At 37.3% G+C, this 144,179-nt stretch overlaps 1 protein-coding gene across 9 annotated transcripts; it reads left to right on the top strand.

The window, feature by feature from the left end:
- Nucleotides 1-46,512: 46,512 nt before the first annotated feature.
- Nucleotides 46,513-114,458, top strand: runx1t1 (RUNX1 partner transcriptional co-repressor 1). 9 transcript variants are annotated; one of them, XM_015358146.2, is made up of 11 exons: nucleotides 46,513-47,224; nucleotides 86,225-86,362; nucleotides 87,514-87,755; nucleotides 89,250-89,339; nucleotides 92,232-92,413; nucleotides 95,841-96,091; nucleotides 97,813-97,907; nucleotides 101,705-101,903; nucleotides 102,801-102,869; nucleotides 107,147-107,337; nucleotides 110,078-114,458. In XM_015358146.2, exons 1-11 carry the CDS (start codon nucleotides 47,197-47,199, stop codon nucleotides 110,354-110,356), a joined length of 1,764 nt encoding a protein of 587 aa, XP_015213632.1. In that variant the 5' UTR covers nucleotides 46,513-47,196; the 3' UTR covers nucleotides 110,357-114,458. The 9 variants fall into 9 exon arrangements, with proteins under 9 accessions (XP_015213632.1, XP_069050903.1, XP_015213633.1 ...); XM_069194802.1 differs by lacking the exon at nucleotides 46,513-47,224 and adding an exon at nucleotides 65,765-65,787; XM_015358147.2 differs by lacking the exon at nucleotides 46,513-47,224 and adding an exon at nucleotides 72,282-72,597.
- Nucleotides 114,459-144,179: the final 29,721 nt, after the last annotated feature.

Here is a 144,179-nt window from a genome sequence, read left to right as displayed (position 1 = left end):
GTTCTCTCCACCCTCTCAGGAGCCAGGAGTTGACAACTACTGCTGATCTTTGTTTGTTAAGGTGGTTCTGTGTTTTATGCCCAATTATATTTTCAGTCTAAACTAATTTGTAATTAAACTGTTCCTCCTGTCCTAAGGTATGCATTTATTTGCACATTTGTAGTTTAGTGGTGTTGCCCACCCTAGACTCCTCTGTCCCACTGCTCCAAAATGATTCTCTACTCTCTTCCAAGTTCATACACCCATCTGGATTCCCGCCATGGAACGCGCCCTTCAGGATTTTCCTTTCCCTCTGTGAACTATTTTCTAGACCGGCCTGTCTTCAATTCCATCTTATTCTGGTCCTAATCGCCCTTCCTCTACTGCTAAACCTCAGATGATTGCCGTCTTGATTCAAGCTGAGCTCTGAAAGGTTTTCACATTGGCCCCTTCCTAGAGCCTCCTTTTCATCACACCGAGCAATCCTTTTGGTATTGCTACTCATAAGCTTTCTGTCAGAAAAGTCTTATCACTTTAGATAGAGTTAAATATGGAGCTCACATTTCCCCTGACAAGCTGTCTCTATTTGCTTCCTCCTCTCTCATTTTCAGATTTTGAAATTGATCACTAAACGCAACTTGCTATCCTAGTTGGATCATTCCAATTATGCTATCTGCATTATACCTCAAGGAAAATCTTTCTCTCAACACCTCACGTTCTACAACTGCCAGTCTCTCTCAATGCCCACATTACTATTTCAGCTGACGCTCAGAAGAATATCTGAATCTTTTACTCCGCCACTAGAACTGCCTCACTGTTTTACAAGAATTGGTGTTCTACTCTGAACTCTACCCTATTGATGCTGCCATCCATGTCAGGTGACCCAGAGGATGGGGAAAATCAATCTTATTTTTATTCTGATCAACAAATCCACCATTCTCAATACCGATAAAGGAGGATCCTCTTCCCCCAATTCCAAGCCTCCTTCCCCATTTCGCCTGGACTTCCATTACCCAGACTTCGGCTCTGACGAGGAACGAGGAACACCTCTCTGGCCTTTCCAATGCTGCAGTCGACACTCTTTCCTGTTCGCAGTAACTCAAATTCCGTATCCTGATGCCCATCACAACTCCAGAGTTCCATCTTTCAACTAGAATCAAATCTCCAGCCAGCTTCAATCGGCACGTTACTACACGATTTAGCTTCATCTACCCATGCGAGTTACTCTTCTGCCTGGACTGCATGAACTACCTCCTGCACATTCCACCTTCCACCTTCATCTCCGTTTTAACCTCGCTGTTCTCACTGTTTTTTTCCAAGTGCTACAGGATCTTAACTTTGGGATTCAGTTCCACCTCAGGCTTCAGTCTCAGTCAGTGTCCTCACTGCTTTTTATTCCAGCACCCAGCAAATTAAAGTAATTTGTTTTACCAGCAGTTGAAAGTAAAGGCATATTAATTATACAGTATCTGTTTTAGAGTTCACTACTGGTCAAGCAGTCAAGCTTATAAATGGCTCCTTGTAAAGAGGATTAAACAAAATACTTTATATCAAAAGTCTCCTGCATTAAAAGCAGTTTTTATTTGGATACAAATACATATCTATGCAAGTCAAACAGATTTTCTTTTCACATTTTCAACTTTAATGTAAGATTCATGGAATAATAAAATGCTTAAGATATTTCCAGGCACTAACACCTAAGCCATATTTTATAAATAATGCATGATAAAGACAGAAATGATATATTTCCCATTTACAACTGAACTGAAAGCATTTAATGGCAGTGCATTACTTTCAGTAAGTAATAATGAAAAATGTATGATTTTTGGTCAAGTATCTGACAGTGCGGGCTGGTTCATTTGTGATGCATCAGTTTGTACCCTCTGCTCTGCTGAGCACTGGCAGATTGGAGTTAAATTAAGATATAAGATAGGCAGGAAGTAGATAAAGAGAATGCTTGAGTCAATGAGGATATATTTAATATATTGTTCATCACAGCACTGTAAAAACATGGGTACAGTAATTAGACTAGATTGATTCGGAGGCTGAGAGCCACCCACATTTTGTGCAGCAGTAGGGTCAGGCGGGCAGCTGCACAAACCGCTCAGCTAATTATAAGAATGCTCTGCTCGCTAATAGAATCTCTCTTCACATACAGCAGATGTGTGCTAAGTCATGCAGATTATTAATTCCGGCCCTTGCCTCAGCTGCAAGTGTGTGCTGGGCTGAGAGGAATACTCTGATAGCACTGTCAGTTATCACCACGGCCATGCCAGCAGAAGGAGCAGGGAAATTAAAGAGAGATGGAAGGAGAGAAAAAAAAACATCTAGTCACAGGTGTACTAATCTTTGCATCAAACTCTTTTCTCTTCCTCTCACTCCCAAACAATTAAACACCAATTTTGGAAGTCATTAATCTGCAGGCAACATAGCGAGATCTAATTTATACCTGTCAGGAGCAATGGGCAGAAACTAATAGGAAAGTAATTGCAATAAAAGAGCCCCGTCTTCCTACCGATCATATGCTTTTAATAACAGAATCCTGATACTAGGACACCAGAATATTATTAGTAGTAGCCAGTGATGTTATGGAGAAGGTTCAGTATCCCTTTCTGGTTTCATCAAAGACTTTTTCCATGTTCTCCAAAAGTTACTCCCTTAAACTTGTGAGAGTACAGTATGTGTTTTATAAACACATGCCTGACTTGAAAATATGTGCTGTTAACTTACAAAGATTCATTTGAAGTATGACTTGCACAACCTATTTTTACAGACATTTTGGTAGCACTTAACACTGCATTATTGCACTTCAGCATAAACATAACATGTCTGCCTATTTTACTAGGACTTACAATAAACAAAATAATTAAAAACAAAATGATTGTACAAATTATGAAGAACAAAGTAATAGTTTATTACATTTCCTTGTATGTTCATTATCAGATTGATGTAAAAGAATGTGTAAGTGTGTATTATGTCTAGTATGCCTGAGTATTGTTAAATATTTTATCAATACTTTATGCATTGTTTAACAGTATTCTAGAATCCTTATGAAAGAGATGAGTGCTAGAATTAAGAGCCTTTATTAGACCAATTAAGCTCAGATTTATTTTTCTAACACATAATAATAACACTAAAATACATCTACTGCTGTCCAAATCATGTATAATTGTCTTGTGCACTGTACACTATTGTTGCGTACAGTATATTGATTTCACAAAATGTATATCTTTCCAAAGATAAACAGTGCTGGTTAATCGGTGTCTCTCACACAGTGCTTGTGTGCCTGTGTGTGTGAGCCCTATCATCTAGGTGTGCTGTAGTCTCATCTTCCTTCCTATGCTTCTGGGTTAGGCTTTGGGTTGATGCAACTCTTTCCAGGATTTAGCAGCTTTCTGTAAATGAATAGATGCACTAGTGAGAGCATGGGTACACAGAAATGATGCTACACGTGGGATAAAAACTGATGGAAAGGTAAAGACAAACATGCAAAGTATTGCAAAAAAGAAATGGATGAAATGGGTCTTTCCAATACTAATGCACTTGCTGAAATCACCAGTGACAAAATGACTCCTGTCTTGACATGCAAATCATAGCCTGCAAAGAAAAAATGGTGACACCAGTGTCAAAACAGGATCAGCAGAGACATGTATGCAATGGAAAGCAGATTGAAATAGGATTTTCTTGTATTGGATCCGATGAAGACCCTAAGCCACAGTCTGTGTTATGTGGTCAAACATCAGCGTTAATTCGTCTCTTGAATGTAGACATCTGTAAACAAAACGTGAACACTGCAAAGACTGGTGCAACTAACGGCAAGTGAATACATTTTGTGTTCTGCTGCTGCTGCATTAAGAGCCATGAAGCTTGACACCATAACACATAATCTGATGCTACCCAGAGCTACAGACATAGTACAGTAAGTACCATGCTTGGAGAATATGTACAAAAATTCAGTTAGTGTCTTTATTAAGCAACACAACGGTATATTGAATTGATGACACAGCTGATGTTTTCCTTGTCCTATCCGATAAGCGACCAAGTCATTAGCGGCCAGGGCTTTGTCCTGTAGCTCAAGGAATCCACAGATGTGGCAGGGTTTATCTTATCTCCTGGTGCATGAGTAAACACAAATACAGTAGGAAGGGGGCAATGCAGGAGGACATTTTGTCTGGCAATCTGCTGCCTAGACCAGCAATAGCAGAGGTGATCTTGTGGTTCCTTGACAGCATCATCAATCAGCATATCGTCTGGTCAAAATGCCCAGGCATCTGCACTGGTGGAGCAAAGCCAACGACAGATAGGCAGAGCACGGCAGAGCAGTGCAAATTTGGCACATTGCAACATACTTAAGGGAACAGTAGAACCACAAAAACTATGTCAGCAAACTTAAAGGAAGAGTAAGACCATGCTGTGAGTACTGCACATTTTATATAGCCTAACCCATGAGGTCTAGAAACAATTTTGCACCATGAAATGAAACGGGACAGAAGCATTTACATTTGTTGCTCTACATTAATTGTGTATTAAGTATATCGTGGTGCAGAGACTTGAACCAGTTTTTTTTATCTTAACCCTATTATGTTAGTGTTCTTTACAAACCATCCGTTCCTGATATCCCACTGTCTGCAAGACGTAGCCTGGCTCTCATGGGGGACATCAAGGGCTGAGAGCAGCCACTTTCAATGTCCAGGACATGAGTCAATGATAGAAAAGCTGAAATTCAGGCTTGCGGGTTGGTGGAAAAGAACATGGACATTTTCCCAAACATGTATGAATACCTGACAACAAACACATTACAGTTGCAGGACATTGTTAAAAGTCACCTAACGCTTCATGTGCCTGTGCTTGAACAAGCATCTCATCTGTCACATCAAAGGTAAGCGTGTGTTAAGCATTAATTTATTTAAACTTTAGTGGGAATCATGGCCTGGAGATTATCACTGCAGTCTTCCAGTTCATGGGTGTTGGGTTTGATTCTTTTCCCTGTCGATGAGTTTTCTTCCACATGCTCTGGTTTCCTCCCACTTTTTTGGTTATTTTGGCATTTCCAAATTGTCTATGTTTGTGTCCATGATGGACTGATGGCCCTTCAAGGTTATATGCTGCATTAAGTCCATTGTCTACTGAGTTAGGCCTAGGCTCACCGCAAATGGGTGGCTTTTGAAAAAGAATGGAAAGGTTTCTAAATTTTACATAACACTTAGTATTAAATGGTGAAATCACAGACTGCTAGGGTAAGTATGTACTGTACATCTGGAAGGGTCACAATAAAAACAGTTTAGAAGCTTCTCACATAAAGGAGTTAGAGCCTGTTTTATTCAAAGCACTTTTTTACTTATTTTGTCACTCAGAGAGAGAGGAACTTGCGATTATCATTCAAATTAATTTAACTATTGCTATTTCAGAACATATACTATGTACCTTTCATCCACGAAGGTTAGTAACTCAAATAGCTACAGTACTTGGACTGTTGTTGTAAGGAAACAATAATAAATGTTATTGAAGTACTTTAAGGCAGAACTGTTGATAATTTTAATAAAAGTCTACAATGTGAAACCCTTGTATATGGAGAGCTAGTACATTCCACTAATGAGCAATTACATACAGTAGGTGACATTGCGTTATGGGAGTCCATGTACAGTACTTTCCCAATTAACAGGATCCAACTGCTATTAGCAATGCAGTACATCTAACATGTGAATGTCAGGATTCTCGGGGTGCATGAGTTTTATAAATATAGGCCATGACTTAATAGCTTGGTTCTGACCCTGGCTGGAGAATGAATTGTTTGTTCTGAATTGTAAGCTAGCCTTAATTTAACCATCTGCTGTCTTTTCACACTTCCTTGTAGCATAATCTGACATTGAGGTGCCTAGGAGTCTCACCTATTTATTCTGAGACACATGCACAGCTGATCCTGTTGACTTTTGAAGGAAAGGCTGTCTTTGGTTTTGTGTGATGTTTGAAATAACAAGAGCACAGAGAACTGAAAAAAACAGATACAACAAAGCATGGCACTACACTGCAGAATTTTACTGATTGCCACAAAACGTACATCTATTCTAATTAGGGTAATATGAACTATTTAATATTCAGCAACTATAGGTCAAAATCTGCTGAGTGTTGTTCTTGTTAATATTGTAAGAGCAGAGCCACCACCAGACACACACGATGCAGATCAAAGTATTTGTGTTTGGTTTGCATTGAAACCTGGGAAGTTCCAAAAGGTCTTGCCAAACTGAATACATCATTGTGCTAATTCTTGTACAGTATGTCTATCATTGGAGTTTTTTTTAACTGAGCCTGGTTCTACTATACACTTAGATCTCGACTTTCACAAAGATCTTGAAATCATTTGAGCAGCAAAATAGGGACTCTATATTATTATATGTTATTGATTTTTTGCTAAATAATAGTCTGTTTAATGGTTGATTGATTGTCATTTTTGTTCTGTAAGAAAAAACAAGGCATCAGAAAAAAAAGGCAAGTCATTTAATCGGAAATTGAAACTGTTATGTTCCCAGACAGTATGTTATATAAATACTGTATGTTATAAATCTTACTTTTTGCTGAGTCTTCAACCCCAGATCTATAAAACAGACCTATGTAAAAGTGATAACTGCTTTAGGGTGTCCTCTCATTCTATTAGTACACCTGATCCCCATGCTTTTTAACCTTCTTTACATCCAGGCGTGGATCCTTGTCATGTTATAAATAACCACTTCAAAACCACTTTATTTAGCCCCCTTTTTAAAATCTGAACATAAAGCAACTCCTTTGGGTAATTTATGAGCAGTAAGCCACAGTATCAGCTGTATATTCATTTTTCTTCACTCCATGTAATTATCCACTCAGTCGCTGCCCATTAAAATGGCTTTCTTCATAAGCTGGAAGCATTTAAAGCCATTAGAAAATAATCCACAGAATTCTATTTGCTGAATAAATTTTAATTTGCATGGCACCAGGTATTATTTTAATAATGGAAAGTAAATTATAGCAAATCTGCACAAAAAGACAAGTTAATAGCCTTGTGGAAGGTAATGGAGGGAAAATGATTGTAGAAAGGTCAGGCCTTCTGCCACTGTGTCTTTACACACTGGTGAAAACAAGCTTTAGTCTTGTGCTGGCAAGGGTACTCTTTCTAGATGTATAGAGTATGTACCTCTGTACTGTACTGTAGAAGTACTTCAAAGTATACTGTATTCTGTACTATGTGTACGGTATATGTTGTTGTTGGTTTGACTGTCTTAAACCAGAGACAAGCATGGCCAGTCAACGGCCAGACAATACCGTGGCACATGAGTTTTGACTTTTTCAGACAATGGAGATTAGTGGTAGTCTTTTCAGATCCTACAGATGAGAAGTATTGCAGAAAAAAGTCATGGTCTGTCTTTAAAAACAATCCTGTATTTTTACCTAGCTTTGAATGAAAGGCTACTGTAGCCACTGTCAGCTGAGAGAACACGAGTTCATTTCATGAAAAGGAACATAAGAAAACTTACAAATGTTAAAGTTAAGGCCGTTTGGCCTATCTACCTTTTATAATTGTTAGTGGGTGAAAATGTCCAAGTGGAATTCACCTTTATAAAATTCTTAATTCAAACAACATTACTCTTTATTTTACCTGCAAATAGAAAATTGTGCTTCAGCATCATCTTCATTATTATCATCTACATTCCTGGTCCTATAGTGCATCAATACAGCAGGTTTTGTAGGTTTACAATTAAATTTCTAATCTCCATAGTAACTATATAGAACAGTTCCATCGTGGACAATTAATCTGATGAATTTCTTATACTAGGTAATTTAAAGATCATTTGAACAGGGTTGGAGGTTCATGTTATACAGGATGTGAAGTATTATGGAGTAACACATCTATACAGATACTGTAAATAAGAATAATACATCTTATCAACAAATATAAGTTTATTATGCAGTGGTACGTAATAAAAAACACAAATAAGATAATGTTTGGCATTGTACATCTCTGATCCATTATGTGAAAGTCAGCAATCTAGGAAATCTATTACATGTGCAAATGAGATTGGTAGCTTGAAGAAATGCCAGCCTGTCTCTGATGAGGAGCATAACCTAAAGTTTTCTCTCTTAACATTTTTGAAAATAACAATTTGTTTAGTCTGAACATTCAAGGGATTATGTTAGAGCTGAATGAAGCAATCTCACATGACAATGCAGGGTTTTGTTACTCCTGATGTTCACTGTATTGAACTCTATAATCATTTCTTGTTGTGCACTCGTATAGTTTTATGCTTTTTTCGGTGCGAAGAAAAACAAACTGAAGCATACAAAAAAAAATGCTATTTGTCAGTAAACACATTGTTGATTTACAGAGGAACTATGTTACTATTACTACATTGTTTAATCAGTCCAGGTCCATCAAATTTTTATCAAATGTATGACTCTGCTTTCCTTTCTATATCATCTCCAGAAAAGGAAATGTGTTGCTTTGCAAACGAATTAATGTTACATCCTTTCAAAGGCCATTGTGTACACTTTAGTGTTTACTCGTACTCCTTCATAGGTTAGTTATTGCAGTTATTGCAGCACCTTGCAATAAAAAAGTGAGAACTTATTCTAACAATATCCAAAAGCTGGAAAAGGTACAAACTAAAAAAAAACAACAAAAGTAACATAAGAGCTTATTGTTAAACATGGGCTTGATGTCATTTGATGTCAGTATTAAAATTGTTTACACCAATTCTCATATAGGGAATTTTTAACACCCACAATACAAAGTTGTGAAGGAAGATTTTTTTATCTTTTTCTTTTTTCTGGACACCACAAATATATCGATTTCAAGTCATATGAAAGCTTTTTTCATACCTTTTTTCCATTTGATCTATTTTAGCTGGGAAAAATAATTATATCTGTTGCCTTCTGTCAGCAGTCCTTTTCAAGTTTACAGCTAAAGGGTTTAAGTAGAGATATAAAATTTGAGTTCTGTCTAAAATCAGTTCCAGAACATTTGAATGATACTTGTGCTGTACATTTAATTAGCAAGCATTAAATGCCTCTTCGTGCCAGGGACCAGTTGGCTGGATTTAACTTCATTGAAGATCAGCAGGGGTTTAGGGTATTGTCACTTAAACAGATCAATTTGAATTGTCTTCTGAGCCTGTTGTCTGCAGATGAAAAAGGGAAGCACCATCTTGAATTCTATTGTGCTTGTATTCTGTAACAGCAACTTCTGCTGCAACAATACATTAACTTTGAGACTTTAAATATAAATTAATATGGAATAAAGATACTAGCATGTTACTAGCAAGTACTGTATTACCAATGTTACTGTAGTGTTTTCTCCAAATTTAAAAATAGAAGTAGCAATAACAAATAGATGTTCCCTTTATTCACAAGGAGTAGACGTGAGCCTCACCTTATTGATAATTACTCTTTGCAACTCAAGGTGTAAATTTGAGCATACCTTTGCCCAATGAATAAATATAGCACAGACAGTAGACATAAGAACAAAAAATACATACTTTCCACAACATAAATTGTATGTACCAGTCACAAAAGGAAATGTTCATAATGCTTTTATAATCCAGAACAAAACAGCTTGAATTTGAATCAGGCATTTCTATTTGGTTTGATTCAAATATCTGTTTCCTTTATGGGAAGCATACCAAACAGCCTTATAATATTGCAAGCATTTTTGTCGTCACAAAAATGTCTTTCTAAAGCTTAATTAAAAGATTTAGCTCCACTTGCTGGGGAAAATTATCACCGTGATTAACACAATATATTATATATTTTCCATAAAGCTGTATCTAAATAAATGCCTCAATTATTCTTATCATATATTGCTAATATATGACATTAAGCATCAGCTAAACTGACAGTGTTTATGGACTGAAATATTCATTGCAAAAACTGACAAAGACCTTAAATAGGCACAGAGCTGCTATCACATTCATAGCAGTCCTCTGGGCAGTAGTAGATTCTATAGCTGCTTCATTATACAGTACATCCCCCTTGCATTTAAAGGCAATGGTTATTGATTGGTGGCCATTTTCACAAATGGTGTACTTGGTTCTGTTTGGCTTGTTCTCTGTCTGTGTGAGGGAGCGAGGTGGCAGCTGTCAGCTGGTCCTTACAGGCACACTCAGTCCCATCTGCACCACTACATCAGGGAGGTCACCAGAGGGTTAACCCACCCGGCTTCTCAGGGGAACAATAACATTCTACTTGATTTAGCTGGGAGGTTATACCTATGATTAATAGGCAGGATAAGGGGCTAGATCTCTGTTACAGCACTTTAAGGGTAATTATCCAGTTTGATCTAGGCTGATTATCAAACAGGCTACCACATGCACATTTGCTACTCTGGAGAGCTTTGGCCAAGTATTTGGGGGTAAAGCAGCAGTTTGGTTTATTGGACATTTAAAGGAAATGTTTTGGTTGATTAATGGTGTGTATAACAGGATCATTTATAATGATGCATATCATTTGAATTTCCTCCCCAAATGAGTCCAACTCTCTTAGTGGGCTTCAGGCTCTGATAATTGTCACAAAGTGTTGATTTTAAAAAATGGTATTAGCTCTTTGGCAGGAATGGTATTGTTGACTAAAACCTTGGCACAATCAGAGAGTACTGAATAATTCAGGGTGTAAGAATTGGCATCTGGAGTGCTAGGATATGAAATCATTAAGAAAGAGATGCTATATTTTTAAACGCCTTATGTCTCTGAACTGGAAGCATATATTTATTCAGTATAGACAATGCAATTTATATCTTGCAAAAGGCTTTCAGTTCAACTGGGAATAGGTTACTGTATGTCTTGGGTATTTTGACTGTTTAAGCAATTGTCTTGTAAAATATTTCACAATATTTTTCACAGCTATTTTTTTCTCTTTTTGCCTCAAAGGTAGTCTGAGAATACCATTCAAGTCGTTTCTGCAAGGGAAATGGGAGCTGCACTACATACTGTAGGTCTTTCTGTATTGTGAATGGAATTTTTGCTGTAACCATATTTATTGCTATTTATCAGATTCTTGTCAATTAAGAGGGGGAAATAAATTAACGGCCTTGAAAGTCATTTCAGGAAAAGATGTATTGGAACATCCAAAGTGGTTAAAATACCATTTGCATATTTTAAAATTGAAGATGTTTATTAAAGTAACAAACATAATTCAGGGAGTCATATTTAGGCTATCACAAGACATAAAAAAGTTACAATCAAGATGAAGCCATTTAGTTACTAGAAGCTGATTAATCTGGGAGGCACATCTAGTTATTTCTTTAAAAAAGTTACAATTTCAATTACATGGTGGGTTGAGTTGTTTCACGCACATCGCAATTGCTGTCCACTGTGTCTGTGTTGCACTCTTAATGCTGAGGTAGTCCATTAAGCTTACTTTGTCGAAACACCTGTGAGAGCCTGGAACAAGCTACCCAGACAGTTTTCTGAAGCTGATACCCTGACTTCTTTCAGGAAACAGCTGGATGAGATCCTTGGATTAGTTAACTACTGCTGTAGCAACCAAGCAGGCTTGATGGGCTGAATGGCCTTCTCTTGTTTGTAACCTTTCTTATGTTTTGTGCCTTTCATGATTTTTAATACTTGCATACTACAGATCCCCTTTGAATCATCATATAATGTTTGCACGAAGGCGACACGTGCATGACAGAATAAAAAATGGAAGTAAGATGAAAGGTGTAGAAAACTCATGAGGTCTTGCATTGTTTTTACAGGGATCACCTTTGATTGATTAAAAAACTGTAATAAAGTGTGAGCAGTTGTATTCCAGAGAGGCTATAAAATCAGTTTCAAAGCTTGCATGCTATTCTTTCCTTTTTCCAGCCTCAGGGCTCAATGTACTAGCCACCTGGAGCCCTTATGTGGATCAGTTTGCATTGGCATAGGTTAACATCTTGCCTGGGAGAGAAAAAACTAAATATTTCTCATGAAATAATTTGTGTTTCTGATGAAAAGTAAAACGACTTTAGTCAACAAGATACAATTACTGTCAATTAAGAGCATATTGATGCCAAGTACTACAGTGCATGGAATGAGAACTCCAGTCGAGTGCATGAGGTGATTCCTGGGTAATTCCTTACTCTTCTTTCTTTATGAAAGAGGAATGAAATGAGAAAAACAGAATCCTGCCTGAGTATATTGAGAGTATGAATTTCTCTGATGTCAGGACTTCAGTGATGACAATGAGGTCGGAATGGCAGTGCAGAACAGGTAAAAAATAGTAAATTGGTCAGTCAGTATATGAAGAATTAGTTTTTATAGCGGGTTTCATTCAATGGTTTTACTGAAGTAGCCATGCATCTTGTGTCTTTTTGAGTTATTTACCAGCATGGAGCAATACAAAATTTAAGAGCTTGATTCAGACTTTCAAGTCACAACTACTGTGTTGGATAACAGCAGAACATATAATAGACAGTAGTACATCTACTGTATAAACATGCACAATTAAAACAAAACAGCCTAAGTTTAACATCAATAGTTCATCTGTACACCTACTGTACATAATTTTGTTTACTTTTCAAAAGCATATTGGTTTTGTTCATCGCTTGCATAGTATTGTTCCTTGGGAATAATAACAAAATACCACAATGGCCTAGAACTGTCATATGAATCTGATGAAGACTCTCCTTTAACACAAGAAAGTCTTTGGTGCATATTGAAGGCAACCATGCTACTAAAAAAAAATAGCAATGCAACACAGCAATACAGTACAGTACATACATTCCTGCAAGGCAAAACAGCAATGTTGATTTTCCAGCAGAGCAATAGAAAACTCCATTCAGTATGCCAAGAATACAATGGCATGACTTCAAGAAAAGAAGACAAAGCTCTTGATGTGGCCAGGTGACCGTAACTAAAATATTTATGAATCTTACTTTAGTTCAGAAAAAGACAATTCCTAGAGTTTTATTTTTCCTAAAAATCACAAATTTATTCATTCAGTTTGTCATTATTTTCAAAACTGCTTTATAAAAACTGACAATAGTACATCCACTGTAGTTAAAAAAAATTCAATTAACAAAAAATCTTGGAGGTCTCATGAGATTTGTGTTTTTGTTGCATACCATAGTGTAACAGGGAAATTTCTATACAAATTATCTAAGCATAAAAATATTTTAAATAGCCTCAGCTACCCTTAAATTATAATTATGAATAGCTTTTGAGATAGAAATTGGACTGAGGTTTCATTGTACTACAATTCATTCTTTTTCTCCTGTGTGATTGGTAACTTAGCAGCTGAACTCCTCCATGCATATTAAAAACATGGAAGAGATCTAGGTAACGATTTCACTCCTGAGACCACAATTCAGATGCTGCACTGCAGTAAGGAGATTTTCCACTGCCACAGATGTACTGTACCTCTGTTATTCTAACTTCTAAAGCCTCATTTAGTCCTGGGACAGGAAGATGCAATTTCACAGCAAGCTATCTTTCTGTGGAACAATTGATGATAAATGGAGCTGATCTGATCAAGTCAATGAGGAATTTCTTTTAGTGCCCTGTATAACCTTAAATGTAACTTACAGTATTTACAGGTAGATCATCAAAGAAATGTCAGTATAATGTTCAGTTGCTTAATGCAATCATTCTATGCATTTAAATATTTTGATTATTTCAGAAAACATGGAGGATGTATAAATATGTCACCTTGCTCATAAGAGCAGCTTGTGTATTATGTTCTCAATTAAAATGAAATTAAATCTTAAGTCTGCAATTTAGTTTCCAAAACTAATTTTCCCTTCTGTTAAGAGATCCTGAAGGCTATTGCTGATGGAAAATGGAGACAGACTAAGAGACACAGACTGAAGGAGCAGTTTGCCAACAGCAGCAATAATGAAGTGCAGAATAAACTGCTTGTTTCTGATTAATGTTCCAGCAACCTTAGAGCTTATATCTGAAGCACAGGGAGCAAGAGATGACTGCTCAGTGGACAGGACACCAGTCAATTACAGGGTACACACAAACACTGAAGGACAATTTATGCATCAATTAACCTACCAAGCATGTTTTTCAGGGTGAGAAGAAAATGGTGCACCTGGCGAATTCAGATGCAAAGATGGGAGAGGAAACAAGCTCCACACATAAGCTGCCCCACTGTAGAATCAAACCCAAGAACAAAGAGATGTGAGGAAGCAGGACTGCTACTGTGACAGCCCATACTGTATCAGTCGTGGTAAACGTTTCTACAGTAAGCCTCCTCCCAGTAACGATTACTAAATTATATAGGTAAATAATGGTTAAATAATGATACAGCGATAGTCTAGAGTAGTTTAGGTCTATTTACACCTAACCGGATGGCTGTGGATTTAAGTCCCCTCTGTGTATTTTGCCCTTGAACAACATTCTTTAACCCCATTCATTCCAGTCCACCCGGAAGTATGAGTGGGTTCTCATATTATTGAGTTTAGTCCTGTGAGATTCACAAACTGTCCGTCTCTTTCATAAACCAATCAAGAGAGCGCGCACTCTAGTTTGCTGAACAGCATAGTGCACTGTAGAGACATGCTATACTGTACGTTAAAAGATTATTTTCAAATATGAAAGTAAAAAGACTGTAATATGAATTTATTTTGATAAACCCGAATTGCAAAACTATGATCAAACTGTCTAATGCAGGCTTCAAGCCCTACTCGATGTGTGATGGAAGGTTTGTATTCAACTGAAAATCACCATAAAGTATTTGGGTATTACAAGGTCTTACAATTCAATATTTTGCAAATTAGAAAAAAGATTTCACACATAGTTTTTTAGTTATGCTGCATGGAAGGTTTCAGCTCTTAAGTGCTTCATTAAATTTTTTAATGACAGTTATGCACTAGCTATTAAATATCACAAATAAATTGAATGATATCTCATAGTTATTAGTATGTATCTGTTACAACAGCAGTGATAAATGATGTTGATATTATGAATTAATATTCAGTATTTCTCATTGGGCAGCACTGTGGCAATGTGGTTAGCATTGCTGCCTTGCAGGACCGTGGCCCTAGGCTCAGTTCCTGGCATGTGGCTCTATCTGCCTGAAGTGTGTTTGTGATCCTAGTGTTTATATGGGCTTTCTCTGGAAGCTCTGGTTTCTTTCTGCGGTCCAAAAACATACCGATACGTTAAGTGGCTTCTGGAAAAATTGGCTCTGGCATAAGTGTGTGCATTTCTGTATCTGCGTGTGCTCTGTGATGGATTGGCATCCCATCCAAGGTGTGCCCTGCCCTGTGCCCGTTGCTTGCCAGGATAGGCTCCAGCTCCTCTGTGACCCTGACTCGAATGAAGTGGTTAGAAAATGGATGGATGGATACTTGTTAGGAAGTTTCTGGGATATTTTTATGACACCTTTTGTCACTGCTCTATGTGATGAAGAATATTTGAAAGAAAACTATACTCAATTCCAAAAGATAGACATAAAGTTTCAGTTTGCAGCACTGATAAAACTGATTACAGAATGCTGTCATTCAAAACCACATTTTTGTGTTATGTGACTTTCCTCAAGATTTGCTGCTTGTGTATGTTTTACAAGACATGTACATTTTGCAGTGAACTGATCTTTATGTACAGCACTTAGAAGGACAGATATTTTGTACATAGTGTACTCACAATTTAATGCGCATCCTACTGTTTCTGTTAGCCACCAAAAAACCTTTGGGAGAATAGAAGCAAGCAAAATTGCACTTAAGATATATAGAACTCTTCATTCTTCAGTTTTTGAATGTTACTTCTAAATTTTGAATCCAAAATTGGTTTGTATTTCATGTTAGCCTATTAAGGATCCCCTGTACGCTTATCAACTCCTATAAAATCCTGGACCACATAGGAAGAATAGGGACCTGTACAGTATACAGTATGTACTACAAGCTTCACAGTGCATCACAGGAGAGTCAGCACTGTTTGGCGCAGTGCCTCATTCAAACATCTCTGCAATATTGAAGAGGTATAAAGCAGGTGCCTGGCAGGTAACAGGTGTGCATGAAAAGTCATGGAAATCTTAACACAATGTCAGCCGGGTGTACAGTACATTGCCTTTTTGGAAATTCTAGTCGTCGCCCAAAAGAAACTTAATTCGGTTCCGAACATCTGGCCTCCAGAACTGAATCTGCCTTCTGAATAAGCATGATAATTCCGCAGTTTATCACATGATTTGTCATCATTAACAAACAGTAGACAACTCCAGAAGGGACTGTCTACATGCAGCTACGATTAACAGACAATAGAACTGTTTCTGTTTGGAGAGGACTGACAAAGAGGTGGACGTTGCAATGCACTTGCTAAGGATTAACAGTGTGGAAAGAGAACACAAATGGAAGATAACCAGCTTCGCATTTAAGAGAACAGCAAGTATACCTTTTCACAAAGGGGTCTGGGGAGTCTGGAACAAGCTATCCAGCAACATTGCTGAAGCTGATATCCCAAACTATTAGCTACTAGCAACCAAATAACCTACATTGGCTGATCAGTCCCTTCTCCCTTGTAACCTTTGTTATTATTTTTAATTTGTAATTTTATGGTTTTAAGCAAGTTTAATGATGCTAAGAGTCAATGACGTCAATGATTCCGGTGTTATAGAAAGAGAAAATAAAGGAGAATGAATGTTGTGGGGTGGCATATCTTGAAGATGTTTTGTACTGCTAGTTGTCTTTCCAAATTATGGGTAAGGATGTGGTAGATGATACACAGCCAAACTCCACAATTTATGTAGCTCAGTGACCCACAATTATGCCACTATTTGGGAAGAATATTGCCTTATGTCAGTATTGCAGAGTAAACAGTCCAAGGCTCACCCAAGCATGCCTGGAAGAGACCTGTGTGTAAACAAGAAACTTGTGTTCTCTTATCCCATATCTAAACACTACAGCTATTTGGGGGATAAGATTGTGCAAACGTTTGACAGGGGATCAGTACTGTTGATATCCAGAGTTCACATATATGAAGCAGCATTGAACACCAAGAGGAATGCCTTGTTAGAAACCTTTTTTTCTGAATTGGATGGTCCACAGCTGTCATTGTTAACAAAGGAGTATAATCTTCTTATACATAGTTTTGGTCTTGGATCAATGACAGTGATTGACAACACATGTCAGAGAGACTTAATGTATCCACTTAATGTGCTGTTTTGGCACCAATAAACGATGTACTGTACATTACAATATACACTATATACACTATATAGGTATTATAATTAAAATTTAAGGTGGAGAATGAGTATACAGTTTCCCATGAATTAAAAGGGACATGAAAGTTTTCTCAAATGATGTGATTCCTTTGGTTCCGACTACATATTTATAGTAGTTCGCATATTTAATCAGTAACCTTGCCCTTGTTTTAAACATAACTACACACAGTCATACACATGAAAGCAAAGAATAAAGACAGATCTGCTTCAATTGAAACTCAGTTTTGAAAAACAAAATTAGTTGCAATGTACTGTATAAGAGGCATAGTTATCCAATTTAAGATGTCTTATGAATGTTATTCCTAAAAATTTTAATGTGAATATAACTGTCTATGTTTTGAATGGCATCTATAAAATACCATTCTGAGATAAGCAGTCCATGCCTCATCACACTGTTGTATAATTTCAAGAGTAAATGAAGCCTTACATTCCCTTACATTTACACTTACACTTACTGTACATGTACATCTCCTTCCCCAATATACTGTATAAGATATTGAAAGATTAAATACATATGCTAATAAAACAAGATTATGAAATATGAAAAGAACAAGGTAAATCACTGAATATCATTGCAGAGAGCAAAAATAATACTGTATACACTTACACTGTATTTTCTTTTTATTTCACACCAAGGAAACAAGAGACAATTATAGTGATAAGACTTATTGTTTTGCTTTAAAAATATGCAGTATTTACATGAATGGAGCATCTTATTAGAATCTGTGTGAGATAAGATAAACACTTGAGTTTGTGGCAAACGTCATAAGACTGTGGATACATGGTACCAGTTACAGGAGCTGAGGGAGTTTCATTTCCAAAACCAAACATATGTCCAATAACACTGCACACAGAAATAAATAATCCACTGAAGTCAACACATTCTATCTAAAGTGAGAAAAATATATAGATTTACATGAACTCTTTTTAGAGTGGTGGAGTACATTACAAATGATCTCTGGACAGAGATCTGTTTGAAAAAGATATGATTGATGGGCTATCATCTCTAATTCACTCTTTATACTGGTAGCAGGTCTGCTGGGAAAATGCATCATTCATTGGGGTATTATTGAATTCAAACAGCGTATGGCACCTTCGTCTTAACAGACTAAAGGAGAAAAGCTAAGTGGGAGAAAATTGACAACCATCCCTGATTCTATGATAATGCAATTAGGCCTCACCTCTCCAGAGCTTTTGTTAATTCACAAAACAGCTTCTGTCGGCAGGTCATAAATATATGATCATTTTTCACACTTTGAAAAGTAATGATGTCTTGACATGTATCAATAAATCATGGAGGAGTCATTCATATATCTCTGTTATGTATGCCTATCATTTAAAAATAATATATTAAATCTGATTCCCCATCTCATCTCTTTGTGCAGACAGGGGAATAAAGCAGATTAATCTAGTACTGTATATGAAAATGCACTCGATTTTCTAGAGGACTCAGTCTTCCAAGCTAATTTTAACTTATGAAAATATTTTCCCATTTAGCTTTGTTTAACAAGCACACTGATGAAAATAGAATCAGATGGAGTTAGATATTTGTGAATAATGGCTATTTCATGTATAATTGGAGAATGATTTGTAAGTGATTAGTAAATCAAGTCATGAAGAGGGTTAAGAAATAGTTAATAGCAGAAAATAGATTAAAATTAACACCCACTTCTACATTATATATTGCTACTGAAGTTAAATAAAAGCTGAGGTCAAGGTGATTTTTTTTTCTTGCTTCAGATCACACCAATAATATGCAAGATATAATAATTATACTTGAAACTATTTACATACAGTACAGGAATATAGTTTTCAAATGTAATAGTATAGTGGCAAAGTCTTCCAGTTCTTTAATACCAAGACTCATGTCTTTGAATAATATTCCTGACCTACACAAAGCAGTGCAAATTTTTAAAACAAATTTCTTTCTTGTGTTTATTTCTCTGTGTTTATTCTTGGCTCAAAAGTCAAGTACATGGAATACAAACCACTGTTTAAAATGTTATCATGTTCACATTTGTTCTTAGAGCACTTTGCTTTCTCTGAACCAGATAGAGAAATCATACACACATACTGTAAAAATATTAGCCATCAGGACTGCAATACTTAATCTTTTTTAATACCGTTATTAAAAACTTCATAGAAGTACCATTGAATTGCCTTGTCTTTTACTGTCATAAAGTTTTACAGGAACAATAAATTATAAAGTGCCTACAAATTACATTATATAAACACAACAAGACACTTAAGGAGTTATTGAATGTGAACTGAAAAGTTATTTTCCATTGGGAGTGACATTGGTCTCAATGAAAGCTCTCTTTGGTGACATTTTTCTCCAATATGCTTATTTTCTTGTTTTGTTTTCTTATTACCTTGAAAAGAGAAACATTCCATTTCTCAGCTTTTCAAAGGAAAACCTCCATGATGTGAATTAATGAACAAAAGGATAAATAAAAATAATGTTCTGTAACATCTTATACCAAATAAAAACAATTTCCATTGAAGACTGCACTTCAGCACAAGTCATAATCTTTGCACGTTTCACAATCACAATTGTGTAAACAATAATCATCATAATAATACATCAGCTACAGTATAGTGTGCCAGTATGCTCACCACACACTAGCTGTCAGTGGGGAGCAGAACAGAGAGATGAAACAAATTCATAAGTGGGGATTATTTGGAGGCAATGATTGGTTAAAGGCCGATGGGAAATTTGACCAGGACACTGGGGTAACAGCCCTTTAATGACCACAGACAGTAAAGACCTTAGTTTTACATCTCATCCGAATGATGGTTGCTTTTTACAGTACAGTGTCCCCGTCGCTATACTGGGGCATTAGGACAAACACAGACCGCAGGGTGAGCGCCCCCTACTGACCCCACTAACACCTCTTCCGGCAGCAACCTTAGTTTTTCCCAGGAGATCTCCCATCCAGGTACGGACCAGGCTCACACCCATACTTGAATGGGCTGCCAGCTGTGGCTGCAGGGTGATAAGGGTGATATCTGCTTGCAACAGATGAGTTGGTAAAGTTAGACATCAGTGGTGACTTAAGGTAGGTCCGAGCACAGGGTGGAATTTATTCTCATAAAAGTGCCATCAACTCTTTAATAGTCAAGCCTCTCTCATTTCTGTTACTCTAGCCAAAAATATTAATCCATTTAAAAATTCAAATAATTTAAAACGCTTGTGGAAACAAAAACATTTAGCCCAGGAAAGGTCCTGTGCACTCTCAAATGACACTGTTAATTCTATGTTTTGACTTATGTTATTGTAAGGCAACAATATTTTGCCCGAAGGGCACCATGCACATTCACATATTTTGTATTATTAAGATATATAGGTCAGGAACTGCATTTGTTAGAGAACAGTATAAATAAATCTGTCGATGCAAGACAGTTCTTTGCAATTCATGTAAGTGCCCACATGTACATATATGGACACTTACAGTACACTGACAGAGCCACACACAGAGATTCACACTGGTCCACATTTACTGTATCCCACATTGCAAGCCATTGCACAGCAACATGGAATTATCCAAGCGCAGCCCAAGAATTACGGTATATATCTTTCAGTTTTGCTTTTCTTTCAAAGTTGTGCTACTTAGGATGAACTTCGCGCATTTCTAGCATCCAAGAACAAACTCTTCGCAATGATCTTTGTGAGCCTCCGCAGGCAGTCAGTAAATGAGAAAGCACGAGAGGGAATACTAGAGGATTCCAGGGAGAGAAAAAGGGAGGGAGAGACAGAGGAAGAGGAGAGGGGAGGGGGATGCAGAGGTCACGCTGATTGGCATTGTCACTTTTCCCCATTCATCAAGCAAGGCCAGACTTCCCAAATCATTTACCAGATGGGATGGCTCGTCACTTTAAACACCTGATATGAAGCCATCCGTCATCTGATAACACGATCGTTGGGCTGCAGCTGGCTCTGGCGCTCCCACAGCCTGACTGCACATGTGATGGACTAGAGCCAGGGCAGCAGGCTCTGCAGCACTGCAGTCCCCTGATAGGATTTGCAGCCCTCCACTGGACCATGGAACAGGTGGAGGCTGAGAGAGAATGAAAAAATTACCATGTGTTGCGAGGATTATAGCGCACGCTTGCCACTTCACTGGAATACCAATGATAGGACAACCTTGAGAGCCCAAGTCATTTCCAGATCCCATTCGGAGAATAATTCAAGAGCAGGCACAGATTTCTTTTAAAGTCACATAATACCGGTACACTTGGCATTTAATGTATTTTGCAGGCTAATACTTTTTTGTTTCCAATCTGTTCTTATTGTGAAACAAGGTTTTATACATTCAAAGCAGAACCGTTCAGTCAGCGTGCTTCAATTTTGTATAACAGACGGTAAAACAAAATGGTTGGGCCAATTTTTTAAAATAAGTGTAGCTTAATTATATAGCTTTGAATGTTTTTCGTAAGAAGATTGTTTTCTTGTAAAAATACTACCAGCAGTATTAGCAGCAGTAGTACAGTAGTACCAGAAGTATCATGATAATAACAAGATGTTTCAACTAGATTTTGGGGTGTAAAAATGCAAAGTAATTTCAGGCATGCTTTCTGTTTTTTTAAATGAAAGTTGCATGTTTTGTCTTTATGGCAAAAGATATCAGAAGGAATTTTACATGGTAAGAATCCTTACTAGAAACTTAAGAGTATTGACTTAAGACCTTAAAATACCTAGTCCTATAATAAATCTTAATGTGACAGTTCAGATTGGGATGCTAATGTGTGTCATTTCCACAATATGAAGTGGCAGCTATGCTTTAATCCAAAAAGATTGAGTGATGTGGGCATTGCAATAGAAATTTACCTACAGTATGAAAAAAAAGATATATACACATATAATTTGTGAAGCAGATACCACCATATACAGTAGGTTAATCCAATTATTTTTAGTCTGGGATGGGAAATGTTTGATTAACAATTCTTTATCACCCGTCAGACAGCTTTTCTCTATAATTCCCTTGAAACTATTTAATTAGAGCACAGACACGCTACCTTCAGTTAAGCATAAGGCAATGAGGTCAAACATTCTTGAATGAGATGGTTGGAGACCCCAGAGAAGGTGGACTACATACATGGCAGAATACAGCACTTCCAGGGAATTTTCTACTGTTTGATTATTTTCTTCAAAGAATGATCCTTAAAGATAAAATTTGTGTCTTCTGAATTGCCCCTTTGTTTACATTCTTACTTACTGCATATCTTATTAAAGGTATTTTTTGTGGCTCCCTTTCATTAGTATCATTTATATTATATATTTTGTCGTATTATACTCACTGTCACAGGAAGTGAAAAAGTTCTCCCAAAAATGTTCCACAAATTCTAATTTCCTCAATAGTGATGCAAAATAGAAAGCCTTAAAATGACTAATTAATCTCTATGTTGCAACTTTTGAAACATTTCTGTTTATTATGTTTATCATTAAACTATATTGTGTATTTCTCTGTTGTCATGACAGGGGAAATACTCTAAAATGTCTGTTGTTTTAAATGAGTATCTGTAAGATGACTGTTTTCTAGCCTAAATCATTTAAACAGAAGAAAATAATTCACTTCTCATTTTAAATAAACGTATATCAACTGATTATAAAGAATGTATACATAACTACTGTATGTACAAATTGAGTAGATACACATTCGGTATACGTACAGTCTTTCTGAGAGGCATTTAAAATGCAACAAATTAGTGTTTTGTGAAATATATAGGATGTATATATAGAAAAAAAAATATCTATAAATATTCAAGATGAGGATGAAAAATAAACATTCTGTACCTTCTGAAAGTGAGAATGTACAGAATGAAGTGCTTATGTTTTCTGAAGTGCTGAATCACAGGCTCCCCTCACACACACTCACAGTCACACAGAGAGACTCAGACTTCTCATTAGCTGCACCCAGTGCGCTCTGTGTCTGCTGCAGTGCCACAGAAATGTGATTTCTAATTTGTCGGAGAAAACAATTAGGAGGGAATGATCCATTACATTAGTTTTAATGAGGGGAGGCGGGTCACTTGACTAAAAAGTGACACTGTGCAAAGGTCACAGAGGCAACATTACATCTCTTCCTGCCTTTGCTAACGGCCTTCGTGTGGTGTCAAAAACAAGAGATCGCCACCAGAGCCAAGTCATAAAGCTCAGTGTGGCTTTTCATGACTGCCTCACTGTCTCAAGTGGGATGGACAAACAGCTGCCATATTATAGCACAGGGAGAGCATGCAGCGCTTTTTGAAGTCTGGACAAAGGAGGAGGCCTAATTCATCTTTTTGTTTCATGTTATTTCGTTTCTTTATAGGCTTGTTCTGTAATGAAACATTTCATCCATTCATAAAAGAGGCAACTGCTCTGTAATTACAAGATTTACAACATTTCAGCTCTGACGTCCTATACCCAGCAAGTCGGATTACAACACAAAGTGCAAACACTACCTCAGACCAAGTTTGGATGCTGGGCCAGACCCTGACTTGATGTGACATAGACCTGCTTAAATATGAACACTGAAGTGCAAACCAAAAAAAACAATGAAAAACAACATCAAATTTCTCAAAAATGGTTGATACAATTAGCAATGACTACTGTATATTGCTGACCTTACTTCATACAGCAACTTCTTACTGGAGTCTATCTTGTTAATAATCTTGGGGACAAATGGTTCAGTAGATGCAAAAGACAGTTACCTGTACTTCATCTTAGTGAAGGTTGTGGTGAAGCCAGATCCGGTTTAGGCAACTTAGGGCATACATGGCTCTTCCCTGGCAGAAAGTTCAGTTCCCTCTGGTGGAGTTTGTCTAGTTTAATAATTACAAAATGACATCTAAAACTCCTAAAACATAGTTTATACATACATTTAAATTACTCTTTTTTTATTGCTATGAACAGCAAAGTGAGATGAAAGAGGAAAGGCATGGGGTCACTTCCTGATGGATAATGTAATGCCTTAATGTAGCATACCTCAGTACAATAAAAATATGTTTGTTATTAAACACAGTAAATATTTTTAAAACATCTAATAGAACTGTTCCTGCAGCTATAGTTATTTTTCTTTGGGCCAAACTAGTCAAAAATGGTTACACCATCACAATAACCTCAATTTCTGTACCCTTGACTGCACTGCAGGCGAGCCTGATGGAGAGGAGAGTTGCTTCTTTGAATTGTTCAATGTCAAACCTTTGCACCCTGCTGAGAATTGGTCACTGCAGCTTGTGGGGCTAATGTGTTTCTGTTTCTCCTATAAATTAATCTCTATGAGCCCTTTCTTTCCCCCTTAAGTTCATTCATCTGATCTCTGCACAATACCAACCATTAATATCAGTTCATATGTGTTGTTAGGACTGTGCTCACAGACTAGACATTGAGAACTCAGACACACTAGGGTCTGGAGGGTGAATTGGGTGGAGCTTTAAAATCCAGCTCTGTCCAGAAACATCCCTCATGTCATCTTTCAAGATAGAACTAAACGTGCCACAAAACAAAAATGGAAATCATTTCAATTAACAGACACAGTTTTATTTGTTAGCATATTTGTTTCCAAGAAGGTACGATAGAATGCATTTTTCAGCCAACCAGTGAAATTCAGCCTGTCTTCTTGTGTTCCTGCTGTTAAGCAAAATCCTAAGGTCTTATTCATCTAATTGTTCTTACGCTCAGTGTTCAATTTTCTAAGCCCTCAATTACAATAAAAAGTGATTTTCTGTTCATAATTTCAATAATCCCCTCTAAGGCAGTTCGTTCCCAGTCGTTGTTTCCCCATTAACCGACAGATCAGGCATTAACTACTGGGAAAAGAGCTCCTTTGTCATGGATCATTGCTTAACCTTTTGAAATCCAGACTTTTCTGGTCTACCATCTCTATTCTGTCCCAAGCCTTCATTTATAATTCTGTCTTTCATGGTAACCTTCCAAAAAAGGGAGGCTTTATTTAAAGTCTGCATTTTTTCCTGCCCACATAAAAATGGGGTTTCAACTGAGAAACATGCCTACAGTGCCAAGAAGGCCTGACAAAAGCAATGATCTTTTTTTCTCAATAGTTTATCTGTAAAACACAGGTATAATGAAAACTTGCAATATGACTAACAACAAAATTATTTTAAAAAATGAATGTGATTCACAAAATGTTTTTTTACTTACCAGTTAATATTATTGATAGTCATACCAGTGCAAGCACTAAGAGTAACATACAGTAAGTAATGACAGATTCCCAGCTGTGCTCACTTACTTGTTACTGTATGTAGTGTGGGATCTAACCAAAAAACTTTCTGAAAATCATTATCATGGTTTCATTTTTCCCATGTTTATAGGGTTAATTTTGACCAACTCATATTTTAAACACACCCATTTGGAGCTGCAAATATACTGCATAATTCATATACTGTACTGTAGATGATACAAAAACACAATTCTTCTGCTCATCTATAAAGCACAACAAATTATTCTTTTTATTTCATTGCAATAGATCCCCTGAGCACATTCTACCACCCAAGAAGAAAAGATGGCATTCCACACCATCAAACACCCTGGAAGTATTATTAAACTGTTCGATTTTGAACATTTAGAAAAATGATACCATTGAATACAAAACCTTGAAGGCACCAGATGTGGCCAATTGCCAATAGAAAAATGATGCATAAAGTAAAATAACAATAAATCCCTTTGGGCCCACCGTGCTGGTTTTGCACATAAAATGCAATGAATAAAATGTGCATGGTACTGCAGACATATACTACATTCCACTTCAAAATGTTAATATAGGCTTACATGACCATTGACACAAGACCATCCACAGAGGTGATGAAAACTCAATCTACGGAGCTCATAGATGATCACCTCAACAGTCTGCTAGAAATCACACTCTGTAAGGCATGATTAAAGACGTGTCTAAGTGTTAGCTGTTAGTGAGGATGCAGTCCATCCATTCTCACTGTTATAAAAATCCGTCTAATCTACAAAGCTCTTCTACCATAGTTCTATGCAGCAAACTGTCTGATGCTCTTGAAATGCAGCTCCATGGCTGTATAGTTTTTTTTTTCAGCAGCAGAAACTGTATGCTCTCAGACAGAAAGGGTTAACCTGGCTTGAAGACCTTCCTTGTCTGAGACTGTGACACTCGGAGATGGACGGATATAATGACCTCTTATCCTGCTATTTTGGCTGAATGCAAGTCTGACTGAAGCACAAAAGCCGTTCCCACAGTTTTACATTTTCCATGGTGTAAGGGCCAACATTAACAATGTAACAAGTTCCTTCTTTTTATGGATTGCAGATCTTTGAGATAAAGAATACAGTCTATTAAAACAGAATAGCATCTGAAAGGGGGAAAAAGGCAGACAAATGGCCCATAAATGAAGAATTCAAAGCTTTCTAATGATATTTTATGGTCTTCTAATTCATCTAATTCCTTTGAATCTCCTTTAGCAGGCCTTCTGTGAACCACAACAACCATGAATTATCTTTTTCATTCAGAAGAAATATTTGTGATAATTTTTGGAAGTATTATGACTAGTTTTGGTTGTTATACTACAATAGTGTTCCCAGTAGGTTTTTGGTATCAAGTAACATTGGACAAAGGGAAGTACTATAGCAGTAAACTATACAGAACTCAGAAGCACATTCAAAAAATACTATTAACGATTAATTGATAGATTCCATTTACCCATGGTAATGTTTTCTCTATGAAGATTCTGGATCTATCACATTTACTAATGATTCTTCAAAATTCCTATGAATGCTTTATTTATGTTAACTTCAATATGTTAAACTTTCAAATTCATGTTTGCAATCCCTTTTTCATAGTCAAGAATACCAACATTTTCCTTTTTTTCTTATCCAGGAAATAATGAAACAGTGTTAGTTGTGTTTTGCAAGTAATGCAGTTGAATTGTGAATGTGTAAAGAGGCAACACCATTGAAAATGCAACCTTGAACATACTGTAACTGATTAAGCCAGCATCTAATAAAAAGAGGGGATAAATCTGTCTGCAGCATTTGCAAACAGATGTTCTTGGCACTTAAAGTCTTTCATGTTATGAATCAGCTACAGTACATGAGTATCCTTTGGTTTTCACCATATTGATAATATTGATTCACCATTCACCCAGAGGGCTCTGATGGTCCTCCAGCCTGTTGTTGGAGTTCTGCAACAGTTGAATTCTGTTTTGAGCTACTTAACTGAGTTAAAGGGGATTGTACAGGGATAACTTTAATTATAAGCATAAGCTGTAATGTGTTTTTTGGTTGCCTGCTCTCACAGCACTTAGCTGCAGTCTACATTTCTGTGGAAAGGTTAGATATACTGTAGCACAGCAGTAGGCCTTCTTGCTCTCTGCTCCTCATAAAAGCCCACTGTTACTGTATCCAGACTTCTTGCTAGGTCTTGAATGCTCTGCTTGTGTAGGTTTTCACCTTTAAAGAGTAATTCCGATGTGATTGATGCTTTCTCCTGCAACTAGAAAGAAATGGCATCAATCACATACTGTAGCTTGCCACAATATACACTTCTTAAAAACCAAGGAAATGAGTAAAATACTGTAAAATGGCCAAAGCCAAAACAAATATATTTCCAGCAGCAAATCCAAGTCTTTCTAATGCCTACATTGGCTAGTAAATAAGAGATCTGGTATTATTACAAACACGATTTTTAACAGAATTATGTATCACTAAATTTGTGCATATTTAAGTACTAGGGAAACAGTCTTTTTGGTACTGAGATTAGCACTCATTGGGGTTGTGCTGATCAGGCTCTTGGGAATGTTCAGTACCAGTTCTGTAACAGCAGTTTGAACTCAGAGTAAATTTAAACCATTATTAATTAAAGTATGTGCAAAACATTCCAATTTTTTAAGGTGACCTTTCCACCTCTCTCAAATTCCAAATGTCACAAGAGATCATGTACAGTTCAAGATTCTTGTTTCTTTTTCTTTTCTTGTATCACTGATATTTTTGCTTATTTCAATGTGTTATTATAATTAGTTTTCCCTTGTACTGTATGTTTTTTTTTCTTTACACTCTTGATTCTCAATCATATTTTTTTTGTATTTGTTTGTGAGGAGACCTCCATGGAAATTGTGTACCACTCTCATATATCAGAATTCGTGGCTCCACATGGTTCACTGGTTGCTTGTTTTTTTAACCATTATGTGAGGACTAAGGGTGCATTAAGAGGGGCTGCCCGAGAACCTGGTGTGGCTAGAGAAGATGATGTACTGTGTGTGATTGTGGAGGTGCTAGAAAAGACTGTTCATTGTAAATCTGATTTTCCTTTTGTGAAACTGTAACTCCTGCTTAAAAAAGAGCACTACCTGTGTGGGTACCACTGTTCCACAAGTTCAAGTTTAATTTCTCGCTTCTGGCAAGAACTGAAGTTTAATCTCCTAATAACGCTACAGTACCTTGTGCTGAGATGTTCCCCTGTGTTGTGCATTTAAGGTGTGTGGGTGGCAAAATGCCCCCTTTGCCAGTGGAGAGACAAGGAGTTATGTGAAGGTTGAAGATACAGAAAAAGGACCCATCCAGCTGAGAGTTTTTGTGTGACATTTGCAGTAACCCACTTACCATGGCTTTCTTGGTGCTGCACTTTTTACCCTTCCAAAGCTGCCTTCCAAGATTTGTGTGTCTTTGTCATGTTACGCCCACCCAGTTTTCACACTATGCTGTAAAAAAAGGCACTGTCCTTTGGATGAGATATAAAACCATGCTCCTGACTATCTGTGGTCATTTAAAATCCCAGGGCGTTTCTTGAAAAGATTAGGGGTGTTACCTCGGTGTCATGGCCAAATTTCCCCTTGGCCTTGCCCCATTATCCCCATCTATGAACTGGCTCCATCACTCTGTTCTCCTCCTCACTGATAGCTGATATGTGGTGTGCGTACTGGCGCACTATGGTTGCTGTCACTTCCTCCAAGTCGGGGATACACAGTGGTGTTGGAGGAGAGTCCCCATTACCTTTTAAGCACTTGAGTGGAGTGTCCAGAAAAGACCTATATAGGTGTAAGGAGTTATCATTAGGTTTCAATCACCAATCGCATGATCCTCTTAGCTTGCAGCAAACAAGCTGCTGTGCTGCACAGGGAGAATGAGGATGAGCAGATGTGCTCTTCTTATGCTGTCACCCACTGAGCCATTCATCTTTCACACACTGCAAGCTCCCTGGTGCCTTACAAGAGGGCTAGGGCCAACTGGACAACACAGCAGGCCTGCTGGAGCCTGGGAAGTCACAGGAGCTATTGTCTGACCCAAATGCAAGGCAGCCATGGCTTTCTAGACCCAACTGTACCCCTGGTGGCACTCTGCCAGTTGCAGTATGTTACACAACTTGGTTCCCACAGTTGATTATTGAACCCAAGACACTTCTAAGAGCAACGTACACCTTAAAGAAATCATCTGGCAGACAGGAAGTCACCATCAAGGCATTTGTGTCAAATGTGCAAATGACCCTAGGCAAGACCAACAAGTTCTTCAACCATATATGTGCTCTGTGAAGTCTTTACCGCCTTATAAAAATGAACGTTTGAAAGTGCTTTCTATAATTAGTTGCAACTCATCGACTGCATTTTTACTACGCGCTGTTAAAACTCACTTTGTTTCTGAGCTCTTGATGGTGCCCACCATGCCAAAGGCCTTTTATTTAATCAAGATTTATTGTCCGAGGTCAAGGTCCATCTCGCTCAGTCAGATGATTAGCGTGAAAAGGGGACCCATAGTGGTCCAGCTCCACAGTGCAGCACAACTGCAAAACGTTTAGTATTCCAAGAGGTACGACAATGTGTGAAAAGGAAATGTCAGAGGGATCCAGGAGACATAATGAAATGAAAGGAAAAAGTGCTTTATGCTAATAATCCACTCAGTAATTAAGTGAAGATCATTGCCAAGTGCCCGTGCCACTTTCAAAGAGTAATTTGCACAGGAAATCATGGAGTCATTGTCAAATTATTTCAGAAAAAAAAAGGATGTGTGTGGGAGTGTAGGCGTGATTGTGTGAGGTGTATATGTGTCCACTGAGTAGAGACAAACAGAGGGGTTGTCTGGTACTTTAAATTCCCATTCTAATTCTGAAAACAAATAATAACAGCAAAAAAGAGGATCATGCCAAATATGACTAGAAATTGAAGCATTTGTTTGTCATTAATAAAGAGGCCAATATATGCATATATTAATCAAGTCTCTCTGGTTGATCAAGAGTCAGACAACCACCACTTAACATTTAACAACTATTACAGCAATAATAATTAAGAGTGAATAATTTTATACCCTTACTGTCACAACTAACTCTTCTCATTAAATGCAAGGCACATTGGAAAGCTGAGCTGAAAGTCAGAAGAGGAAGCTATTTCATTGTCTTTAATAAAGCTCTGCCAAAAAAGACAATGTACACATCCTACTGTTTTATAAAATCGGATCACAGTCATTACCTTGTCACTGTTTCAGACAAATTACACATTTTATGCTAATCTTTGATAGCATCACAGTATTTTCATTATTTGAAAGGCGTAAAGTTTTCATTTTTTTCTTTTGTTTCTGCTTCTGCTTTTTTTACTTTAATCTTTATCAGCACATTCTGTAGAAGAGGATATTTGTAATACATTTTTTTTGTAGATCAATAGTAAAATCCCCAGCTTATTTTTTAAAATGGAAATGTAAAGAAATGCACACACACAACTAGCATCAAGTTCCCTGTAGCTCCTCTGATTAAATATGACACAGGTAATTCTCCAGGTTTGAACTGTTTTAACAGCAGGAAAGCATTAACAAGTAACAAGCCCTAATTTTATGTAAATTTAGATGTCAGAATATGGAAGTGCTTTAAGTAATTACAAGCAATTAAAATATACTTCAGATTGCTCTTCTTTTCTCTTGTCCGTTTGAGGAAGAGAAAATTGTAATAGTGGTTATCTTTTCAAATTGGACTTGTCACTTAAATAACACATGAATAAATACACAAAGTCTTGATTCATAATATATATGCCAAGACTGCTGAATCATAAATTAATGTTGTTCTGTGCTTAACATGGATTGTTGCAATGCTACATGGTAATTTCACTTTATTGCAGTGCTTTTTAGTGGTACGGTATGAAAGGCTCTTGGTTTTCGTCCAGATTCTCTCTTTTGAACAGATCTAAGCTATGACAGCTCTGCTTTTATTTTCAAATTATTTTCATTATGGTTACTTTAAAAGCTATTTTGTCTAATTGTACACAGTTCCTTATTTGAAACAAAATATGTAGAACATATATATATATACACATATATGTACAGTATAGGAACAAGTAAAGACCTGGTTTCCCTCCTTCTGTCATAACTACAAAGTGTCAGGCATGGAATGGATCTTATTATTGACTTGGAAAAAAATACTATTTAAAAAAAATGTACATCAAAAATGATTCTTTCAGAATGGCAATTTTTTTAAATCAGGAGGGGAGCTGCGTCAGCATGCGTAGGCTGCAAAGGAACAAGTAACAGGTTTATTCCTGCAGAAAAAAGAAGAAAGAAAACAACGTTTCGCCCGTGGAGCCTTCTTCAGGTGTCATCGTTGTGTTTTCTTTCTTCTTTTTTTCAGCATGGAATAAACCTGTTACTTGTTCCTTTGCAGCCTACGCATGCTGACGCAGATACCCACCTGAACTATGTACAGTATATACATACAGTCTATGTGTATAGACTTTTTCCATTTTTTGTACTAGTTTTACATTTTTTATTTGAGCCGAACACAGTTGCTGTTCTCGTGCTGAAATACCTGTAATACCTGTAGTTTAACGATGCTGTAGGCTCCAACTGCAAGTTAGCATTTCATATGTATTTGAGGATGGAGAGAGTAATGTATTGGTTTTTGGTTTCGTTATTACAGAGTGAGTATCAAAAAAGAAGAAAGTCACTATCTGTAAAATGACAAAATCTTTTTTGAGCAGGTGTTCTGGCATTTTATTGAACAAAAAGGACAACGATAAATTCAATCTGCTGACTCATATTTATGATCAAGAGAGGTCTACTACGAAAAGTCTCAGGGTGGTTGGTTGAGTGACTACCATACAGTAGGAAGACTCCTTACCATTGCATAGCATTTGTAATCTTCATGAACAAATTCCATAATTAGTCTTCAGTTATTTTTGTTAAATGCTGTCTTCATCTAAACCACAAGTTCATGTAGAAATAATTTATGTTCTCATATTAATGTTATGACATTAATGCTGAAGACTTTGTATGGTGATATTGATCAAATTAATTACTTTATATTATGAAAGGACAAGGCTAATATTAATAGATATATTAGGTGTAAAATAGAATATAAAGATATATTAAAGCATAAAAAAATGATCATTTAATACACTTGAAAGAATTTGTATGTTAGCCAAGAGTATATTTAATATTCGTAGGATTGCTTTGTTTTTATGCGCTGTGTGTGTTTTAGTTATTTTTATCTACAGTATATTATGCCATAAAATGGGTCATGTAAAGTTGAAAATATTGTGGGAAAAAGGAGGGAGATGTAGAATTGGTTTAATCTTTCAAGGCCGGGTGAAGTCCCAAGATGCCTGAAATCTGTTCTTCTGTGATTTCTGGTTTTGGTTTCATTCTTAATTGCTTAATTAACTCATTATTTACATCATTGGCCATAATTGGTCACCCTTCCAAAACCATTAACAGGTGATGGACTACAGAAACCCACAGGACTGTGTTTTACATGACCATTTTTTTTAACACATCATTTCACCCGATAAGTCAATTGAGAACAAATTCTTCTTTTACGACGACGACCTGGAGAGTACCCACTTATTCAGCTGGGCAATTTACAGGAGAATTGGAGTGAAGTGTCTTGCTCAAGGCCAGCAGCAGCATCCCACCTGGGTTTTAACACAACCTTCTAGGAATCCAGAACTCTGACCACTGCTCCACACTGCCACCCCACTGAGCATTATGTGCACCCATGGGACAACACGGTGGCCTAAACTGTCCTTATAAAAAAAAATATAAATCTTTCTGGTTTGAAAATATGATCAGACATTTTACCATTACTGAAGTGTTCCTTGTGTCTTGCCATTGTTTTAAATCAGTGGCAGGTGTGGATGATAGAAATCCACAAAATCTGACAGGGGGTAGTTTGCCTTTTCTGTCTTCAGTTTTCATGCCCTGTTTCAACAATTTAAAACTACAGAAATATATGCCCACACACACACACATATATATATATATTAATAAGGGGGGGTGGGGGTTATAAATATCCCATTAAAATGCTGCATTGAATTTTTGTGGGGATTAGTTTAGATTAGTTTGCCTTCAGAAATGTTTGTAAAAGCAAAATGTATTTTCTTTTCATGTAGGTGCAAAGCAAACTAGTGAACTACCAGTACTGTCAGCTTTTGTTCTTGGAAAGCAGACAGTGATTTCGACTGTGCTGTTTATCGTGAAAAGCAACCCACCGGAATAACAAACACATGTGACTAGAAGATAGGATTCTGTTGTAGTTTTGGGATAAAGCATAAACTACTGAAATTACAGGAACAACAGTTTTGTAACTACTGACTTATAATGTTATTTTCTGGCAGATGTTCATTGAAAATTACCCTGATATTCGTCAGCACCTCATGCAATCAACTGGAAGCATATAAAAGCTAAGAAGAAAAAAAAAACAAAGCAAAGAAACAGGCAGGTCATAATGAACATTATTCACAGCATGTGGGAAAGCCTAATGGGATAATTGCACCAGCAAAGCTTCATCAAAGTTGGTGGAGCACTTCAGAAGGCATAACCTTCATTAACTTAACCAATCTAAAAGCTCTGCATTGATGAGGCTTGTTTATTATCAGTTCCCTGACATCAAATTTTCAGCTCTACGTCTCCCTAAAAAAGACGTGTAGTCCATTTGCCACAATGGAGTAAAGTGGAAAATATAATTTATACTTTACCTTTCCTTCAACATTATCTGGGTACATAAAACAGTCCAAAGACTACCACATTAAGATTCATTTTATGAAGGCATAATATTACCCACATCACAAGATATTTTGAAGTTTATAAATATCAAGTCTAATAAAACTTTCTTTAAACACTCAGTCTTTATCACATTTGACTAATTTTATTATGGACACTGATAACTGATTTCACTTTTATAGTGAAAGGACCATTACATCACCCACTGTAAAAACAACATGATCAAATATTGGTTTTGGTTTAATTAATAAAATAAATGAAATGAATAATATTTTGTACGGATAAAACTGGAAATATAGAGAGTGGTAAACCTTCACAGTCATACGAAAAGACAATATGAATTTGAGCTTCAACACAGCTGCAATGTTATGTTAAGCTATCAACATAAATCTCTTTCTTTTCTGTTTTCATGATATATGCAAATACTTTGTCATTTTTATCAATCTCCTGTTCACCTGTTCTTGTAAAGTTCAGGAATGAAAATAATCAAAATTAGTTTAGGGTGTCTAGAACAGACAATGCATCTGTGCAGTTGCAACTTATTGGGCTGCTAACAAGCAAAAGATCAAAAAGGAGCTAACATGTATAGGTAAAGAGACCCTGAATTAATATACAAAATTTCATATATTTCACTTAATTTCCCCTTTGGTTAGTGAACCCGAGGTCTATGTGACACCCACTCACGGTATAATATGAAGCTTCATCTGCAGGAAAAGGTGTTAGAGGGACCAGGAGGGAGCACTCACCTTGAAGTCTTTGTGGACTCTAATCCCCCAGTACAGGGATGGGGACAAAAAAAAGGTTTCTCGAGGAGGGGTGTGACCCCGGTGTCCTGGCCAAATTTCCTTCTGGCCTTTACCAGTCATTGCCTCCTAATATTAATTTGTGGCTTTGATATGAATTAAGCAAACAGTTATTTTGCTTAAACAGAGTCCTGAGAACTTCAGACACACACATACGTCTAAAATATGTGTTGTTGTTTGAATATAAATGTCTGCGAATTGTGTTAATTTAGCACTAGGATCTTAAGTTTGTCAGTAGTAAATAAACATTTTGTTTGGCACTTTTGCACAAAAGGAGGGCTGTTCTGCACCTTTAAATCTTTTTTAAGCATGCGGCAGAAAGAAAACTCTTCAGATGTAGATTTTATATCAAGTACTCTATTTGTCATAATTATGTGGTTGCGGGAGATGTCTGGAAAAAGGTCTAATCAATCTGATTTAATTAAGTGCAGTCAGTCATTTGAAATGTGCAAAATGGAATTAATAAGCACATTTAAGTCTGAATTTTAAACTATCCTAATTAAACCAATTCAAGTCACTTATAGGCCTACAATTTTCACTGTATCTTTGCACAAGTAAGTGACAGATTTATTTTCCTTACTGTTTCCTAGCTCAAAACGCAAAAACAATTTTAAGTTAAACATTCCAAGAATAGTAATCAACAAAGATGTAGTTTTTATTACCAAGGTCGATAGGAAGTGCGTTCAATTTTCTACATTGCACAAATTTTCCCCCCAAAAAAGCTGTTTTTATGAACAGATTCTTTTCATTTTTTGTTTTACTTGTACTGTTATATGTTTTTCCAAAGCACTTTGCCAACCCTTAAAAGACAGACACCTGTGCTTTTTTTGGAAAGCTGACTCTCCATTTAAACAAGAGATTCCAAATACCTTAAACACTCAGCAGAAGAATGCAGAGACAACATTGAGATGTTGGAACTTTTACCTTTAAAGGGGTCTGTAGGATCTGTCAGTGTTTTCTTTTTTAAATAATTCTTTCAAAAAACATGAATTTATTCTGTCTATCTAAACACTGATTCCAGTGTTTGATTATCCCATAGTTTGTTTCTATTTGTTGGCGAAGACTAGTGAACCGAAACATTCTGACACCGGAAACAATCTAAAACAAATTAGGGTGAATATGAGGTTTTACAGTATGTTTTGCACAAAAATGTTTTAATAAAAAACATACTGTTCATAAGATGTAATTTGGTATTACAACAGCTGTATCTCCTAAAAGTCATTTGGTCATTTGCTTTTACAACAGCTGTAATTTGGCATCTTGAAAGTGGCTCATTCCTGTTACCTTCAGTATAAGCAGTTTGCGGACCTACTGTACACAGATAGCATGTAGATAGACAGTCTGTTGTGCACAACATATTTTAGGGTAAGAATAATATCTCAACAGCAAAAACAAAAAGTGAATGCTGTCTAAAGTAAAGACCTGCTGTTAATTTATCTGCATATAAAAAAAAACAACAATGTATTGCACTCAGCAAAGGAGTTTAATCAGTAAGGTGTCCAATACATTTAGATAATTGAAGAAGCACATCAATCCCTTGGAAAGCATTTCCGAGCCTATTTATTCCCAGAATAATTAAAAAGCACTTTTCTCAGTCAACTCCCATAACCTAGCTCAGGTGTCTGCTAAATTCAATTTTTTATTAATTTACTAAAACCTACAAATGCCATCTGCACACGGAAAAACAGCCGTTTGCAACACAAAGCAGGGCACGGATAAGTGCACATACAATATGGAAATCAGGAAGGATGCATGGCCACCAAGCTAAACAACTTCTGCTGATGCTGTTCTGAGAGTGGGGACTTCACCACAGCGACAAGGCTATTAGACCTGGTTTCCCTCCTTCTGTCATAACTACAAAGTATCAGGCATGGAATGGATCTTATTATTGACTCGGAAAAAAATGCTATTTAAAAAAAATGTACATCAAAAAATGATTCTTTCAGAATGGCAATCTTTTTAAATCAGGTGGGGAGCTGCGTCAGCATGCGTAGGCTGCAAAGGAACAAGTAATAGGTTTATTCCATGCTGAAAAAAGAAGAGAGAAAACACAACGTTTCGGCCGTGGAGCCTTCTTCAGGTCTCAGGCAATTTTTTAACTGCCTTCCTTGACAGGTGTTTTCTTACAATAGAGAAAATACCCGTGTCCTCCAAAAATGTTTTTTAAGCAGGGCTTGAAATAAATTCACAAACTTTTGAAATTTAGATTATATTCTCAACACACCATTACATAAAAGGTCACTTTCCAGGTTTTTCTGTAAAAGAAAAAAATGTACAGTAAATTTTGCATAATCCTGGGGCTATGCCAAATACAGAAGTTCAAACACATTTTCTTTTACTGGGAGTGCTTCTCCTACCTGTTGTTGCTGAGTTCAAACCAGATTATGCTTTTAGATTGCATGGTGGGTTCCAGTGAGTCTATCCTCAACCAGCTGCATTCAATCAAAAGCGAGGTCAAAACTTCTAACGTGACTATTCAGTAACATGAATCCTGGTGTGTTTCACGCAAGGCTCTGAAATAACACAAATGTGGTGGGAGCACTGCTAGAATTAAATGTGAGTGCTGACAGTGGGAGAAAAGTGCAGTATTCAATAACACACTTTTGTGACATAAAACGAATGCTGTAATATCAAGAAGGAAAGCAAACACATTATGTCAGTATTGTCTGACAAGCTGTCAAATGGGCAAAAGACTACACATCTATTGCAACCCCTTATATTAATAAATTTAATTTTTTTCAGTCACAATATTACCAGTGATAAATTGCAATACAAAAAAAGCTTTATTAATATTGATTATTTATTGATAAAAATAAAAAATAATAATCTGTTTTTAAAGCAACTTTGCATAGCCCTGTATGTACAGGAGGCAATAAAATAAATTCACTCATAGAATTTCACTCATCTTCTCCACCAGCACCCTGCTCTTACATCGGCAGTAACTGACGACGGGTGTCTTGTCTCAGAGGTGCTTGCCATTTTATTGACACTGAAAATGATGCAGAAAAGCAGCTGATAATGTGGTCACTTAAATCAAGGAATCCTTTTTGGAAAGCAGTCATCTTTGTTCTTAGCTTTTAGTCCCTGGAGTGCCTGCTACAAGAACACCGTGAGGGATTCTAGCCAATCTAGCTACGACATGAAGAGGGAACATTTTCTGCACTGATGGTTAATAAGATAACACGAATAAAATAGAACTGTTTTCATATATATATATATCACTCAGGAAAAGTTCCTCTGATGAAACAGAATGCACTTGAACATGAACGTCATGACGTTTTAATAATAATGATCATTCAAAATGTGTCTTGCCTAAATATTGAAGATATAAATGAGTGACCTACAGTACGTAAAAGCTACAGAGGTAAAAATTGAAAAGTTATGAAACTAGCATATAAATAAATGGAACATGAAACGTGCTTATTCAAGCTTGAGATGTTATTTATTTTCTTGTTCAGCAAGGAAGAAGTAGTAGCCACAGTAATGATATCAGTAGGTATTTTATTTTCAATTGGAGCCACAGCATCCATCCATTCAAATAATGATGTTATAGTGTGAAGCTGTCAGCGCAGTTTTTTTATGTAGGTGCATAATACCTATAATAAGAGTTTAGGCTTTCTGAAGTAAAATTTGTTCTTCAAAAGATTTATGTTTCGTTACTCTGTGCCGATGCAATCAATAAAGATTGTTTTTAAATGAATGAAGAAATGTAAATACCCACTGTAAGACAGAAACAAATGCTTATTTGAAGAATAGACAGCTAGGGACAGTCTTGAGCTGACAATGCAGGACACCGCATACTGGTGACCATAACTGCAGATGGTACAGTCCACACTGGTGTCTATAACTGGCGATGAAGCACTGCACACTGGTGACCATAATTAGTGGGAGTGTACTGTACACTGGTTACTAGTGACTATAACTGCTAATTGTACACTTCACACTGTAGACTATAACTGAAGATGGCGCACTACACACTGTGCAATACATTACATTATTGTTACAATTCATATTAAGGGTTGTAGAGATAAATTAAAAGTGTATATTGATTTTGAGACCTCTGTGCAAATACTTAGGGAATCAACTGCAAAAGGTCAAGCAAGAGCTCCCGAACTCAGTAGGTGAACAGCAGATAGACACATATACCATAACTAACTAGAAGAGACAGTAAATCATTAGAGTTCCCTCAAGCCCATGAAAGGAAACCATGGAGAAAGGAAATGTTCACTGGTTTCTGTAAGCAGAAAAGTCAAGGTGACTGCTTTAATATTGCATTTGCATGAATGCTTTCCAGACTGTGCCTGTAGAACATTATTTTGTGAATATAAAATGTGAACATGCAGTTTGATCAAATCTGTCACACAGAAATCCTCACATGCGTGTATTTTTAACATACGTACTGTAGAGTATTAATATTAATGCATCTGTTAGCTAACCTATACAGCCTATACCTATGTTGTTCATACATGTTAAGACAGTGCAGGTGTTTTTTTGTTAATGTAACACCAGTACATTTCTTTGATAACAAAGCACACACTTATGATTAATACATTATATTTTAAGGTTATTTAAGAAAGGAAGGAACACATCTTCAGGCCGTTTAAATTTGATCATACTTCAAGAACAAGTAGAATCTTTTTCATGGGTAAGTATGTATTTTTAATAACAGACCAGATGATTTCATCCTTTGTGTTACTTTGGCTTTGCTGTTGCAAATCGAGACCACTGTAAGCTGACCAGAAGAGCTAGTATGAAAGATCCATGTTCGCACAGGTAAATCAACACCCGAGCCAAGCAAAACACAAATCAAATGGCAACACTCAAATTAAAGAGCTGGCCCATGCTTTAAGCAACAAAGCACTTTGTTAGCTCATTGCATACTGTAGGTGGATCAAACGTGGTCAGCAGGATTGCAGCCCATTCCTGAGACAGGATGTACTGTATCTAAAAAACCACAGTCCTCCTCAAGGCAGGTGGATGTGTGAGGGGCTGTTCTGACAGCAGCAGCTGATGACTGACTTTGCAGGGAGTGGCTTGTGGAAATGTATAAATCCCAGTTCCAAACTCCTGTTTACACTACAAAGTGCCTGGACTGATGGCTTTATCTTCATCCAGAAAACAGACTATTCAGTGCCTTGTGAATTTCCCTCTGGCTCTGTCACCATTCCAGCTATATAGTACTTCCTTTCAAAGTTCTCGGGGTCATTCAGTTTCATTGTGTGTTTCTCATTTTTTTTCTCATTACATCTTTCCCAGTGCATTGCAAGGAAGCTACTGTTGTTTTCAGGCTTGCTATCATGCGGTGATTGCTGGCATATCTAAACATTCTTAAGAAGTTGCATTTGCTCGAAACTTAAAATTAAACTTCATGTGCATACTGTATATCAACTGTTTTAATTTCTTTCACTGGCACCCTGTAAATTTAAAATGAAATGAAAAATAATACTCACCTTTAAGGCTTGAATGAGTGGCTTTGCCACTGACTAAATACCATACTGTATGATCTCCCTACACACCTACATATTTTTGGACTCTTTGGTTGTAGATTGATCTCAGATTTTAGATCTTGGAATTCAATCAGTGCTTTTAAATTCTGTCCTAGAGACTTGTTTCTTACTCTAGGTATCTTGTTTATATTATTGCATTATTTGTTCATTTTTAATATTTTTGATTTGGCTTTGTTGCATCTTCAGATGGTATGTCATGAAAGACACTACATACAGTAAAACAACAAAATAATGATTAAAGGCTTGGGTGTCTGTAGACAATATGCTGTACCTGCTCTTGAAAGTAGCAATAATGTTGACCTCCTGTGGCAGAAATATGTAGTCATGTGAACCCTCTGTATTAAACCCCTTATGTTACTTTTATTCATTTAATTGACTGACACTTTTACTCAAAGCAAATTGCATGTATTCCCATTTATACAGCTAGGCATTTAACCAATGAAATCTGAGATACATACTTTGCTCAAGGGGATAACTCCAATGCTCCACTTGGAATTTGAGCCCTAAAACTTCCATTTCTGAGTCCAGAGCCATAGCCACTCCTACACACTGCTGTCTTAATATATATGAATGTACAGTGTATACAGTGTTTTTGCTTGACATGACTATGAAAAATGGAGTGTTGTGACATTCAGACTCCAACAGTTTGAATGCCAGCACAATAATTAATGTTCCCAAAGCTCTTCTGCAGTCTTACCGAATCTTCTTTTCTGAGGCCTGTGTGCCATAAATCCTTCTGTTTCCCTCCTAATGGGTGCCAGTTCCATCAGGGAGCGTGTCACATTAATTTGATAAAAACCACCACAACCCTTTGTGTCCCTTTGTGTTCTATAGCCACTTATGTGCCAGCCATATTCATGTGCAATTATCAAGGCCGTATGTTAATGTAACTTAAAACTAAATTTCTTACACTTTTTTGGCTGCATCCATTGCAGACCCAAAGATAGCGTTAATTTTGTCTGATGAACCTGTTTTTACATGTGTAAATAAGTATAGAATTTACTGCATTTGTACACAAGGCAGTCTCAGGCTTGATTAGGTTGGAGTTTGCTGTTTTTTGTTGGTTTCTTTCATCTTATATAGTATGTATAATCATACAGTATTAAGTAGGCTTTATATACTGTACATTGGCTCATTTAGTCAATATTACAATTTTGAATAATCATCACATTCACATATCAATCCACAAATAACTTTTAGAGTCTTTAATTGTGTTAAAGCTTTCTACAGTATATATTGATTCCCAGAACAAACAAATCTAATAATCATATATTTCAAACATGAATCACAAACATTATTACTGAAAATGTGAACAAAAATACCAATCAAAAACCAAACCGTCAGTATGAAACATGACACTCTGTGAAGATGAAAACAGTGCGAATTTCAGTATAGATCAGTAAGATCAGTACAACATCTCTGAGCATTAACACAGCCCCGGCAGCACTTACGCATAAAACCTGATCAGCCTCTGGACAGACTGCTGTGGGATGTTCCTCCACTCTTCCTGTGCTCCAGATATTTGCAGATTGGGGTTGTTTTCTCAAATCTGAGTGCATTTAATTCTAGAACTCTTCATTGCATCAGAAATCTACACTTCTGGATTGACTTGAAGGAATGGAAAAACTGTTGGCTTTTGGACTGACAAAGGAGTAAGGTTGCACTCCAAACACTTTTAACTGTTCCACCAGTTAGCTTGAACAAGGCAACAGTCAGCATAATGCTTCCCACATGGTCTCCAAAGATGTTTCATCAGGGCAAAACACAATGTGGTGAATTAAAATTCTCTGCTACTTTCTTTGGCACCAGCTGGCCCACAGATCGTGGTCACTTGGTCTCTCAGCTGTCCATCATACCCCTGAAATTTCTGATCACTCAGATAGATCACTCTGTAGATGGTGAGCTACAGTCATTCTGCTGATGTGCCAGGTTATTTTTTTCCTGAAATTTCTTGTGCTGTAGGCAGCCTGAAAGAAATTCTGAATATGAATCAGATGGATAGGATAACCCCAAGTGCTGACCTGTCCAGCTTAGCTTCTCTGGACTAGTCTGTTGATGGCTGGTTTTACCCAACTTTAACCTCACAAACTAGGAATAGGATTAACATCATGAGTGAGAATCTTATTGTAGAAGCATCTTCATTGTTTTACTGTGAATTCTTAAGATGTGATTTTGAATATTTTCCTTTTCTCTAAATTATATTATCAAGCTTTTCTCATTCTGTTCTGCATTATATTTCTTACAGAATTATGCTATGCTGTAACTTTTGCACTGCTTAGTTTCATATGAAATAAAGAATAGGTTCTTCTTCTTACATAGGTTCTAATGCTCCATCATATAGCATTAATTGTGAGTATGTAATGCATGTTGCCTCAGATAAAATCACCTGCTACAAAAATTAACAATAATAAATAATGAAACAAGGAATACAATCACTCAGTGTATAAAAGCATAGGGGTAGCATGGTATAGACTCCTTTATGCTCTTACAAGAAACTCATACATTACTTCTCGTGACTTTTCAACACCTAGAGAATATCTATGGTTTTATTCTCATTTGATTTGTTTTGATTGACGAGACAAATGACAAGCATTTGAGGAATCCAAACTGCTGGTGCTGCAAACTAACTTGGTGATATTCCCTTTGCTGCCCTATTGACTGAAGGCAAGTTGTAAAAGTCTAAATGTGTACAGTAAATCCTGCAGGAGAAAAGAACATTTCTACATCAACTCGACATTATGTGTAATTAGAGAAAATTGGGACAAATGTTGCAAAAAATGTTGCAATCTTTAAATTTATTCAGTAATTGTTTTTCCCCATCTAGCATTGTGTTTATGTTGATTTATCAGCCTCACATATGTCCTGTGTTCCAATTATCCTTGTCCATATGTTGTCTTAGCTTTGCTTAGGGTGAATGACCCATTTCCATTTTTTTTCTCCTGGTGCTGTGTACGGTTGTTTTTATATTTACTGTTTGACTTGTTAATGCATTTGTGCAAATGTGTGAAGAGACAGTGCCAATAGTAAACAGAAACACTTTCATTGTGAAAATAATCTGGCAAGGGACTCATGACACTAGATCTGTTCCATAAAGGAAAGAGGAGAAAATATATCATTCTATTTTATTTTGGTAGATCCAGTAATAATCAAACAAGTACAGGTCCTATATCTTTCATCATTTAATATTTTCTAGGACTAGACATGCAATGGAGCAAGACCTCAAGCTTTACTAAATTGCTAAAACGTGCTTCTCCCATGTTTATTGCACTGTAGAGGCTCTGAGATTCCTTTTGTAGGAAAGCAGCTGTGTTGTCATCTTTAGAAAATATCAGCATGAACAAATAAACAGATGAATAAAAATACCCAGGTGTTAAAATATGAGATAGTACATCCACAGTAGGTTTTATTTTCGTATAAGAAAAACAATAAAAAAGGCAATTGGGAAATTATTTTATCTCTTTGTTATTGTGTATACATACAGTATGCTATACAGAGATTTTTACTGTTAGAGGAAACAGTGAAGAAAATGAAAATAGTAAAGAAAATGAAATTTAAATGGGAAATTACACATAATAGAGTTTTTTCTACTATCTCTTTTCAATTGAGGTTGGTGCTTTTCTGGTTCATGTTCAATTTCACACTAAAATGCTTTTCTTTTGTGTTCGCTGTACAGTAATGTCTTGAGTTACACTATCAAACAGTCAGGTTTTCTGCCTTTTACCTGAAACCGTTGTGTTAGTATCTGATCTTTTTCATAGTGCGTTTATCAGTGCTCTGATGAAAACAACTCTAAGTGCTGTTCTAAAGCCTATGGTTCTGAAAGGTTAGCACTCATCTTGAGTAGGATGGTTCTCGTTGCTAGCCTGTAACTCCTTCGTTTTTGAACAGGATAGTCTCCTAGCCAAAGGGTTCAGATGCTCACTTTTGAAAAAAAGCAGAATAAAAGTAAGCCCTTGTAATATTTTAACAAATATATACTATATGTATCAGATTTATTGCACCAAAAGCTTAGTTGTTTCTAACCTATCCCAACACTTGTATTTCAAGAAACAAATTGTCCTGTAATGTCATCTTTACATTACATCTGTAATGTAGTATGTCATTTTTACTTTATTTAAATGCCTTAAGTCACTGCCTAATGCCTTTGGACCATTATTGGAGAACACATGCTAATATTGATTACAAAGTGATTGATGGCTGTTGACAACCAAGACAGCTTGCCCTTTTAAATGATAAATAAATAATCTGTATGAATTTCCAGTTCACCCTCATCATGTAACTGAATACCCAAAGTTATTTGTTCCATACCCAGTGACTAAAGTCAAGTTGCTTTTATAGTGCATACAAAAATGTATGTTTTTGTTTAATGTATTAATGTTCTGCTAAAAAAAAAGGGATATATATATTTTTAAACCACATTTCAGTATTGTGGTAAAGGATAGAGGAATCAGATTTGGTCGTTGAAATATTTACTGAAGTTTGACAGAAACACGTGGCCACATGCATATTCAGCATTACTGGTGTAAAGATGTCATTATTGTGCTCAGTAGGCTGTCACGAAAGTTTTCAACTGTCCTGTACCTTAAGTGCTGGGCATACTGTATGTGGTAACTACTGTAGTTTGCACTGCCTCAGTTTATTTCCTAACCGCTTATTTAAGTAAACAGCCTTGTGTTTGGATGTTATTTTATTATTGTTTCTGAGCGCCTAGATAATGGGACAGCCTTTGTTTATCGCAGGTGGCTTCCCAGCGGGTGGGGAGGATAAGGAAGTGTGCAAGTCTGTGTGTGTCAGGGTAACGGTTTTCCCTGCTAGGCGAGGTATCCTGTGTGTGAATCGTGGTTCGTACAGTACAGGCAGCTTCCAGGAACCTCAACAGCAAAACAGCACAGAGTGTTTCCTGTTCTTTTACACCGTTATCAGCGGACATTAGAAATGATCAGGCCATTTCCCTCGTCACATTTCCTTAAGAGCTATTTTGTGCCTCTCCATCAAGATGTTTTTGCTTGATTATCGCGAAAAGCTTTAAAAATATATAGAACAGAGAAATTTTGTTTTACAGTCACATCCAATTTTTTTAATACTTTCTGCATGTTGAACTGCTTCATTAAGCAACGTTGCTGATTATACAATAAGTATGATTTCCAAGAAAATTCAAGTACGTTTTAAACTCTTTGAAAAAGTATGTAGCACACACAGTGGATGCTATTAATAATTACAGTAATGTTGATTTATTTACTCTTATAAATTCTGTAGTAACCTTTGAAAACACATTTGCAATTTATAAGAATTAAGATTTGCCGATGTCTTTTCAAGAGTAGTTTTGCTATTTTTGTTCATGTAAAAGGACGTTAATTTATTTTTAACAAATAATTAAACTGTAAATCAGGAATGTAAGATGAAAGACAAATAGTAATTTCAAAAACAAAACCTAGGTGACATGTGTTGTAGTTTTTTAAATAGTTTGAAACTTTGAAGTACACAACTTTTACTATTATTTAATATCATTGTTATTTAAGAATCATTTTATTTGATTAATTATTCATGATTATTACATATTTGATATGCATATGTATGTTCTCATATCAGTTTTAAAATGGTTTTGCAGTCTTTTAATCAATATTAACGTTTAACCTTTGAATATACAGTATAAGTGTTAACTGCAGGCATGAAAAGAATTGATTTTTTCTTCTTTAATTTTAAGATCACCAGAAACGTTCCTCTGCAGTTTTAAAATCCCAATTCTATTTGAGGTGTATGCCAGTCTGGACAGACAGTAGATGGGTGTCACGCTACAACAGCATGAAATAGGACACTTTGGCTAAATTCGATGTATTTGTTTTTGCTTGATTAAAAACAAAAACTTCTTATGTAAGGAAAAACAAACACACACACAATCCCATTCAGTTAACAGAAGGGTATTAGTCTGGAAAATGGATCTGGGAGAGTGGTTATGATATTTGGAGGAGCTTCTGCCTCCTCGGATTGTGATGAGATACAGCAAGGACCCAGCAGCTCTCCAGATGGTCATATGAAAGTGTTTGTCTTGGGTTACTACAGGACAGTCTGCGCTTTTGGAAACGCAAGAAAGGCAGGGTATCCGACGCCACACACACAGACATAGGCGGGCACACACCGAGAGTGCGGCAGCAGTAGCAGAAACAGTAGGGGTGAAAAAAAAAACCGAAAGGCAGCCAGCTGCCCATAATCAACTGGGCCTGCCCATTGTTAACATATACTTGACCCCTCCAACCTGTGGACGACACAGATGTCTGCTACCTCTGCCACCTCCCACCGCTTCGACCCCGCCTACTCGGCACCTGGGTTAGGGAGGATAGGCTGGCTGGCGGTAGAGTGCTGCTTGACTCCATAAGCAACTACAGTAAGCGAGAGCCACAGACTTTGGTTTCCGTGGAAGACTCTGCGTTTTGACTCCAACCCAGAGGCAGTGAAAGCAGACCTGCTGTAGGTTTCTCGAGGCTAAAGGCGCGCCGACAAAAAGGACCATTTTATGGCGCTGCTGTAGTGATTGCCTGCAGTACAGGATCTTCTCGTGTTCCATACCCTCTTAAATATCTTTTTTTTTTCCCTTTCTCAACGATACCTTGTTATTGCTGTCTGCAGTCGAATTTGGAAGACCGGTTAGCGTCTGTGCTGCACTGCTTGGAGCTCCTTAGTTTCGACTTTTGGGGGAAAAGTGCATCACCTGGACTGCAAAACTGAAAACAAGCATAAAACATTCCTTATCTTTAAATTTCCATCAGTGTCGGGGACTGGAACTTAATTTGTGTCCACAATTAAATAACGAATGGTGGGAATTTCTGTCCCTTTTCAGTGTAAGTGCTGTTTTTTTAAATAATTTTCTCTATCTCTCGGGTCTGTCTGTACCTAACACTGGAAATAACACTGGTCTGTGTCATGCAAAGGTAAATGTACTGTAGGACTGCTTGCTTTACATGTAAAAACGTCTTTAAGACTTCTATGGAATATATGTGTGCAAATGTGTCTATATTCTTTAAAATGGAGTTTAAAAGCCATTTCCTGTTGTGAAAAATGTAGAATATCTGCTGACATATAGGGAGATATTGACCCATCATTCTGTTTGGCATGAGCATTTCTGTATTACTGTAACATTTGTTTTTCTATGCATTATATATATGCAGTATAATAGACACCTCGGTTACTGTGCGTGAAACTGTATAGCTGCATTATAGATCGACTACATTTGTCTTGCGGAATTTTTGAATTGATACTGTAATCCAAACTGATAAGTGTAAAGCGCAGGGAAGACAGTTAAGAAGAAGGTTTGCAGAAAAGTGAATTGAGAACTACAGATTTCTAGATGGGGTTATTGAAGGTACCCCTATATATAACATGAATATTTTTGGGGGGGATTTACGGTTGGATTTAAGTGTTAGATCCGGAATTTTAAGTGTATTGTAAAGGGTTTTTATTGATGTGGTGACAACACCTTTAATGATGTGTGGATGGCTTTCATTGCGCTAGAATGTGAGTATATTCTGTCGGATTAGGGTCTTAAAATTGCCCGAGTGTCCTGTGTATTTCTAATAGGCAAGAGGTTTTGAGCGATTGTTTCAAAACATTTTATTACTCATTACTGTAGCGTTATAGAGGTAGTCTGACTCCTGTGTCCTTGTTTTATAACATCTCCGTTTTTTTTTCTTTTATATTGCTATTTAAAATCCTGATGCCGATTAACAATCCACTGTGCAGTATTAATTTTTAATGAACAGGAAATTGCTAGGCGTAGATATTTATAAGAAACTTGTTTTTTTTTTGTTACATTGAAATAAGTTGCAACACATTTTACTCTTCTTTAAGATTACAAGTGTTCAGATGAATTGAAGCCCAGGAAAATAAAAGCTAAAAGAAACTTCTGAATCCCTAAGAACATAGGGATTGCCTGAAGGTCTTGTTCTGATTTAGAAATACGAGTGGAAATAATAAGCTTGCAGAAATGTGGACACTTCTTTATTTGAAAAAAAAATTGAATTATCAATAATTAAATGTGTGCTGTAATAATCCAATGAATGGCAATTTACACGCTTGCCGTCAGGGTGAGTGTAAGAAATATATTAATTTATAGCACAATAGTCTTTTACATAAACCCCTGAAAAGAGTTGGAATGCTGTGATGAAGTTCATCACTGGCAAGTCAACTCTCTCTCCTTTTCCCAACTCCCCTCTGTCAAGTCTCATTTTCCCCCTTTTATTAAAGATGAACATCAGCTGACAGCCACTCAATGTAAAGCCCATTTCATTGAGGATCTTAGCACATTTCATTCTCTCGAGTTGGGTACTCTTCAAAAGTTGGCATCTGGAGACTTTGCATTTGAAAACCCTAAACCACTCACATTTGTCAGTTTCATCTTTGCGATCCACCTTGATGGTTTTCTCTCTTGTGAGTCGCTCGTGACAAATCTTTAGGTGATTGAAAAGTGGCATTAATAGAATGTTAGGGACTTCAGATTTAAATTAAAGGGTCGCTCTTTTTTTCTGTGGGAACTTGTTCTGTGCTGTGATCAACGTGCCTTTTCATCGAAGAAAAAGAGGGGACTTAGGAGGCTGGGTTCTACTGTAGATCCTGGTTCTCACGGCTTTGAGCGAGGGCTCGGTATGTGAACATTGTGAAAAATGTCTTCCTGTTGGGGTTTATTGTAACTCTTCGATTTGGATTTTTTAAATCTATCTGGGAAAAACGCTCAATATCAGACATTCAGAATTATTCAATATTTCCCTAACTCGAAAACCGTCTTCTGTCTTTGTATTTAGGTTTTGTTTTGCAAGTAGCATTTGCTTTTTAAATGATGTCAGAAGCATTACAACCTTTAGTGCAGAATTGAAATAGTGTGTTTTAATCAGTCCAAAATATGCGAGAGACGAAAGGGCACTGTCCTGAATTAGACCTTGATAATCTAGTCTCTCTGCCAAATAGACTTTTGAGACATCTGTAGTGTGTGTACCATATGTTATGTTTTGACCCTTGCGTTTTCTCTTTTGGAAAGGATCCTTATATCCTGCATATTGAATTTATTTTTTTTGAGTGGGCAATTGTCATAGTATGTTGTTACCAGAAGTAGTCATCTACCTACCTGCATATGTTCATCAGATCTTATGTAATAATTATGCACCGAGCTGGGAGAGTAAGAAAGATTCCATGGTTAGACGAGAAGTACATAGTGTGTCACAGTGCACATGCAAAGATCTGGCTCGTTGTCATATGTTTTTGCTATGCTTTGCTTCTATGGAAACTGCTGATGGGTCCAGAATCGTTATTGCTGGGTCGATGCTTTTAGAATTCATGCTCAGCCTCTAATCTACATACAGCCCATTAACTTACCATTATTTTACTTTCCTCCTCATCTTTTTGCCATTGGTACAAAATCCAGAGACAATGATAACATGGAGGTGGGCATTTAATTAAAGCAAACATTAGTTCAGTTTGCTGGAGGTAATTGTAAGTGATAAGTGCTGTGTGGGTTATCTCTGTGTGCTGTTTAAACAGAAGGAGCCACTCTGCAACATTTTCAGTAGCCATCTGTACATGCAGAAGCCTTGCACCTGTCTGTCCACAGTAATTATAGGCTGGGGTCAAAGACATGAAATTTGAGAAGTTTTCCTGCTAATGAAAAAGGTGGCGTTTCAAAAGATATTGCAATTGGCATTAACACATTTTAAAAACATCCGTAAGGGCACAGCTTTATTTTACTTCACTGTATTAAATTTTCTGTTCCACATACTGTGCCAAAATTCACAGGGCAACATTTGTGCTATTAATTTCGGTGGTGTGAAATGCTAAACTGAGAAAGTGAAAATTTTCTGAGCTTAAATATATCTCAGTTTAGTTTATCCTTTATTGTCAAAGATATGATGAGCAAATTCATAAAATTGCTTATTTGTTGACAAGAAAGCAATGTATAATGAATTTGACTTTAGTATTCATTTTGTCGCGTGTTTCTCTTCCTTGATAGTAGTATTAAATATATACATATTTGTTACCGATGTATATTAAATCACTTGAACAAAAAAACAGTCATATACAGTATATGTGCAATACTCCTATTTTTAAAATGTTTATCCTGCTGCCTTATTTTGCTATTAATATATAATATATTAATGTTCTTAACAAATTTGTATACAATCCTTCTTTACATTCTCCACAATCTAGTGTAGACTACATTTTCTTAAAAAGAAGTAGTTCTTTTAGGTATAGTATTTTACAATGGGTAATTATGAAAAATGAATCATATGAAATAAGAAATGGTACATATTTGAGACATACTCTCATTTGCATTTTGTGATCTCTTTTTTTGGTTCAAAGTCTTTTGTCTTGTCAGAAAATGTGATGTTTTTTAATCCTGCTAAAGCTGTAGTGCGTGCTGTAAAATGTAGCCGTGCCTGCTACCCTTTGTGATAAGTGATACTCTTTATTTTTGTTTCTTTTTGGGGGGTGGGGTTGTCTTGTACACAACAATGTCTGAAGCAGATGGAGCCTCTGCATTATATGTGATAGGAGGTAACTCATTATTCTGAAAAGGCTAGATCTAAAGAGGATTTCTGCATGTCTGTGTGCATTTCAAACCAGCAGTGGGTGCTATGTGTGATACAGGAATTGTAGATGCATTATAGCTTAATATTATGTTCTGTGATGCTTTTAATTAATTTTTATGTTGTTGTGGCAAATTTGGTTGGTGTGCCGTGTAATGAAGAGTCATGCTTTCTTACTGTTACATGGTGCTATGTGATACTCAAATCTTCAAAATTCACACATTTTTCCAAACTCCACAAATTCATAAAAAACATAAAAACAAACTTGATCAAAATATTCTAGGCTGATTTGCTGAAACTTTGCTACCTCTAATGACAGACATGCTTTCCTAAATATCATTTGTAAATGGGTTAGTTTTATTCAAATTTACCATGAAAATACAGTATTTTCTTTTATGATGTTATCCATCTTAATTCACTTATTGCATTGATTTGACCACTTCCACACAGTTAAGAGCTTCTGCTAAGCAAATAGTAGAATGTATGCAGAATGTTACTGCAAGTGTTGGTAATTGTTTTTTATCAGAATTAGATGACTGAGCACAGCATTCTGCTATCACATAGATCGAGTGACATATGAGACTTTTTGTATCTTGTTGTTGTTTTTATTCTGTTTGCGTATCATGAAGTATTTATACCGAATGAGGCGTATTAGCGCTTTTTTCATTTGTGTGTTTTTTTTTTATTTGTGTCATTTTAGCCAGACCTGTACAGAACAGCCAATGTTTAACCCTCCTGTCTAATAGGATGTTTGTCTCCTCCACATACAGACACACTGGCATCACTCCTGTCTGTTACCTTTTACCACACAACTTGACAGTGATGGAAAGGCACACAGCTCTCAGTCCAAGCTTGCTGGGCAGCCTTCTGTTCCAGGTGACAGGTGTCCTAGCTGCCTGCAGTTGGCTTGCAGTTCTCTCTTTCTCCATTTCTCCCTCTTTTTCTCTCCCTCCCTCCTCTTTCCTTTTAATCCCATCTCTGTTTTCCCTTTGAGTTACCAATTAACTTCACACACACACCCCCTCTCTGTTTATTTTCCTGCATCCATCTGGGCTGAGCTGATATTGTAATCACCCTAATGCACATTGCCTTCCCCTCACACACACACACATACAATGTGCCATCCTGACAAGCCTTTTTATTTCAGATAAGCCGGGGATGTGTGTTTAATGAATACAAAGCCGTTGTGTGTCGCAGTGCACTCTGCCAGAAGGTAATCTCATTGAATAGGTGCTTTTCAGTGATGCAGAACTCGATAACAGACCAAGAGTGAAGATGTAACCTGTTATCTGCTGCTTCTCTATTTTGCTGTCAGAGAATTTACATTTAAAGATTAGCTGTGAAAGGGTAAAGGAGTTGTTTGGGGGGGGGAGGCATAGTTTGTGGTGTCAAGGGAAGGAGATGGTAGGGGGTTTGCCTGACATAGGAAAAGAAAGAAGTCTGTGCAGGCTAGACTTTAGTTTTGGCCTTGCTGCTATCTTTCATCACCCAGGCTATTCAGACAGGGACTTTGGAAAGTGAGATTACCAACATCGTTATCTGTAATTGGCTTTTGTTTGTGGGTTTTGGGCAGCCTGAACAAAAAAAAGGTGATGATAGAGGGTGACAAGCATTATTTATAGACATATCTGTATACCCACTTGATTGATGGAGAATATGAGCTTTGTAATGGCTTGATTAGTTTTTTTTTTTTTATGAGGTGACAATTGCTGAAGGATGGACTTCCCCATTCACAGAAAATCTATAAAACCCCTCAATAAAACCAGAAGGTTGTTTTATTTGGTTTCTAATGGTCAGGGTGGAATGGCAAATATTGCAAGGACTGAGCACTGAAACCTTTAGCTCTTTGTTATCCTCTTTTCTTTCGCATATGCTTATGCATTTCCCCTTCACGTGCTTTTATTAATGGATGAACATTGTTAATTTCTTTCTTAACTTGCTTTTGCTTAACTTTTTTTCCTTCATACAGTAGATGTTTGCTGTAGTGTTTGCCATTCTTTTCATCCTTCTGAATTCACCTTCGGTGCATAACAGAAACATTCCTTTCTTTATTCTGCAACATTTCACCGTTCTAACTGTTGTTTGGGAAAGGCCATCAGAATCCTGCACCCCAATATTTGAACACTTATGGATTTCTTGCAACCTCTCATTACACTGTCAGTGTTTTTTGAAGCATTGAACCTACAGGAACAAAATAGGTAGAAGTCTAATTAAAACTGGTTTGGTGCTGTACCTCTTTTGAGTGCTTTGGATCAATGGAGAGAGACAATAGTCCCTTATATTTTACCTCCTTTGACTGAACATATTGACTTTTTTGGTTTGTTACTGCTTTAGTGAACATGATGAAATACTGAATATCACCAGCCAGCTGGACCAAGAAAGACCCAGAATACAGTATACTGTCCATATCCACCTTTCAGCCAGACTGCTTTTAAGGAATTGACTGAATTTTTAATTCTTCTTCCAAGAAACACTTAAAAAGGAAGTATACTGGACTCAATTATTACATCAAGTACAGTGCTCAAAAAATAATTAACAAATGAGTAAAACATATAAAGAAGTCAATGGCTGATTGGACCTATGCAAACTGCTTTAAAAGTACTGCAAAATGCAAAAATGATACATACTGTAATACATTACAAATCCTATTTCTTCTGTGTTCTACTTTTGGCATTTATAATTTTTTTAACGAGTAATTCTAAATATTTTTACTTTAGTTATTAAAACCTCATACAAAATACAGTGTAAAGTAAAAGGTCTTGTATCTGAATTTTGATTTTTAAGAATCCACAGACTTTAGGTAAAAAGTCAGTTCAGTAGTATTCAGTCCTTTTACGCACACAGAAAATGCTGGTGGAAAAAAATGAAATGAACTTACATGCTTAATTATTCTTTAACTACTCCATGTATTCTCTGATTTAGAGTATTCCCCCATCGAATTGTTTTTAATTGGCCACCTCATGCAAGTGTTTGTATTACTTTTGGCTACCAGTGAAAGAGATATTGTAAAAGGAGAATTGGAGCCCCATGCCTGTTTCAGGAAAATGTTGTGTTCCTGAGTGATCAGCAGGTGCTCTAGAGATGAATGCACCGTGTAAATTATTCTGAGGGCAGCGTGTGTCAATTCATAAAAATGGAAAGCGAAGGAGAGAGTGCGAGACAGATTCCTGTTTTCAATATGGGTTCAATTTAAAGAGCTATTTTGTTAAACTGCTACATCTGCTCCATTATGAATATTGAACTAGTTCAACTAAAAATAACACCCTGTAATTTGGAAACCATCATAATCTTTTGTTAATGCAAGAAGGCCATTTTGAATCAGTTAACATTACACTCTAAGCCTCCTCTAAACACACTCTCTCTTCTCAGATTAAGCCTTACTGTAAAAAAGGAAAGAGGCAAAAGTGTGAAATTCATTTTCTTTGACCCTCAGCAAGAAATGAGGTAATACTTTTGGTTTTTTTATCATTTCTGCTTTCAGTGTATAATGTGTACATTCCAATTAAAACCAGTCTTTTTCAATCTTTTTTTAATATGTAGAGGCAAAAATGTGGATGCTTTCCATTTTCTTTTCTTCTGTTTTTATTCAGAAGCCTTTAGTTAGTAGTATGTGTATTCTTTTGTGGAACCAGCAACCTTGATCTTATTTTTTTTTTTTGTACATGATTGTACATTTTTAATAAATTTGTCCATTGTGATGTGGAGTGATATTTGATTTTAGAAGGAGGTGAGATAATTATGCTTGTTTGTGCATGTTACATTTTGCACAATGGAGCTTAATACATTCACAGAATAGAGCCTTAAAGTATTGATGCAAACATGTGGAAACTGATAGGAAGTTAAATTACTCTGAGAAGACCAGCAGCTGAAACAGCCTTTGATGTTATATTTGTCATCAGAATGCTCAGCAAATTTGTAGCAGCAGACTGAAATGTAAACACTGTTGCTGAGACAGTTGCTATCCAGCCTTCACTTGTGATACACATTTTTCCGATCAGATGGACATTTCTGGTTTCCTTACACTAGTAATTGAGGGTAATTTCTGTCCTAGCTTGCCAGTAGCATATAATGATTGAAGAGAGTAGCAAAATAGGCTCACCATTTTTTACTGAGATGTGGTTTATCAAGGAGAGGATTACAGAAACCCAGTGACTCATATAATTGCGCGTCTATCCAGCTTTGCTTTTGTAGGAGTGTATAAACACAGACAGACTCCTCAGCTTGTGGTCCTAGAAGAGATCTTTATTTCTTATTTGGGAACAAAAGACACTTTTCAAATGACCTGCAGATGTAATAGAATTGTAGTACTGTACTATAATAAAACCTTTTCCCCCTTTTCAGTGGCAAGGTAACACCAGTATCGTATTATCTGTGAATGGAAAGGTAGAACAGAGATAAATTATTTAAAATATTTCAGTACGGATGTTAGGCTGTATTACAATAGCACTAGAAAGGAGCTTTTCAAAATGTTGAAACCATTTGGTTTTCTGTACCCAACTGGATTCGTGTTTATCCTGCAGAATGACTGTGGGGTGGCATTTGCTGAAAAGAGCACCTCTGCCATCCACAGCGTTTGTCTTCATGATCCTCTGCTCGTCTCTGTTCAATATCCGAGAGGCTGCCTGACAGCATAAAGAACCCAGTGCATGCTTAAGTCCTGAATGCATCTGGCATTAATGAAGGCTTTTCTTATCTTGGTAAAGAATCTGACTGTCCAAGCTCTGTGCCTGTTTGTGCTTCATCACACCTCCCTTGGAGTCATCCCACTCAGTTGTTTTTTGTTGTTGATGCTTGTTTTTGCTTCATTTATTTATTTAAGGAAAGAGAGGGACCGGGGGGGTGGGAGGAGTTGGAAGAATTATCGGAATCCGTGCAAATTCTTTAAAGTGAGCGGATTAGAGTATCATTAACCTTTTAAGTGTAAAACAGCTGCCTAGGGCTTTACTTCTGTCTTGAGCTCAGCTGATATAATTAAAAGGGGGGGAATAAAAGAAAAGCATGTTTGCAGCTGGGCAAAAACAGGGAAGCCCAAGCTGTTTGACTATGAACCATAAACACAGATGCCTTCAAAGTTCTGTTTCTCCCTGCTTCTCCGGGGACCTTCTCACAGGTGAAATCAGATTAGGGGGGAGACATTCACAAGAAGCAGGCCCTTTCAAGCCTCCTCTACAAAGAGACTAGTTCAGAGATCGTGCTCCAAGAGCTAATGACGCTTTGCTTTATTTCCTGTTGAATAGTCTTGACTTGGAGGGTCTATTTGAGTAGTAGAGGTGCTGAACATACTTCCGAAGTCAGGCCACAAAACGCAGGTGTTTTAAATGTATTTCTTACGTGAAAACGCGGTCTGTAGCTACAATCATTATGTTTGTAGTTTGCGGACTGGATGTTTTCACTTGTGTATTTTTCTGTTTGAGAATGCGAAGCGTTTTTGATGTGAAAACAGCAGATGGGTTTTTTATATTATTTCAATTGGATTTCTAATGTTGTGATTAACAGTATTAGATTCTGTTTATTTTGATAGAAGTAAATAACTGTTGGAGGATGCTGTTCTTTCTGTGTCCAGTATTAGGTTTTTACTCCAATCTATACATTGACACACAAACCTGATCAGCCTTTGCACAGAGAACTGTGACATGTTCTTCCAATCGCTCTGTGCAATTGCAACCAGTTGGAAAAATTTGCATGGTCACAGTTCCCCCCTGTTGATAGCATTGGCAAGCTGTATTGCATATAAAGCTGGCCACAGCAAGTTGTACTGTTGCATTGTTTTCTCAGAGTTGTGCCATTGTAATCCTTGCTCATGTGTGCTCTTGCATTGTCCTGCTTGAACATTACCACTTCGGTATGGGTTTGCAGGAGCAGAAACCTGGCTCAAGGACTTTGTCAATGTGTGACTGAGCTGTAGGATTGCCCTCAGTCTTCACCAGAGGCCTTTTAGTCTTAGAGGAGATTGCTTCCCACATCATCATACCTTGACTGTCCCACTGCTTGGCTTAAACCAACTGATGGAGCTTGCAATCAGACTATTGAATGGGCTGTCATCAGTGTGAGGCTGTACAATTGGGACGGGCCATTCTATGGTCTGATCATAAACAGATTGGGTCCTTAAACAATGCAACACTTTGCAAAATTATTACCACAGTGTTTCTATATGTTGTCTTTAGGTCTGTCACAGCCAAAATGGTATTCTTCCAAACGCTTCACCTCTCTGCTGCCACCTCAGAGGTTCTGTGGCCCACTGGAAATGGCAAATTTCCTCTTGGCTGTTGACGTTACTCATGAAATGCTTCTGGGCATGCCAAATTAGTTATTCTGCTAATGTACAGGTGATTTCTTCCTGGAATTTCTTAAATATGTACCACTGCAGTCTGAAAACCTTTAGAAGGATGGATCAGATGAACATTGTAGTTACTGTGGTGACTCCCTGGCTTCCAGCACCCAATCTGTTTCTTCTAGCTTCTTTGCACCAGTATTCTGCTTGTTAAAGGAGATTTTCTTGTTCTTCAGATAATTTCTCAGAATGGCACTTTGAATCGTGCAGATAACTGGATGAGTTTCATTTCTCAAGGGTAGTATGGTTTCTTGTTTTGTATTACTATAATTATCATGTTGAATCTCTTTTTGAATCGCTATTCATATAGATTCTAACTATCTAACTATCTCCACTATCTTCTTAACTAATCTCCAATACGAAACACATACTGTACGCATGTTGAAATCTCATGATTTGGGCTTAATATTTAGTTATCTCAAGGAACACTAATCAACAACTTCTATCAGCTCGTTCTTAAAATATATGAAATTATATGTTTTTGATTATAATACTTTTAATTGTGCATCAGCATAAGTTTATTTCCAAATGTTCATATACATTTATTCTTTACAGTATACATCTTACTCTGGATTTTAGTGTGTTGATGGCTGGAGAAGACTGCATATTCTTACTAATTACAGTGATTCAGAAATGGTAAGGGATATGGTCATACAGTATGTGATATACCGTATGTAAGGAGCTTTGCAAAGTAATAAAAAACTAGAGCAAATAAATTTATTTAGCCCCGTTCAGTTGGAAATATTTAAAGATTCTTTTGAGTGTGCCAGTAATATCTTTCCCATCTGTGATTATGCCTCTCAATCAACATCTGTTTTTTTATGTGATATATTTTAGCAACAAAAATCCTTTATATGACAAGAGTTCAAGTTCTGTTCTTACAATTAGGTTAGCCTTGACTACTGCTTGGAGTACTGAGTTACACATGTGCTTCTCGTTACTTCATACCATTCACAAAATGTAATAACATTTTGGGAAAGTGTGTTTTTCACTTTTTCCATGACTGTAAAGAATGTTGTCTCATTTTAATTTTGCCCCAATGGCAGAACAAATTATTGCCTTTCGATCATTTTAAGAGATGTAATTTTGAAAAAGCCCTATTTTATAAATACACTACAAAAGTGTAGTGCTTTCGGTTGTTTGCGTGTCCAAAAAAAGCCTTTTTTCTGTAGGTTTAGATGACATTTTAAAAGAAGATGTGATGCAAACATTCTGATGCTTAAATTATGTTGTATTTCTCCCAAGAACGTGCTCGGTTTGGCAGTTTAGCAAAGATATGATCTTAATCTGCTATTTCCTCTTTGGCAGTATTAAATTGTCCACATAATAATTCACAGCTGCAGAGGGATCTCTTATTATGGTGCAGCTGGAGTTTTATGTTTCTGAATTTAAGTTAAACATGGCATAAACTGTACTTTATTTCCTTTTGTACATTTTGGAAACATTGATAATTGAAAATTTAGACCAAGCAAGCTCTGTTGAAAAGCTTATTGTGCTTTATACTGTATTTATGTTTAAGTATTTTTTAAGTGACTGTCTTTAACCATGGTTACAGCTAATAGGTTTTTTACATCAGGTGTATCTATTGCAGCACAAACGAGAGTAGAATTTAGCCTATAGTTTTTGTATAACCTATTTCTTCAATAGGTCCAGTTCCAAACAGCTGTGTTTCAAGGATCCATAATTTGAAGTAATGAATTTGTGGTCCTTTAAGGTGACAGTTTCTGACAAGTTCATTGTATTTTAGTTTGAAACAAACCTTCCATAGATAAATCAGCAGATACTTTCATTAGGTGCATAAATCCTTTAAATTCCTGCCATTTGCTGTCTCTGAATTTTTTCCAAGCGTGAAGCGACGTTATTTCTTGGGAAATTAATACTATAAAATCCTATTGTTTGCAGCTGTTCAAAATCTCTTTTTTTTCTGGTAATTATTTTTAGTTGCTGTCAACTACCAAATCCTCTCTCTCGTTAGATTAGAAAATATCATCATTAGATCGGATTATTTTATGTTGTTTTAGAATTTAGTATTTGGATCATATGGAGGATCCAAAGACGCATGCAACTCTTTATCTGTAATTGTGAGAATAGGGAACGTCTTTCATGATTTGAAGGCATAAAAGCATGCTAAAGATGTTTGTTAACCTAATGTGAACACTCCTTGACTGTTTAAAAGTATAAGGCTTTAGCTTAGCACCTTAGAACAGTATATTGTGGCCTAGAAACTTGTAGCATGTGAGGGACATTATTCCATTCAATGAGTACTCTATAGATGTAATACCTTGGAGGCATACTGAATATGTTCAAATATAAAATGAATTATGAGTCCAATCATACTTCAGTGAGTTCACTTTTATTGGTAGGCTTTACCTGTACAGCTACCTGTATACCTACTGTATAGCTATCATTAAATATTAAATATAGCTAATATTAAATATTTATCTAGTATTGTTATCACTTTTACTTAATAGAAATTAGTGTCCTCAAAAAAGGGGGTATTGAAAATTGACCTGAATGGGGACACTAGGCTTTAACTGGGATATAGCTCATTATGTAACTCAGTCAAACCAACTGTTTGATTTAAAATGCTTACTTAAAGGACATGTACTTAGTACTAATCTTGGTCTGCCTAGTGTTATTGTAGGTAAACAAGCCTAAGACTATAGCTAATCTTGAGCTATTGTGTCTTTATGAACTTTTGAATAAGTTGTGATCAAGACAGGAAATATATTTGATTTTATTATGATTGACGCTTTGTTACTTTTGTTTATTTCTTTTTAATCTTCTTTTATTATTAAAGGAGCTAAAACCTTCTGGATTTTTACATTTCGGTTGTTAAAGTTGCAAGACATATGTTCTTGCAACATATGTCTTGTCATATGTTAAGTTAATGTTACATTCAACTTCCCTACACACCTTTAACTTGCATTTTTTAAATATGTTTTTGTGATTTCTTTTAATTTCACTAACATAACAGAATTTTAATTAATGGAATTAAAAAAGCTTTTTTATTATTTAAGCTGGAGCATATGAAAACTAGCTGCTTTTTTTAGTTTAATATAATGCATTACTTTTCAAATGTTTTTTGCATTGTTTTTAAATTTTCATAAATAAGTTTATTTGTACACTTTTCTGATGTACACCTGACCTATTATAGGAAAAGATCTTATGCATGTATTTTAAATAGTTCTACTGTATATTCACATTTGCAAGAATGTGTTGCCTAACCTGTTTCCTATCAGTAAACTACTGTATAAAGCCAAACTGGAATACTTGGAATAAACTCATTAGATGTTTGTGTCATATTCTGCTCATTGTTGGTCTGGAGACATAAAGAACAGATTTATTCAAAATGACTATTTATTTTACATTTCCATATGAAAGGGAGCTAAGAGCTGAGCAAATCACAACACTCATGTTCAATTATGTAAGTGCTTTGAAAGGCATTTAAGAGTTAAATGGCAAGCGTTAGTCAGTCTTTTATGGGGTTAAGATATTTACTCTTTGTTTTTACAAAATATAAAAAATCATAACAGAAAAACTAACTTGCAGTGGGAATGTTGGAAATTCAAAGTACTTTCCGTAGGGAGGGAGTGAGAATGGGGAATTCTTAGAAACCTGTCCAGTCAAGATACTGTAGGTTATCCTAATGGCTGACATTCCATTCCTGAAAAAGCAAGACAAGAATGCCCTTTCTTTTAAAACACAGATGAGAGGGTGGGGCTTCTCATCCTCAAGCTGAGAGGTGGGGAGTTTGCTTTCTGCTGTTGTCAGGGAAAAAGATTGATCTCAGGGCTGCAGGCCAAAACAATATTGGTACCAGCCAGAAGAGGACAGAGGAAATTAGCAGAGGAATTGGCAGAGAATGGTATCTGTAGAACAGGAACACAGTTTCTGTGCCTCAAGTCAAGTAGGAAAGGCCAGTGAAAACAAAAAAAGGGGACGGAGTAGACTTGAAAAGGAACAAACACCAGCCACTATGAAATCCCTTTAAAATGTGGCTCCCTTTCTTTATGAAAATGGTGTTATAGTTATTATGACATATGTCACTTTAGTGTTTGAATTATATTTTTTTAACTATTCCCACTTTCAAAGCATACTTTCACTTTTTTTAACTGCATTAATTCTACAATGCTCTGCAATGTACTGTATATATTGAGTACTGTAGGATGTCATATCCCACAATGCAGTGCCGTTTATGCAGTATGGAATCTGTCAGATTACATATCACTGCATTGTTCGTACTCCACAACATTTTTTGTTATATTCTACCCTTTGGGTTATGTATTGAGCAATGCATTATTTATATTTCTTCACATCATCCTCCACACAAATTGGAAATCAGAGTATAATAAAACCTTTATGTGTACATAAGCTCTGTAAAGGTGGCAAAAAAATCAAAGGAATTAATGATAGGCTGAGGTATTTATATATTGTCAGAAATTAATTAGTATTTTGAAATACAATTCATGACACATTCTTTAGTAGTGCAATGGAATTTGAATGTACTCCTTTTTATTTTGTGCTAAAGCGGCCTTTTTAAATAAAGAATACTACTTGAATGGCTTTAAAGACAAATGTTTTCAGCCTGCTTGGCAGACTTGAGTTGCGTTATAGTTTTTTCAGATGGGCTTGGCTGTAGATCTCTGCAGTGAATACACCGATATGTAGAGTTTTATCCCATAAAATAGAAAATGCTGAAACTCGCAAAACCACAAGAATACACTGATTTTAAAATTTCTGGTATTGCTAATTATGAAAAGGGAGGAAGACATAACTCATATAGCTGAGCTTAAAATCCTTCAGGAGTGTCTGCTCACTGTAAAGTGCCAGGGTTCCTTCATTGTTAACCCATGTACTTCAAATGTGGAAATATCGGAATTTCGTTACTTCAGTAAATGCTACTGAAACATTTTGTTGTGTGGATGCATATTACGTTCTGGAAAATCTCCATTGTACTACAGTGCCATTCGTCTCAAGACTCGAGCGAAGAAAGTTTCAATTATGAGTCGAGAATTAATTTAAAATGCCATTGGTTGCACTGCTCCTTTGTCATGTATTTAGTGCCTCTCGGTTTATCTTCTATAAGTCCTTCAAGTCTGTTCACATACATTGAAATTCATTGCTAGATTAGTTATTGTATGAATGCATATGTATCATGTAATAATATGCCAGATGTCAAAATTAAGCCCCTGGTAGAAGTTCATATTATATTTATTTTTTTTACGTGGAAGTACATTTGTCCTCAGCGGATACTGTTAAAGTTAAGAGCTGAGTAGCTGTGGTGGATTTACCCCACACAGAGCTCAGTGTATATCATTACGCTGCACTGATCCCAGGTCAGTCTGCTGCGTGAAATCAATTTATTTGAAACTCTTTCTCTCTATAGGAATTTGGATGAGCGCCAGTTGTTTTCATTTAATGTTCTTTGTGTTGGACACTGAGAAACAATATGCTCCTATACTGCGTAGTCCTCATGAATCTTATTTAGAGCTCCTGTTGCTGCGGTTTCATAAGATGTGTACTTAAGTAGAATGCATTATTCCAACACTGTATGTCTGTGAGGTAAACATACTGTACAGACTTTGCACCCATTTCTTTAGTCTGTTGTGTAGTTTAAGTTGAAAAATCAAATGTATTTATTTATTTTGAAAAATCAAAATTATTTATTCAGTGCTTGAAGGGTTTTGCTTATGCATTAAGCCATCAAGAACTGGAGAACATTTAGACATGTCACATTTTCCTCTCATATTCTCATTTTACTTTTTTTTAATCTGTTGAATAAATGATGGTTTTAACACCAGTAGATTAGTTATATATTCTGAATCCAGTGCAGTGGTATCCCAGAGTGGGTACTCTGTCTCTGTAAAGCATCACATTGATTTTTGTAGATCCTGTTTGATATGAATCCTAGATTGTATTTACCCAATTAAATAGTAAACTCAAATGTCTGTCGCTACTTTAGTCAAACATAACCACACATGTTTTGAGGTGGTATTTTATTTCTGATCTGGTTCGAAGATTTAACAAAACATCCTGCCACCGAATGTTCGCATTCATCGTTTATGGTAATCCATTTTTTAAAGATTTTCCAGTAATGACCGTAACTTTGTATGGCGCATTACACAGTCAGAATAAGCCCTCCATAGCTTGTATTTTGGATTGCTGGAGACAGGGAATCACATCTGCATTATTAGTTGGCATGGAAACCACAGCAGGTTGACAGCTAGGCCTAACATCTTTACAGAGTGCCTCAAGGTCCCCCGAGGTAAGGCAGTAAGCAATGGCATGGCTCAAGGTCTTCCTGCTCATCTTCCATCAGGGCAGCTTGGGCTCAGGCCCAGAATCTAATGGGATGCCATTGACTAGGGTATGTAATCATACCAGGTACTGTGCTGCAGTATGTGCCCTACGATATAAATGGATGTTGTGAAGAAATTTCCCCGATCTCACTGTAACTGTGTAAATGTTTGTCATTCTTTTCTAGTTAGTTATTTAAAGTTCAACAAGGTGAAGGAGGTAGAGTGATGCCATTTTCAGTTATTTAGGTTTACACCATCAGAAAGGTGTTGGACCCTATTTTTAAAGCCTCCATATACTGGCTGTTTTTCCGGTGTTTCTCTGTTTTGAGGATGTTTCACACTCCCTTGTTGTGTTCTTCTACATTTCCTGTAGAGGTCTTTATTGTATAAGAAATGGTTAGTTGTTTAGCATATTTAAGACTAAAATGCACAATTTAATTTAATCTATAGATCTTTTAACAAACATTGTTAGAACTGTACCTACTGTACATAAATGCTGGTGTAGCAGTCCTACAGTTTAAAGCACAGAACCCATGATTCTCTAATGCATAAATGTCATTTAATAAACAGTATGTAATAGGGATGGTTCTTTAGCACTGTACTTTATTGCTAAAATAGAAATATTAAGATCAAAGTATTACCTTAATATCAGGGAGGTTAAGTACATCAATCATAAAACTGATACGAATTAAGATCAATAGGGATCCTCATTACAGCTTCGATCTCTTGACACCAGAGTGAGACCGATGAATAGTTTTCTCTTGGAGGTGAAGATATTTCAGAGAGAGACGGAGGACTCTGTGTAAAAAAATAAAAATAAAAAACAGATACACCACTCACATATGTATTTGCGAAAGTTACCCTTGAGAGCTCCAAAATGGAAAAGAAAAAAATGTAATCCAATTTTAGTGCACTTTCATTGTCTTTCAATAATTCAGTAAAACCATATCTGTAGAAGTGAGCATTGCAGCCTCACAGTTCCGGGGCCCTGGGTTCAGTTCCTGGGGATACTGTCTGTGTGGAGTTTGCATGTTCTCCCAGTGTTTGCGTGGGATTTCCTCCAGGAGCTGTGGTGTCCTTCGACAGTCCAAAGACAAAGACAAAGACTAATTGGAAAACTGTGGGAAAACTCACCCTGGTGTGAGTGTGTTTGCGTCTGTGTGTGTGCAGGGTGTATCCTGCCTTGCGCCCGCTGCTTACCAGGATATGCTCCAGCTCCCCCTCGACTTTATTGGACAAAGCGGTGAGAAAATGGATGGATGGAGTATTTGTTTAAGGTGTATCAGGTTAAACACTAGTCGTGGTCCTTTATGTGTTGCTAGGCTTGGGGGAAAAAGGAGGAAACACTGCTCAGAATATCATGGCAGCAAACTTTTAAAAATTGGTTTGAAAACTCGCATAGAATTGAGAGAGGTTGCTGACTTTAAATGTTTTAATTGAAAAAAACTTTTAAACCTTTAGACAGCATCTTTTTGTGGGGTGGGGGGTGTTTCTGGGCAGTGGGAGTGTGTGAAATCCGAAGAATTGTTGATGCTCCAGGCAGCTCTTGCGGAAGCAGATATGCTGAGCCGTGGAGCCGCAGAAACAGGGTCAGGCTCGTACACACCAGCCTGGCTTCCGTGTTTAATTACCTGAAGAGCAAAACATCCAGGCACTGAGTGTGTGAAAATCTAATATCTCGGGGCACCAGTCTGTTGCTCTGACATCCTGCAAGGCAGGCCCTGTCGGCCCAGCAGCGTCAGGGCCTGTTCCTGACAGCGGGCTATCTCTGCCTGGGTCAGGTTCCTTCCATTCAGGAGCCATTGTGTGGAAGAGGGCTGGGTCAGGAATTTGAGGTTCCTGTCAGTTTTGCACTCTTGAGCACTAACCCCAGCTACACTGACAGATTTGTCTGTTTTTTTTTCTTCTTTTTGTTGTTGTTGTTTTCTTTTTTAAGAACCTAGAACAAAAAAGAAATCTTAGTGGAAATCCTTCAATTTTATCGGCAATACAGTGGCCAGCAGTTCCTGCCAGCGCTGAATTTCTTGCTGTCCAATCTTCAGTTTAATTGACAGATGTGCTTGTTTGTTTCTGTCAAAAATAGTATGGGAATAGTGGAGCATGTGACTGCCTCGGTATTGCTAAGAACCAGAGGCTGGCACATCGAGACCTGGAGAGAAAGGCAGTCTGGCAACATGGAAGGATTTCTCTGCAGTGAGGTGGGGAATTTTCATCATGAAGGGAAGACATGATTTAAATATGTATTGCTTTGTTCTGAAGTTATTTTCCTTTTTATTTTGGTTTTACTTTATACCATCTAAAACAAAATAATTAACGAAGGGACAAATGGAAAACTGATGGGATACAGGCCCTGGTATTTGTATCACTAAATGGAATAGGCTTCCTGATTTTAATTTAACCTTTCAAATGGTCTGGACTACTCTAGTTCGCAGCAAAGTGAAGAAAATGGGACTTAATTAGAAAATGAATTATTTCTAAGTCCTACCAATTTAAAGATCTTATTTGTCTACATTATTATGTTTTGACATACTGTACACTGAGTAAACACTAAGGAGAGGTTAGCTACCACTGAGGATTTTCTTTGCAAAATTTATTTGATAAGTAAAGTAAATCATCAGTAGTCTGGTTTCCAACATTTTCTGGCAGTTACAGACTGTTCTCACAAATGTTTATCTGACAGAAGTGTTTACAGACTATTGTATTTCTCCTTAAATATTACATTATATTAAATATTATGCTACATTTAATGCTTTGTACTTGGCTCTAAATAAGCTGAAGTAATGGTTATATACTAAGTAGAATTGTTTCTACAACACTATATGCTTTGTGTTTTAAAGCACTTCATCCTTTATTTAGAACGATTCAAAACACTAAAAAACACATACAAAACGCAAAAAAGCACTGTTATAAAATGTGCAAAAATAATCTGTTCTTAAAGGCTGTAGTAAATTCCAGAACATATAGCAATCCCTTACTGCCCTAGGGTGCCAGATAATCAATGATCAAGTGTATTAAAATCAAAGGAATGTTGGACACTTGCATGTGGCGTCTATCTGCGATAAGCAGTACTTTACACAAAGAAGGGTTAAAAGCAGCCAGGCACTGGCTGATACTGCAGCAGTGAGACATTTGAAAGTAGTTCGTGTTTTGTTAGTTTGACTAGAAAATGTAGACAGTTTATGCATGCAGGGAGGACTAGCTGCTAATTATGATTATTCCTTGCTTTCCGCTGCTTGATAGAGTAAATAATGATGAACTGAGGATGTCACAGTGCTGTGTACTTCTAGCTCCACCTAGTGAATGACAGAATCCCATTGTCAGTAAGGCGCAGGTTGTGTGCAGTATGGCAGAGCTGTTTACCAGTGCTTGGAAGTAAAATAGTGATGGTTGCTGCTTGGTTTTAATATGAAAAATCAAAGTTCTTTAAAATAAATGAAATTGTTTCCTGCCCTTAATACCACAGGACTATAGTATTTCATCAGAATTTTCTGGAAAGTGACTGTTTATAGTATGTTATCATGAGTGTTTGGCCTCTGTTCAAATGTCGGTGAGTGGTCAGGGAACTGTCTGAGCCAAAAATCCTATTAAACACACCAGCAGAATTACGGTATTAGATACACAAAATGCTAAGCAGTCTTTGAGATTGTTTAATGTAAATAATTCCATTGCCGAACATGCAATACGAATGCAAAAACAATAACTGCATGGTGCATTTTTAAATTATACTTTCTAGCGGTAAAAAAAAATTCAAGTGACATTTTTTATTTAACATGAGTGACATAAGCAGTGTGTCTGCATGTGTTTGTTTATATGCTTGTGTGTGTGTGTGTAGAGGGTAATTCTTAACAGAAAGTCGTTTGTTGACCTCATTAGCATTTATTGTTGTGAGCGTACAAGCAGAAAATGTGAAATTGGTATGTCATGAATAGCTCCACAGAACTATAGAGCCTTGAAATTTTGCCTGCAGTGTGGTGCAGGGCAAGCATTAAGAGAAAGCTGTCCAGATGGCAGCCTGCACAGAAGCAGAGCTACGGGTTTTTGTCTCTGCTGCTGGGAGGTGGGAAAGTTCACTGGAGCATACACTATGGCCCTTGCATTTCAACAGAACCAACTCTTCATCAGTCAGCGAGGGGAGATGTGAGTGTGACAAAGCATTTTATCTCCAACACAATACCTGTTAAATCTATGAAAGCTCTTTACAGTATCGGAGACATGCTCCAGTTCAGGCTAGAGAATTGTGCTCGGGTTGCATCTTATTTTCACAACTTCAGAGAGTGTAAATAGCCCCCCAACAGTTTGGTCAGTTGCTGCAGTTGATTGCATGATATGTTTATACCCTTTTATAAGGATATGAAATCTTGCAAATGATCTTGGAATAATAATAATACTGCAGTAGCTTATAGTTAAAGTGTCAGACATGGTCCACAATCCTGCTGACAAAAATGAAATTTCAAGTATCTGTGCTGTCAGTTTTGACCATAAGATTTAATAGCGCAGGTAAGAAAGTAAGAAATTGAGCTTTTTGCAGACATCAATGGAACAGGCTAATTTTAAATTCTGTGTTAACTGTGTGCAGAATGAAGTGAGGATGTTACCTCTACACATGCCAGAAAAAAAAAGGTTTTTACAGGTAATTAATAGTGGCTTTGAAAAGAATGATTAATCGGTGTATAAAAACTTATATAGGTCCAGTGTTTATTAAACTGGCCCTGTGTGGATGGAAAATCACAAATTAAGAGACTGCATGACTACATTTAAAACAAATATGATAAATGTTTATACAAGTTGATTCCATGCACATTGCACAATGATTTTCCTAAATAGATTTAAAACTGTAATGTTCTTTGGAGTCATTATGACTGATATTTTTCAGTATTGGTATTGCCTGAGGAAAAAATGTTTTGCTTAAAGAGAGAGAGGTGTCTTTGTCATTATTTCTTCATCACTGTTTTTGTGCTTTGTAGTTCTTTGTATTTCAAGACATCAGCAATGATCCATTGTCTCTGTTGCCTCTATACATTTATCACACTCTTGTACTGACTTAATTGGCAGTTAGACTCTGTTTGTTAAAAAAATATAGTTAGGCTCCCTTGGTTAGTTCTAGATACAGTAACACATGAGCCATTCTCTCCCTGACAGAGCTCACTTTCGGTGGGTCTTTCTTGCCAGTGGGATTCTTTGAGAAAACACTAACAGCTTCCAGCTGTGTGGAAAATCAGGCCCTTTGGGGTCTAGCAAAAAAAAAGAGGGGCGAATGAAAGCACAGCTAATTCGTCCATTTTGTTCCCTACCACTGGACCACAAAGGCTTGCTTTCCCCCGTAGGCCTTGATTGGAGGCCAGTGGTCCGAGAGAAAAAAGAGGAACAAGCAAGTGTGGAAATTCGGACATTAGTGAATCCGCCCCTCCAAGCTGGTGCGCCACCCCAGCCAAGAGACCCACCATGAGAGGGGGAGGCTGTGGTGACCATTCATCAATAACTCATTGGCTCATCATGGAGTGCTACGGCATTCAGTTTATCAAGTCTTGCACAAAAAAAAGTCAGAATGAGCTCCATTCAGCTTTGTTAAAGCTAGCTCTTGGAGTAAAATGCTCTATTCGAATCTCCTTTGCCCACGTTTTTGTTTTTTGTCTTTTTGTCTTTTTATTACTCTTTCACTCTGTTAATGCAGCCCGGGCTTAAATGAGTGGCTTTTATTTGGCTGGTTTGAATATATCTTACTATTAATTCCCAGTGCATTCAAAAGAGGGTGGCAGGCAGATGGGGGCAGGAGAAGACTATTTGGTTTGGTGCATTGCATTCAAATGGAATCAATGAGGTCGCAGCTCTTTTAAATTAACTCACTTAATACCCAAGGAGCAGAGTCATGAATTCACATTGTATCAACCTAAGAGGGGCTATAAGTAGAGGAGAAAACTGGAGAGACCCAGAGAAAAGGCTTAATTCAGACACTGCAACTTCTCTATTTTGCAGATGCTTAACTGAAGCAAATGCATTTCTCCTACTTTCAGTTGTCTAATGGTAAGTGATGATTTGATAGTTTAAGTGTGTGCGGCTGTTACTTATAAATATGTTATGTACTCGTCTGTCTGGACTCTAAAAATATTTTCAAACGGGCACTCTTTTTTTTTTGCCATTCCTGTGTATAATAGGATTGCATCATCTGCGCAGAACAGCAGAGGCTAAATAATCAGATGAGATTTAAATTGCTGCCGCAAGTGAATTGTTTGATTTCTTTTTTTTTTTTTGCAGTAGAGGCAGTTCAATGTAGGGAGAGATGTTACAACCTTTTTATGCAGTACAGATAAGAACCATGAATGGAAGGGTCTTTAGGCAGAGAATAATGATGGACAGCTGTGAGACTTGTGAATTTTTCAATCTAATGAGAGGACGTTCTGGTGCAGGTGTAGGACATTGTGTGAAGTGTGGAAGTGTTGAAATGGTGTAGTGTGGGATATAGGACATTTCTGTCAGCTCCTTCCTCCGACAGACTTGTAGGTGAGAATCTCCAGAGGCCATGCTGACATGCAGCAGTTTAATGCAAAGATTGCTACAGCCAGAGGAGAGCTGAAAAATCGTCTGATTTAGCACGCTTTCGAGCTTGGGTTTTAGAATAATTCTTTCCAAAAGGTTATGATGTTCTTGTCACTTAATAGTATTCAAGAAGATAAATGCTTTAAGTACTAAAATTAAAAATTAAATTTAAGTACAAACGTTTTAGAAACATGTTTAATACAGTACATTAGGTTCTGTGTTGCTGTTTTATTGTCTGTGTTTCTATACATTTTCTTTATTTAATTGCAGTTAGCTTCTTATTAAACCTACCTGTTTTAGGAGCAAACATTTGAAATATCTACAGTTTATAATATCAGATGTGAGTAGATACTGTAACTTTGGAGTAGGGTTGATGAGTCCATAAGCAAAGGAAACTTAATTTCCCTTGTCTTATTTTTTACCCTTTTACAAACAATTTTTGTTTAAAAAATAGTTACAATAAAGTATTGTGTTTCTGCTTGAATGCAATACATGTATGAAACAACTGAAATATCTGCATCCTGTTGCTTTTCACACAGGAATAGAAACTTTTAAATAAAATTCTATTAAAGCTTTAATTTCGGTGACTTTTCATAATGTCAGTAAAAAATGGTGCATTGAAATTGTGACTGTGATTCTTAGTGTGTTTTTTCTGAACTATTTACATAATTATGTATTGGTTTTATGTAAAATTTAAATCATACTCAGTTGTAGCTTTTGGTTGGATAAATGTCTAATGTTGTAAGAGACAAAAGGAAATAAAATCGCAGGGTACTCTCGCAGGATGTCTGGGCTGTTAAGGATGAATCCTCCTAGGAAGAATGATTGCTGCCGTTTGTCAGAAGACTGTCACAATCATTGCTATTCTTGAGCTCTCAGCTCTTCTGACAATAGGGGAATTTTAAGAGCTCTGTTGCATTAGGTGAGGCTTGCAGGCTACATCACTGTTGAAATGTTTACTAACTGACACCATTTGTCAAGAAGCCACAGGCTGTTCCATCAGCAAGGAGAGGGCATATTATTAAAGGGAAAAAAAATGGTCAGTTTTTTTTTCCCCCCCGTTTTCCCACATGGAATTCATCAGCAGTTTAAGGTGGCTACACGAAGAAATGCATTCAAGCTGACAGGGAATGAGAACCCAGACATATGTTAATCAGATGCAGTGAAGGCAGCTCAAGACGAAAAGAAACCAGGGTTGGGAGTAAGGAGAGGAGGGGCTGCCCCACTCCAGAGAGTTAAAACAGAAGAGCAGAAGGAGATATTAATCCTTTGTTATGAGGCACAAAATTGATTTTTTTTAAAACAAGGCTTTTGCGAGACAGTATGTGTTCCCAAGGTGAAAGCAAAATGAAATTCATAATGTTGTCATTAAAATAACTGTGGTGTCCCCACTAGATTCTTTCATTTAAACGTTGTTTAAACATGGTTGTGTAATTTTGTAATAGTATTTAAAGTAATATTAGATGGTATTGCAATGTGAAAATTAGTGTTTGTAGCTTGAATAACTTGCAGTCGTCTGTCTTGGAAATTCCCAGCTGTTTCCGATTAAAGTGTTTTGAACTCAGAAGCAGTAATACAATTTAAAAAAAAGAAATATTAACATAAGAAGCTTTGGCTTGTTAAAAAACCTTGTTCACCATTTTTAAAGTGAGAAAATAAAAGAATTGTACTAAGGGCTGTCTTTCAGTAAGGTGCTTAGTAATACATGGGTTTTACACAGTAAATGTTTTGCTGCTGTATTTAATTACAATACACTTAGGCATATTAAATTACAGGCACACCTTCTAAAGAAATTAATTTTGGAATGTTATAGCAGTAGATGTTTTAGCCAAGCGTGTGCAATCAATACTGAAACTGATACTTCCTAGAATATGTTTTGTAGCAAAACCTTAAATGGTAAACAGATGAGAAAGAAACATTATGGAGCACCGAAAATGTATACAAAGGTGGCGTGTTTCAGGAAATTGTTCTTTGATCTGCATTCCACATTCCTTTCTGCTTCTCTCTCTCTCACTCTCCCTCCACTTCTTGCTTTCTTCTCTCTCTCTCTCTCACACCCCCCTCTCACGCTTTGCCATGAAATGTATGGTTCCGGCAAGTCAGCTGAGATGGGGGCTCGGGCTGAGATAATTTGCGCATGCATCCCTGTCATTGTTCTGCCTGAAGAGACTGGGCTCAGTTCAAGGCCACATGTGCTCCTGTCATCATTCACATTTCTGCTCCAAGTGCGATACGGAGTGTCAGCTCTCCATCTGTCTTTGCCTGGCAAAAACGCACGCGCTGGTCTCTTCCCTCCAGCTAGGCTGCTGCCGCCAGCCCCGATGGCCCCTCGTGCCTTCTTCTGTGATAATTCCGTAGCAGGGGGCAGAGAGCTCGGAGTCCACTTGCCTTGAGATACACGCCGACAAAAGTCTGTGTGTGTGTGTGGGAGGGGAGTCTTGTCGTGAGCTTCGGGTCTCGCTACGGGATGCCAGGTGAGCCCAGATTTTAGTGCTGTGGTGAGGTTAAATTGGACAGTGCTTTTCCTCCGTTTTACATTCTCGCAGTTTTTGTGAAAGAAGCTCGTTAGTATTTTTTTTTTTCAGAGGGGAGGTGGGAGTTTTAATTTTGATGAAGTTACCATTCAGTTGCAGAACAATGTTACTTCAATGTTGTTGGCACTTGGTGGATGCTTTCTTTGGGGTTGTAAGTATACTGAGAAGTATTAAAAACGTAGCATGCTTTTGGTTTCAATACTCATTTGTTGTGCCTCTTGGTATATTTTCTTTTTTCAAAAACCAGCTGGTGCTGATTCTTACTTTGTGGTCTGCAATTCCGTTGTATAATTAAATTGGCAGACTGCACTTATAACTCATTTATCAGCAATTTGGTTATTTGGATGGAACTTCATAAAAAAGAAGGGGGATGTTGTACAGGGTAGGTATTAAGTAGTGCCCTATTATCTCTTTTGCCCTTTAAAAATTATGAATGAAAACAGTAGTGGCCCGTTGGCCGTGCCTGCATAATTCCACATCTGACCCTTTGCAAGCAGAGAAACACAGGCACGTTCTTAAGCAGGCGTCAAATTGAAAATGGACTAAATTCTTCCAGATTGAGGGGGCAATGCAAGCAAGATAGCGATGTGCTGCTGTGTTTCGTTAGCAGACTGCTCTGGCTGCTGGATTGTGTTGGCAGTTTCTGTGAGGATTGGACGTGGTCATGTGGCTGATAAAAACACCCAGTCTCTAGATAACACAGGCAGGAAGAAAGCTTGCAGCTGGCTGCTAATGGGGATTACTGGAGGAGGACAAGCTGAAGAGACTGCACAGCCCGTTCACCTTGCAGATGGTGTTTTGGCTTAACTTGCTGCTCTGCTTGCAAGTACGTAGTCCTGCTGCTCGTCGTTGTGGCGACCGTTTTTTTTTTCTTTGCTTTCGGAGTCCGAGGGGCTGTCGTGAGTAATGTGCGATCTGTACTCTGCAAATAGCAGGTTTGTTGTTCCTGTGGACAGCGGCGTGGCGAGAGCTGGGGCTTGACAGACTAGGATGCTAAGAGGATTAATGACAAAGCTGAAAGATGATCAAATGAAAATCGTATGAAATATCCATGGAGGTACTGCAGGGGTTGAAAGTAACTCTTCTTGGGTGCAGTTTTTTTTTTTTATACTTGCTGAGTGTCTATGAGCTGGATATTTAGAAGGTAAAATAAAAGGTGGAATAGTGAAGGTATTTTTGCTTAGTTCACTCTCTTAGAAAATAGAAACAAGGCATTGTATTTGGATCACTGTGTATTTTTCAGTTGTTTTCCCATGGGGTTTCTTTGTTTTTTTTGTGTTACTTATCATTTGGATAAATTGGTTTATTTGTAACGCGAAAAGCAAAAATGAATTTGAGCTGGTGACGGTTTGCTCTTGGACTTGTGTGGTGTTGCTTGGGTGTTATAACAGTGACGGGAAAAAGGGTTCATCAACATTTTCTTTTTATTTCAATGTCATTTGGAATTCCTGTCTGTGAGTTATTTTTAATGTATTAAGTATTCTAAAGTATTATTATTATTATTATTATTATTATTATTATTATTATTATTATTATTATTATTATTAAGTATCATAATATAGAAGTATTAAGGCCCAGCTCTATAGGTAAGAACAATTTTAAACAACATTGCAGAACTCTGTGTTGGTTGTGATTTTTCAATTGTGCAGGGTTTTAAGAAGTATGGAGTTGTGTATGTGTGGTCAGTCTTTGGTGCTAAGAAACCATTGTACTGTAATACTGTGAATGCACCTAACAGCTGTGACCATGAGCATGTGTTAGCTTGGGGATACTTGAGCAGAACTGACACTTGGCTATTTCTGACACCCATCTGCACTTTTTTACTCTTATTTAGAATGAACTGCCTGACAATCTGTTCAGTTCTTGTAATTGTTATAAAGAAACTGTTGTCCATCTGTGGTTAGATTTAGATGTGGTATGTTAAATGTATGATATTTTCCTTATTTTTATGCTTGTTGTTGCTAGTTTTCAGACATTGTTGCTCAGAGTGGAAAGCACAGGGATGAATAATGTGGTGTTTGCGGTTAAATTTAAAATAAAATGGCACTAGGAAATTATCAAATGATTATCTACAGACACATTATTTCTTCTGGAGTATATAGCTAGACTGTCATGTGTTTGCCTTTGATAATTCAAGCCACTACATTTCTGCTTCAACTTTATACAGACTTCATTTCATAGACATGCTTGCATACCCCAAATTCCAAATTATTGTGCCACCAAAACAACAGTAGATGAGCGTTTTATTCCCTGAATTCAGGAGAGACAGGTGTTGAGTAAATTCTTGGCAGGAGTGAAATGGGTGCATACCAAAAAAAGGGCAAATAGGTGTATGCTTATAATTTGTTATACAGTACATTCTTATAAAGTAACATTTGCTTTGTTTTTTAGTTCGATCATTAAAGGTGCTACAACAAAGCACATGTTGTAATTAATGTGCATGGCTCCCAATGTCAGCTAGTAAATGTCTTATTGTTGCCTTGAGCAGTGCCCTAGTCTATTCCATTGAAAGAGCCATTAGTGACTGTGGCCACTGCCGCACACCAATGATATTGTTCTTATTTGAAATGCCCTTGCATTAGATCAGACCACCCTTTCCAAGAGCTCCTGCTTGCCAGATGTGACTGCAAATGCTTTTTTAAAAGGTTTTAGGGAAAGAAGAAAATAAAAAAAGAGGTTGTTTTCCAAATCTGGTTCTACTTAGTACATCTCCATCCTGGAGTGCATTTCATAAATTGTCTACATATTTTTCTTAGCAGAGAACTTAACTGGCTATAATTTTTAACACATGGCCCCTGTCATGTGATATTTTCAAAACACTTGCAGACGGGGTCCCAGCAGAAATAAACCGTCATTCTGCCGCCAGATTGTCCCCCCCCCCACACTTTAACAGCATATCTGTGTTTCCATTTAGCAGGGTAATATATTATTAGCTCACATTTTGGTGTAGTAAAATAGCATTTCACTGATGTAAAACATGAACCTCTTTATTATCTGTTGAAAATTGATTTGGCATTTATAGCTGTGGTGTACTTGACTCCTTTTAACATTGGAGCTCATACAGTATGTGCGTGATTGTTGCAGGAGAGAGTAACAAAATTACCAGTGACATATAGCAGTTAATGTTTTAGATAGCAGACTGCAATTTGCAGTTTTAATGCTTGTGTCAAAGCTGAGGAAAGGACGTCTGTAATCGCAGATATGGTAAGCACCATGGGTATAAGAGGTGTTGGGGGTTGGGGGTGCCTCAAACGTGAATTAAATTACAAAGAACATGCTGATTTAATTGAAGTGTTTTCACTGGACAGTTTCCCAGCCTTCTTGGCTAGAATGTGACCATATCTCCACACAAACTGGGAGGCCTATTGATGTCAAGCTGTGTGTCCAGGCCCATCATCTGTTGTACAAGAGCCTTTCCTGCTGTAGTACGCCATCGCTAAAGTGCTGCTTATTACACCGAGACACACATGGTACTGCTGGGGAGCTTTGAAGGGGGAGGCACTGAAAGTACCATTATTATAAAAAAGATTTGTTGGTTTAGATAAGAGTCCAATGCTAAGAAAGTTGAGGTGTTCATGTCTTTAATGTGATGCTGGCCGCTTCTCTTTGTCGCTACCAGCGGTATGTTTGTAATTTTAAGAGATATATTGACTTAGTTTCTGGATCTCTTTAATTTAAGATCAATTCATTTCAATGGTGGCTCTTTTTTCCCCTTGATTGCATATCAAGCAGAAGAACAGGGGTTCTTTTTAGGTTTTCGGCTGCCGATTTAACCTAAAATCTAAAACTTTTCACTATTTTTATAGCCTATAATAATAGTGGTAGTGGTAACTCTTATTGTTCTAGAGCTGTGCAGAGTTTCTGCGGGACGGTCTTTTCTGGCCTTTCTGTGCTCTCAATGTCAGTGGGGGGTTATTTCAACAGCCGGTTCTGACTGATTCTGCAATAAATCTCTCTCTCGGCCGAAAGAGAAAGTGAGATGAGGGGGTCTGGGAAAAAAAAACCTCATATGGTAATTATATTTAGCTTTCAGTTTTGTTTAAAAGTCTATGCATTTTGAACTTGACTGTGGAAGAACATTCTTAAATGCAGGCTGTACTGATTTTTTTGTGTGTGTTGCGTAAGTGGCTGGCAACTCATTAGATTTCTGCTTTTCTAGAATTCAAACTTCTGAAGAAAAAAAAATATATATACAGGAGAAAAGAGCACGGTCTCTTTAAATATTAAGCTGCACAGGTTGTTAGCTGCTGCATCTGGTAACCCTTGAGTGAGCACAGTCTGCCGCAGTCCCACTGCCCTCACCTTATTTGATAGGATGGAATGAAATGACTCTTTGCACCACCTGGCGCATATGAGGCAGCCCTGGAGGAGCTGTGCTCGGGGAGCAGGGAGGGAACCGACTGCTCAGAAATGTGGAAGTCCGAAGGGACGGCAGTGAGGATTGTGTGGAAAAAAAAAAACGTAGAGGGTACATTAATACATCTTCCTGACAAGCTGGGGTTTGATGGGACATGTACGGCCTACTGTTCCATCTGGTGCTTATGATTGCATGGCGTATTAGAGTGCCGCAAGTTCATAACGCATTCAGGGTGAGAAACGTCACTTGCATACCAATTGAGCCGCCCCATCTCTCTGAACTGCTTCAGAATTTTAATCATCTGCTCTCCGGCTCGCTCTCTCTCTCCCTCCCTCCCAGTCTCCTCCCCTTTGTTGTGCTCATACTTGCCTGTCTTGACTATTTTTAATCTGTCATGATTTGATATTTTGGTTCTTTTTTTTTTCTCGCGATAAAGAAGACTTTCTGGTCAGGAATATGACTTGGAGGTCAACGGATTTCTTGGTCCGGTTTTGCCAGGCTTTTGTTTCGTATTGATTACAGTAGTTCTGAAGAGCAGAACTACTGTCAAAATAAATGACTCCTCTCTTCTCTCCTGCTTTATTGATTGATTGAAACACGTCTGAATTGGATCCCGTCGATGCAAATACTGACTTGGACACAAATGTTTATGTCCTGTACATGGCTTTGTCTGCATATTGTGTTTGTTGTGTTGATTTAGAATTGCATTCAAAAATAGTTTTGGGTCTTAACAGGCTTGAACACATTTTGAAGTCTATGGTAATGTTAAGGAAGCATTTTGCTTAAATTGATTTTTTGTGAAGAACACAACCTTGTCCATCTAAGAAGAAATATTATTTTTGGGGTTTTTTGTATTAAAGGCCTCCTGGTATTGTATCACAAATACTTTAGTCTGTTATAAGCTTAAGGAATTAAGCTGTATTGTAAGAAGTAGAGTTACAGTGTTAAGTTTGTTTTGCCTGTCCTAAATTTTTGGTAATACGGTGATCTTGAAGGATATTGAGGAACACATTTGGCTCAATTCAGAACTTTGTGTTTTAAATACTGTGTATAATAATGAAAGTTCTTGGTTTTACAATTACCACTAACTGTTTTAAAACGTGAAGAGTAAGTTTAAAAACTTTTGACACTTTGGTCTTGGTTCCTCTTCTTCTTGGATGCGTTGCATTCAGTAACCGCAAAAGTATTGAGGCAACAAAGACAAATCTATTAATCTTGCTTCATAGTTAAGCAATTTGTATTTGTAATTATTCATATGAATGCTAAGTGCAATATAAGGTTTTATTTTTTGGTAATTCCTTGCCTACACCTGATCACAAAACAAAAACATACTTTGTGTGTTAAACCAAGACTTCATTGGATTGTATTGAAATTAAGTAAATTGTAAAATTGAGTGTAAAAGTCTGTGTTTGGTTGCATTTTCCTTTGAGGCAATAACTGCATGAACTCAGCTGCTGACCCACTGAGGTAAATCCATTGGACTTGCCAAACCCTTATAATTATTTGAGATGTTTTGCTAAAACTTTGAATTCTTGCCTATTCTTTGTGTGCTCTAGCCTCAGTTTCTTCTTTGCCATGTGAATGCATGCTCATTTGGACTGACATCTAGGCCTTGACTTGGCCTCTAAGATTTTCCACTTTTTTTCCCCCTGTGAACTCCTTGGTGGAATTAGCTGGATGTTTAGTGTCATTGTAATGCTCCATGGTAAAGCACTGCCCAATAAATATGAAAGAATATGGAAGCAGACAGAATGTTTCTGTAAACTTCAGAATCCATTCCCCTGCTGCTATCATTGGTTACATTCTTAGTAAAGAAGGATCAGTTCCAGAGGGTGGCCATGACATTACCTTCACCAGGATTTACAGATGAGGTAGTATTCTCTGGGACATCTGCAGTGACTCTTTTTTTCCCACAGTGTAACATTTCTATCACTACGATGAAGGTTCATCTTGGTCTCATTTGTCCATAAAAATATGGTTCCAAAGCTCTTCCTGGTTCATATTTTTTACTTCTGAGCAAGTTCTAAAATACATTGAAGGCAGTGGTGCCCAAATAGTTCTCCGGATTTAAATTAAAATGACCATGGAGTTTACATGCTAAAAGAAAAACTAGAGTCCAAACAGCCAGCAGCCATATCACCCTGCAAGTCACAACTGGCAGTCCTCTGAAGCTAAGCACGTGTGAGCCTGGCCAGTACCTGGATGGAGACCTCCTGGGAAAAATTAAGGTTGCTGCTGGAAGAGGTGTTAGTGGGGCCTGCGGGGAGTGCTCACCCTGTTGTCTATGTTGGTCCTAATGCCCCAGTATAGTGATGTAAAACTGAGGTCCTGACTCTCTGTGGTCATTAAAAATCCCAGGACATTTCTCAAAGAGTAGGGGTGTAACCCTGGCGTCCTGGCCAAATTTCCAATTGGCCCTTCCCAATCATGGCCTCCTAATAATCCCCATCTATGAACTGGCTTCATCACTCTGCTCTCCTCCCCACTGATAGCTGATGTGTGGTGAGTATTCTGGCGCACCATGGCTGCTGTCACATCATCCAGGTGGGGCTGCACATTGGTGATGGTGGAGGGGATCCCCATTACCTGTAAAGTGCTTTGAGTGGAGTGTCTTAAAAGCACTATATACAGTAAGTGTAAGCAATTATTATTCTTAAAACAAGATGGACAAGAACTCAAAGTAGCTGCAGCAAAGCATCTAGAATAATTACACAGTTTGTGGTGACCTCAGTGGCTGACAGATTCATGGAGTTTTTACCTCAAAGAGATGAGATAACTGAGATATGGAAATGGTGACTGTTACAGCATTACTCCAGTAGTTATGGATACTTGACATTACTAAGTTGACAACAAAGTATGAATTTGTTCAAGATTATCAAATGGTTTTGCAATTTACTAAAAAATAAAATGTGTATTGTATTCTACTTAAGATTCATACATATGAGAACAAAGGCTAATTGCCTGACTATAAAGCAAAGAGAAGTCTTTACTTTGCTGTCTCAATACTTTTGGAGGTCTTTGTATCTATACAGAGCCAGGATGCAGTATTCTTTTTTGTTCTGTTATGGTTGTCTCAATCTACTCATGCTTTATCTGAAAGGCATTTATTGCTAGTAAGGATTGCAGTGACCTACAGCCGGTCCCAGAAGCAAGAAGTGCAGGGAAAGAGTGCTACTGGGTGGGTCACCAGTCCACCAGAGATTTGTTTTTGGAGTTTCCACTTCTGTAAAAAAAAAAACTTTCATAGAAAAAGAGCTTGGCTGATATAATTAGATAATGCAGGTATAAAATATGAATAAAATCTCACGCTTTCTGCAATTGTTGTGTGAATGTTAACTAGATTAAGTTTTCAATCAGACAATCAGTTTTCACGTTTTCAAGCCCACTCTGGTATTCAGATCTGACCATTGCTCCACACAGTGTGAACCTAATACTGAGCATATCTGTGTACTGCTGAGAGTTCCAAGCTATTTTTGGAATTGGTTATGTACAGTACATGTTTGTGTCTGTACATATGTTGTTTATGGCTATTTTAAATAATTGCAATGTGCAATAGATGTGGATCCCATTCTACACAATTAAAATGTAAAATTGTAAACTGTGAGTTGTAGACCATAACAAAAGGCTTTTCCAGTTTTTGCTTTTCATTGTGGTTGTGTAGACATGTTCATGCAAAAACAAAAAACAATTTTTAGTTCATTTCATTCACATTCACAAAAGCAATCAATATGATTTTCTAAGAGTCACATTCATAGAAGGAAGAATTAATGAGAGAATAAAAAAATAAAAGGCAATCTACCCTTACATAATTTTGGTTTTTCATGTGTATCTACTGTATAAATAAATTATTCTATCCTCTTTGAGAAGGCATGTTGCCCATTATAGTGATATTTATGTTTTCCAGAAACCTCCTAATGAAAGAATACACACATTAGTGTGAAGTGTTGGCTTTATACCAAACGCTCTGACACTATACAAATTTGGCTGAGATCTTGCTGAATTTAATTTAATTTACTTACTTATTCCTTCAATCCAGTGCTAAAGTTAAATGACATCTAGACTTTCCAGTGCATAGTTTTGAATCATGGAATCTCAAATCTCCCAACTAATTACAAAGCTAATTACTATAAAACAGCAGGAGTCGAGGGACTGGAGCTGAAGTGCAGACATTTGCTCAACTGCTTCGAAAAGCTCAAGAAAGATTCCTCTCCTCACTCTAACAGGCAGTGCAAGAGCCAAGATTTTAGTGTAAATAAGGTTAAATTGGTATGAGAAGAATATATACACAGGCAGTTCAGAGTTACATCGATCACAAGGAAGGCGTTCATGGCCGCAGTTCTTTGTTTAATTCGGGGGAAAAAACACGTCTCGATCTCTCAGCATTAAAGTTCTGATGTTTATTCATTCGCAACTGCACAGCCCATGCTTAGGTAACTTAAATTAACTAGTGTGATGTTACTGCACAGGAATGTGTTGGAGGTTGTGTAGGCAAATCCAAAGCCTTATGTGCACAATGAGTCGTGAGCCGTTTCATTACCTTGTGCTTATTTTTTTAGATTGTACCATCCAATGGAGCATCCCAGACATTAGGTTGGTATAGCCTTGTGGTAGTTACAGTCTTTCCTCCTGTTAAAATTATTTAATCTATCAGTGTGTCGTCCAAGAATATCACCATGGAAAGGTAGCAAACCCATAAAAGTAATCTGAAAATAAATGTTAATAGTTACCTCAAGACGGGCATTACAAGAACTGGGACTACGAGATCAATACATAAAACTTACTTTAATCCTATAACAAGCTGATCTGTAATGTTGCTCTTAAGTAATGAAAAACATTAGCAGCATGTGAAGTTAAAGTCTTTAGTGCACTGAATGGCCTCTGTTAATGGCTGTCTAAATTGCCTATGCAGTGGTTCTAAATGTATTTAAAAAATTCTCTGCATGCGTAATTGAAAGCACTTTGCAATTCTACACTAAATCACTTACTATTTCAATATCTGTCTTAATGTTGCCAATTAAATATTTATTTATTCTACATTTGGTTCTAGACTGCATTTAAATCCAGTATGCTTTCTTCAGACAGTGTCCTTTCCCAAAGGTGAAGTACATGTACTGTAGCTTGAAAAAAGGCAAAGAAATTAACCTAGTGTCTGAAACCACTTGTAATGTGTATATATATATACCTGTATTTTCTTATTTTAGGCACTTTAAAAATATAATTTAATGTACTAAATCAAAGTGCTATTAAATACATGGTTTGTAAGATAGTTAAATGTCATCTCAAAGAAACTTACTGTTAGTGTTTCAGGCATCATATTGCTAGCAGTTTATATCTTGCTGCTTAATTTAGAAAAATCAGGCTTCCACACTGATTTGAGATTGTTCTTTGTCATTTATGTTGATTACGCAGAATCTTCAGGTAGCAGAATAGAGGCCCAAATTGTATAGTTTTATTTTTTTCTGATGGTGGCTTTGATGAAGATGAAGTAAACAAAAGAATTTTGGAGGCGTTTGCTGGTTGAAAGCTTTATTGCATTACGCAAATACAAAATTAAACTACCAAAACTCAGCATACCTTCTTTACAGAAGTGATTGCATAAAATTTAGAAAGCAGGTTTGAGAATAAAAATAGACAAGTGTACTGAAGTAAATCTGTTACGTGGTACTTGAATATCCATGTTAGGATTGAGAGCTGTTGGAAATGTAAATGACTGTGTCTCAGGTAAATGGGGACGAATAAGTTTAATATCCATGTTTGAATGGGTTTTACAAAGCACAAAACATGGAAGTGACAACTGTATATCTAAGCCACATTTTCTGAATTTAGCTCAAATCCCATTTCCTGTGAGAGAGATTTTTTCAGTATGTGCGTGAATTAAGACTAAGTCATTGTTTCATCATCCATCTCCATCATGAAGCGGTTGTAGAAAGAGGCACTCAATGAGTTACAGATGGTCTAGTTTGTTGTCATTTTCAAAGGTTTCTGCGCTTAGGTTCCTTGTCCTGGTCTGACTTCAGACACGTGAACCAAACTCCTGACATGCCCAGCTGAAGAAACATATTTGCTCTGAGACTACTCAGCGCTTTGAAAACCAGGGAGTCCTATTGTACAGTATAAGGAGGATTTTGAGTGCTGGATCTGGCCCCGGGAAATTAAGTTTCTCCTCTGCCACTGTAGCCCGTACTGAAATCCTGTGGTGTGGGTGAGTGGTAGGGATTGTTTTGCTTTGCCGTCCTGGCGCCGCCTATCTTTTCCTTGAAAGCATAGGTATCTGTGGAAGCAGAACTAGGGCAAGGGAAGTGGCTTGATGTGCGCACAGCAGATTATGACTGCAGTATCTGTCAGCCCTCTCCCATGTGTTTTGGATCTGGTGCGTTGCCGTCCTTCTGTAACAGTTCAGCACAAGTGTTGGGGGAATGGGAACCAGATGGATGAGAAATTCCCAGTCGTTATCTCGCAGCTAGCACTGGCAGGCCTCTTTCCTGCCATACCGCCTCGGAGAGGCTTTCCTTTATTTGGGAAGGGTGTTGTGCTAGCTGTGTGGCACATCTAACAGACCGGTGAAGCGAAGTTTGGCCGCATATTATAAGTGGGGGAAACGCATATAGGGATGCGATTCAGAGAGAGGGTTTCGATTTCCTTTCATGTGTAGGAATTAAAAAGATAGTACCAAGAAATGCAGCATTAAACGGAAGCTGGAGAAAACAAAATGCATCTGGCTTGTTTTTCAAGTGCTCAAAAAGCATACTGCATACTCAAGGGTTTTTTCTTGCACAACAATACCAGGAGACTTGAGTTCTTGTCTTTCTAAACACAGCTGTCAAGTGGAGAGATTCTGATTCTCTGTGACGTCAATGTCTGGTCAGTACTCTAGTTCTCCAGTTAGTGTTCAGTTTACCATAACTGGTTACTGATCGGAAGTCTTTCCCGTTTTCATGGGATTCCAGAGTAGTAGTATATTTTTGAATATAAAAGCAAACTTATAGGTGAGGACAAATAGCATACAGTAGTTAGGCATGGAATGAGTGTTGTATTTATGCTTGTTAAATGATTTATTGTGCATTCATTCCTTTTTTGCATGTGTATCTATTGCTCAATTACCCCATTTAGCATGTGAATGCGTTACCATTGGCAGTTTGTGTGCCAGGGCTCCAATATGGCTGAAGTGACTGAAGAGCGATGGAGAGAAAAGTTTTTGTCTCGACTTTCGATCCACTGACCTTAAAAATTTGTGGTCTCTGGTTTTGTTACAATTACAGTAGCCAAACAAAGCATGAAAATCCTAGAGTAGAAAGAAGTTGTGGCTTCGTGTAAATTGACTCATTTGTGTTCGAAAATTCTTTTATATCGGCGTGGGTTGATGTCTTGATAATAGAAGAGCTCTCCGGCTTCAAGGTGTAACCTAATTAAGAAGTCGTCACGTGTAGTAATCGTACAGGGCGAGTGCTGGGGTTTGAGACAGATAAATTAATTTCAGCCCCAGTCTGCTGCATATCTCCTCTTAGCTGAACGGAATATGCATCTGTGTGTATCCAATCTTAGATTAATGGCAAGGAATTAATGCTATTACAGCATGCGGTAAGCTGTTTACATTTCATGCACATCAGATTGAGAGGGCAGAGCTACAAAACAAACTCACCACCCAGGGCTAATTACCATCCTCACTGGTGGGTACGTTTGTATGTCACTCGGTCAGGTCCTGGGTTGTGCTAAAAAGTGCAGCTCCTTTCATGTAAATGTAACCTTTTCTCAGACCCTCGCTGTAGAATCCCCCTTCAGCATTACTGCCTACACTTTCATCCCCACTTTGCTCCTGTGTCAGCATAATAATAATTGCTTGAACTGTATCCAGGAATCTTTAAAGTCGCCACTTTTGCTGGGTAGTCATAAGAGAGCAAAGTCGTAGGATTTTATTTAGTGCGGAGTGGATTGCCACATTAAATCAGGAATCATTTTTTTCCCCCTTAATTAAATGTGTGAGTAAATAAGCTTAATACTAGGACAATGAAATGCATTACGACAATGGAAATGCGAGGCAGCCACTGGCTCATAGCTGAATAATGTCTGCCCACTCACTTAGACGGTGCTGTAAATAAAATCATTGTCACAGCATACTTGTTTAGCACATTTTAAAAGCATCTACTTATTTAAGGAGCTTAAGTTATCAATTTCCGCTGTGCTTAAATATTTATGTTAACCATCATGAAGCTTACAATTTCCATTGTTCATTGAAAACCAGCACTGGACAGCTGTTCTTTCATAAGTCCTTCTTTACACCATTGGAGGTGTGGCAGAGATCTTCCAGAGAGAGACTCAGAGAACTGTTTATCAGACTGGATACGTCTGTCTGGAACATTTATGGCCCTTGGCTTGATTACAGTCAATTTGTGTTCCAGGTCAAAAAAAGAGTCTGTGTGTGGTGAAGGCCCACACTTCCATTCAGCAACAATACATTGCATAAAAGCAAAATGAAGAATTCTGAAAGCAGCGGTTACTTTTCAGGAAAATATTCCACTGGTTTATTCTGTGACCATGCTAAATTTACAGAGCATACTCTGCATGTACAACGTGATGGGTCTCATCTAAAATCTGATGGAACCACTCGTTTTTAATAAAAAAAATATCTCCAGCTGAAAAATAAGCTCCCCAAAGAATAAATGTGTTGTTTATATACAAAGTGCAATTCATGAAACACCACAGCTTAAACAAAAGACTCAGTTAGCCGCAGGTGTCGTTGTGTATCAAAGATGATACCAGTCGTTGTCAGCTAACATAACACGGGCCCTGGATCTCACTTGCACAACAGAGCATCAGGTTTGCAGTCACCCGGGGATTTACTGCAGCCTCTCTCACATTTTAGTTATTATTGTTCTGCTGAAATATCGAGGCATTTAAACGTGCCACTGTGATTTGGGGAAGTGGGGGTGGGGCTGTCATTACCAAAGGGAAGCATCTGCTTGCCACGCAGCAGAAACGTGGTGATCATCTTTGAGCTCGACTAATGAGGCAGTAACATCTGAGGCTCACCTTTCAGCAGCGCTTTGATTGTGGGGGGGGTGAAATTCGGAGATGTAATGCAGCTCAGGACACTTGTTATGTTTCTGCCTCAAGTGTTTTGTTTTGGAGCCTGGCGATGTATTTTGTTCTGCGAAGGGGATGGTCTGCTCTGCACAGGGCGCTCACCGCCGCGGCTTGTCTCCCTCGCTCCAGATCGCACTGAGAAGCACTCCACAATGCCAGACTCACCTGCTGATGTGAAGGCGCAGTCCAGGTTGACACCACCAACGATGCCACCTCCTCCCACCACGCAAGGAGTCCCAAGGACCAGCTCCTTCACCCCGACCACATGTAAATGTCAATCGCCGCTCTTCTATTCTTTTCTCCTCAGTGTTTTTTTTTTTGCTGTTTTCACATGAGTTCCCTCCACCTCATCGATTATCCGCAGTGAAAAAGGAACCTGCACATCCTTGTGTGCAAGCTCATCTAGTTGCTTATCAACGCATATGTTTTTTGTGCCCTTTATACCTTGTGATTGTAATGCACCTTATTTTCCTAATATGAATATACCGTGTCTGTTTTTTAATAAACCAGTCGGCTTTATTTGTTTTGTTTCTTTTCACTCTCAGCACTGAGCCAGTGTGCTGTAGGAAGCATGCTAATATAGGAGAGTGTGAACTTTAAACAGAAAAGAAATGGCACAAAAATAGCTGTGTTGGATGAGAACATAGGTACAGTTTTCAGTTTCAATTTTCAGTTCACAGGTGTTGAAAATCTTCCTCTTAAAACGATAGATAATTTTAACATTGTTTCACTGTAGTAAGCTTCCTTCCTCTACGGTATTTGTGGTGTGATAGGATAGGCAACAGGTTAGGGATCAACCACCAATTATAGACTCTGACTGCTTTACAAAGCAACTACTTTGATTTTCCTCTATTTAATTGTTAACAGATGGGGGCTGAGAATTTTTTTTGCTGCAGTGTTGTGAAAGTGTTCAGTGTTCAGCAGGAGCAAAATATGCAGCATGTTCTCATTAACAATTCAGATTTTGTGCTGCTTGCCTTAGACGTTTGAACGCTTCGTTTCAAGAGCTCATCAGCATCCTTGTCTTGAGTTTTGTGTAGAGAAATCCGTCATTGGTTAAAATATAGGCATGCAGCTCCTCGTTAATGGCGATGTTTCGGTTTGCGGTTTGCGAAGAAAAAGTCTTTCCACATTGGGGTAAAATTCCTTTTTTAAAAAAAAGCACAATCTTCAATACGGGAATGTTTTAGTGATTATTCAACATTCTGTCCCACTTAACCCAATGATGATGATGCCAAATTGGATATACAAACACCTTCCACTTTCCTGGAGTGGTATTTACTTAACGGAACTAAAAGGTGAAACAATAAACCTCTTAGTGCTTACACAACCAGTTGTACGTAAGGTGGAGTTCACCAGGTAAAGAGTTTTCCTTGTTTCTGTTGTGATAAGTTACTTTTTTGTTCTTTTTTATGCAGTAACAAATGGCACCAGCCATTCTCCCACAGCATTAAATGGAGCCCCCTCTCCGCCTAACGGCTTTAGTAACGGACCTTCCTCATCCTCCTCCTCTTCGCTAGCCAATCAGCAGTTGCCACCCGCCTGCGGAGCCCGGCAGCTCAGCAAGCTGAAGCGTTTCCTCACCACCCTGCAGCAGTTTGGCAACGACATCTCACCGGAGATCGGCGAGCGGGTGCGGACGCTCGTGCTAGGGCTTGTGGTAAGTCTGAGCCGCAGATATGGTACCTGGTAAGCATGTGCCCAGTCTTTAATAATCAAATGTCAGATTATGGCTGGGCTGTACTAATGCAAAATAGTTCAGAAATAGTTCCTGGAGAGCTATTGTGTCTGCAGGTTGTGTGGGTTTTCTAAAGCCTCTGAACCCGAATAATTGAGGAGCTGTTAAATTGGTCCATCTGAGACAAAAGTGAGCTGGTTTAGCTCATTAAGATCTGAGTTTGAATTAAAACGTGCTTAGACACTTGCTGTCCAAGAACAATACTGGACACCTCTGCCATAAAATGATCCTTAAGAGCTGTATTAATGTGATTTACATACAGTAGGTTGGGAGTTATAAGCTGATGCAGAGTAGCTTTAGTGATCATACATGATGCAGTATGTCCATTCTGGACATACTGTAGCTTATTTAGTACCTTAGGGGATACCAGGTGTTAAGACAGGTGTTAATGTGTCAAATCTGGATTAAATACAATCATGTTTATCAAATAAAATCATATTTAAGCAGCAAATGGAGCAAGGGTCTTAACCGAGAAGTGTTACACAGATGGAAAACGGATATCATCAGTTTAGCAGTTTAGCGGTGAAACCCACATGCATGATGACAAATAATCTGACTAAATAGTTTAGATATATTGGCTGTTTCTTGTGTTTGTTTTTCTCTGAGTACCTCCAAGTGTGGCTTTAGTTTGTCCTCCTGATTTCCTCTGTTGTCTGTCTAGTTTCCTCCACTCTCCTGAGTTCTCACTTTCCCTTCCTTTATTGAAAAGCATGACACACTTAATTAGCGCTTGGAATGCTAAGTAAAAGCTCAGGAGAATTTCTGGCTGTCAAAATAAGCTTCTGCAATCTGTGCAAACAGATGTAAGTGTAATGTAACAAAATTTAGACCTGGGAAAAAAGGAGTATGCTATGTTTTTTATAATTATTTTCAAATAGACTTACAATACTATCTGTATGTTTAAACAGATACACAGTCATGGTGCAGATGGAAAATGGTGTTTTAAAGATTAAATAGAGTGAAGGGAAAAGGCCGCTCAATGACATACCAGTTGGGATAAATATACTAACAAAATGACACGCTGTATACTCAAGAAGCATTACAGAAAACATTTCTTCACATTTCCCTCTGCGAATTTTCCATCTGTGACAGCTTGTGCATTTGGAAAAGATCATTTTTAAACAATATATACAGTATATACACATTACTTCACTGAAATATTTTAATCATATAAAATGATATGATTCAAATTCACTTCATTCACTTGGTGGCCTTTCTGAATGAATTTAAACAAGTTCAGAACCAAGAGAAATGAGCTACCAATGAGCTGTTCTGTTGTTTACCATGTGTTCCCTATTAAGGTTCTACATCCTCAATCATTCAATCTTCTACAGGATATGATTTTGCTTCCAATCAGTAATATCACCGCATAATGTTTTTCATATGTATTTATATGTGTATTTTTTTTTCCTATAGAACTCTACCTTAACCATTGAAGAATTTCACTCCAAACTGCAAGAAGCTACGAATTTCCCACTGCGACCTTTTGTCATCCCATTTCTGAAGGTATTGCACAACTCAGTGGTCTGGAAACTATTTAAACACTGCTGTAGATAAGTCACAGATGTGCATATTTCTTTTGATTTTTTTTAAGAGTGTTTAGAAGAAAGAAAGAAAGCTGAACTGTAGCGTCTTCCCTCTTAGCTCTTAAATGGATACAGGGATTCCAGTGGGCCAAGAGGCATTGAGTTTCTTGTCCTCTAGGATTTTGTTTTGCAGGCAGATTTTCTTCCCTGAGCTATATTTTGAATCTCCATAACCTTAAAGGCAAGCAAAGGCTTGTTACCTATAAATTTAGCTATGGGTTAAATTCCTTTTACCAAGTATACACTATGTACGACTCTATATATGTGTATATTATTATAGTTATAGTTTTAGTACCAAAACATTCATACTTTTTATTTAAAGTATGTTGTTCACTTATAGAGTTTTGAAAAGCAATAGTGTCATCCAAAATCCTATTTACCATGGAAAAAAAAGAAAATTGTTGTTTGGAGTTGTGTGGTAAATGCATTTTTGTACCTGTTTCACAACATAAGATATAAGATGAGCAGTAAATTTTCATATTTGAAACTGTAAGAATTGCATTCCATTTTGTACATGACGACATTTTACCACAGGACAAAAACTTCAATAGTGCTCATTTTGATTTTAAAATATTTGGTAACCGTTCCAGAAGTTTTAAGGAAGGTTGTTTGCTTAACATACAAGTCATTTGCAAACAGATACATTCTGTATGTCCTCAAAGCTTTTTGCTGGCATTGCTGGCACGTTATCACTCACAGAGGGAAGTTTTAAAAGATTTCATCATCAAATTAGTTTTCTAACTCCCGGGTCTTTCACTGTTGCGAAAATTGTTCCCATTAGGGTCAAGTTTTCAGCTCACAGAGGTGAAGAATCAGACAAGGACACTTGGAGATCCTTCTCTCACTGCTGAATGCCATATGGTTACCATATCATTTAGTTGGGATAGTTGGAATCAAAGATGTAACTTTTTTTCTAATTTTAGTGCTTTTCCTCAAAGGAGCCTTTAATGACAAATACCATATGGTTGTGGGAACATGGGCCTTAATAAGTGCATTCAAACGCAGCTGTAACAATATGCATTAAAGTCTTGTTTTCATTAGGCTAATGTAACCCACAGACCCACTCTTCTATTTTGCGTTTATGGAGAAACATTTACTGGAAGGATATTAGACACCATTCTAATTACCTAATCTGGCACCAAAATTAGAGTAAACAAAATTGCTTTGTATTGCCATATTTTTTGAATTTGAAAAGTCTGTTTGTAGAGTCAATTAAACAGATTTTACTGAAAGCTTCTCATTTTGTATTGTTAATACATGAAAGTCTGGCTGCAAGACATCCTCTAGGAAAAGGCACACACTTAAGAAGAGAACTACAGATTTGTGACAAAAAAATTATCTTGTTTGTATTGTTTTGCTTTTGTGAGCACTGTCATGGTGTTTTTTTTTTTTCCTTTCGTCTTGGACTGCTTGGAAGCCAGATTAGAATATCAGTAATGGCTGAATGTTATCTCCAGCTGCAGTTTGACATTTTTAAACTCCAGCATCTTTTCAAACTGCAGAAAGAAAAATCAGCTACACAAAATGCTGAAGGTGATGTTTTTTTTTTTATCACGGAAGAACATTCTGCACATCAACTAGTAAAGCCCAGTTTCTCGTTGCAAGGAGTATTTTTTTTTAAATAGTTTGACTCAACCGTGAATTGAGTAACAAAAGTGAAGTCTAACGAGACTGGATGTGATCATGTTGAGCTGTGCCAAAAACATCTGCCCACAAGATGCATACCGCCTGGTGACGTCCCACTAATTATCACTTCAGGAATGCTTTGCTCTGGGGTGGCTGTGTGGAATCTGTTTCCGACAATTTACATGCAATACAATCTATTTTTGAATAGATTATGAATGAAATTTAAAATGATTGGCAAATGTACTTTCGAAATTTGGGCAGAGGGGTAAATCTTTAACTTTTTGTTTTTAAGATTAACCTTTACACAGGGTAGTTGGGTTTTTTATTCCAGTTTTGCACAATTGATCATAGACCAAACATGTTTTTTTAGGGCTTCCAATTAAAGGTCCTGTGGTAAATGAGACACTAAGGTTTGCTGTACTGATCATCATTAACTATTAGTGACACATCAGAACTATTGGTGAATGAGTATTTTTCACTAACTGTTTTCATTCTATTTTTTTTTTTTTTTTTTTACTGTTTAAACTAGAAGGACATTTTTAACTCCGAAAGAAATGTTAGAGCCTCACACACATCATAATTAGCCAAGAAGTGCATCACAGATGCCTACAGCATGTCTGTAATTAAGGAAAATCCAAGTTCTTTAATTATAGTAATCTCTTAACATAGATCAGCCCCATTTTTAATTTCCAAGATGTTGTCTATAAGGACCTTTTCTAAAACTGCTGTACGGTCTACTGCTATGGGAATGCAATCGTTTCAACATCCCCATCACCAAGCATCAGGTTAAATTGATTGTAATAACTGTCTGAACTACTTAAAGCAAAACAAAATCATATTTTTACACACAGTAAAGATGCTATGTTGAATTCCTTTTCAACTTGTCAGTGTTCAGCTCATTTAAAGCATTTAGTGAAATGAACCATTTAAGTAAAACTGTTTTTCTTTTCAATTGGCTTCTATATTTATACCTGATTTTGAATAATAAAAGAAAGCCTAAGGATCATAAAAAATAAGACCCCAGATATCTCGAATATGTGCAGGAAAACACAAGAAGGAAAAACAGAAGAGTCGGAATCGGGCCGAGAGCAGGAGGGCCTTCCCCCGTGTTCTGTAAAAGGCGGGTGTTTTGGAGGGGGCGAGCCTGACCGCTTCCTCCTCTCCCCCCCTCTCTCCCCCTCGCCAGGCTAACCTGCCACTGCTCCAGCGCGAGCTCTTGCACTGTGCGCGGCTGGCCAAGCAGAACCCGGCCCAGTACCTCGCTCAGCACGAGCAGCTGCTCCTGGACACCAGCACCACCTCACCCATCGACTCCTCCGACCTGCTGCTGGACGTCAACGAGAACGGCAAGAGGAGGACCCCAGACAGGTGAGGCCTGGCCGCAGGCAACCTGTTGCCAACCGTGGCTCTTATTATCCTCCCATCCACCCATTTTCTTACCACTGTATCCCATCTGGGGTTGCAGGGTGGGGGGGACCCGGAGCCTGTCCCTGAAAGGCAGACTATTCCGTACCCTGGACAGAACCCCAGTCCATCACAGCACACACAGGGACAATACAGACACTCACACCGGGGCCATTTTTGCCAGAAGCCAGTTAACACGGTATGTCTTTGGACTGTTGGAATAAACCCACGTGACTAAGGCTACAACATGCAAGCTCCCCACACATAGCACTCCAGGAGCTGAACCCAGGGCCCCACTATGCCAGCGTGCCGCCTCTGTGACTTTCCGCCAGACTTGATTTTCATCATTAACATTTCTGTGATGAGAAAGGATACAAATGAGGAGAGACCATTTTGCCCATTTAGCCAGGTCGGTAGTTAGTAATTAATCCAAGGATCTCATTCAACTGTTTCTAGAGAAGAAGAAAATGGGATAGCAGGTTCAAAGGCATGGCTTAACCTTGAGCTTTACTATTCTCACTTCCACATAGTTTTCATGTGTGTTCCCTGGTTCATGTTTCGCTATTTGTTCTGAAAAAGTCCACTGGCCTGCCTTTGTCAAGGACTTTGAGATGTTTGAATACTTGGATCAGGTCCCCAAGGTGTCAATGTTTGTTAAAGGATTGCCATTTATTTCTTAACTTGAATACATTGTTGCATTTGATCATTAATGTGGGATACTTTTCGATCAGTACAGCCTGGTCAGTACAAATGGTGTTTGTTGGAAAAATTTAACTGCCCAGGAAAATCCAAGTTTATTAATTTAAAGTAGGAGGTTTGACCAGAATGTGTATAAGTATTTGTGTATGAAGATTTTTTTTTTAAGGAAGCATTGCTTTTATTAAAAGCGAATGTGTTTTTCATTTTATGTGTCTTCAATGCAATTATGCTTTAAATCAGCATCGTTTGAAAGTCTTTTTGTTATGTTTCAGAATTGCAAAGGTGCTCTGGTGGTGCTGACCATGTTATGAATTGCTTGTGATGTGCTCTCTACAGAGAAGCACCAGGTCCTCTAATGTTGTTCATGTTGAGCTGTGATGAAATCATTACTCATTTTGCATTACCAGTCATGTTTCACTTCTTCAGATGGGCTTGTAAAAGGCAGGTGAATCACTAGCAATCCCTGGTTCTTTTTGGATCTATTTATATAGTGGTTTAAAGCCAGAGTCAATAAAGTTCAGACCCAGAAGGCAGAAATTTAAATCAAGAAAAATTAGATTTTTTGATTTTTTGATCCTCTGGGAAGGCTGAGTTCTCAGATGAGCATCTGCAAAACCTTTTCTCTTAAAATTGTTTGAGCACATCTTCATTACAATCACTCTGTAATAAAAAAGGTTTGGATGATAAATTATTTCCGAAATAAGCAGCATTTTAATGTTCACAGAAATTGTAAATAGTTGTAAGAACAGAAAAGGTATAGCACCAACTGGAAAAAATGTTTTATGCACTGTATAGAAAAATCAATGTTAGTAGTTGTCATATTAGCTCTTTCTGGTTTTCATTAATACTTTTGTGTGCTTTTTCCTTATTGTAATTCTTGCATAATTCTAAAATCTATAAAACATATAGATGGAGCCTTGGGACACAGATGATAACAAATACAGATGAGCTGTCTGGCCAAACGGGCTTGCTAAGCTATTCTTTTTCTGCTTAGCTTTGCTTTGTTAAAGGCAGAATTGGAATGTTTTATTTAAACAATACAAATTCTAATAAGAGGTTGTGATATTATTATGATTCACATAGTGAGTTCGAAAGGCAATACATATTTTCTTTCCTGACTCCTTGTGTTTTTTATTTACTGTTTATTAGTTTTAAGGAATAATAGCAGGATATACTGTACTCACATTAAAGACGGCAAAATGACACCTTTTCTCTCATTTCAGAGAACTCGGTTTACTACAAAAGGCTTTGCAAATTACAGCCATGTCTCTTAAGGCAGCCGTTATGAAGAGCAAAAACATAAATGTGAAAATAATGCTTTGAGGAGGAGAGAAAAAAGATTCTCTGTAGCGTGTGTGTGTTGGGGGGTGTTTTGGTACATATGGCTTGTCATGGATGAGCAGTCACAGTGAGATTTGAAGTCTATTAAAATGGCTCATTAAAAAGTTCAATCTGTTTCTGTAATAACATTGGGATCTATCCGTCATTAAACCAGCGCCAAACTTGACATTGGAATGGAGTCGTAGTTTGCAGCTGCCTTTGGAAATCTTTGTGGCTGTTGGTACCGGTTCCCATTTCTAGATACAGTATGTCAGCAGGACTGGCTCAGCTTTCACTGGAACACAGCACAGATAATGAACGCTGCAAAACAGAGGAACCATGCAGCTTCTGTTTTCAAGTCCAGCAATGAATAAAAATGCATGTGCACTGCAGTGGTTTGCTATAACTACTACATGTAATTCATTTTAATACTTCATACTACAATAATTCATAAACGCCTTACACTGCAAAAACCAATGGATGCATGGTTGTGCTCCAAGGTTTAAGCTCCATCTTTGGTCATGGCTGTGATGTTACATGTTTGTATTGGTATAGGGGACTTTTAGAAAAAAAGCAACAAGGGTACCTACTCCATTTCAACTTGGTACAAAATTTCTATTGATGTACAACATATCAGCTACTTCGGCTTCAAGTGACTGTAAATACAGTATTATAACATAGAACTGGGTAAGCCATTCAGCTTTTGCGTCACTGGGATCACTGGCATTAGACAAACAAAATAACCAGGCCATTAAATAAAAAATTCAATGAAGACAGAATTCATTATTTGTAGAATCGCCAATTATTCTTGTTATATACCCATCACGTCTTATTTCATGACTACAAACTCTGCACGCGCACACGGCGGAGAATGAGGAAGTGTAGTCAGACCCTTCCAATGCTCCCACCTCGTCTTTTAACACCTTACACGTACGGTCTTCAGTGCCAATTGGAAGAGAGGGGCTTCCACCTTACAGCACCACAAGCCTGGCAGCCCCAGGAAGCTGAAGGGGGCGCTGTGTTACGACGAGTGACCTGGATGACTAATCCCACTACATAGCTCAACCAATTATGTCCCCATCCCTGTATGCCAGTAGCATGACACAGGCTCGAACCCACGACACCTAGATCAGAGAGATGAACTTGCATTTTATTAAGCCTTTCCCTAACCCTAAGGCACTCGGAAGCCCCTTAAATCAACATGTTGTATCACCCATGAGTGTTTGAGAAAATTGTATCGGGAGGGAAAAAAATGTCTAGCAGAATGTGCTTTACTTTTACATGCATGGAGGTGGGAAACAAGAAACATGCAGTGAACCTCTGATTCACCCTGCAGTTTACTGCAATTCATTTTCACTTTTCTCTCCTGCAGAACCAAAGAGAATGGCTTTGATCGAGAGCCTTTGCACTCAGACCACCCAAGCAAGAGGCCCTGCACTATCAGCCCTGGTCAGCGGTACAGTCCAAATAACGGCCTGTCTTACCAGCCCAACGGTCTGCCTCACCCCACACCGCCTCCACCTCAGCACTACCGTCTGGACGACATGGCTATTGCCCACCACTACAGGGACTCGTACAGGCACCCCAACCACAGGGACCTCAGGGACAGAGCCAGACCTCTGGGTAAGGATCTCAGGCCTGCGCGGCTAAGGAGAACCAGCTGGCCTCACATGAGTGGGAGTGTTGGTTTCTGAAGGGCTCACCGGGTCATGTTTTTTCTGCTGTGACTCTATTGTACCTTCTTTCGGCAAATGGACAGTTAGCAGTCAGCACATCCCTCTGATAATCCCACCTCCCGTGCTGCCTTTTAGGTTATCTTTTTGTCATTGCCACAGTTAGAAAATGGGGTACATCTCGCCAGTGCAGCAACAAGATAATTCAGCCTTTGTGCAGACTGCTTGATATTTAAAGCACATAATCAGATTCAACACTGAGTTCAGAACATTGTGACAGCAGAAAACAATAAGCTTTCGCATCAGTAGTACCAAACCAAATTTATATGTATATTTTTCAGTGCGAGACAGTTTGGATGTAATGCTCGAAAATAATTGAATGTTTGATGCTTGTAATCAAAGTAAAACAGGATTGGATGGGAAGTCTATTGGCAAATGGATCTTCCCGGGAAAATTTTGTCTACTGGATATTAGCAGATTCTGAACTGCCTGCCTGGTACATGGGTGATTAATCCACTCCAAACTGTAATATAAAACACTGCAACCTTCTTTTACTGAATTAGACTTTACTAATACATCTGAAAGCCTCTCTGAAGATTTTCTCACAGCTCATCACATCCTGCCTGCCCCTGCCCATTGGCAATTTTATTTTGAACATAAAACCAGTTACAAAAGAAAGGAGACCACTTGGGCAGTTTTGTAGTTAGATACGAGGAACTCATTCAGTTTTTTCTTGAAGGAAATCAAGGCATCGGCTTCAACCACATGGCTGGGTAGCTTGTTCTCCTAGTCTCATTTTTTTTAAAGGCACGTTCTCAAAGTTTTGACTTGTAGCCTCTGGTTAGTGTTTTTCACTTTTCATTCTGAAAAAGCTCACTGATTTGACTTTGGCAATTGCTTTGAGGATTTTGAATTATTGGATCAGGTCTCCTCATGGTCTCCTCTGCTTAAGAGAAGAAAAAAAAGGTTCATTTTCTTCAGCCTGTCAGTGTAGGGTGAAAAAGGCACTTTGCCAAAACTCAATCGGTCAAAGACCCAATGAAGATTTGGATATATATAGGGGTAACTGCTTTTAATTTCCCAAAAAAACAAGAAAGTAGAGAAAAAAATAACAAGCTCATTGTAGTTTATTCCTGGTAATCTCTTAAGGATGGAAGAGTTTCACATAGAGGAGATGCAATAATACCACTCTCCGAAGCCGTAGAGCAGTAGGCTTAAAAGTACCACACAGACCTCTGGTGATATCAGATGAAGTTCCTCTTTCGTCTTCCACACAGGTAATAAAAAGCCTCAGCAGGCCCTGTTGCTGCCTACTTGTTTCCTGTTCAAGATCAGGGGTGCCTGAAGAGAGGCGTTTGTGCAGTTCATAATGGACGGCCTATTACGATACTGGGGAGAAAAAAAAAAAGATGAAGGCTGAATGTATTTTCTCAAGGATGTATGTTTATTATTACTTGACAGACCCCTTTGTAAGTGTAATGGGCTGCGACTCGCCCGCAGACAGCGTTGGAAAGTAGGGGAACTGTTTGAGGAATGGAGGTGTCGGGGTTTTGTGTTAGTGATGAGAAAAGCAGAGACGATCACGACTCACCTGATGGATAATGGGGGAAGAAGAAAGGTTTTCCAGTAGAATGGCTCAGAGTGAGTGAAATCGTTTTCCCCTCTTGGCAGGGATGCATGGCACACGTCAGGAGGAAGTGATTGATCATCGGCTTACGGACAGGGAATGGGCAGAGGAGTGGAAGCACCTTGACCATGTAAGAAAAGTAATAACATTTTTTATTACTAAAAATAAAATGTATGTCTGTGCATGTACAGTCGTTCTTCAACAATACTAGGAGCCCAGTTCAAAAGTGGCGTATTGCACGCTGAGTATAGAATTCACCAGCAATCTTGGATGAGAGTGAATATGTGAATTAAAAAATAAGATTCCGGCTAATGTTTTGTTGGTCCTTCCATCTGCTGTAATTACCACTAAAGCCCTCTGGGACAAAATGTATTTCAGCCATTGTATCTTTAGGTGTTTTTCAAGCCCTTTCATGCGACTCATGATAAATGCTGATACATAACGTATACAGTATTTTTCAGTTCCAGCTTGATTGTTTTGCAATTCTCAAATACAAGGAAAAACTGGGGGAATTAACCAAAGAGCAAGAGCTCATGTACAGCTTTTCTCTTCTCAGGGGAGGACCCAAGCTGTAATTAAAAAACGAAAGACATACGTAGGATGTGCAGTCTGTGCCGTCTTGCAATACCAAATCCCCACACAAACAAACGTTGCAATGATGGGGGGGGAAAAAAAACTCACGGCCGCTCATGAAGACAGACATTTAAAACTCCTCTCCTTAAGGAACAGCTAAAGAAGATCGGCCTGTTTCTCTAGTAGACTGCAGGAGCAATCCAAAACTGTCTTTTCATGCATCCAAAGTCCAAAGTATTACATGTGAGGGTCTTGGCTACCCAGGGCCCATCCCAGAAATGCAGGGTTTGAGGCTGAACGAGGTTCATGTCCATTGCATGGCATATACACGAGGACACAAACACCCCGTTAGTCTAGTCGCGTGTTTCTGGGAGGTGGGGGTGGAAAACTGGAGAGCCTGGAGTGTAAATGAACTTAAAGGAAATAAAGGCTCACTGGTCCTTTAAAGGAAGTAAAGGAAGTAAAGGATCACTGATCCTTTACTGAACAAAGTGTCGGACTAAAATTATGGAGTTATTAAGATGTAGGTCAATGTTCTATCAAATACCTGCTGTAAAGAATTTATATAATAGCCTTTCCTCAAAGTGCTTAATCCTTTTTTTTTACCGTAGGTTTTTGAATCTTCTACTATTTGTACATGTTGAATTTGGTTGAATTTGGCAGGGTGTGGATCTGTAAGTTGCGGGCACATTGCCTTTTGTTTCAGTTTTGAATTACTTCTGAAACTAACACAAACTTTGTGGCAGCAAAAATGACAAGAAATTCATTCTGAAATCCAATTGTCTGCAGATATGCCTTTTAAATGTGCCAACACTCCACGCTGTTGACACCTTTAGTACTTTATGTGCTAGCAGATAAAACCAGAAAACGGTTCTCAGTTTGCCTCACCAGTCTCACAAATACATATACTGTACATCAGTTCTAATTCAAAGCATCAGGAAAGTGTTCTTCGGACTCTGAGAATTTTCTCTATTTCTGCCCTCAGATTTTTTAATGAGGTTTGAAATATGCAACTGTCACAACATAAAGGGTGTTAGTGGTAATTAGGAAAGATGGAAGACCTACAACATTTTCCATAAAAAATGTAAAAATTATTTGTGTACTGTACTCATCCCACATAACCAATCCAAGGCTATGTATCATTCTCTATTTTTCTTTTTTTACACATATTGAGGGTTAAGAATCTTGACATTTTGTTGGTGATCATTTCGTCGTTATCATGCCATAACCACATGTATCTCCATGCATCTACGGTAATAGTCTACATCTTGGTGAAAGGAAATCACTAAAACAGAAATACGATTACAACGAACAGGAATAACATTTCGGTTTACTAAAAATGTTTCATAACCATACTATTTGTTAAATATACATGCAGTTTGAAAATATTTGCTGATGTGAAAGTTAGCCCTTCTGAGTCATATCTTGGTACTTAGATGGCCGAAGTTTCTGTACTGGGAGTGTTTGTAGCTTTTCATCTGAATGTTTCTTTGGAAGGGTGGAGACAAATAAGAAAGAAGGGTAGTGGGAGAGACTGTTTTCTGTGGTCTGGAAAATGTATGTTTCTTTAACTTTTTTTTAAATTAATTTATTAATGTTGTTTGGCTGTGTAAAATAAAGAAATTGAAATTTCAACACCTGGAAAGTTCTATCTTTTCAGTCCTTTCTCAGTTTTAAACATAGTCACTAGTACAGCTTGTTTTGTCAGTAAGGTTAACAACATCGACTTAGTTTTTGTCAGGTGAAGAGAAATTCAATTTATTTCAATTTCTATTTAAGTAAAATAAGGAAATCACTATGTAGCCATTGCCTATGATACAGAAAGGAAAAAAAATGAAAATGAAATATTACTTGTGAATAAGATAGTAAATTAAACTCTAGTAATACGGTCAAAGCAAAGTACAGATGAGTTAATCCAAGCTGGGGTTTTCTTCATTTTGAAGTGAAATAATGCATCGTATAAAATAGTTTATCTTATAGTTGTCTTTGCTTCTTTATTCATAATCTCCAACACTCTTCACAATTTATTTTTTGTGCAGCTTTCTTTCATAATTAGATTTACAAGGTTTTGCCTACAGGCCCAGCTAGTCATTAATTGATTGAAACCCCCTAATGTATGGATGAACACAGTTTTAATAATTTGGAGTCTGTTCTTGCCAGTACCCCTGAATTAGTAAATTACTTTTTTTTTTAATTGCAGGCTTGGAAGAGATAAGCTTTGTAATTAACACAATTGATGATGGGGTGAAATGATTCTCAGAAAAGTAGAGTGGTAGAGTTAGGTGTTAAAAAAGCAAAGATTGAGTAAGTATAATCTGTATCTTTTCAGATATACTTTGCATTCCCAAATGAGCCCCTTCTCAAGGATATATTTATAGCTTCTTTAAATTGGGGCATTTTTATTGTCAACAGCCTCTTATGTGCTTCTGCACAGAGATGGAAGTTACCATTTGCCAGAATACTAAAGCACAACAAGTTGTCAGCTTCATGCTATGTTGTTGACCCAGCATGCGCTGTATGTTTACAGAGCAGTTTCTTTCAATTTTAGACTTGTGGTCCCACTATATGACCCTTTTCAGTGCAGCACCTCCTGCTGGGAAAAATAAGATGGTGATGGGGAACCAAGTATCTTAATGGCCTGGAGCGAGTGTCTGAATCACCTGGGATGTTTCTCTGTTTAAAATGCAGGTTCATTACTGAAAAAGCAGTCATTGACCTGCCGAGATAAATGTAAACTCTGTTAAAATGCTACATCATGCTACTTGGAGCACATGCATGTACACAAATACTGACAGAAAATTAGCACCTGTTGCTGGTGTTGTGTAAGGTTCTCTCGGATAGATATAAAACTTTCATTGATCCTGCGTTCAATTTAAAAGGTCTTTTTGAATGATACTGTAAGTTATACATATTCTTAATCGGCCCCTTTCTCCAATTCTAACTCAACTTGTATACAAATAGTAATCATTGCGAGTTATGAAATCACATGACTTTGAGCTCAATGTTTTGTTCTCCAAGGGAAAAACACGGCTCCATCAATACAGCTGCAGTATCTGCTCATTATTTAAACTATGAATAGCATTATATGCATTTTATTTCCACTGTGCTTCAGAATAAACAGTGTAGCGTATATACAGTATATAAAATCCCTTTTTCCTATCAAGTCATGTTTGTAAGAGACAATTTCTTATAGTTTGCACCATGGCATTGTCCCTGTTCATCTTTGTCAGTTACACCATTGTCATCACTAGTTTGGTAATATCTTGAAGCTGTAAGCGTTAGTTTTTGGCCTGCCCCTTCCATAAAATACATTAAATTGTGCCAGTCCATGTGCTCAGCGCCCTGTGTGTTCCCCCCTCCTAGCTGCTGAACTGCATCATGGACATGGTGGAGAAGACGCGGCGCTCGCTCACTGTGCTCAGGAGGTGTCAGGAGGCCGACCGTGAAGAGCTCAACTACTGGATTAGACGCTACAGTGATGCTGAGGACCTTAAGAAAGGAAGCAGCAGCACCAGCCAGTCCAGACAGCAGAGCCCCGTCAGCCAGGATTCCACCACCACAGGTACAGCACAGGGGCTCCGCAGCTCAGCTTCTGGAGAAAATGTGTAATGTTTCCTGTCAGGCTAATAAATAGTTACCACTTGCAAACATAAGCAAAAAAAAAACACTTTTTGAGACTTTCACCACATTTCTGAACCACAGCCTGCTGCAGTACGTGTAGGTATTAGTTTCTTGCATCCTTTCCTGCACTTTTAATGCTTACATATTTTTAAACTTATTCTCCAGCTACCGCTGAATCAATTTTATTGGTCCCTGCAAACACACGGGTCTTTAACTAAAACCCCCAAGTGCTTTACCTTCCCAAGTTCTCCATCATCTAGAAATGTTCTCTCAGATACTGCCTCAGAATGAGCACTGTGGCACACTTGCGAATTTTCTAGGGAACTGGAGTTAAAAAGGACTAAAAATATATAGTTTTTTTTAGCAAAGAAAAAGGAAAGCCTGGAGCCTTCACTAAAGGAGCATTGATTTTTAAAAGCATGTTTTACTTTTTGTACTTTTTAATTTTGTGGATTTGAATTTAGAAGAGGCATCACCTTAGTTTTGCCTCACGGTTCATGGCCTGGGTTCAGTTGAGGTTTGGAGTTTGCATGGTCATCCTAAGGCTTTGTAGGTTTCCTCTGAATATTCTGGTTTCCTCTCACCTTCCAAAGACAGTGTTTCCTGTATTGGATTGGCTTTATAATTTCAGAATAAGTTAAGAGGTAGCTGCAACCCTGTTGTAGAAAAAATGACTTTCATAATTGAAGGGTGAATGAGGATGGGTCTGTCCTCATTGAGCTCATAATGTCCTCTGTGTCTGACTTATACTTAGTGTTTCTTGCTAATATTTCTTGTTTAAGCCCGACCCTATTTTTCTTACTCATCAAGGTGCACATTTGTCTCTTCCCTGTGTTAGAAATTCACCGGGAGTTCCTTCACCGACCGGCTTCTGGATATGTGCCTGAAGAGATCTGGAAAAAAGCTGGTAAGAACTGCCTTTGGTAATTGTGTGTTCATTTGGTCAGACAGTGTGTTTTTTCAACAAAGAAATTAGGTTTTTGACATCACAGATATGCAACATATTTCTACATGCTTCTTAAAAGTATTTTATTGAATAATGGAGATGGAGATTATCCATGTTCAGACTAAATGAAAGGGTAGCTTTTAGGAAGAGGTGTTAAAGAAAAAATGTAATTTGGGTGTACTGTACATAGATGCTAAATATTATTTTACAGGTATAATGCTTTTACAGAAAAATAGAACACATTTTTAAATGCACTACAGACAGCTAGAGAAATCTTGCCCTTTTTACCTCCTTCTGTGACTGAAAACTGGTCGATGGCTGAGGAAAACTGTCTGTTATTACATGAAATTGGACACCGCAAGCATTAATCTTTGTACTACAGGTTTTACTTCAGTTCCATTCAGTGTTTCCTCCTCATATCAATTCACATTAAAAGCACATCTTCAGGAACACTTTGCCATTTCCCCAACACCGTGCTTGGCACAGCAGAATTTAGTCATACCGCATCCAAAATCCCTTTGTCTTTAATTTGGTAAGGTATTTAATTACTTAGCTCAGAACAACAGAAAGCATCCTTACTCTAAAACATCATATATTGTATTACACAATGGCAGCATTGTATTTTTGAAAAAGTTCCTGAAAGCCAGTGATACAATATAATACAATATGTAATATATGGCTGTTTTGTTTCTCTGACATGGTAAATTGCCATTTGGATATTGTAAGGAACTGCTGGGTTTTCTTCATCTTCTTTCCAGTCCATAAGGCATGCAATGTCTAAATAAGAAGCCAGGTTCACAAAAACATATTAAAATTTGTAATAATATAATAGTAATAAAGGCTGTTCATCACTTCATCTCCTCATTCACCATCTCCCTACCCTGAGTAACACCACTATGCTCTCGTGCTATTCTCTCTCTCTTTTTAAACAAACCATTCAACTGATTGCACTGACACTGGGTGCAACACAATGGATCACTTTAGTCTCCTTGCTAATCTCAAAATTCCTGGTGCTGCTCTTACCTGTTTTTTTTTCCCCCTCTCATCACTCGCAGGTGAGGCATGCTCATACCAGATCTTCTGGCAAGGATATGCTATCTGCCTCTCACTTTCTGTCTGCTGCATTTCCTCAGGGCTCCATCCTGGGCCTTACTGCGTTCTGTCTTTACACCCACTCCCTGGTCCTCCCATCTCTTCGCACTGCTTTTCATATTACGTTCATGGTGATTATGCTCAAATCCTCTGTTTCCCCCCTTCTGCCTCAGATTTCTTCCCACATTTCTGCCTTCTTACAGCTATCTCCTCCTAGATCCATTCCCACCATTTTAAATTCAACTGCTGAAAGGGAGAGGAGGTCTTTTCCAGTTCTCCTAATCCCTCCACTCTCTTTCCCTCTTCCCCAGCCAAGATCCCTGGCATCACTTCCTCTCCTGTCTCCAACACATTTCTGCCTTCTCTTTCTTCTTTAGCAGCAGTGATAGAATCTACCTCTTCTCTACTATGTATTTTCACGAGGAATGACGGCAGCCGAAAGCTTGGGAGAAATTAGTTTATTGAGATGTGGAGATTTGGCGTAACCCGCTTGGCTGAGGGCCAACCTCCCGGCCGTTGGACGGGGAGGATAGGACCCCCATGCGACCAATGGGGCAGCTGCAAAGGTGGAGAGGGGGTGGAGGAGGGATGCAGAAAACGAAGGAGGAAGAGGAGAGGGTGACGTTTGATATATATGGAGACCGGTTGCTTACGTCAGGATTAGTGGGAATTGCGGCAGCTGTGTCGATTGAGCTCGGCTGCTTTCATTCCTCCCGAACTTTCATTAAAAACTTCATTAATGTGATTCTTAATCCAAGCGCTGGTGCGGTCCTACTTAGATACCTCTTGACCAGCCTCCATGCTAAAACTATTCAGTACACCCAGAATTCTGTACCTTGCCTTGTCTGTTTTTGTCACTTACACTGTTCTTTTGCTGTGCTTTCCTTATTGTTGCCTGTATAAATCAGTGTTCCATTCAGAACTCTAGTCTGTTCCTACTGCTGTCTCAACTAGCCAGGTCATATCTTAATATTACTAACCATTATCATTGTTCCATTCCAAAGTATTCCAAAATGCTTTGCATATACCTTTAGGAGGGGAACCACCTCATCCATTACTTAAGCACTCCTCCCACACGGGTGACCCAAAGCAGCTTGTAGAACATGTACAGTACCAACATACTCATTACTAGCATATCGAGAGAGGGGAAAAACTACTTCAACTTAAGGAAACATTTTGGGCATTTTTAGACTTTGCAAGCCCAGGAAGGAAATTAGCCAGGACAGTAAGGTTAGCATGCCTACTCTTAACAAACAGTGCCACTGGATTTTAAATGATCAAGTGGTCAGGTTTAGTATCTCATCCAAAGAATGGGACAGCTCTTATGGTTATATCCCTGATTACCACACTGGTTTGCACTGAGAACTGGTTTTGTAAATTGTAGTTCAGAGTAAAGTGTGCCACTCACACAGGTTTTCCTTAGAAGTCTATCATACAAGTACTGACAAGGTACTGAGGTCTAATGAGATCAGACAATAACATGGTTGTGCTGGTCCAATGAATGTCCTATTCATGCAAAATGGAGAAAAACCTTGACTTGGTTTTAGTTTCATAAAGGCAGTGATAAAATAAGTTTTAACATATCTGTCTTTGCTTTTTTTAATTAAAAAAATAGTAATTAAATTTATAGATTGGAGAATGTTTGCAGTTGGTAATAAATATTCAAGCCCCTTGCAAAATGTCCTACCAATTCTCTTTACTGATCTGCATGTGCCCTTGGGACCAGAATAGAAATGCATAATTTAAATATAAATTGCCTGATTTACATATACAATTAGTCAAGCTGCAGCTTTGATCGTAAGCAAAAAATTATTGTCCTGTGTTGCCACTTAGATGGAATTTTAATTCACCTTGAATATTCAAAGTAAATTCAATCTCAGTCGCACATTTCCACGATATAAAGTTCCTTTGGCAGAAATAAATTGATGAATTGTTGCTTTGATACATTTTTCTTTCAGAGACATTTTCATGGAAGAAAGGAAAACTGAAATACAAATCGCTGTTTAATGAATGTTTTACCCATATCCAGCATCAGGGCTTGTAGAGCCAATGTAACAGATAGAAGGAAGAAAGACACTATATTTCATATGCATTGATTTGCCTGTTTGGATGGCTATAACAAGGGTAGTTATTGATCTCCATTAATTTTTTTTCATTACAAATGCATGTTTTTAATTAAACAGAAAATTTAATTAAGATACTTTTTAAGTGGATTAAACAATTAAGTTCAAACACTTCAATGAAACATGCTGCAATTAGTTTTAATAGGGTGTTAATTGGTGCTGGATTTGCCAAGTTAATAATTACCGCTTATTTCGTTTTCAATTAATCATTGTCATTTTACTCTGAATAAAAGAGGAAATGATGATGGATAAACTAATTCAGGAGCAGAAGCTTTCCTCGTGCATATGAGCTGCTTGACTTCTGGAAACGGTCGTTTTTATTTGTCAGTATACAGAATAAACAATGGTTGAACTTTGAGTCTTGCAGATGCTTCTGATGTCCACAAGCCTGTTATGTTCTGCCAATGTAAGATCATGTGCTGATGTTTTGTTTGTATTTCAATAGATGCTAGATTTGCAAAAGCTTTATAAAATTGTTTTCTCTGAAGGAATGTACTGTGTATGCATCTACTTCTGCATCTTGTGTAATGATTAATATGACATCCAGTCACTTCAAATACAAGCTTAACCCATACCTTAACCCAGAGCAACATTAATTCAAAACAATTGCTGAAAAGTTCACATAGTGCAGAAAATACAGAATTGTGTTAAGGAGTTCAGCTTAAGTGCAGCAAGGTACAACAGTAATGGGCAAAAGATGGATATTTTGTAGGATCTCAACATAAAACATTCTTGCATCATAAAAGCTGAGTTTTGTGTTTTGTCACTGGTGATGTTTTGAGCTTGTGTTTAATAGTGCAGGGTCTTACTGTGCATGATGTTAAATGTGGTTCTCAAGGACTAGATATGATGCAAAATTGACTCGATGCAAATTTAAAAAAATGGAAGCTGAAACCCGCTAAATGAAATGCGAGTGCTCCTGGCGGCACTTCCTCGCCTCCCAGCGCTGTGAGCAGCCGCGAGAAGAGATGAGGTCTTCGGAGAGGCCCTTAAGGGTTTCGTTTTTCCGCCGGTTTTTTGCAGAAGAGGCGGTGAACGAGGTGAAGCGCCAGGCCATGTCGGAGCTCCAGAAGGCCGTGTCGGAGGCGGAGAGGAAGGCCCACGAGATGATCAGCTCGGAGAGAGCCAAGATGGAGCGCACGGTGGCGGAGGCCAAGCGGCAGGCCACGGAGGACGCCTTGTCCGTCATCAACCAGCAGGAGGACTCCAGCGAGGTGGGTGTCCTGGCGCTCACCGCACCTCGTCCGCTCTCCGTTTATCGCTCTTCCTCGGCCTCTTGAGTCACGCTTCTCCGAGCTTGAACTCGGAGTGATGGCTCTTTGAGCTTCCTGGCTTAGGTTTACGGCGGGACTCGCTTCTAAAAAGATCTTAGATCTTGGGTGGCGAAGACTCTTCTTAGAGGCTTTACCTAGAAGGCCTGTTACCACTAGAAGATGCTGCTTTGGCTTTTCATCACACGTCGGCAATGGTGGTGCTTCTAAAACATATTTACTATTTTCATTTCATTATTTTTAACATGGCTTGGCTCCGTTTGGATTGCAGATTCTCCCATTGTGAAGCTGGTAACAAAGTCTTTCCCCAGTTGGAATATTTTTCATCTGCTAAAGAGACAGTCTTTTCACTTAACAGTGACAAAAATGCATATTTCACCTCATTTAAACAGAGCTCTCTTGCATTCCATTAGAATAATTTGCACGCCGGAAATAATACATATTGCTTTGGTGAATAATTAGAATTTGGTCATGAGAAAATTAGTCAGATCAATCTTTTCGTTGCCACCAAGCAAAATTATTTTTAGTGAACAAGGTCCTAAACGTTTAACACCATCATACATACTCATTTAAAAATTGTTCATGCAATGTTAATTTTCTAAACGCATCAGTGGGAGACAAGGCATTTACCATCACTCGGTAATGGACTATTATGTACAATCCTTATGTTTAAAATAAATTGTGCATTAGAGTTGTTTTATCTTAGGATTTTTGCTTGTGCTATAGCTGAAATCCAACTAATATGCTGCATGCTGGCTAAGAGACAAACAGTCTTCATTTAATACCTTAAAGGACTGCAGTACATTATCTAATCCGTGTGTGCTGTGTAAATTTTATCATCTTTATACAGTCAAACTTCAACACCAATATGTGTGTGTGTATATAGATACTGTATATATGTGTTTTACCTTGTGCTTCTGAATAATATAATCGAGATTCTGCCATTTCTGAAAAGTAATTTTGCATTACTCACACAAGCACAGATGAGTCATGTAGTTTTTACTCAATTTGGAAAATCTGACTTTTATTTTGTGTAAGAGTTCTACTACAATGTTTGTAAAACACTTAAAATTATTGCCAGCTAGCCCATTTAAGAGCTCTGTTGAAAACGTCTTGTAAGTTTCAAAGCTGGGAAAGAAAAGGTAAAAAGAGAGAAAAACCTTAAGATCCCTTAAATGTCAAGTTTGACCAATTTTGTTGCATGAAAATAACTTTAAAACAGTGCATGAGAAGTTAAACCCTATGTATCTAAAGACATTCAGCAGTAGGGAAACACATTCTATGAAGAAATCTTTCAGTGATGCTGGGGGCACATTCTCAGGCAAGGAATATACAGGACGATGCAAAAGTGCATTGTTTTAAAGTGAAGCTGCATGCTTGTTCTGGGTTTTCTTGTAAGTTGTATGAGTTTTGAGCTTTTTATTTTATTTTCACTTTTTTAAGTGAACATGAAAAAATTAACTTTTGGAAAGCAATTTATCTTATATTTGCCACACATTTGAGAATGTATATTTTGTTATACAATTTGTTTATGGTGTTCTCTTACCAATGAATTTAATGATTAAATATGTTGTAGTGTTGTACACTCCAAGTTGAAGTCTTGAAGTCTTTAAAGTTTAATGAATTTCATTCAGGAAAACAGTGAAACACCGAGCATCTTCATTTAGTTTCTCTTTATAAAATAATAATAGAAAATCCAGTCGCAAAACAAGATTGTTTGCACAGCTATTTATATATTGCCTCCAGTCGTTTTTAACCCCACATCATATGTAATGTGTATATACCATGTGTTATGAGACATGAAATCCGTTACCACTAAAAGTTTATCCGCTGTTTTTTCCTTCTAGATTGCTCATTTAAGTTTGTAAAGGTGGTAGCAATTTCAAGGAAATGGGAAAATTGGGACAAAGGCATTCACTCATAATCATTCCCGCAAGCCTGTGTGTTTAATCAGTTTGCAGCAAATTCTACTTACATCTGACTTTAATCGCACAGAGGCATTGTTTATTTGACTGGTTTCTGGCCTTGCCATTTTGTTAAGTTTTTTAACATTCTGCAAGAACCTCAGACAGTGCTGCAGTAGCTGTAAGTGCTATTTTCTCTACTTCTTTTTAGGCTTTACATTTTCTGCCCCTTAGGCATATTGTAAGAAGGAAAGAAACGGTCAGACTTAAAATCAAACAGGTATCGGGGAACTCATTTGAAAAATTTTACAATTTTGGTTTTGTGCACTTTTATGCAGGTCTTTAATACCTGAAAAAGGTTAATGTGGACATTGTTTCAGACCCTGAGATGAATTTTAATGCATGCATATACAGTAGCCTCCTTAATTTATTATCCTAATTATATTTTATTTGAGTAAATTACGTTTAAAAACAGAAAAACGTGTTCACGTTTTTACATTCTTAGCATCAGCATCTGCGCATTATACACGACCATTGCTGCCAATCTGCCATGTAAGAAGAGAAAGGAATAAAAGGTTTTCTGAGGGAAATCAGAAATGTGTACAAAAAGAAATGAGAAAAATGTTGCTGTAAAATCAGGTTTTTATTAATGGCAGGACCTTTACTCCACAATTATTCTGGGTGATGAATGGAAATGTAAATCGTTGGCTATTTTATCATTATTGTTCCCTGCAATTGAGTTCTATCTTTTCCATTCCCCCCCCCCCGTGTCTCTGCAGAGTTGTTGGAACTGTGGGCGCAAAGCCAGCGAGACGTGTAGCGGCTGTAACACAGCCCGTTACTGTGGCTCCTTCTGTCAGCATAAAGACTGGGAAAAGCACCACCACGTGTGCGGACAGACGCTTCAGGCCCAACAGCAGGGAGACACGCCGGCAACCGTCAGCTCCTCTGCCACGCCGAGCAGCGGCGCAGGCAGTCCCGTGGACACCCCTCCAGTAGCCACGCCCCGGTCGACGACCCCAGGCACCCCCTCCGCCATAGAGGCCACCCCTCGCTAGGCAACCAGGCAGCCAACAAACTCGCAACAAAAACATTTCCTCATTTGCTCAAAGATGATAAACTCTAATACTACCAGAAAGAAAGAACTTGTCTTGAAGTAGTACTTATAAGCAGAAGGCCAATAACGGGTCATATTGACTTACCATTATTAAAGACACAAAGATATTCTTTGTTTTTTTTATTTTTTATTATTTTAATGATTGTTTCTTTTTTTGTTTTTTGTTTCATTTTCGTGTACATAGAAAAAGAAGAACTGAAAAGACAGCAGAGAATTACAGACAACTAGATTTGACCTCCTCCCCTCTGTTATTTTTCCAGTAGCTGGGATTTTAAACTAGATGACCTCATTAACAGATGCTTTACCAAACAGCAAACCAAGGGATTGCTAATTGCTGTTGAAAGCAAAAATGCTAATATTCAAATATAATAAAGGGACACATTGTTCTTTTGAACAATATGGAGAAAAAAAAAGAAGAAAGAAGGAAAAACCCCTCCAGGGCATGAACGTTGGATAGAGTGTAGACATTTTACTGGGAAGATGAATGGCGTCCGTGGGTTACTGACTGAACTTTGAAGACCCTCTGCGAAATGCACAGATGTGCGGCAGATTGGAAGGAAACACAGATGTTCGTCCTTTTTTTTTAACTTCTGAAAGAAATATAATAATATCCAGGTCAACGGATTGAAAAATGAAAGCTGTTTAGCGGCGGGATTTTTAAGAGGAGCAGAAGCAGCACAGGGGGAAAAAAATGCCATAATTAAAGTAAAAGAGGCTTTCTTTTCAACTGTATATCCATATATATATATAATAAAATAAGGAACACAGCCTGCAGTTGATTAGCATTTTCTCCAGCTTTCATGCCAGCCAGCTGCCCCTTTTCACTCCAGAGCTCTGCGTCACGATCACAGAGGCCCTCATGGCCAGACTATCAGGTTGGTTCCTGGTCATTTCGACAGCATCTGAATAAAAAGCAACATATGAGCAAAACAAAGGCAAAGTTAAAGTAAAACCACCTTGGCTACAGTTCTGGCTCTTTCATGTTTCCCCTGCCTTTCATGCCCTTTTTATTTTTAAGATTATTTTTTACTTTTGAAGTATTTCTCTTGGTGTAAAACACTCCTGTCCTGTGAAGTTCTCAATGGTGATTTCTTGTATATGTGTTGGACAAGTGTGAAGATGCATTGTAGTTTAACCTTACCCCACCTCTTTAGGCTCTATACCCCTTGTTGGTGCAAAACAAAAAAACTGTAACTTTCTAAGCTGCTTTTATATTTGTATGTACTAGTGATATTTCTCTCGTAGTTCCGGAAAAAAAAAAAGAAGAAAAACCAACTTTTTTTTTTGGTCGTCCTCATGAAAAGAAACAAGCTATCTCTCAGAGCTGCTACTTCACTCTGTTTGGATCTTTTCTGAGAACTAGCATGCTTCACGGAATGCTAACATAGATGTTTTGTACAAGGGATGTACATAAATGTATTTTGCACTGTAACAAAGACTCCCTGGGCATGCTTCTTTTGGCAAACTCTTTATTAAGTATTCTAGAGCCATTTTCACCGATTTTCTCTGTAGTTGTAGAGTAGCTGTGGATTTCATTTTTTTCAGCAAAAAGAAAATAAAAACTCACTATTGTTAGTGATGTTTTATAAACATGTAACAAGACTTCATGATTTCAAAAATGAAGGACAGTGCATGCCTATCACTGAAAGGTTAAGTATTGCTGTTTTTACAAAAAAAAGAAAAAAAGAAAAAAAAAGAAGAAACTAACGTTCCAAATGCAGAGGTGTAGATTGACAGCTTTAACACTGCTGAATGCCAGGTTAGACAGTATTACAAAAGAATATAACATGGAAGTCAGCCAAAGACAGATCCGAAGGACCAAAATCTGATTTTATTAAAGTTTTAAAAAATACACACAAAAGCACGAGATTTTTTTATTTGATTTGTTTCCGAAATGATCATCAGGTGAAGCCGTTTCAGCAATGTTTTCATAAAAAATAATTAACCCTTTACTGTCCAGAACCCAGACCAGAACTGCTCAACAGCTTGGATAGCAGTACCGACAAAAGTGCTGTGCACATTTCCAGCAGCCTTTCCACTCTTTTTAGAAATAGGAAGCATTCTAAAAATGAGCAATAATTTCTAACTTCTAACTGGTTATAAGCAACCAGTAAAAACCCTACACTAAAGGAATACCAAAACCCTCTAAAATAGTCAAATTTTCCTGATGTAAATTAGTTTTTTTTAGCAAAAATTTATTTTGGATTATGAATTTTGATCAATACAAATTTTGAGTACAGTACTTCATGGGAGTTAATTGGTTACTTTCAAATAACAATGGTGATATTGACTGGTTTAGTGTCGCCATGCTTTGAGACAAACCACAATTCCTGTATTGTAGTTGCACTGAACTATTAATTTTTGATAGATTTTTAATTTTCATGCATCTCCTACTTTCATTTTTAAATGCCAACAGAAGCTTCTTTTTTTCCTAGATGAATATAGTGATTAGAAGCTGGCTTTGTTTTCATCATCAACTCTAGTTTTTTAGCACAACTCAAAATGTATGTACAGTATATTGTGTGTAATCTTCCAAATGTAACATTTAAACAGTATGGCCTAATACTCAGGCGATATTTCCTGCTTTTATCCTCTAACGTGTGAATATTGACTTTTTTTAAAGACTGAAAATTTGATCGCAGTACCTAAGAAGAGGGAAATGAGCACTTAATTTGAAGCACACAGAAAGGTTTTCCTTATGGTCTCCTAAAAACCATGGTGCTAACAGACTAGTCTTTAACCTCACTGAAGTGGCCTGACGTTGGCTTTGGGCAGTCTGATTTGCGGGATCCTCTCACTTTCCTCCTTCCTGAGCCTATGTTCTAGACTGTAAAGGGTTAAGTAATCCAAAAAGGTGTCTGACACCCATTTATGTCTCAGAAGCTGTGATTTTATGTAAAACAGCAAAGCTGTTTTAACACTAGTGTATTGTATTTAAAAAGATTAGTGCATCATGTTACTTCATTTCAGGGCACCCTGGGTAAAATAAAAAAAAATAAAACTAAAACCTGATTTACTGAGCTCTATCTCCTCCTATCTTCTCCTCCTGTTTTGCTACAACCTCCTCAGTGGCAAAAAGTTTCACTCTACCTCTGACAGCATGTATAGTGCACCAGTAGTTAAACATACTGGTCTAGTCAAACCAAATGGGCACAAGAGAACAGGATACCAAAAGTAAAAGCTCATACAGCTGCAAAACCATATCACTACTTGGTAACAATGCAGACCTCATAAACCTAATGGAAAAAAAAAAACTTTTGTTACTTTCCTTTATGCCTGTCACTTATATACAGATCATGTGAAAAGTATAATTTGTAGGTATAACACATCAAAGAAATACAACAGTAATTTAAAAAAAGAAAATCAGCTCCATTTAATATAATCAAAACAGCGGTCGCTGATAAGAAATAGGGCGTCCTCTATCTCTCTATCTCTCTCTCTCTTTCTCTCTCTTTATCTGTCGTGAGACGTGCTTGTGACAGGGCCGCCTGTCTATGTTGTTTAGGTGCATGTCATGGGGATTAATTTGTAAAAAAAAAGGACGTTATTTAAAATGAAAACCATAAAGGCTGGTTGTTTAAAGCATGCCTGTGTCTCAAATGCGTTGAAAGGGGGTGGGGGGTGGGGAGAGTGACGGCATTTTCCAGTTTGAGAAAAGAAAAATATATATACAGTACAAACAGAGACATATCTAGAAGGGATACAAGCTGGAGACTGTCGAAATGCAGACTGAAGAAAACGAGTCGGATTCTGAAAGTTTTATTGTGAAAAACGAAAAGGAATTGAAGTTGTTGTGCAATACTTAATTCAGACATGTACCACAAGTTAATGGTAGACTAACACTGGGGGGTCAGCACATCATGCTTTTGTCAGCATACTCTTGAGCTTTTAAGTCTACTATGTCGGAACTGTGGTTTCTTGTTTATTCTTTGATTTTTCTTTAGTTGGACTGTAATGTATGGTCTGTCAACCTGTGAATCTTTAAAGTATGATTCAGGTATTGTTGTACTCCTTACTGTGTAATAAATATGTTAATATCTGTATCCACTGAAACCTGTGTTTTGTTACCATGTTGCCCGGTGGACATCATTTCTAGAGCTGCTCTACTGGCTACTACATGCGATACGACGCCGATCATAACATTGAAAAATAACAACAGTCATTGTTTTCTCAAACACCGATGGCTGATATTTTTATGATCGCCTGCTGGCTGGCTAGTGCATTTCATCAAAAACATTAGATTTACATTAGTTCTTTGCCTTGATAAACCATCTCTTGCTGTTGACCCTGAACCTACTTTCAATAGTCTTTATAGTTGTTCCCATCTTCTCCACCAAAGTTATTTCTTACTTTTTTTTAATTGATAGAATTATGGCTAATGCTTTTTTTATCCCAACTGTTTCAGAAAAATGCTTTATGATCCCTTATGCTTGATTAGTCAAAAGAAATCAGCCTGATATCTGTCAATTGGAGCACTAATGGTGGATAAGGCGACAAGAAAAAGAATCTTCCAGTGTTCTGTGAATATCAGGGATGTTTTCAAGTGAAAGTACCACTGGAGTATTGTGTTTTTAATACGGCGTACCCCTTGCACACAAAATGTTAAAGAATGATAGCAAAACTATAATGAACAAGTCTGGAACATGTAACATGTAGTCAATATGTTCTTCAGTTTTGCGCTCTGGTCAGGGAACGTAGGACTTCTGATAAAGATAATGGAATAATTTCCAGTATTTTGTCCCTGTCAAACTGATATTTACATTTTCTAAATTGGTTTCATTTTATATTTCTCATACTATATGACATGGGTTTGGAGGATCACAAAAATTTCCACTGGTCAAGCCTCCTTTATAAAACCTACAAAAAAAAAGGCCTTTTGTGAGCCAAAACTACATGTCTACAGTAGAATCGCCAAAAAACACGAGGTGATCAAATGGGTGAGATGGAAAATGCAAAGAGGAAAACGGAGCCTGGAAAACTGAGAAAATTGATCATTTCAATGAACCACAAAGAAAAAAGAAATAAAATGAAATTAGGGTCTATGTAAGGCATTTCATAAAAGCTGAAAAGACGACATTTTCTATAAAGGCCTTTTTACTCTGAGTTCATCAGTGTAGCCTGTTGGAGGGTGATAAGAGAATTCCCATGTTAACTGTGTCTTACTGAACAAAAACACTAAGGGCAAAGACATTAGAGCTTTTGCAAAATATTTCAGCACAGAGGTAGCTGAATGACGAGGCTGACTTCATCGGGCCACCAGATCTTCACTCATATATTAACTGTTCATAAATAAAGGTTTAATTAAGCTTGAAGCTTTTGTTGCTCTAGGCTTATCTATTATCCCTGCTTATTCCCCTTCCTCTTTACATTAAAACTGAAATTTCTGTTTCAGCCTTGGATAGATAACATATTAACACAGCACAGCAGTGTAAAAAAAATCCTGTATGTATCATATGTGCATACCACACGTGCCACAAAGCATTTTTTTAACAGGTATTTAATTTTTTAGTTTTTTTCAAAAGTTGTCTGCAGTTTTAAACAATCTTCCAGCTATCAGTTTGCCATCTATAAAAAAAGGCGTGCAGCACCAGTGGTCCTTGAATATTATACCAGATGTGATTATTTACCACAGATGTGAAGTCTTTTCCTTCTGTGTTGATTACCCAAGAGTGCAGTTTAAAAAAGAAGTAATATATATCACATATTATTTATACACACAAAGTCCTGTGAAATAGTGATACCAATCAATTGAAACAAGAATCATACAACCCAAATCCCAGAAAACTAATAATGTAACTGCCCACAAATCTTTAGAGCTACCCTTGGAAAAAAACAACCAGATAAAAGACATTTAAGACTAGGCATATTTCATTCCATGTCGATCTTACAACAGAAGTAAAGGAACACATACGAAATAAGAATAATAGTTACATCACATACATCCTTGATTACGTTAATGTCTCCACACCACAAAAAAAGCAACACTTTTTCAAGGCAGCAACAAAAAATTACAGAAAAGTGTTCAATGTAAAACTTTGCTATGATAGGCTAGGATAGATAATGACAGGACCAGGAAATATAATGAACTACAAGCCTGAGATCACATTGATACACAGACAGTGTTCTGCATTCTGTATCCCATTTGATCATTCACAATTCATTTGATGTTTTTATTAAAGTCAAACATTTCTCAACAATTCCAGCAATCACCCCTTTTATTCTTTTATTCCAATGTCCCAGACAATCTGTGCATGAAAATGGGTGTATTCTACAGTGTAATGTTTAATATACTGGGAACTTTCATCACATCAACACAAGTTTAATGTGCAGGCACATCAAATCCCTTAAGGTTCTTAATTTGTTTTCAATTAAAACAAAAAAGTAACTTGGTTTTCAGATATTACCAGTGATTAGTAGACCAAAGACTCTCAATTACCGTAGATGCCAAGGAGGTGGGCACCATTTCCATCTTTATTGTATTACAGCACTGCAAACTAAATATGTTTTATTTTATGATAGCGTTAGAAGTTGCGTTGAGATTGATCAGTTAGCTTTAAGACAACAAATGCTGTAAATGTTTTCTGTGGTATGTGAAGTTCGTAAACATGCTTGTGAACAGAAAAGGTGATTTCCCGGTTTAGTGTCAGGAAGGAAATAGACTGGTTAGCGTTTTCTGCAAAATATTAATTTTCTAAAAAAATGTTTAAATGTTACTGAAATAGAACAAAGTGGAGGAATTTGGCAATGAGTGATTTGCAGCAAATGGAGCAGAGTATGCTGTCAATTGTAGGTGCACATATTCTGGACGTTTTTCACACATTCATCTAATTTTACCGTCTACTTTTCTTAGAATAATCATAATCTCCTTCCACAGTATTTTTTATAGTTTTCTCTTTCCATATTAGAAATATCTTTTCTTGTCCTGTTACGCGTCTCTCATAATTTTTATTAGGTTTAAGATCAGGTCACTGAGGAAGCCAGTGTACAGATACTGTATTTTTAAGAATCCATGTGCTTTTTTTAAAGTAAAAAATATAATATACAATAAAAATAATGAAAGATTAAGCCTTTATAGATATGTTGCCTTCCTAAGGGTATTGCCTGATTTGCTAACAAAGAAATCAGTGTTTTTTGCAAAGTCCAAACCTCCACCTTCATGGACTACTTAAAGAGACTGCAATCATTTCTAAAACTCACGTCCTATCATTCTGCCTTGTCTTAGAACCTTCTCCTTGACTCTCAGCCACAAATGTTTTTACAGCAACCCATTTTTCTGTTAATCACAGTTTGATCTCCTTGACACATTGGCTTTTTTTGTATGTATCCTCAAAGAAGTTCTCTCAGGTGAAAAGACAGATGGCAGATAACGGTCATTATGAACTATTTAACCTCATTTAGGTTAAGGTACCTGACTTGCCAGTAACTAAGCCGGAGAGACAATTGTGAAAATTAGCTTGGAAAGACAATAGATTTCCTAAAACTAGTGGTGAATTTTTAAGGTGATTGTTTAAGTGAAAATTGTATTTTTTGTGTTGTACTTATTTACCATAACTGCATGTTTTTACCTCGTTTTTCAAATATTTCATTTTCATGGTTTCCATTAGGAATAAACATGGGTGATGAAGTGGCAATATAACCCCCAGCTTTGGAATATTTACCAACTCAGTGTTTTCTGTGATTTGTCCAATACATTAAACCACACTATGCCATTTCATTGTGTTTTTGGAACTGGTGGAGATTTTCCATCCTCAACATCCTCTTCTCTGTTCTGACATTCCATCTTTAAAACTGTCAAGAAGCTGATTAACCAGCGAACCAGCTGATTAAACTGGACAGTCCTCCATTTCTGATTAATCTTCTGCTTCAGGTAGTTCAGATCCTGAAAGCTGGCTGGAACCTTTGGATCGAGAGATAAATGAGTATTCCATCAGATAAGGATAGAGATTAGGCTTTTTGGGGAGAAAATTATGCCAGTAAAACTTATTGACTAAAACTTAATATAAATAATATTTTTTTCACTAGTCTGTGGTTTATATATTGGGTTTCAGTAAAACTCCAAAATTTAATCCCCAAATTAAAGATTTGCAGTGTACAATATACAGTACAGCATCAATAATTTTAAAGAGGCTGTTATCCTGCAAACATAAAATAATTTCCTCAGAGTTGTTATGGCAAGTGTTACATTAAATATAAATAGCTTTGCTTAATTTTAACATTGACTTTTTCCATTTTTGCAGAAAAGGGGTTATATTTATACATCTGTTATACAACACTTTCCTTATCACTGCTCTAAGGCAACTAGCAGGTTGTTTCTGTTTGTTACAAGACCAATGTTTTAAGTGAGATTTTAATGACCAGATACTATACTTTTGTCAGTAGAATGAGACAACATTAAATTAGTGAAGGATGGAGACCTATAATTACGATTCGAGCTATGAAATGCCTGGTCCTACACATTTCTTAGAAGGAAAACATTTTAACATTTGTTAACATTTGTTGTATTTTGGCTAGTGGTTTATTTGTTTTTGTTCAATTGCTGTATAATCTTCTAGAGAGCATCGTATTACTCATAACATTTTCAATTCTCAGTCACGATTTTGTTCTATCTAGTGATGGATCTCCTTTGATCAGTGACCTTTATGTCTTGTGATTTTTAATGTTTGTGTTTGAAGGAAAGCATTAGTGTCATTTGCAGTGCTTTCGCTATTACGGTCAGAAGGATAAAAGACAACTGCCACTGGATCCTTTATATAAGAATGGAGTACTGCACTTGGGTCATGCTGTAGTTTTGCTTAGTTGTGAATCTTGCTGTTCTATAAAACAATCCAGGTAGTTAATGGGCTTTGATCAAAATGGACAAGTTCACATCTAGGTGTGTAGATGTAATACACTGCAGTCATCTTTTGCAGTATTAAGTACTTTAATGTTTGAAGCTGACATGAAAGGAAAAAGACTGAAATAAACTGAGAACTACTGTAAAATTATTTCCTCTGAATATCACCCAGAACATATTGTTAATGATCTTTATGTATCCCTATGCAGATTTTGTAAGTTTCAGTATTAAAACAGCCATAATTGTTTTTGTAGGCTTTTATCCAAAGTGACTTACATTTGCTCCCATTTACAATATACTGCTGAGTGTTTTACTGTAACAATTCAGATACTTGGCTGAAAGGTACAACAGCAGTGTCTCACCTGGGATTTAAAACCGCAACCTTATTAGAGAAAATCTTGTACTAAATGAATTAAAAAGACAAGGAACACTGTAGTCTTTCATGTTATTGTACTGCAGGATATGTGCAAATGCAAAATATTTTGGCAAATACCACACAGAATGCCACCTCAGGAGAAACATCAGAGGAAAACGATCCATAACAGCACAGTTTTACAGCACTGTAAGATTTAGTGAGTGATTTAGTTTCACAGTTTACGCATCTGTGCTCAGATGTGGATGCTCAACTTGTTGCCAAACTAGCGCAGCACCTAGTGACAGCACTTGCCTTCTGATTGGTTCCTATTTTGTGCATGATCATCACATCATCACGTTTCATGCACCTGTAAATGTATGAGAACTTTAAAAGTTCCCAGTGGAGAATTAATTTTAAAGTATCTCTCACTGCATTTGATATTATACAAAAAGACATATAATATAATAATCAGGCACATCTCATAAATACTCTTTTACTATAGAAATAAAACAGATTTCAGGTCCTAGCTGATATCACAGAACCTTGGACGTGGAGTTCATTGAGAATATTCTCCATTAGGTTCAAGGACAGTGTTCACAGATTGGAAGGCTGTACACACAACTTACAGGAGTCACTACACACTATACAGCATATATTGTAATTTTACATATAGATAAACATATAACTATATATGATAATAATTAGAATGTAATAATGATATAAAGCAAATGTCAAAACATTCAAAAGCATGAGTGATTTGCAGTAATGAGCACCTGTTCAAGCATTATGTTGTGTTTCAGCTTAGCTGGTGTTGATTAAAGCAATTGCCTTAGAATCATGCTCCAAGCACCCCTCTAGCTATCTTCAGTCCAACACCATGTATGAACAGGTGCACATTATTGCTGAAATATTAGCCACAATATGTTCTGCAGTTTCCCATGATTACATCTGTTGACCTTTCAATAGAGTGCTATTTTAAGTAGTGATGAGTGAAATTGTTTTCTTTCTTTGCCTTCATGTCATTCTTTCCTTTACAGGAATAAGCGTTTTCATTGTGCAAACCCATCTATTTCTAATCGCAATTCATATGAGTATCTTCTGCTTCTGCCTTCTTAATCCTTGCTCTAAGCTTTATTATCTGTAAACAAACACATTCAGTTCTGGTCAGAATACCGGCTTTGCCTCATGCAACTTCAGAGCACAATACATGAAATGCAGGAAAAAGGATCATCTCTACAGATAAAATTAACACATATCCCAAATGTTTGAGCACAATTGCATTTTTGAATTTATGGCAGTCTTTCCAAGTAAGCTGCATTTATGTGCGAATGATGAGTATTCAAGGGAGACTGTAGAATTTATATATTTCAAAGTACACAGATGTTTGATCTAAAACATGCTTTACTAGAATGATTAAAGGAGTAGAGTAGTGACTTGTAGAAAATAATAGTTAAGCAGACTGAACTGCTTATATCAATAGGGGAGCCTGTATTGACTGGTTTATTACTGGTTTATATTATTAACAGTGATCATGCTTTCAGCACCACTGGAGCTGAGTGTATTTGTGCTTAACCAGAATAACTGTGGCAGGCAGTGCAGTATTGACCTTGGTTGCTAATTAACCATGTGTGTGCTTACAGTGTTTTGAGTAATACTCTAATCTAATCTAATCTGTTTATATATATTAAACTTAATTGACATTTCAGTAGTTTAGGTAAACCCTAATTAATGCAAACTAGAGGAATGATAAAGATTAGCTGTTTAGTTTGCATAACTGTGGCTGAGGGAATGGCAACTTGACATGGTTGTACTGTAGCTGATAACCACAACCCTCCCCCATTTTGTAAGGAATGAGCCAGGTAGCTGCCACAAGGGTGATGAGGAGGTGAAAGCGAGGGGTGCGAGATGAATCGAGTGAGTGGGGGGCTCTGGAGATGAGTAATTTATATGCAGAGCAGTGGAAATGGGTAAGGTTAGGGTTTGACCTCTTTCTGAACTTTCATTAACACTTCATTCAATGTAACTGATAATCAAGGTCCATCTTGTTGTCTATCCAGGGACAAATATGTTTTTAGAAATTGTTTCTTTGTTACTTGGACAAGGTGAGAATGCACAAAGAAGGTGTACATAAACAAACTCAGGACACAAGACCCATAAGGCTATCCATCATGCCCCCAGTACTTTTTCTAATCATTAATGTATTATGGAGTATATTGCAGAAGCAAGTTGTGTACTGTATAGTGTTATTCATGTACTCATGTTTTGTATAAGTAAATATTTTATTCTGTTCCTAAAATATAATCATTTTCTTCTTTTCTTTTAGGGGTGCTTTTATTTTTCAGAAACAAGCCACTCCACTAGAACAGAATCTGGCCTTCTTCACTTTTGGAGGGCTGAAAGGAAGCTTTGTCGAACTGTGCTCTGCATACACAGCAAAAGTGGCATGACTGCTGAAGTACGTTTTTCTACTTGTTTAAACAAAAGCCTCTTGAGAAATAATGTAACCAGATAGCCATTATTTTCCATCACACTGAGCATAATTTAAATAAATGAAATGATAATAACACTCATCTCAAGTGCTTGATGTTATATATGAGGTTCATAAGCATGCTTGCTTTCACTATTTGCACATCCATTTATCAATATTCCAAAATGTATTTCTGTCAAGATCAGCTTTAGATAGCGCAGCTGCAAGCAAAATCATGATTGGTCCACACTATTATTAATGTGAGGCTTTTAAAGGATAATGCTGATTTATTTAAAAGAAACACATGTACAGATAGGACTATGAGCACAGGACATCAAAGAATAACAGATTATGATTTAGTGATATAGCTGCTTTTAACCTTACATTATTTTCATATTGTCTCACAAAGATATTATATGTTAAGTGAACAGCTGCTTGTTTGCAGTTCCCTGAAATATTATTATTGCTAATACCAAACATAAATTTTCTCAATTCAAAGAAGATTAGAAAGAACATGAGGAATGCCATTAAATCATTTTAGGTGCACACAATAATTTCATTCAGGGCTCCTGAATGGAAATATATAATGAATAATAATTAATAATTATATAATGAATTATTATTAATTCTTAATATATAGGTGCACATTGCTTTTTAAGATCTGTAGCATTTTAAAAAACGGCCTTTCAAAATGCTTAGTTTAGTTTGTGGATTTAGTTTTTAACACCTTTCATTCATGGGTGTATTTTAATTTCTTCTACAAATCTTACAGGTGTGAATCTGTATGTTATCCAATGCAGGCTGAGTTCTGAAATTATTGAAGCAAACTAACTGCTTTTTATTTTTAACTGTATTTGAAACAAGAAGAACACAAATGTCTCTTTGAGTCAACTGAAATGAATGAAGCTATAAAGCACCATTACTTTGACAACAAGGCCTAAAGGCATGAAAGAAAGACAATTACACATTGAAAGAACTTGAATGAATTACTAAATATCCCCATGACTTAAACTGATTCTGAATTGATTTTTTGGATTGTTCATACGTATAAGATATTTGCAATTACGGTTTTGAAAAAGTACCTGAAACAGTGCAGTTGACAATGTGCATCAACAGAAACAAACAGATAAAAAAAGAAAAAAGGAGTCTGTCAGATGACACCCATTGGAATCAGAACAGCTACAGTATCATTCCTACTGGTGTGTGAGGGAAATAACTCAAAAGAGCCAGCAGCTCTGAGAGTGAGCTTCTTGAATGAAAGTATTATGTTATTGTATTCAATGTTTGTAAATGTTTTTGCCAATTATCATTTCTTTGGAAACACTGTAATTCATTGGTTGTGAAAAACAAGATGCATTTGAATTTGGAAATAGAGAGAAGGGCTGTTAAAATAGATAAGGAAGAGCTGCCAAAATTAACTGAATTTCTGGATTTCATTTACTCACATTTGAAGAAGGATCCATGGCAGAAACATATTTTTCTTCTTTCTACTTGGCTGTGTGGGACTAACCTCTGCTTGTTTCTTCCCTGCTCACAAGTTGACACAGCCCCCCGATGAACCCCTTTGTAAAATATATCTAATTTTCTCAGGTGTTAAGCACAACATGACCTCCTCGACCATTACTTTATAACATGTAAGCTGTGGTTAGTATGGGAAAAGCAAAGGTTAAAAAGTACAAGGAAAGTGGACAACAGGCCAATCCTGGAGAACGTCGCAAGAAAAATGTTCCATAGCAGAAATGTTGCGTTATTTTCTTCTGCTTTACAGCATGGAATTGACATCTACTATTCCCTTTGTAGTACATACAGTATGCCAACAATTTCCCATCCCTATTTCAATTTACTAACCACCTTATCCAGTTCAGGGTTGTGGAGGAGCCAGAGCCTATCTCAGCAAGCAAGCAACAGGAGCAAGGCAGGATACACCCTGGATGGGATGCCAGTCCACTGAGAAAAAGATCTTCTGCAGCGGTGCTGCTCCCTAAACAAAAGGTTCACTGGTCGGCGAGGTGTGAAGGTAGACTAGTTTTAGGGTTTCGGGCAGAGAAGGGAAACGGTCCATTTCTTTGCAGGGAGAAGTGGGTTGAATCCCTTGTAGGTTAAAGGGGGAAATATTTTCATTTCCGTTTAATGGTTAAAAGGGGAAAGCAGTGTTCACCTTCCTGTATGGGTAAGGTGTGAGGGCAGAAGCACAGAACTGCTCTCTTGACATGAAAGACTGGGTTTACAGGGAAGTCCATGAAGCAAAGTAGGCTACTGCCCGATCAGGGCGGGAAGGTTTTTTAATTGGGGTGGGACTGAGGTTTGTTCGGCCTCGGCCCCATTTTAACACAGTTCCCCTCAGATTACAGCAAAACAGGGCGCAGGTACCTAAGAACTGGGGTTCATGTGTGTTGATCCTCCTCCAATCACCACACTGCCAGGTCAAAGGGCAGCTGCCACAGGGATAAATCATCTACCGTCACAGAAGACAAGCTGAGCCAAGTTTGCTCTGCTGTACAGTATGTATAAAAGGCTGTAACCTTTACACTACCTCTCTTTTGTGATTAACGGGTCGTCAAGATTTATCTAATGTTGGGTGTTCTTAGTTATTTTTGGATTTTCCTTCTGGGTTCTCCATTTGTTACAGTATTGAAAAACATCACACATTTCAAATTTTTAATCTAGTTTTTGTTATCGGTAAATGAATAAATGCAATTACCCTTTTCATTTCAAATGATAAATTACACACAGAAAAACATTGTGTATTTCTGAAGACTAATTGCTTAAGCTTAATGAGAAAATAATATTTTTAATTCTGAATGCAGGAAGGTTGCTAAGACTTTTTTTTTCTGGGCATTGTACCCTCAAGAAGTGCAACAGTACTAAGAGTGGCAGCCAAAGGCAAAACATTTGGCACCTAGCAGAGCCAAATGGGACTGGCAATCAAGCAAGCACTGCAGCTAGAGCCTGTGGCTAGAGATCCTTATTACTACAATGTTGTTTGGAAGAGCTCTGCATCTTCCTTAAGCTTTAGCAAAAACTAATGGGAAAAAAGGGATAGTAATCAGTAATGAAGTTAGATGTTTGACATTTCTGGAAGATTCTGAAAATGAATGCTTCTGATGACGGATTCTCAACACCTCATGACTGATGCCTGAGGAGAACATCTCGTTAGAAAGCTTCGCTTGTGGAAGTTCATTTAAAAGGCGACACCCCCGGCTCTCCCAGTGAAAGGCAAAGCTCTGACAGTCTGGAAACAATGAAAGGAAAACTCCCTTTCAAATCACCTTTAATATATTCAGTAAAACAATTTACTGAACTACAGTACACCAAGCCTGAAAAGGCACCATTCACCAGTGCCTAACTTGTATTGACAGAGGAAAGACATATTTTAATGGGGGACACAAATGACGTACATAAAGGATTTAAGGTATTGTTGGCCTTTGGAGATTGTTGTTACAAGCAATTGCTTTGATTATTTTTTTCACATTATCGGTATGCACTCATCTGTATGTGTTTCCTTGTTTGTTCAATGAGTTGAGCTCCATCATCTTAAAGAGAGATGTCGCTTGCAAAAAAACAAAAATACAGCTGTCCTTTCTGGTGGCTCCAGTGCTCAATGTATCTGGAGTTTCTTGCTTAAAGTGAATTGCTTGCTATGAAGAACACATTTTTCCTGCTGAGATTGTGTTTTATGTTCAGAGCTAATCCCTGGCAAACAGCATTTCTAAATAGTGTAAATAGTTTAGATTTCAACTGGAACAGAATGAAATTAAAGTTATGTAAAGTGGGTTGGAACATATACACGTACAGGCATTTGGTATGGCCAGTCTTTGCTTAACCAATTTCCCTTCTGTCTTATTGCTTTCATATTTGTGAGCTCCTTAATCCAGCATTTATATATTTTTGGCACAGTGGGAATTACACTGTAGGTACTGTATAAACGCTTCTTATTTTACAATCCAACAGCAGTTAAAACAGCAGTTTAAAAAGTTAATACGCTGTTTTTTGGAAACATGGAAACTGATATTATTCATCAAGTAGAACTCACACAGCAGATCAAATATGTTAGGTAAAATGTAGCCGTCTCTCCCCTCGTCCTTGCTCCATGACACGGTATCATTTCTTTATTCAGCTCTGTCTTGCTCTTTCTTTTTTTTCTAATTTTGATAGCCTTGAATGTGGCATGTCCTGTCTGTCGGAATGTCTGTATGAATCTCTTTATCAGATGTTGTTATTCATCATAACTTTGTATTCAACCCGATTAAAAGGTGGTACAAGATGCAACAAAGGACAAGGCCATGGACTGAATTATTTTGTGTAGCTCTTTACCAATCGGAGTAAATCACTTCTTTCATTATTGCTGCTACGCTGTGGATGTCTCCTTTCAAAGCTGCTTTTGACCTCTCTGCTGTGCAGCTCTGTGTAACATTAGACTTAATACTGGTAAGTGAATTCCTGTAGTTACTTCTAGCTAAATGACAAAACATTTCAAATAGTGTATATAAGTGACTGTGAGTTAGCTATTTGTTATCGAGGACAGCTTGGAACCTTAGTCATTACTAATGTCTTCAGTCGATTGGATGATAACTGTCCTCTTGATTTGGTCCAAGTGTTTCATGGATTCAAGCACAAATAACAGTGAAAGCTTCACTTTTCATGGGTTTTTTTTGCAGTTAAGTTTATTCTTTGCCGTTTTGCTTTGGCCCTATTTGTTGTTATTTTAAGAGTGATTTTTTTTATTATTATTCCTAGAATTGGGAAACAGACTGCTGCTGACAGCCAGGAACCCCTTTAAATGAGTCTCATGTCTCTGGTTGTTGTGTCTCCTGGTTATGTACAGTAACTGAACGAGAATTTGAACGCTTAAGCAAAACAAGCCTTGATGTTATTTTTACTAGCAGATGTAGGCTTTGGTGGCCATCTGTGTATTTTTGGTAATAGAGCTGAATCTAGATACCCTCTCAATCCAGCACAGGACTGATGTTTTGACTCAGGTGAGTCCTTGTGTGCAATTTTATAAAGTATTACTTTCATACAAGAAATGGAGGTTTCACTGGAAAGGCTTTTGAGTTCTGTAAAGATGCCCCGCTGAGATCTTTGAATGCTTCCGAGGCCTTGTAGTGGAGAATAAATCGCACAAATGGTACTAGTGTGTTTTGTTTTGCTGCTATACAAGAGAGACCGCTTCTCTCATGGCTGCATAGTGTTTTATTTTTGTTTTATTTCAACATATGAGATTCTAATGTATTCTTCCAATAACACAATTCAGCTTACTTCTCTTTCTATGCAGGGAACTTTTTTTTCTCGCCCTTTTTTTGATAAGCACACTTGTTAGTTTCCTAATGCTCCTGCACTTTAAGGTTTCCAAGAATAATACACATCTAAACATAATATTAAATTACAAAGGTATGGTGGAGTAATAGGCTGACAGCACTGTCCAGGAAGCCTAAATTTAATGTTTTAAGAAATTGAAAGGTGCACAATGAACTGAGCAGATGCAATTCTGATATAAACAAGAGGGCTCTTCAAAAGAAAACAGAGGGACAGACACTAGACTAAAGTCTTTACTAAATTAAACTTGTGTACGTCGTTTCCTAATATGTTTGTAGCCTTCCTATTCTCATGCAAATACTCATAATAGTGCACAGTAGTCCCTGCTATTATTACTTTTAGTTTTAACCGTACCTTTACATTTAGAATTTAATGTGTTCTACATTTTTAAAGTTGCAATTGTTTTTCATTTTTGATGTGCATAGGTAAATCTTATCTGAAGCATTCAGACACAGAGCCCTCATTCAGCTCCTCTCCAATTTCTATTTGCATTTTAATCCTGACAGAATGATGATTCCAATAAAACTGTTAAATGTAGCCCATCAGTTCTGGTGTCTGATATCTCCTCTAGTACAGAGTGATGTATGCTTCTGACAGCTATGTCTGAAGAAGGATGGCATGATTTGACATGCACAAAGAAACGCAAAGCTTTCTGCTTTTTTGAATAATAATTACATTGCAGTTGTGTGAAGGCCCGTCTCATAAGTGCAGCACTGGTTTCTAGCAGGGGAAATTGTTTTTTATTAAGGACTTGCCATTTCCTGGCCTTTTATGGTAGGTGAGCAGCTGGGGTGGAAAATTCTGCCACATATTATAATAAGGTCACCTGTTGTGTGGGCTTTCCAGCTTCAGTGGACACACTAAAAAGTTCAAGTTCAGATCCAAAGATCGACAACACTTACCTTTATTTTGGAACTTACATTATACACAAAATTAAATAGGCCAGTAGTTTTAGGATATCTTACAACACAAATCCATAACATATAAAAGAATATTCTAATTCACATACTAAAACCAAAGGAGAAGAGGAAAAAAATAGGGCTTACCAAACCCTCCTTACTCACAGGAGTAATTGCATTGAATCATCTCACATGGTGTCTGTACAAGCGATTAAATCTCCGAGCACAGAAAGCAGAATGCCTTTACTGTTTCCATATATTTTATTGTCATCGTTTGAGTTGTGTCAGCGTTTCCTTTGCATATGACTCGCTTGGAGTGCCAATAATTAGAATTATTTTTCCTGATGTTGTCCAACGAACATAAATATGTGAAAATTTAACAAAAGGGAGACTTCCGTGTTACAATCTCAGTATTATGCTTAGTGTGCTTTGTCTACACACATTTTTTGGGCATTTCTTATAATTCACTACAAAACATTACAATTGGGATAGAATCCTTTAAGAACATATCCTTTTGCAACAGAAATATGATATGATTACAGCCATGCTTTTCTAACCGAACTGTAGAGAAACTGGTGTGAATAAGGAACAGGGCTGATAAAGACTCTTATTTGAAGACCGTACCGCTCATTAGGCCTTCTCTAATTAATTTTGTCATCTGCGATGGTCCATTCTTCTTCAGTACTGGTGTCAATGCAATTCCTGCCTACTTACTTAATGTTCCAGTACAGAAACATGACATACACCAATATTCAATTGCAGGTCATCAGCATTGTATGTGTATCTAAAGCAAAGTGGTTGTGTATAAATACAACAATTGTGTGCCACTGTTGTTCACAAGGTATTAAAAATGATTACTTTTGTAAATGTGGTTCACATTTTACAAACCAACAGAACGTCTAACTCATCTACCTCCACAACACACTATAAACACTATGCTAAGTAGATTCCAGTATTATTGATCTGTAGTCAATCAAACAAAATATACAGTAACTAGGCCAACGATCTGTCCAGAATTGCATATTGGAGGTTAAACTGTTTCAATTTAATTAACTTTAAATTAGTATAAATTAGTAAGTGATTTAATTCACTTATACTCAAACTGAATGTCACAGATTATGACAGTACCTATTTTTAAGAACGTGGGTGATATGTTGAAGGCAGATTTTCAATACAATGGGCTACTAACAAACATTAGAGAGGTTACAAAGAACCTATCCTAAAAAACGGCCCATCTAAGCTTGTTTGTTAGTAGTTAATTGATCTCCATCCAGCAGTTTCTTTAAATAAACCAGGATCAACAACATGGATGGGTAGCTTGTTCCATACTTCCACAGCCCTAAAGATCACGGAAAACTGTCATATATACTGTACTGACATACAGTTTTTTAATCCATTATGTTTAATGTAGCTGCTGTTACTTTATATGAAAAAATGAAAAACATAAAAACACATGCTCACACCTGAAGAAGGCTCCACGGCCGAAACGTTGTGTTTTCTTTCTTCTCTTTTCAGCATGGAATAAACCTATTACTTGTTCCACCCCAATAAAATATTGATAGCATTTACCCTACTGTACTTAATCCATCCATTTTCTAGTCGCTTTCTCCAACAGAGGGTCACAGGGCAGCCAGAGCCTAACCCAGCATGCAATGGGCACAAAGCAGGATAAAAAAACAGCCTTGACGGGACACCAGTCCATATCAGGGCACACACAGACCCAAACACACACACAGTCACATCAGGGCCAGTTTTCCTTGAAGCCAATTAACCTACCAGTATGTCTCCAGACTGTGGGAGGAAACCGGAGTACCCAGAAGAAACCCACAGGAACACAGGGAGAACACACAAATTCCACACAGAGAGCACCCCAGGTATTCAATCCAGGGCCCCTCAGTGCAGCAAGGCAGCCATGTGCCACTACGTTGTCACTGAGATGCCCACTGTACTTTATGTCCCTTTAAACTTTTCTTTTTGTAGCTGTTTCTGCATCATATAGTTCTGCACAACTATGCAGACAATTTGATGGCGAGTCCCATCCCAAATAAGGAAAGCAAATAAAGTCATTCAACATTAAAAGGCAAAAGATGGTAATAAATTTTCGACAAAAGTGAAGCAAGATTATACATATGGAAACCATTATTTTTATCATTTCTGAGTGTTCTGCTTATTACAAAGAGGAGTTCAAGAATTGCTCTTGACCTTGAATTGCTCTGGAGGGCTTGAGCAATAATAGAGTTTTCAGGCAAATTCTCTTACGTCTCAAATAGCCATGAACTTTTGTGTCAAAAGAAAATACTTTTATCCCCATAAGTGGTTATAAAATATTTGAGAAAAGGTCCCACTTGCACTTGCAAACCATCATTCATGTGGTCTGCTGTTCAGGAAAAGGATTTAGGAAAGTACTGTGGAAAAGTAATTTAAATGATGCAGAGCTATGGAATAAGACAAGACAAAGGTGGAGCTCAGCTGCGTTTGCACAGCAACAGGTTACAAATCACACAAATTTATTTTTTCTGTAAAGTATGGGACACTGCTGAATATTACTTAATTTAGCTGGGACACAATTTTGAAAAATAGAACTATATACGACTGGATACTAAATGCTCAAACAATTTTGTTCTTAAGTTATCGACTGTGCTTTTTAACTTTGCTTTAGTCTTTGGTACCACTCAATTTTTTTAAACTTAATGTTATAAAAAAAGGGACAAGATACTCCTGAATTCTTGAGAGAGCAAAAATGTTATTAGCAGAAATATACTGCACTTGAATCTTGTTTTTTTATTCGTTTCTTTCCAGTTGGTTGTTCTAAAGTTAAAAACCTTATGAAATGTATGACCTGATGAGATATAATCTTTGTTTCATAATCACAAATTTCTGAAATATGTATTATGGAAATGTAAAGAAATTGTTTAGTTTTTTAAAAGCCAGATCGTAAAAATAAAGCCTTTGTAGTACAAGAAGATTACATCACTGTGTTGTGATAGTGTGCTTATAAAATTTTTAATATTAGAAGCAGGATTTGCATCAGTGTGCAGGATGCAAGGACAGATGTAGATGCTAATTCCACACAGGAAAGTACAAAGAAAAAAGCAAAGTCTTGATGATAGAAGGTAGAGCACACGTATGAGGCAAAGGAGAGGTGAAGACTAAATAAAGAAAATGTATATGAGATTGGTAGTTAAAAGGGATCAGATGTAAAGAGATTATAGGGAACCTAGCACAGACCCTTGGGGTACACCAGTGGAAAGTAAGTGAGGAACAGAAAGCGAGCTGTTCCAGGATACCCTCTAAATGTGATCAGCAAAGTAGGAGGAGAACCAGGTGTAAGAGATTCCCAGGTCAGCCAGTGCTGACTGAAGGATAGTGTGTCCACACGGCCAGAGGCAGCAAAGTCAGAAAGGATTAACCACAGAGAGGAAAGCAGAGGATTAGCTGCTGAGGGGGAATCGGAAGCTTCACAAGCTGATTGAAGGGCAATGGTAATTAAGAGAAGAGCAGTTTTTGAAGAGTCTGTTGATTGAAAGCCAGACTAGAAGATGTCAAGCAGCAAAAAATGAAAGGCCAGTGGAGAGTTGGTGATGTGCAGGCCACTTGAGTTTTTTAGAAAGTAAAGGAAGAGAGACAGGACAAGCATTCCAAAGAGAAGTGAGATCAAGGGTGGACTATCTTTGGGTTTTGAAGGTGTGTCATTTGTTTTCTGAAATTTGAAAGGTCTGTGACAATGCCAAAGAGACATTAGTAGCTTCATAATGTGATTCAGGAAATGTTCTTCAGTAGGTCTTGAACATATGTTATGACTGGTTCATTAGCGTATCACAGGAAATTAAGACTGTCATGTTTTTAATGTACACAATCTTTCATAACTTCAATGGGTGCTTGAAGTCTAGAAATTGTCTTCAAAAAAGCACGTCTGAACATGAAAAAGCTTTGCAAACATGCTGCACTGGAATAAGAAAATAGTAGAACAGTTTCACACAAGATAAAAGGTTGATACATTTAGTTTTAGTCAAACAGCATACAGAAAAGGGTAAAGTTATAATGTCTTTAGTTTGCGGGTTAAATTAAACGGTTACAGGTTTCAAAAAGTCTCTGGTCTCACCTGATGCCATATTCTGTTTTTTAAACCTGTGTTTATAACAAACATTAAAGTCGTGTACTCATCAAAAGGTTTTAATTCTACTAGAAGCCTGAACAGCTCTTCAAAATGTCACATTCTGTGTACAATATTATTTAAATGCATTAATTTTCTTTTATAAAGACAATTGTTTTGTGGGGAATATATTGTTTTCCTTATGTTTGGCCACTGATATAGTACTATACATATATTTTCAGTGAAACTCATCTGCTAAACAATTAGCATGGTTTTTAGTTTTCAGGCTTGAGGCCAAATACTACAAAATGTGTAATGGATGAGACAGGCTGTACCTGATAAAAAAAAGAAGGGGCCTGTAATGATTTATTGACCGCAGCCTCTAAAAGCTGTCAGTAATCCTGCAGTTACAAACATTCCAAAATTAAATGGGTAATTAGTTGAGGTAAGTATTGCAATCCAACAATCTTGCACATCTAATGCAGTTAAATAATAACGATAAAATGATTGGTTTTGCCATTACGTTTGAGAAGTCAGTTCTAATCCGCATCTATGGACAATAATAAGCCTACACACCAAAATTACTGATGAGCTCCACGAGACATGGAAGATGGTAGATCTAGATATTCGGATGCTGTGATATAAGTAATTTCTGGGGGAGAAATTCTGCTCTGGTGATGATCCATCACCTGACTGAAAATAGATCCCCTCCTTACTACAGCTTCAGATAGCTTTCAAGAGGAGATGCAAGAGGGACACATGCAGTACTACAAGCACTGAGAAAAGCAAGAGTATAGGTAAAGTAAAATAACTACCTGCCTAAGCTTAGTAAATTTAATTTCAATGAACATTATCAGAGGATGAAGGTGAAAACTTCAGCAGGTAATAATTTGTGTCAATTAGCTTCCATTAATTAGCTTTAATAGCATATTATGTGGCACAATCAATAGCTTTAGAAATCCCATAGAAGAGGGGTTCCAATACTCTAGGGAATTACAATATCACCAAATTTATCACTGACAAAGCACAGGGCTGCCCTTGAGATATATTATGGTCCATTACTACTCCATCAAGGGAAAGTCCAGCAGTTCCAGGTCACTCGGCAAACAATACCTTTGTAGAACTCTGGAAGAAATCAGATTTTGATTTAGAATCAGATTATAATGCTAATAGGTGTCATTTAAACACATTAATTTTTACTCGAATTTTGATATATTTGAGAGTTCACATATTAATTGGATACATTCAATTACATCTTATTCAGATATGCAGAATAGCCCTTTCATGTGAAATATTATGGATTGTTTTTTTGTTAAAATCAAAACAATTTTCAAAACGTGTGAAAAATAAATTTTTTTTTTTTTTTTGGAAAAACAATTTTATATTCTGTTCTCCATATAAAAACACTATAATAGCCTCTAACCTTGTAGGAGCCATTGGACTCCATCATATTTTGATTAAGAGTTCTGTAGCTTGCCTGGAAAAGAAAATGCAAGATATTTGCTAAGATTTGAAGTTTCCAGACTGAGGACACCCAATTCCCATGGACTGAGCGGTTTAAGGTTTTAGAATGTCTAGTAGAAATTAATAATGTCTCCTGGCAATACCCCTGAAGAAGCAGTGGAACACTTCAGGAACCCAAGGACAGGAGAAGTATCTATCAATTCATTATAGCAAACCAGTAAAAAATGTCAGGTTTAAAACAGATCAAGGCGAAAACTAGTTACAGAATTCTGTGTGAGCTCCCAAAAGCAACTGTTTTTCTAGCATTTCAGTTTTACCAAAAGATTTTTATTGATATTATCGTTTGTTTGTTTTTTCAGAAAACGATCTTTCATTAATTTCTGTTTCATTATTCACCGTCAGATTAGGACGTCTCTCCTTTGAAGCTTACCTTTTTTTCTTGCTTTAACATGAAGTCATCTATGCACTATTCAAATCCGTCTCTCCTTGTGTAAATGATCTGCTTTTTAATTATAAAAGCTACCAGCACCTTCTCACATCTGCTCTTCTGAATGGGGTTCCCTGGGTGTGCCTCATGTCTGGCCAGCTGCGCCACTTAAACACTGAAATTTAATTTTGTTCCGCAGTTACCATGGAAATATTTGTCAAATTATGCGCTTACTGTATCTCAATAATACTCTAGGAATTGACTGCATAAATTGCACGAGGTTAGTTACTGAAAATAATGCAACCAGGTGAAGCCATTCCACATTTATTTCTATTAGTTTTTGCCTGCAGGGACACTGCTGCTCATTTGCATCAGCAAACATTACATTTCATTAAAGCATGGTCTAAAAAACGTTCCACTTTGACTTTCAGTAGCTAACCCTGGAGTTTCTCCTTTTTGTTTCACTGTTAGCAGAGTTCTTTGTAGATATTGTAGACTATTTATTTTTGCAAAGTATGACTCATACTTTGTTTCTGTACTCATTGTTTCTGTACTAGAGCTCTCTTATTTTAATATTAAAACTGCAAAACCAAGACATAACAGGTTATTTTCATTAGACTTACATTTGTACAATGTCATATTTAAGTTCTGACTTTCTATTGGTGGTTAATTTATATATATTGGGGTGTATTCAATGAAGGTTGGGGATACTCAAATGTTTAAATATCCCATCAAAAGCGCTCCATTCTAAAAAGATGAAACAATGGACATCTTCAATGTGTTTGCTTTCTTTTATCTGCTCATCTCACTTGGGGCATTAATGATGGTCAAAACTGCAGTTGTAAATTTCACCTCAGACTAGCTTCACCTGCTGTCAAATCATGAAGGGAAAACAGGATAAAAAGAACAGACACAAAGAATTAAGAGAGAAGAGGAGAATCTTGAGATGAAACTGCTGTGAGAGAATATCTCCTTTAACAGACCATGATATCAGGATCTAACCTGGTGATTTGAGCACAATGAGAACGGAATTTAAGGCTTTAAGAAAGGTACTTGTTGTCCTATATTTTGAGAAATAATGAGTTTCTGTTTGTGTTATCCATCCATCCATTTTCTCTAATCCAATCCAAGATTACGGGAGAGCCAGAGCCTATCCCAGCAAGCAACAGCAACAAGGTAGGATACACCCTGGATGGAACACTAGTCCTTCCCAGGGCAGACACAGACACACCAGAGTCTGATTAACACATGGAGAATATACTGTACAAGCTCCATGCAGATAGCATCCCAGGTCTGGAACTGTACCCAGGGCCTGAGCACTCTGCCACTGTGCTGCTATTTGTGTTATCCTCCAGGCTAAATTAAATCTATCATTGTTCAATGATGCTGTGTTTTAATAGGAAAAAAAGGATCCCATTTGTTTCGCAAAACTCTTTCAGAGAGAGATTTAGTCTTGAATAGAATCCTTTTATTTATTTCCTCTTCTCCTATTTTATTTGTGTGTCAGTTGTTGGGTTCTTAGTTCTGAGTTGACTGTATCTGTGATGCCCAGTATTCCCTGATGGTAGTGGGTATATACTTATTAATCTTTTATAAATTTTCCCACACAGCAAACATGTGCCAATATTGATATCTAATATTTATATGTTTTGAATTGATGAATATACTGTATATTCATCACATTTTCAAAGGCACACACACGTGCCTAGATACCTGTCCATTACCAGACAATCAGAGGCATCACATTTTAAGTTTGGAGGTGTTGAGTCCAAAATGACTGGAGCTATCAGTTGCAACAAATTGCAAATTGCAACAACTGCACAGTAAAAAATTAGGTGCACAGCATCAGTGAGCCCTTATAAGATCAGAATTAGCTGCTAAATGCTTGGAGCACTTGTTCAGATATGAGGCAATTGAAAAAGAATGGAATCACCTTTCATGATTTACATTTTCTTATATAATGTTAGCTACTTCTTGTAAATAACAAACATCCTCTTTCGTATTGGATCCTCTTTAGAAATAATATCTTTCAAAAAGCACTTACGTTTCAGATAATAATGAAGTTTTCTGTAAAATTCTCATTATGACATAATAAGCACATCCTTTATGGCTGCCTTTTCTTTTGAAAAGCCCTTCATTCCTATTTAACTTTATTTCTTTTTTGAGACAAGGGTTTCTTTTGTCCACAATTCCACAGAGAAAACAATCTGAGATCAAGATTAATTTCAGCAGCTCAATCATCTCTTTATTTCGTGCTGTTTATATGGGACAAATTATCTGATTAGATCACCCCACGGATGGCTCTACCACCAGCTGGTCTGCTAGGTGTGAATTATTCTTTCGGCAGGTGTAAAGGGATCCATTCATTATTAGTTCCCTTTCCTTTTTATTTTTATTGTTTCCCATTGTTCGTTTTCTTTTTCCTTTAATTCCTTTTCATCCTGTATCCTCTGGTTGTGTACAGATTGAAATATCCTTATACAATGTATAATAGACTTTAAAGGAACACTGCATCATTATTTTTTTCTCAAAAGAAACATACAAATATTTCCAAGGCAAAATATCATCATCATGATTCTCTAAAATGTTACTTTGCAAGAGATCTTGAGTGGTAGCAGCAATCCAAATAGGCAGTTCAAAATAGCCTTGGCAAACTGTTATCGACCAAATTGGATCAACTAATCCCTCCTGGAACACTCAAGTTTAATTGGGCAAATGATAATTTTGAACATGCAACAAAAGTTAAAAGTTAGAAATACCTGAGACCAAATTTAAGATGTGCCAATCTTTTAATCTCCTAGAACTGACTATTTACCCCTACAGAAAGAGATTCCATGTCAGCTGCCTCCACGAATCCTTATCAAATATCTGCTCCCATTTCTAAAAGACCCTAAGATTCTGCAGCGCATTGCTACAGGTCCACCTAAAGAGTTGCAATCAGGCCTAAATCTAGCAGATTATACTGTGATCAGGTGGAAATAAGACTCAGAAGTACTGTGTGTATGCAAAATACCCATGCCAAAATACAAGGATGTTTCTCAAAAAAGAAGGTACTTCTTATAGGTTCCTCATTCATCTCCACAGTTCTTGTCTAGTTTTTCATTTCTATGACCATCTGATGCGGAAAATCACACTTAACCTTTGTTCATATATTATAACAAATAGCCCTCTACATGCAGTATGGTTGTGCTGCAGTACCTGCAAATGTGTCATGTGACGCGGCGGTATAGGCTTCATCACGGCGTCCTGACCATCCGAGTCTGGTGTTCGGAGCGCCTGGCCTCCTTACTGTTTTTATCCTCCTGGTTCCCTGTCCCTGTTCCAGATCCCGTCTTGTCTTGGATGGATCAGCGGTTCCTGGACTTCGGACTTCCCTGAACTTGTTTGCCATCGCCACGCCCCCCGCGCACAGGATCGCCGTAGTCACGCCCCCCTGCATGTCGCCCCGCCCCCGATCCTCCCCCTCTCCTCCCCCAGGTGACCTTGTCCACTTACTTCCGGATTATACGGTTCTGAACTACGCTTCGCGGGAGTCTGGACCAGCTCCCGTTACAATTACTGTGTTGCGCGTTGCTGGTATTTCATTTTTAGTGTTTCTTAATAGATGTTCAGGAGGAGGGACAATTCTGATCTTGCATTTTTGCTCTCCTCTTGCTTGTTATTTAGATCTTTGGCCTGCGCTATTAACTTCTCAGCCATGGGAGTTAATGCCAAAGTATTATGTACTGTATGCTATCCATTTATATTCATCAGCTCGTTTTGTCGTTATTGTAATTTAAACAAAATACTGAAACATAAATTAAGGTGTTCATTTTTCCTTCAGAATAGAGCAGGCGACTTCTTGATAATCAGACTCCATTTCAGTTATTACCAAAATGTAAATCCAACATTTCAGGCTCCTTTGTGCCTAGATAAAAGATTGCTATTTCACTTTGCTTCCTTAACATAATTCAGCTTTTTTTTTTCAGAGTACTTGCGACAGAACCTTTTCATTTTGTGATACAGTTTACAAAAAGTAGCACAAATACTAAAATGTGTTGCCATATTTATCTTATTTTGGTTAAATATAACATGCAATAGAGCACATATTGGAGATGAAATTCACAAATACTTCAACAAATAATTTACCTAATTTGACATCTGTGACCAGGTCATGAAGATCTCAGTTCAGGACTTTACATTTATATTTCCATTAATTCACTTTGGGGCAACACTTTGCATTAAGTGGCACTTTAAATGTATGTCATCTAACTACAGAGTATATACAGTATATACTGTAGTAATCGCAGTAACATAGTTGCAATATACAGTAATTCATGTCTGCTTTATTTTCTGGAATTTGCTTTAAAATAACTGACAATTGAGAGCTTTTATATACCAGTAAAATATTCCACATTGACTACATACTGTATGTAATTATACTGTATGTAAGTACAATTGTAACTGCTAAGTAAATAATGTAAAGTGTAAGTGTGTACTCAAGGTGTGAGACATTTTTGTCATGTTCAGTATGTGGCAACTAAGTTTCATTAATTAATAATGTACCACCAAAATATTTAATGTTTTACAGATTTATTATTTAAAACTTGATTTTGCAGGAGTGAGGGAGACAAATGACATTTCCATAACCTTTAAATATTAAAATGAAAAGACTGAGAGATCTTTTAATCTTTGTCTGTTTTGGTAGTTCTGTAGATACTGCATACTTTATCAAGGGCTGGTTCCCTCTGAGTATTACCCCAGAGGTTAAAAGTTATGTCTAAAGACTAGTTTGCAAGAATAGCAGAAACTTGCATTTAAATAGAACATTTCAAACACAGAGACACAGGTTTGAAGCAAGGATCAATCGAGTACGAGGTAAGGTCTCAAACTCCACAGAGGCACTCCTGGAGAAGTGGAATCTTTGAAGGTAGACTCTGCAAATGTATAAAAATATACAGTAGCACTAGAGGTGCAGCTTAGTCTTTCAACAGACTCTATACATACAGTATATCCCCAGACTGTAATATATTAAGATATGAAAGAGAATTTGTGAAATTGATTATCTTACTGTATGTTGGGATGAGTTATGTTGAGCTTCATAAGGAATGAAAGAGTAAATTGATTTTTATTTGAATCAGATCACACAATACTCAGATCTGTGAGTCAAATACTAACATGTTGGCCAGATGGCCTCTTCTCATTTGTAAGCTGTCTTATGTTTGAATATTCTTAAAGAGACTATATATGACTTACAGCAAAATTTAAGGTCTCGGCCTAACCCTTGCCCTTTTAACATTCAAACATGTAGAATTATTTACATTTCAGGAACTAAAAGTGCAAAAAGTGTTTTTCACGAGTAATGGAATTGAGCATTTGTCACCGTCAAATTTGGCTTTTGGAGGTGGTGACCCAGTGTACAAACGCAAATTATTTTGAAACAGAAAATCAAAACACAGTAAATATCTAGAATGGTACTAGGAGACTATTGTAAAAACATTTCTAATAACATCGCCTGGAAATTGCTGTTCAACAACTGATTGTGAAGTGCTTTAAAACAAATGAGGCTGCACCTTTATTTATGTTTATTTCATATTATCGTGTCACAGCCTTGAGAAAAGCCCCATGTATAAATACAGAGTACCAATTTTCAAACAAGCAGAGTTGATTACAGATAATATTAGATACAGTACTCACCTCATTGTGTTCTCTCCTGTCTGGGGAGCCACTTTCTGGCTCCCACTAAAACTTCTTTTAAAAGACCCTTTTAAGGCACAGCATTTAAAACTGCTTTGACTTAAGGCATTACTAGATTCAAAATTGGTTCACTTACCTTGTTCATACAAGAGCATTCTAAATGAACCTTGAAAGATTTTCTTTAGATTTTCTCTACAGTACTCAGCTTTCACTATGCTTACTTCTGAGAAAGCTATTAAAGCAGATGACATACATTTAAAGTGCCACTTAATCCTTGTGTTCTATATTTTATTCTTACCTAACACTTAAAATGTTAATGCACTGATGACAGCACTCACATTGCATTGCCATTTATTTTTTTATTACTTTAATTGCCGTGCTTAGCGTCATGGTCTCAGCATGGGCAGCCTGTAACCTCTTGTCAGAGAGCACCACATCTACTGTAAAATGCAGCGATGGGACAGGAAAGCAAGAGCAAGCCGTAATGCAATCATATTCAAATGTTTAATAGGCCTTTAGACTTGTTATTTAGATGCTGCAGAACTAAATTATAATTGACCTCAAATTACCCAGGCACTTGACTCAAACCGTGGATCAGCATCTTCAAAAAAAAATTACAAGGCAACCCAGAAAAGTCTGCTCTAAAGACGTTTTTATGCAGCCTTTTGTTGTACACTTCCTCTCCTTATCTCCATGTATTTCCACTTTTTAGTTGATAAACCCGGGATGAGTTGAAATGCTGAGATATTTCTGCCATTCTCTTCTAAGTTCATTGTGACTTTTTTTATCAGCAGTCGAAATAGACGGATGCTGAATTAAACAGGAGCTGGGGAACTGTGCACTGCGATAACAATACAAATGGATTTTCTCAAACAGAGAAAAACAGCTGTCTCCATTATTTGAATGCTTCACCTTTCCCCACTCCATTAATTGGGTCTTTGATCACAGGCTGAGGTGGAGAGGCCCTGATAAGGAATAGGTTATTAGTAAAGTAGCCTGAAGGAATGAATTGGGCCTAGCACTTGCTGCAGGAGATGAGATAAACTCATAAAGCCTGTATATGTGAGTGGTAGTGAGTGATAGGGCCTCAGTCTGCCTGAATCGCTTGCAAAGGGAGAAGACTAATACTCCAGTGCTATGATAGCTAATGCAGGATATAAATTTAGCTCCAAGGGACGGAATGGGATAAAACTCCATAAAGAGTTTTCTTTAAATGGCTTACACTTTTTTTATCAAACTATGTCACAGAATTTCACTGCCAGAATGTTTGCTTGATCTCAAGTTATGTCAAGCGCAACTGCGGGCTTTCAAAAAAAAAAAAAAGAAGAAGCAAAAAAAAAAATGCTGTTAAATTTGTCCTCCGAGACATTAATAAGCGCACCCTTTGATGTGCAGTAAAGCCAAATTGGAGGAATTAAATTTGATTGAATCTAAGCCTGTTTATTTTTTTTTTCACTTCTCTGGATCAGGCATTGAGTGATTTGTAATACTTCGTTGGAAATCTTGAAGAACTTGCTATCTTGTAATCCGTTTTTCACTGAAGAATACGACCGGAGGGGACAGGGCTGTATTGGTTTGTTGTTAATGTAGTGGAAAGAGGTAGTATGAAGAAAACAGTTAATATTAAATTACGAACACAAGGTTATCTTTCCCTTGCACATGCTCTAGTGCCCTAGGCTGGGGTAATCTGTTAATAGCATTCAGCCAAAATGACATTATTAAGGAACTGAAGCTGTACATCTTTTGCAAGCTGAATGATGCATAAAGCTGGTTTTCCATCATCCCGGGTGCAGCACATTTTCTATGCTGCTAGAAAGTGATGTAGGACATAAGTGAGGAAGGACTAGTTACAAGGCTCAAAGAAAAAGTCTGCCAGTCAAGGACAAAAGCACTGCTTAAATGTGGACTAATGGTCTTCGAAGAGCTCTATGGTCAAGGTAAAAAAAGAATGTACTTTTATCTTCAGGGGCTGCGGAAATTCTACTGTTATTTTCTCAAATTCATGTCTCCCTCGGGCTCGGCTTCAAAAACACGTAATCCAGCACAGTTGTTAGCAAAACAAATACTGGTGTGGATTATGGAAAAAAAGAGACAGAAGCGTTACCCAGCCTTACACAAAATATAACTGATCCGATGGAACAATTGCTTCAGTTGTAAAGCAGAATATTTGTTATTAAGCTTCCACAGTGCATAATAATAGACTCCACAAAAATATACTGTAGGACTAACAGTTCACCTCTCAAGTCTATCATTACGATACCATTTTTTTCTGTTTAGTATGTCCACAAATCCTTCCTGATATTACAGATATTTTTCTTGACCAGCAGATGATCCATGCTTCCTTATGGCCCTTCCTTACAGAGATATAGATATAATAAATCTTAAATTAACTATGTATACTTAAAGATGATATTATCCACTCTCTTGAGTGATGCACAGACCACACTTCACCTGCCATATACTGTATTTACTTTAATGTCTTTCTAATATACATTACAGCATTTGTATACCATGACTTGAGAAGCTGTCACTATCTTACGAACAGACTCGGTCAAATAATTGTGATGGACTAGACTTGCTGTGTTAGTGGCAGCTGTTGAAGGATTCAAATAAGGAAAGTGTTGCACTCATACAGAATATAGTTCCAGTAATTCTGTATTCCAGTCATTTTACTTATTTCTAAGTGTCTAATTAAAAGTCATTTCCATTCATGGTAAATTACAGAATAACTATCTGTGTTCTGTAAAAAAAGAGAAAACGATTACTTCATAAGAGGTATTTTGTGAAGAATAAATTAGAGTTAACTCACCTTAACATTGTTAAAGACACTTCATTGTGCATATTATGGAATGGCATTGCACCATAGGTAGCTCCAATCCAATTGTAGGTCAAATACAATTGGTTCCAAGTGTCCAAAGAATATGCAATTTTATTTTATGTACAGGACCCCTAAACACACTGGGGTGCGACGGAGTATATAAACTAATGATTGTCAGACTGTGGGTTCAAGTCCCTGCTGCAGACAAAGCTGTTGTACATTTGAGTGAGGTACTTTAGCCCTGTTTCTCCAGTACACCCAGCAGTGTGGGAACCAGCATTGCAGTGTGGTATTCCCTGCCATAGAAAGAGAAGTGTGCGAACATGTTAAAGAGTTTTACACTGTAACATAATAGAACGCCGTGCACTTCCACTCATTGGATTTAAACCACAAATGAAAATGTAATAAAACTAGTTGCATTTATTTTTATAAAACTAGATTATCGAAACCTGTAGTCTTAAGTAGTACAGCTTAGATCTTGTGGAACTTTGTATTGCATATTCTGTAAGAACGTATTACAGGAAGGATTCATCTTCCATTCTGAAATGTTATCTTACCATTGTGTTGCAAATACAGCATTGCTAATGTATAGCCTGTGAGACACACAGACCTTTCAGTAAACTACGAATTTTGAATATTGCACTCAGACTAAAATAACGGTAAAAATGAACAGGGGCTCTTACAATGGATGTAGTCCTTTTCGTTTCTTCGAATGTCTCAATTATCATGAATCCTTAATAAAATATAATGTATTTGTAACTTACGAAAGAGAAAAGGGGAAGGGGCTTTATTGCTTTGAAGTGTTTTTTTTTTCTTGAGTGAAAAAACTACTCAATACCTTAAGTGTATTAAGACACACTTACAGTAGATACCTGTGTCTGTTTCCTTTTTCTGAGCAACAATTCTTCTCGGCATGAATTTAGTCTTTTCCTATTTCACAGCCTCTACTCGTATTCCCTACTGCTTACCACACTGCTGACTTCGAGCAAAGTGATAAGTGTGATAGACCTCAGCAGAGATAACGCTCAGGTAAATCCTTCAGGACATTACATCTCACTCTCAATTTCCTTCTAACTCAACTAATACTCATTTAAAAAAAAATTAAAAGCCAGTATAGAGGATTCATCTGAAAAGCCCTCTGATGCACAGTGTGCTCTCTGATTGTGCATGCCATTGTAGAAATCAAAATTATTGTAAAAGTCTTTTACTGTAATAATGCTAGAGGTATTTATATTTGATTGTCTGCATTTCATGACCCTGTTAATTGTTTTTCTTTTTGTTGTTAGTGTTGTGACAACTATAAGCATATAAATAGTTGAGGGATTACTGTAAAGCTTTCCCTCTGGAATCTTCTGCAAAGTATGCCAAAAGAAAAATCCCTTTATTCTTAATCATTCATCATAATGCTTTACATGC

This window comes from Lepisosteus oculatus, chromosome 10 (assembly GCF_040954835.1).
Source record: "Lepisosteus oculatus isolate fLepOcu1 chromosome 10, fLepOcu1.hap2, whole genome shotgun sequence".
NCBI classification, from domain to species: Eukaryota; Metazoa; Chordata; class Actinopteri; order Semionotiformes; family Lepisosteidae; genus Lepisosteus; species Lepisosteus oculatus.
The sequence above is the reverse complement of the archived record's forward strand: the minus strand, read 5'-3'. Positions and strand labels throughout refer to the sequence as shown.

Excerpts from the sequence above, each read along its gene's own strand:
- runx1t1 (XM_015358145.2), top strand. The coding sequence starts at position 72,772 with ATGTTGTTGGCACTTGGTGGATGCTTTCTTTGGGGTT. Across the intron at positions 89,340-92,231 it reads TTGTCATCCCATTTCTGAAG|GCTAACCTGCCACTGCTCCA; the intron begins GTATTGCACAAC and ends CCCCCTCGCCAG. Across the intron at positions 107,338-110,077 it reads AGCAGGAGGACTCCAGCGAG|AGTTGTTGGAACTGTGGGCG; the intron begins GTGGGTGTCCTG and ends GTGTCTCTGCAG.